Genomic DNA, 144,179 nt, shown 5'->3' on the forward strand with positions numbered 1-144,179 from the left:
GCTTTCTGCTTCCGCTCCCGCGCGGCCTCTACCATGGAGCCCTGTGTGCAGTGGTGGTCTGCCCACTCACACGCATCGTAGGTATTGGACAAGAAGCGGGTGGTGCCAGCATGGAGGACTTTTAGGCTGGCTGGGAATAGTAATGAGTATTGAATGTTATTCGCCCGCAGCCGGCGTTTCACCTCCAGGGAAGATGATCTTTGTTTCTGCACCGCCCGTGCATAGTCAGGAAAGATCATAATGTGTTTCTTTTCCACCAATAGGGGGCCTGTCCTTCTGGTGGCCCGGAGCACCGCGTTGCGGTCCTGGAAGTGTAGAAATTTAGCGAGCATCGGCCGGGGTGGGGCTTTGGGCGGTGGCCTGTGGGCCGGGACCCGGTGGCTCGTTCTATTGAAAAGAAAGGCGTTTGGTCTGTGGTTGGGGTGAGATTTAACACAGGCCTCCATGTAGTGGGTGTGCTCCTTCGACGCCCTCCGGAATGCCCAGCATGCGGATGTTGCAGCGCCGCGAGCGCACCTCCAAGTCATCCATACGCTCCTCCACTGTGGCTAGGCGACCCAGGACGGACTGGAGCGATTTCTGCTGTGCATGAACGGTGGGTTGAAGGTCGGCGAGGGACTTCTCTCCATCTTTTACCTTGTCGGCCAGTTTCCAGTGGTCGTCTCGAATCAGACTAATGTCCATAGTGAGGGTGCTGAGTCGCTCTTCAATGGATACTCTAGAAAGTTCAATTGCTGCTAGTACTTGATCAAGTTTGTCCGAGATGGTCGGTTCCGGCCGGGACATGGACAGCGTGGCCAGTGTATTAGTACAGGGTAGGTTCTCCGGTGTGGTTTCTGGGACCGATGTCTGCTGCGTAGCTCTTGGCTTCCCCATTGCGCAGTTTGGAATAAAGTTCTTGATGCCCTGTATTAATGGGTGTAGGGGTGTAGGCGGTCTGATGCTTCCTTGCGGCCTAAGTAACTCTCTTGTTGACCGCTTGATGTATGGGGGTAGTGCACCCGCAGGTCACCCGTGCCAGTGTATTATCTGCACCCCGCGTCGGTGTCAGCACCAGTCTCTTCATTTGGCAACCTCCTTGTGACAGCATCCATTGTTCGAGGCGCTCAGATGGCGGCAATGCGCGCCGCCGGCGGTGTGGCGATTAAGACTAGCGTTGAGGGTGTACCAGGCGCCTGCCTGTTATGTTGTGGGCGAAATGGCAGCGTGTTCACTGGTTATACTTCCTTCTACTGGCCGCCATGTTAGGGTCAGGCAGTTGCAGTTACTATGTCCAGCCCACTACCAGGTGCTGCAGTGAATGAAGGGGGAGCTGCAAAGCCAGGGTCAGTGGAGTTTGGTCGGGTCCCCATCCCTCTCACCTCCTGTGATGTTACTTGTAGGTCCTCCCGGGAAGATACGTCCGGTGGGCCGAGCGTTTCAACTCATGGGCGCCATTTTGAGGTCAGGCAGGCTTGGCGCGAAAAAACGCCCCCCCACCCCCAGTGCTGCACCGGTGGGGGGGGGACACCAGTGATTCGTCCCCCAGTGTCTGTATGCTGGTGCCGGTGGCTGCCCTCAGCGTTCGTTTTGTTGGGGGATTTTGGCGCTTAAGCGGGGATCGCGCTGATGTGTCACCGCCTGTCCCCAGTCTCTCCCGCGGCTTGTAAGGTATGTGGTGGCTGGTGGGGGTGATCACCATCGAGTGAACACCATCTAACCCGGTCGTCGTCTGGAATACGAATCAGGTGCTCCTGGTCTGGGGGTGCGTTATCCGCCGATCGGAGCTCAGCCGCTCCGAAGTCAGGGCTGGGCGAGGGTGGACGCCATCTTGTGATCTGGTCCCGGGGCGAAACTCCGGCGGTGTGCTCGAATGGTACTGCGGCGTTAAGAATTTCTAGTACCCCACTGCGTGCAGCTTCAGTTCTGACTTCGGCTGAGTCGGTTTGGCGCCAGATCCGACGAGGTGGTACTGTCTCCTGGTCTGCCCGAACGCGGACCCTCAGCAGAGCGCGTCCGCCATCACAGCCTGCTTGGCCACGCCCTGTCTTAGTGTGCCATTGATGCAGTTTTACTGAACTCATGTGTGCAGAAGATAAGAATGGCTTATTGCCTGTTGACATGGACGTTGACTTACCAGGCTCCGTTGCTTGTCTGGTATGAGATGGCAGACTACTTGATAGACCAGGTGGCTGAGGGACTAGCAATACAGAACCTGCAAAGGAGACAATGACATGATGGAGGTGACCACATTTGAGGCCTATTACCTGACATGCATCATATGAGGCAAGGACATTGTCTTAGCGTATGCAGACAAGTTATATGTATAGCACCCTTGAGGTATGACAATCTAAGTGGCCACTTTCCAGATGCATAGTTGTGAGGCATATTTGGCTGGGTGATAGGAATGTCAATCCTATTTGAAGCCCTTCCATAGGAGGAAGTGATGCTGCTGCAGCCGTTGCCTACAATGCAGCAGACATGGGGACTTTAGACAAATAGAAAGCATCAAAATGAGTACAGTCAATCTTTAGTTCACTTGGGCAGGTTATATGTGAGAGATGTGTGGTTTGTGTGTTAACGGTTGATGTGGAGGTCTGCTCTTTGCGAACAGTGTGACATAACTTTGTAATTAAGGTGCTCCTAGAGGTGTGTTGATTTTACCTGTTCTGCTATTGGTATTCCCTTGAACAGGCAGGTATACAGCTCTGAGGATGGACTTCTTATTAGCCCATGCCATGATGAATCCCAGCAGCTTATCAACTTTTCGCCGATCGCAGAGTGTGATATTCTGCTCCTTCTTCAATCCCTTAAATCGGGTTCTCCCTCAGACCCCTGTCCTGCTCGTGTTCTTGCGGGTGTGGCCAGCACTGTTTGTGGGGATGTTACCCAGCTAGTTAACCGTTCCCTTTCTCTGGCAGAAGTCCCTGGGAAATGGAAGCAGACTATGCTCCTGCCACTTCTGAAAAAACCTGGCCTTGATGTTACTGTCCCAGGCAATTATCGTCCTATTTCTCTGCTGCCTGCATTGGCGAAAATATGTGAGAAAGCAGTCTTTCGCCAAATGGAAGGGTTTGTGGAGACCTCGAATGCTCTGCATCCAGCCCAGTCTGGCTTTAGGGCGGCCTATAGCACAGAGACGGCACTGGTAGAGATGACGGAGTCTATTCTGGAGTGTCTGGATGGGGGTGGCAGAGCGGTCCTGATTTTATTGGATCTCTATGCCGCCTTCGACACTGTTCCCCATGCTCTCCTCATTTCCAGGTTAGCCGCAATTGGCATTGGCGGCAATGTCCTGGCCTGGGTGACCTCATTTCTATCTGGTAGGACACAACAGGTCTGGATGCCACCTTTTTCATCTAAGCCCAAACCGCTGCTCACTGGGGTACCACAGGGATCTACTCTTAGCCCCCTGCTGTTCAACATATATATTACCCCCTTGGTTTTTTTGGCTGAACAGTACGGGGCTAAGATTATAGGGTATGCTGATGACACGCAGCTGCTCTTTACTTGGCCAGATGATCACCTAGATACGGCAACGGTTCAGCTTTGCCTATCTGCAGTCTTTCGCTGTTTAACTGTGGCCCAGCTAAAATGTAATGAGGCTAAATCGGAGGTCCTCTTCTATGGTTCCTTCCCTCCCAGTTTCAGAAGTTCGCTATGGCCCCCGAATATCCCCTGCCCCAAGGTGATGGGGAGCCCGGCGAAGAATCTTGGAGTTTGGTTCGGGGAGGATCTGAAATTTGAGGACCATATAAAGAAAGTCTCTGGGACATGTTTTGCTACTCTAAGAATGCTCAGAAAATTTTTACCACTGCTTCCTAGGGAGGCTAAGGAGGCTGTTACCGAGCACTTATTTTAACAAGGCTGGATTACGCGAATGCCCTGTTTAGCGGCATTCCTGCCTACTTAGTTAATCGGCTGTTAGTCATACAGAATGCCGCTGTTCGCCTTCTTTTTAATGTCCCAAGATGGAAGAGTGTCCGGTCTCATATGTCTAGCCTTCACTGGCTCCCAGTCCCGCAACGCATCCTTTTTAAAACCCTAGTGCTTGCCTTTAGAGCCACTCATGACCAAGGTCCGGTTTATCTGAAGAAGAGATTTACTCTCTATGTCCCTACAAGAGCACTTAGGTCATCCTCACTGTCTAAAATGACCCTTCCTCGGTTTAGGCGAGCCAGGCTGGGTGGCCAGTCCATTGCCGTAGCGGCGCGCCGAGCCTGGAACGCTCTCCCATTACATCTGCGTTCCAGTCAAGGTGTCACTCAGTTCAAGAAAAATCTTAAAACCTATCTGTTTAGAAGCGTGACATAAGCGGATCTCTGTTGTTCCCCCCGTTTTCTCTCCTTCGCGCCAGGATACTCTCCAGTAACGGAGCGCGCTATAAAACAATTTATACATACATTATACATACATACAGCACACAGGGTGCCTGGTAAAGGAAGTATGCTCATCAAGGAAGAGCTGTGGCAGAATCTGGGTCTGCCTCCAGGACATGCCTTTGGTACCTCTCTGCTGACAAACTTGTCTTCGCTCATCTCTGCTCATCTATCGATTTGCTCTTGATATCCCTGGCGGTGCTTACCTCCACCCCAATGCATTCGTGCAGTTAGTGAAATCCTGCCTCATGGCTGCCTTCTCCTCTCCTCGGAGGGTGCGTGGAGGTAGAACATGAAGTGCAATGAGGTATACGTTTTGTCTTCTAAATAAAGTTCCTTTGTCTTTCGATTGCGATGGTCTTGATAGGTGATATGTGGCTCCACGCTTTCTCCCAGCACTAGGAGAAGAGGGACGAGGCCAGGGCGTGTGTTGTATTTATGTGTTTGTAGTGTAATATTTGTCAGACGAAAATGATTTTTAATAAAGCGTAGCCTGCTTTCCTATTCTTTACAGTGTGTCGTTCAATGTAGCGTAGGTTTAGATTTCCATCTAAGCAACGTAGAACTACATGTGGGTGATGTATACCTAAAATCTTCTCTTAAAGCTACTAGTAGCAACTTTATAATCATATTTGGAGTCGGATGTGTCCCCTCTCCCACGTGTGCGGGGGTGGATACATATACTTCTATTACAGGGTGTAAACCTCTGCCTATAGTTGCTGTATTGCATTTGGAAATAGATTTACGGCCAGGCATAGGTTGAAATCTACATGTGCAAAAATATCCACCCGTGATTTTCCCTTTGTGAATGAAGTACTGAGAATTTGAAGTGCTCAGTACCAAGTCAAGAATTTGAAGAGCTATACGAAGACATTCGTTCCGCCAGCTCTCAACCTTATCTTTTCAGCATTTATGTGATCATGTCATTTCAAACGTAACGGATATTTATTTTGTGATCGCCTCTGAAATACTGTAAAAATGATGATGTGCCTCACCTGAAAGCACACTCTGCTCATGACACCTTTCCGCTTCCATTATCAATGATCAATATAGCCTTTCAGTATCCTTTTATAGTATTTAAATAAATCACCTGCAATATATTAAAATAAAGAATACAAATTAGGATCTCTAACAGATCTCCAACAATAACCATTAAATGAATTGTAAACAATAGAGTCTTCCCTGTAACTCAGTAGATCAATTAAATATTCTAGGACTGTCATAGAATCTTAATTTGTTCATTTTCGTCAGTCATTCGTAGTTGAATACACCACCTCAATGTAAGAAATGTCATAGGGCAGCTGATGAAAGAGTCCATTACTTTGAAAGACTAGAGATAGTCTAATAGGTTAGCATTGGTTTGATAATAAAAAATAAAGTACATTGCAATTCTCGACCTCGCCAGTAGGAGGAGTACACTATTACTCTACGTTTGACATTAACATTTTCATTTGGCATTTGGCAATATTTATTCACCCTTGGGTGTAGTAAAGTATGTAAGGCTCGTTGGGTGTACAGACATTTAATAGGATTATTCGTGTTATGGTCCCTTGACTTTATAATGTAGTCCTGTAAATATGGGAACGATTATGTTCTATCTTTCCTAAGAGTAAAACTATGCATGTACTATTTGCGATACTTATTGCCACAACATAGGTAGCTCCTAGTCCAGCATGTTTAGTTAGTACATTATCATACCTCATAGTTTGCGCTAAAACAGATCAGTGTTCAGTCGACCTTAACACTTGTCACCCCCTTCATAAATTGGCATGTTATGCTGGCAATCACTTAGCATACATACGGGTAGAGTTTTGGAAAACTAGGAAATTGTTGGTGCGTTTATTTATTTGGTCCTTGTTTATAAAGGCTGCGCATCACCTAAGTCACTTCAGTATTTTGCCAAGCAAGTGAAGTTGTGAATATATTTAAATGCAACCATTCCGTTTACATAACGTACAGTGTCCACGTCTCTCGCGAAACAGCATCCATAAAGTAGGACTCGAGCAGAAAGAAGCGAGTGGGGTGGTCTAAGGATAGACGGCAGATGAGGACAGATGCAAGGGAGAGGACAGGAGGCTGACATCGGCACTGCTGGGACAGATCATCGAGAGACAGCAGGGGAGGGGCCGCATGAGACAAAGGCGAGGAGTATGGGAGCAGCAGCTATGAAGTAGCTTAAGGTGGGATGTGGCGAGTCTGGGGCGGGTGGGCAGTGGGTAGAGCAGAGTTAACAGCAGTTGGGTAGGGGGGGTCTGTATGTGCAGGCTGGCCCCTGTAAGCGCGCAGAGAGGGGTACAAAGAGACTACACACCACTCTACAGAGTTGAAGCAAGGTACGAAGGAGGAAGCGGTAGAGTCATGTGAGAGCGGGAGGCAGCCAGCAGGACGGTAGGAGGGATAGCCAGCAGCAGCAGCGCAGGACCGGAGGAGGGTGTGTGCACTGAGCAGAAGAGGCGTGTATCCGCCGCCGGCCAGGGGGAGGGGACGCAGAGCAGGAGAAAGGCTCGGGTCTGGTACCCTCTTGCTTTCCGGGAAGCCCAGCTTCCTCCTCCCCCTGCGGGGCGCTGCTGTTGCCCACCTTAGCTTGGGTGACCATCTCTTCCTGGTCGTGTTTGCTGTGGCTCGCCCGAAGCTGAAGACAAGAGGACCGAACCTAGCGGAGAGAGCTGCCACCTGAACCCGCGCATGAGCGCCAGGCTGCCCTGAAAAGTGAGGGAGAAGCGGGGACAAGCGGGCTGCGGTGCATGCATCGCCTTCCTCTAGCGCCTGGAGCCGAAGCCGGGTCTGTGTAGAGCACTCCCCCCTTCCGAGTATCCGAGGTGCTCCCTGGCGCCCCCGCCTACCTCCAGCCCCCTGCCGGTGCCCGGGCTCTCCTCCCTGCCGGTGCCCGGGCTCTCCTCCCTCCCGGTGCCCGGGCTGCGCTCCCCTCTCCCCTGGCGCCCGCTCATCCTCCCGGGACCATGGCGCTCCGGGCCCGCGCCCTCTACGACTTCAGGTCGGAGAACCCGGGCGAGATCTCGCTGCGGGAGACGGAGCTGCTGACTCTGTGCAGCGCGCAGGACATCGAGGGCTGGCTGGAGGGGGTGAACAGCCGCGGCGACCGCGGCCTCTTCCCGGCCTCCTACGTGGAGGTGCTGCGGGCGGCCGAGCCCGCCCCGCCGCCGCCCCTGCCGCCGCCCGCCCCGGAGCCGCACTACCCGGCCCGCTACGCCAACCTGCCGGCGGGCGGCTTCTCCCCGGAGCCGCCGCCGCCGCAGCCGGTGCAGCCCTCGGCGCTCCCGGGCGCGCTGGCGCTCATGCAGCAGCGGCTCTCGCAGTCCTACCCGCCCGGGCCCCAGCACGGAGCCCCCTACCAGACCAGCCAGGGCAGCGACGACGACTGGGACGACGAGTGGGACGACAGCTGCTCCACCGTCACCGACGACGCCAGCACCCCCGGCTACCCGGAGTACGAGGGCGGCGCGCCGGCCCGCTACCGCCTCTCCACCCGCTCGGACGCGTCCTCCCGCTCCTCCTACCCCCCGCAGGCGGGCAGCGCCAAGGGCTCGGCCACGGTCAGCCGCAACCTCAACCGCTTCTCCACCTTCGTCAAGTCCGGGGGTGAGGCCTTCGTGCTGGGCGAGGCGGCGGGCTTCGTGAAGGACGGGGACAAGCTGTGCGTGGTCCTGGGGCCCCACGGTCCCGAGTGGCAGGAGAACCCCTACCCCTTCTCCTGCTCCATCGACGACCCCACCAAGCAGACCAAGTTCAAGGGCATGAAGAGCTACATCTCCTACAAGCTGGTGCCAACCCACACTGCGCGCCAGGTGCACCGGCGCTACAAGCACTTCGACTGGCTCTACACCCGCCTGGTCGAGAAGTTCCCGGTCATCTCGGTGCCCCACATCCCCGAGAAGCAGGCCACGGGGCGCTTTGAGGAGGACTTTATCTCCAAGCGCAGGCGTGGGCTGTGCTGGTGGATGGACCACATGACCAGCCACCCGGTGCTGGCCCAGTGCGATGCCTTCCAGCACTTCCTGACTTGCACTGATGAGAAGGCCTGGAAGCAAGGCAAGCGCAAATCTGAGAAGGATGAGATGGTTGGAGCCAACTTCTTCCTCACCATCAGCAACCCGCCTGTCGCCCTGGACCTCCCTGATGTTGAGACTAAGATTGATGCCTTTAAAACCTTCACCAAGAGGATGGACGATGGCGTGCTGCAGCTCAACCAGACAGTGGGAGAGTTCGCCCGCAAGCAGGTGACTGGCTTCAAGAAGGAGTACCAGCGGGTAGGCCTCTCCATCAAGGGGCTCAGTCAGGCCTTTGACATGGACAATCAGGACTATTCCGTGGGATTGAACCAGGCCATTGCCTTCACGGGTGAGGCTTATGATGCTATTGGAGAACTCTTCGCCGAGCAACCCCGACAGGACCTCTACCCCATCTTGGATTTATTGGCACTTTATCAGGGTCATCTGGCAAACTTTCCAGACATCATCCACGTCCAGAAAGGTAATGTAGTGTATTTATTTCTTTAAGCAAATGGGCTTACAGAGCCTTTTTTGATTTTATAGTGCTTAGAGGTATCTCAGTGCTATAAATTGGAGCTCTTAAGTTTTCAACAATCCAATTGTGCATGCTTTGAGGATTTAGGATAATGCACTAACACAACCCAACAGGATACATCTTTCAGCAGATACCATAAATCACATCGCGTTATTCACCCGTAGTATTTTGTTTTAAATTTCTGTCAATACTTCATTCAACATCTGAATAACAGGTCATTTAAAATGCTAATCCCATAGATGTGCTTCTAAGTGACCAGTTAAAACTCAGCTGATCTTAGGCTTCTCGCCAACAAAGGGACTAGTTACTCACTTTGGGTCTGCTTTAAATTGTCTAAATTTAGGGCACATGCGGAAGTTATGTTGATCTCCTCTTATCAGTTATGCTGCTGCTTGTTTTGTATATTATGCCACGGAAGACCAAGATACAATGAACAACACAGATGATATCCTTTCATAGTTAATGATTGATGAACACGCCTGTTTGTTTTCTGGTGTTGTGAGGCATGTACGAAGAGGGATGTGTCGTGCAGTATTTTAAAACTACTTGTATTGAATTTTAAAAGGAAATAACAGTGGGCACATACAATGACATTACTCCAGTATTATCAACACAGTCCATTTACAATAAGCATACAGTCCCCAACCTCTCCTAGGTCGAAGTGTCTCTACATACTTTACTTGTCTACACTATAGATCTTCAGGAGCTGTTACATAATACAGTTTGAGTCCCACATTAACGTACTCCCAGGGGAATGGCCCTTTCTCCAGGCAGCCGTTCAGTCCTGTCACCAGCACATTGGGCCAAACCCTGCATAAGTGGGACATTTACAGTGCAATCTTGCAGCGCCTACAGTGGCCACTCCATTTTTTATTCTTTAGTGCCAATAACATTCCATCCCACGCATTTACATTCGTATATTTTCTGGCCCTCTACCCTGCATAGAGATCAGAAAGTCACCCTTGTTGTTGTCAGTTCCACCAACCAATCTATGGAACAGGGTGGGTGGGGGACTTCCAACTCCTACCTATTTGTCACCTGCCAGGTGTTCCAGGATTCTTGTCCATTCACTATCAGTGACCTGCAATTGCCAGTTTCCTATTTGCCCTTTAGCCTCATCTGTTTGCTCTGTGGTTGCAGAATAGCTTGCATGGAGTGTGATGGCGGGTGCACTTACCTGTAGGTCTTTTTAGGATTTTGGCTACGAGTCCAATAGGCTAGATATTGTCTAATCGTTAGCTCTTCGGAGTCCCATAGTTGTTTAAACGATCTGACCTGCTGACCCTCGAACAGTGTAGCCAGTGTCACGTCCAGTCTCGAGCCAGAGCGCTGCAGCTATTTTTGATGCTATCCGTTGGAACTCCTTGGACCACCACAACAAGGCTATGTTGAGCAGTTTTAGTTGGATTTACATGCATTGTTTATGAACGTGGTGTTAAAAGGATGTAAAAGTAGTACGATCATTGGTGTGGCCAGACAGGGTTAGTACATGTTGCAGAAGGAAGCTGTACTATGAGAAACACAGGTTGCGTTCTTATCTGTAAGTTAGCCCCGGTCCAGGGTTCTTTTCACTAAGTTATCTACAGGCTGACACTATTTCACCGTCCATCAAAAATAACCATCTTGGCCTTCTTACTATTCTTTAGCAGCTCTCACTCCTTATGTCAGATACTCCAGCCCCGATAAGCCCCATCATTTGTCCCTTCTGCCACGAGTCTGAACCCAGCCTTGCTCTGCCCCCGTCCCCAGGTTGTCCCATGGTGCCAGCCTTGCTCTGCTCCCTCCTGCCAAGGCCCCTAGTGCATGTGGCAACAACCGTGCCACCTGCTGGCCTTGACGCCCGCTGTGACCATAATAGAAAAATGGGGTAACCCAAACAAGTCATTGGATCTGGTTGACGAGTGGTACAGAAAACAATGGTCCTGGACCTTTTTATTTTCACACAAATAATTTCCGAAAATAGTTATTCAGTTATGACTTGGTGCATGCATAGAGTCAGCACATGGTTACAAAGATCCAATTAGAGAAAGTACTTTGATGTGCAACAAACATCAGTTTTGATAAAGCATGTATTTATTGGTCACAAAAATATTTCAACAGATGGTAAACATCCTACTTTGCCTATAATTTAGGAAAAGGAAACATCTCAACAGTTTGAAGCACAAATGTGATTGCATCTTATCGCTTGCTGCAGCTTGGCAGCCAATAACATGTGTTGCTACAGCACAAAGGCACTAGTTATCTTTCTTCTGGTTTTTATGGAGGCTACTTTTTACCATGGGTAACATTTTTACAAGGCTTCATTCTAGTTTGTGTGAAACCATTCCAGACCCAATGAATTAACCGCAAACCAGTCTCTAAGCACGCAAATGAGTGCCAACCCAAAAGCATGGCAAACAAGTCACTCAAAGGGGCTGTTGCGGGGGCAGTTCTGGGGCCTGATGGCGACTCAAGAGTCGGCTAGCTTAGTTACTGCCGGATGGTTAAACGTGGTCCTGGTGCCTGTCCACCAGAATCCCCATGAAGGAGGCCAGTTATGTAAAATGATGTGTAATTTTCAAACAGATGTTAGCTGGAAACATGTCAGAGGGCGCATGTGCTGATGTGCCTGGAACCACTTATTGGATTTTCAAGGGTCAATGCAATGCTTGCTGTATCAGGTTAGTCTAGTCTAGCCACCTCTTAAAATACCTCAGGCCAGAGGATGGGACCATGGGGGGGGTCCTTGAGATCCTGGCTGTAGCTTGCGGTTGCAGCGCTGGTGAGGTCAGAGATGAAGCAGGCTCACTGATGACCATGTAAGCAATGTCTCTTCCACTCGGTACCACGTGATGGAGACTGATGTCTTCAGCTTTTCCTGCTGCACAGCAGCTAGGCATCTCAACAGTTCCTCAACGGCGGCTGGGTTGTTGGCTCCCTCTTCCAAACAGGCTGTGTAGCAGGGAAACAGTCCAGTGTGCGCTCACAGTATGTAGGGCTCATCTCTTTCCAACAGCAGGTATGTCCCAGGCTTGGTCCAGTGTATGCGGGGACGAATAATCAGGCAGACTCCATTCCTGGAACTCAGTCATCAATCGCATTGGTGCGCAGCAGCCTCCTTGGTCAAGAGGGATTCTTGAACAGACTACTGTGCAAGCTGGCCAGAATGTATCATCTGTACTGGACAGTTCGCACTCTTGCACTGGTCCAATTCTGGGGTGCTCCTCCAATAAACATTGCATAACTACTGCATGGTCAGCTTATGCATGGGCTATGGACAACAGGACCCTTTTATTTAAGTTAGTTCTAACTTGCCCAGGTACAGATGTTGATCAGGCCCATGCAGCAGGACACATCCATTCAGGGAGTAGATTCAGCAGGAAGAAGGAGCAGCACTGTGAGTGTTTAGACAGTGGCACTACAGCAAGATCCCCAGGAAGAGAGTTCGGATCCTTCTCCCATCATTGCCCTGACCTCTACCACACTACAAAGATATTAAATGGAAACGGCTGGGTTGCCTCACACAAAGCTCTTCACCATTCCAGGATGCAACACAGAAGTCGAAATTAGTTACCTTAAGCACTCTGTCAGATGTGCACACAGGTGTCAGGCTCAACCTATGTACAAGGCTTAAATGTATCCCGAAATATCTTACTTGTGTGAACCTAAAAATGTGAGTTTATGGAGACTGGCGGAAGATTTTACATGGGAAGTCTTGTAGATACCTTCTCATAAACGACACATAAAAAATATTTCCCTTCACGAGAAATCAGTCTGCCACTACTGCCAGCCCCACAGAGCCTGGTTAAAGAGGACAGTAGCCCCTGCTTAAAGAGGCATGCACTTTAGAAGCCCCCTCGACCTCCAGTAACCGCCCTAGGGGGGTCTCCAACTATTTTTTAACAAGTTTCTTTCGACATGGGACACTGTGAGCTTACGTCTTTGTCTAGCTCACAGGGACAAAAGTGGAAAAAAATGACATTACACAGGAAAACAAAGAGAACATGCTATCCAGATCCTTGCAGGGGACTTGACCTCAACAGGTTGTAAGCAATTAATGCAGTAGGCTAATGTAAAAGAGTGGGCTAAAGAGAACTTGGCCAAAATAAATGATGACAATCACCCGCTTTGATAAGAGAAAATGGAAAAACTCTAGTTCCAATCATGAGGCTGCTGGTAAAACCACTGCATTATTGGTAGCCGTATAGTTGCAATAGAAAACAAGCATTGGTAATGCATCGGTTTCGCCTAAGTAATGAATAAAGAGCAGGATTCATCACTCATCGTCCGGGAGAAAGAAGGAGCTCCCTGACAGATATTATGGGAGGGGAGAGAATGTGGCGCAGGCCAGAGCTGCTGACTCAAGAGCTGGGGATCCTGGTTTGAGTCTCTGAAGCACCGCGCATCAGCCCGTGATTCCATGCAAATCACTCAATGCCTCTGGGTGATATGTTGTTATATAAATATGCTACAAGAGTAAAAGGCAACGTTTTATGACAATCTAGTTCCACCAAAGCGGATTTTAACAGTATTTCGGCGGCGGGAAACTGATATGCGAAGCAGACGAGCAACAAGCATTGGTAAATGCAGGAAAATATGCTACAGCCAATTGAAATGGAGGAAAGGTAAGTGGCATGCACAGGAGCCAATGAAGCCAGGAAGGAGTGGAGCCGGGATGTAAGTCCTTTTGAGTATATATTAAAAACAATAGATTTCTCAAGGACAGCGCAAGCGCTGTGCAGGCAAAACCTAAAGGGATCATCATTTCCAAAAACTTGAATTTGCAGGTCACACACAGTGCTGAGGAACATACACTTAGCGAAGTCTCTTGTTAAAAGCTCACTTAAGTTGAGCCAACTTAAAGGCAACAACTTTGTTTAAGTGACAGCAAAAATTAGCAGGAGGATCATGGGAGGGAGGAGGGTATATATAGTGAGGTCATGAAAACAACTAAAAATAAGGCAATACTAGAAGTATGTTGTTGATTTCTTCGGAAATTTGCAGCCAATGCTTCCAGGAGTGAGGACGGTGCAACAGGTACAAGGCAGGCTCTGACCAGAAAAGCTGGTCAACCCCTTACCGCTTCACTCCTGGAAGCATTGGCTGCAAAATCTAAGCGCATATATGAGAAGGGAATCCCCTCTCACACTTAGAGAAACACCTTAGTGAGTGTAACACATAGCCTGGATTACACTCCTTTTTAACCTGCACTACACTCTATTTTAAAAAGGTCCTGAGGAAAGCCAGATTTAGTTTAAGGCACTGGCTGAAACATGTCGACCAACTGATGGATGTAGGAGGTAGTAACTTGCCTCCCTTAAACATCCCCAAGCCTTATTTTAACCGCTGACGGGGGCCCAGTTATTAATATTTAATTTACCCTCTGGTACTGGGACCCTCGCCAAGCCGTTTTAACTCGCACTTCACTTTACACCTTACACTGCACTCTCAGTAAAATACCAGCTCTGCTGTAATCAGGCATCGCAGCACACCCGGGACACATTAGGTGTCACTGGGTGGGCCCGATGATGAAGCATGCCACCAACCAGGTTGGTGGGTGAGGGCTTCATGAACTCACCAACGAGGTGCCCATGACGAATCTAATCAGGGTCCTAACAATATTGGTCATATTTAAGCTAGTCTCTTTTGATAACACATATAAACTACGGGGACTCGGACTAACTTTCTAGTCCTCTCTCTCTCTCTCTTGATACGCGCATGCGAAGATCTCCTATTTCCTTCAAGAATCTTGGGCACTCCAGTACAGAACATTGTCTGATGCGCCACAGTCGTTCGGGGGTCAGGTACATTCTTTGGAGTCATTTGAACCGAATGAGACACAATCTATTTCAGACTGCAGCCTCAGTAGGGGCCATTAGTGCACATGTCCATTCCTCAGCTTCCATTAGGCCAACCTCTCCCTCTCAAGCCTCTCTAAGTTAAGTGAAGGTGTCAGGGTACTTAATCACCAGGGTCCTTTAGATGTGAGTAATCCTCCCACAACACGGAAGCAGAGACATGATCAGCTTAGCCTCCAGGTGGCTAAAGTGTGGTTTTTGCTCTCCGTCCTTTGGATAGGGTGTAACCGTATGTTTGAGTTGGAGGTAGCAATAGAACTGTGTAGTCATAAGTGCTATATATTTCTTTGAGACCTGAAGAGTACTTTAATGTTCCCTCTTTCAATGATTCCCAGGACTTACACCCCAAGACTGCACCAACCATGAATCCCTCCAATGAGGGATCTCGGATGGTACAGCGCCCATCCATAAGGGTGTTTGGCATGTTAATTTTCCAAAGTAGCCTGTCAGTCTGTTTGTAGCCCCCCCCTTTGTGGCCTTGACCACGCTTGCCACGGGGGTGATCCTGCGGAAGCTTCTACCCATATTGATTCTAGATGACCAGGTACCTTCTTGTGATGTGCCAGAGCAATATTGTAGCTGATTTCCTGTTGGCTGAGATGCGGAATAGGTTGGTCTGCTTAACATCGCTTCACTAGGTCATGTTAAAGCTTTCAGGAGACCCCCTTTATGTTCTCCCTGGCTTTCGGCTGAGCTCCGAAAATATTTACAATGGATTACTAGACAAAACACCTTTATGCACGGTCTTCGCTACACGTAAAGTCACACTTTACCTTAGTAGCATTTAACCATTTTGCTGCTTAGTGAATGCAAATGTTGCAAATCCGGGGGATCTGCGTCTTGAAGGTCAGCTCGGAAGTTTGTGGTCTACACGCACACCACACAGTCTTAAAGATTTTTCATAATGATGGTGTCAAGTGATCATCAATCAATCAGAGTACTTGTAAAGCTCCCTACTTACCCGTGAGGGTCCCAAGGTGCTGAGGGGAGAGGGGGCTGCTGCTACTGCTCAAAGAGCCAGGTCCTGAGGAGTCTTCTGAAGGCGAGTAGGTCTTGGGTCTGCCGTATTTGGGTATATAGAGTGTTCCAGGTCTTGGCGGTGAGGTAGGAGAAGGATCTGCCACCGGAGGTCATTCGTTGGATGCGTGTGACAGCGGCGAGGCTGGCGGAGCAGAGCTGGCGGGTGGGGGGTGTGGAAGCAGAGTCTGCTGTTCAGGTAGGCTGGCAGAGCGGAGCTGGCGGGTGGGGGGTGTGGTAGCTGAGTCTGCAGTTCAGGTAGGCTGGTCCGGCGTTGTGGAGTGCTTTGTGTGCAAAATTATGCAGTAACCAAGCGGGGAGAGTAAAAGGCCGCTTTATTAGTACCGGTATGCAATTCCGCAGCTCATAAAAATGTTACAATTTCTTAAGTCTGTGCCTCACTAATACAATACCCATTCCTAACCCCCCTACCTTTTAAACTTCTCCCAACAAGAAAAGTCCCAAAACGATTATTCAAACATTCAGTCTTCACCATCCCCTTTCTTTCAGCCCCTCAACCATCGCTCCCCTGTGTTCCCGCTGCAAGGACTACTCTGCAATACCTCAACCCTTCCGGCCATCTCGAGCTCCTCCATTTCTGCAACCTATCCTAAAGTGACAACCTAGAGCACCAGAACTGCAGACCTATCAAGAAAAATGTCAACAAGCATTTGCAATGCAATCGGTCTCGCATTTACGCTAGTTAAAGCTATTGTCATTGTAAACAACAATGACTTTTATTTATGTTTTGAAAACTAAAACGGCATTGTTATTTGAAATGTCAATAGCTCAAACTCGCATAAATGCGAGACCTATTGCATTGCAAATCCTTGTTTGCAACTGCACTCAAAATCCATTTTCCTCTAAAATTCATCTTGTGCTTATCAAAACTCCTCCTTCAAGCACCGGCACGCAGGCAGAACCCTTCTGCAGGGGAAAGGATGATGGCAGGCACTTTTCATGGCTCATCACAGAAAGGCTCCCATAGTCCACATGTTTACATTTGACTCCCCGTTCGAGTAAGGGCAGCACCTCTCAGCTGGGCATTTCGTCCAGGTTTGATTTACCCGTTGCATTTTGGTACTTGTAGTCCTGCAGTGTGTAACGGTAGAAACTAAATAGGGATGGGATAAAGAGCTTTGCTGAGTAGTGCTTGCCCCTGGTGTAAAACCGGTCCGCAAAGCAGATGAGTGCACGCCCTCCTCCACTCATGTGGCTGCAGATGTCTCTATGCCACCGGCGCAATTATGTTTCAGTCCTGGGTGGCGTGCATTTTGCAAATTATTGCAAAGTTGTACATTTCTGGTTGCTTTTCAAATTAAACAAAATCCTACAGCTGTTAAGTAGTCCCGTTCCTTGCGTGACACTTTCAGCCTGCGCTGCCATTTACCTCACTCGTCCAATGGTTGGATGCAAACTGCACAGCCCAAAATGCAAAGTTGTTGATTTAATAGCCAGAACTAGCTGATGGCATCACCGCCCCCTCACCCCCACACCCCCAAAGATAAGACTACAGCTCCTAGAATCCAGCAGATGGGGACTTTCCAGGTCTAGGACATAATGTTCCAGTGAAATGGACTCAATCGTCTGGTTACCCCTCACAATAACGACTAGTGAGGTGTTACAATAGTGCAACCAATACCCCTCCGGAGTGCCTCCAAACCTTTAACTCCCATCACATCTCCTACCCCCAGCAAAATTAACAGCTGACCTGCATGTGGCTCATCGAGAATGTGCCATAATGGACAGAGCTGCCGCCTCTGGTTTTGCGAAAGGCGCTTCCAGTCTCCGCGCAGGCTCAATATCCTGTGATACTGGGCATATCACTTCATCTACCTGTGCCTACCAAAATCGAACGTGTCCTTGTGTAATGTAACTGACGCTCATGTTAAGCGCTCCAATACCTTCCGGTCGAGTTCGCGCTACATAAAACTGCAAAACTAAAAACACTAAGAAAAGTAATGAAAACAGAGTTTTTCCCAACCCTCATTAACCTGCCATGACTGGATCCATGTGCTAGAAGCAGTGTCGAAATGTAGAATCTCGTTCATCATCCATAAAGCTGGACCACAGAGCTGGCCTTTGGCAAGGGAGTGCCCTGGATAAAACGCACTTGGCGCCCCCTCCCCAACCTCCACACTCATCTTTTTTAATTGTCTATGTGTCCCAGGTCAAAGTGAGGCTTCATGCAGACTGCTCCTGACCTGCGCCCCTCTGGTGGTTGGCGCCCTGGGCTCAGCTCACATATGCTAAAGGTTGGCCCTGACTACAACCCCCAAAATGCAACGCTTGGCTGGCTGAAAAGCATTGACTGACTGGCGTGGGACCACGGACATGGGTACACTTGGCCATTAAGACTCTGTTAGGCCAGTGGTCACCTCATCCTACTGCTAATCGTCTATCTTCGACCGGAAGTGTGTGCTAAACAAAGCACCTTGAAGCGAATCCTTTTGCATGGAGCGCTACAACAACCACACCAATACAATAAATGAATGGGGCCAATACAAATTAAGCCGGAGTCTGTGACGTGTTCACTGCTTCCTTAGTATTTTAAAATGTCCCTGGGTATCGCTGAAAATGAATGCGACCTTTACATAGACCAGGACTCCATCTGGCAGGACAGCGCAGGTGGAGACTGCTCCTGCTATTTTGATGTCTATATTTTCCACACATCTCTGAATGCCTCACTCAGCTTGTTGTCACTTTGAGATACGCCACAAAGCCCGTTCAGTTTTTGGTGGTTGCTGCGTAGATGCCGATTAATATTAGACACTTTTTTGATTCATTGCTGTTTGCATTGTGCCTCCTTTAGGTGTCTTAAGAACAGATGGTCGTAGGTAGTGTATTTAAAAAATGTGTATGTGTTTGAGTGCGTGTATTAGTTGCCTGTTTGAAGTTTGTGTTACACGGAGAGAGCACCGACAGCAAGCACTGACCACCACAAATGGACATGGGCCTCCTACAGCACTTGAATTCCCATTTGCACAGTGGAACTATAAACTGGTACCTAAGCTTACGTTTCCTAAATCCTACTCGTACAGTGAACAGACTGGAGAGCCAAAGGGCAGACTTCCACTAATTTTTAAAAACGGAGCCTCGGCGTCGGCTCCACTTCAGGTGTTTCTGGGTGAATTACTTAATCTCCTCATAATCTCCCCGTGCATACCAAATAATGAATGTGTCCTTCAGGTCTGGTTTATGGCTGCATTATGTAGGACGGTCACGAGCGAAGGCAGAAAGCAACAAAGTAGCGAAGAGCTGCGGCAGAAAGGTTTTCCTGGCTCGGGACGGTGTCAGATGTCGAATTGCCCTGAAACTTGCTCCCAAACATTGGAACACTGATGCAAACTAGGGGAGGGCTGGCAGTGGAATCTAAACACCATGAAAGCCCAACATTAACAAACCAGCGCGGCCGGAGCGGACCGCGCTGAAAATAAAGCCGACTGCATTAGTGAGGAGAAACGCTCCCTCATGGCCTGCGTGGCAAAATAATTAAATAAATAAATAAACAAGCGCAGACAAAGCGGTCCTGATAAACGAGCACGGCAAAAGGGGACCGCGCTGTAAATAAAAACAAGAGTGCTTACAGACTTATGAGAACGTGGGTGTAATGCTGCAAGTAAACGACCCAGTCCGGGTGGGCGGGGCCAAAAGGAGAAAGCGCGTTTACAAGGAGGGACTAAGAAGCCTCACTCACAATCCAAAGCCAGTGTTTAGCATTAATGATTAAGCAAGCCAATTGAAAGAAGGGACAGAGCCTACTATCCACTTCTGAAATCAGCTTGATTACAAGAAGTCTCGCAGAGCGAGCAGCGCATGCTCGTTGCAATGCAGGTCTGCGAGACCTAACAAGAGGGAAAAGGCAAAAAAAAAGTAAGACAAAGAACCAGAAAATTAAAGGGAGGGAAGGACAATGAAGACCCTATCAAGACCACAGCGTTGATGTGACGAAATATTTCACTGAAAACCTAATGGCTAACTAAACCCCACCCACAGCGTAAAATGAGCCAATTAGTGCTGGGCCTGGGCTGCACCATTCGCCCGAAGCAACCCCGGGGTGGACATCCTGCGGATGCCACCTCCCAGGATTCCCATTCTGTTTGACTTTAATGTGAAACAGCTGCTTTAAGGCAGAACTTTAAACACGATGATTTCAGATCTGGGGTTAATTAAACCAAGCTTGTGACTTGACTCTCTTGCTAAAAGTTTCGTTTATTTTCCCTAGTCAGCACATACTTGGTTTCGCTCTTAAGCTGTCATTGAAAAGGGCGATCCTCACACAATCTCACGGCGCTTTTCGCCCAGTGCCGGTGCCATTTCCCGGGGTCAGCAAGTCGCACACTGCGGAGGCTGCCCGCCTGTATGGGGGTGGGCTGGGGGGGAAGGGGGGGGGGGGGGGGTGGGGGAGGGAGTGGGATGGATTAACGAATAAAATATCCGCTCCTTAAAGGGGAGAACACGTGTCCTTTTTCAGGAAGGCCAAGGTTAACCACCACGTTTTCCTTTTAGTGTATTTAGCAGAATAACGTTTTCTGAAGTTCAGTTTTTGGATGTGTGACATTTTGGCAAAGCTTTGATACGATATCGAATAACTGCGTGTTTTGCATTATCCTCAATTCGGGTTCTCCCCTTAATCTAGTTCACCACTATTTGCGCCTCTCTCACAAAGGAATGGCAGACTGCAGGCGCCTCCCTTCACTCTCTCTAGTGCCAATGCTGCATAAGGTGCTTGGAATGAGGCTGCATAGATTCTGAAATACACCACTACGTCCGGAGTGCACGAGGAACCGGAAAAGAGGGCACACACGTGTCTGTGTCCCATGAAATGTGATGCAGATCGCAAGCACAGTGCACAGGCCAATTGTTGAGGTCCTTAGGCCATCATCAGGACCGAGTCTGGGCAGGAGAGACATTGTATTAAAATTATTCTTCTGCTTAAATGCAGCATCTGCTTCCATTTATCCTGCATATGTTTATATTTTTAGGATAGTTGAAGTGCAGCCAGCACATTTATCCGGTCTCTTCTCCTTTAACAGCCCTCAGTCGTACATTGGGTAATAATACCACCATTGTCTTTGAGTTTGGAAGGCATCCAAGGCAGGTTTAGACAGTGATAAGAGCCCGGTAAAGGCTAATTGTTTGCACTTCACTCCTCAAGTAAAACCGATCAGTCACTGTGTCCTATTTAAGCCTCGTGCTTTTGATGTTGAAAGTTATCAAGATTATTTGAGCCAATAAAAGGCTGTGTGTGCAGGCACCTTCATGTATCGCGCAAGGAAGGCTTGGGAGCTGAGCCCTAGGCCCAGCCCGGTCACGATGGGAGCAGGGGTGCCTTCCACTGGCCCCCACCCAGGCCCCCCTGCTTGCTTCCACTGTGTAGGTGCGCTCCCAGACAGGTGAATGGTGTGCTTGATGGCTTGCTCCCTGGCAGCCAGTAGAGCAAAACAAGATACTGTGGAAGATGGATTCCCAGGATCACCGCGACGGTCTCAAGAGAATGACATGTAAAATAGAACTATGTTAGAGGCTGTTAGCTGATGCTAGACAGTTGACTGAGTGCCCGTGCAGTTGCTATACAAATAACCATACCATAATGTGTACAAATAATAACATTGGCTCAGCTTGGGGGCGGCAGCCCATCTTGCAAATATACTTCTATCGGTGGGACCTGTGCGGATGCGCCTCTCGGGGGTGCCGGGGAGTGTCCTAGTGGACGATGCCACTCTTCTAGGCACTGGGCTGCCTCCACTGCCCTCAAGACCTCTACACTCCTGCAGAAGCTAGATATCGTAAGGTAGCTGCATTCTTTCATGGGGTTTCTCCCTTGTGACAGGATTTCTATGTAATATACTATGCATTAACTAGCTATGTGAAGCCGCTACTTCAATCATTGAAAATGACTGATCAGAAAAGATTGACATCAAGAGAAAAAACGTTGTATACTCATTGTGTATTTTTTTCAGCAAGAGTTTGTTTGGATTCTGGCAAGACAACCGAGGCGCCTTCCTTAATTCGTATTCTCTCTGTGTTCCCTGTAGATTCTGTCGAAATGGCCTCGGTGGCAGAAACAAGAGCCACATGAACAAAGACTAAAAAATGTGATTTCCTAATTGCGATTCTTAACCGAATTGCAATTAGGAAATCGAAATTCCTAATGTACTGAAGAGCATATTTAAAAATAGATTCCTGGTGGATCGTAAATAGACCTACCTCATGAATATTTAGGAGGTGGGTTGCTATTTGTGACCCACTAGGATTCACTGCCTTCACAGGGAGGGTGGCCTGCTGGGGTCAGCAAACCACCATGTCTGTAATTGATTTTAAATAAAGCAATCTTTTATTTTAAAATGCAGCCCATTTATTAAAGGGAAACAGGATGTATTAAAAAAAAATGCAACTTTGAGTTTAATTTTTTCAAGAGTAGGCAGTGGTCTGTGTGACCATTGCTTGCTCTTAAAAATATAGATTTTTTTACATACTTTGGGACCCTTGACATTTATGAATTGGTTACCATCTCCTTTGAGGTGTTGGTAAAATGTTAATGTTTTGCCAGCAGAATTCGGGTGCAAAACATTAATACCACTGCAAATCTGTATTTGGAAGGGACGTCCCAAATTACAATTAGCAAAGCAAATTTAGGATTCGGCTTTTGTACTTCCCAAAATGCTTTTTTGTGGTTGCAGCCAGTTGAATGTTTTGCCCTCCATGCAGTCTAGTGGAATCCTTGTGGCGGCCCCACTGTTATCAGTCTGTGTTCTGAGCTAGTCTTCAGTTGTGAATAGAATAGATTCCCTCTTTAAGGGTGGAAGCCAGTCTCCATTTCAGAAAGGATGTTCCTTCACTGAATTCCAGCATCTGAATGTAGGCTGCTTTTTTTCTGTCCCTTTGGCCATTTGATATTAGTAATTTTCAGGCTTTTTAAAAGTTCAGGCCTGTGTTCTTAAGCAACGGTTTATTGGAAGCACATTCATGTGAATTTGGCTTGATACTGTGAATGAATGAACAAAAGCGTTGGTGAAAGTCTGAGCTATTTTATAAGATCGGATTAATGCCTAGGGTGACTTTAAAATGCAGGGGTGGTGGGTTATGGAGTGGTTGTGAATTAATATTGTTTTCTATGATCAGTTCTTTAAAATGGTGTCCCAGGATGGGGAGAGAGAACTTCTAAGGCGGTTATTTCAGCAGCCAGAGATTGCAGAGTTGGTTACATATGTTGGTTGTTGGGTGTCTTTGAACTCAGAAAAGTGTTTGCTTCCTTGGCCTTTTACAGGAAACCAGAGGCCAGGCCACCACAAAATATTTACGAATGGACCTTTTGATTGCCACATAATATGGTTCTTGAATCCTGCAAACCGCTAAACCTGCTGTGCAGAATGAATGCAGGGGACAAGTGAAAGTGATCCCTGCTCTGGTTTCTCTGTTGATGAGTATGTGTCGAGCCTGCCTTTATCCTATGTGCTCAGTTATGGGTGATGGATGTGAGCTCCTTGGTGAACCGCTCGGCTGGCCAAGTGAGTGTCAGCTTTTTCGCAGTTTTTCCATGGGATGATTGTGTCAAGGTCTTTAGAAAATGAATAATTACTTTTTGGGGTGCCTCAAGCTAGGCAGCTGGACTATTCCGGTGCTAGTTTTGAGATGGTCAGGATTGTTTCCAACATGTGCGGAATTAGATCCTTCCAGACACAATCTTGTATTCTTGGGAGAGAAGAGGATTTGGGGGTTGCAGCATTTTGTGCTGTGATGTTAAAGCAAATGACCATATGTTCACTCAATGTCAGGGGTAAATCTTTGAAAGTTATTACGAGGCTGGTATTGCAACTCAAAAATTGTCACCTACTTGGTGTCCTGCAGAGCGCACTGGGCAAGAAAATTGTTTCCCTTGGGATGATAGTGGTCCATAATCTAGCCTTTGTGTTGTTGATGGGTTTGCTTTTGTGAGTGTGTGGTAAGGTCCCTCAGGATGACAGGGCTAGGATGACTCCGAAAGTGGCAGAAGGACCTTGGATTGGGATTAATGATCAATTAGGAAGCAGACAGTGGGGTGTTGTGTGGAAGAAGTAGAACAAGGATGAGACACACAAAATCGAGTTGGTGTCAAGCGTAGACATCAAGAAAATGAACTCCTACGCAAGGTAATTGCGAGCATGTACCTACAGTGGCTGGGGTGCAGTGATTCAGGAGAATCGGTGTCTCATGACTTGGATGAGAAGAATTGAATATTATAGCACTACTTGTGGTAAGTCAATTTCTTGGAGAGCCCTTCATGATTTCCACTGCTTAACCTTTACCAGTGACCAGGCTATTATGTGGACCAAAAGCAGTAGGCTGATATCCCACCGCGGGCACAACTATCTATTTTACTACTCTTATCTTGGGGTTAGAGCAGCGATTTACATCAAACACTGCTTTCGGTTTGAGATGCATTTATTGGTATCCTTGGAAGGTGCTGTAATAGGCCAATCAGAGATTTAAAAAAAATATGGGATCTCACAAAGCCAGTGGCTGGGGCACCCTCTTGGAGGAGCACCGTGAAGGATCCTGTGTAATGCACGTAGATTTGTGCAGAGAAAACTGAACCTCAGTAAGGACCTATATTTCTTTTTTACATTGAATCAATCTCAACATTTTTAGAGGATGCCAAAGAGAGAACTATAAAGTATTATTCAAAATAGATTTATTAGTTTTCTTCACATTTTTATAAAAAGATTTTTAGACACATTTTATCAACTAAATCAGTCATTGTGTACTTAACCAAAATTTGATCTAATTTACAAACCTACTTTTCATGACATAGAAAACATTAAGTTAAAGATGCCCTCTAATAACAACTACACTGATCATACATACAGACATACTTGCATACCAGTCATACTGTGATCTATTCTAAAAACTGACTCATACAAAAGACTAATTTATACAAAACAATAGACTAATACATTTGACAATTCTGAGGTGTGCTGTGCGGAATACACTAGAGACACAAGATGGTATAGTTCTGCTAGTTATGGTGGATTTAACTAGTTTGTATCCGTGACAACTGATGTTAGGCCGAAGTACGTTTCGGTGAGAGCCACCTTCCTCAGGGCCAGAGAACATAGACAATAATGTGTTACACAGAGATTAAAAAGGTATTCGAGGGCGTCATACAATTCTTCTATATTTGTGACGAAGGATTTACTGTGTTAGATAGACCAGTTTATTCCAAAGGGCGGAGGGCTTCCGCATGGGTAGCGTGTGTTCTGGTTTTTGTATAATTTCGTTTGATGGTATGTCTTCACATTCCGCCAGGGTGTCACCCTGGGAGCAGTCACAAGAACCCCCGATCGCGCAAACTGCCAAGTCTAGACCAGGGCTTGGCATAGCTTGGTCCATGAACTCTAAAATCCACCGCAGCGGCAAGCCAAAAGCAAATATATAAGTACATAATTTAAAGGCGGAATGTGAAGACATACCATCAAACGAAATTATACAAAAACCAGAACACACGCTACCCATGCGGAAGCCCTCCGCCCTTTGGAATAAACTGGTCTATCTAACACAGTAAATCCTTCGTCACAAATATAGAAGAATTGTATGACGCCCTCGAATACCTTTTTAATCTCTGTGTAACACATTATTGTCTATGTTCTCTGGCCCTGAGGAAGGTGGCTCTCACCGAAACGTACGTCGGCCTAACATCAGTTGTCACGGATACAAACTAGTTAAATCCACCATAACTAGCAGAACTATACCATCTTGTGTCTCTAGTGTATTCCGCACAGCACACCTCAGAATTGTCAAATGTATTAGTCTATTGTTTTGTATAAATTAGTCTTTTGTATGAGTCAGTTTTTAGAATAGATCACAGTATGACTGGTATGTAAGTATGTCTGTATGTATGATCAGTGTAGTTGTTATTAGAGGGCATCTTTAACTTAATGTTTTCTATGTCATCAAAAGTATGTTTGTAAATTAGATCAAATTTTGGTTAAGTACACAATGACTGATTTAGTTGATAAAATGTGTCTAAAAATCTTTTTATAAAAATGTGAAGAAAACTAATAAATCTATTTTGAATAATACTTTATAGTTCTCTCTTTGGCATCCTCTAAAAATGTTGAGATTGATTCAATGTAAAAAAGAAATATAGGTCCTTACTGAGGTTCAGTTTTCTCTGCATAATTTGTCTCTCCCCCCTCGGGACCTAAACCTACTAGGGAGAACTCTTTCTTACCTTATGCACGTAGATTTGTGCATGTGTAGTGCAGCCAGAGTCTAGCAGGAGTTCATTTACCATTGAGGTACACTGTGGTGCCCCTGGATGACATCCGCATGTATCTGGTAATTAAGGTTGTAATAACCAGTGGTGGTTGGTACCTGGGCTGATCAGTGCTGTTGGTGTATTAAGAGCAGCCTGATTGATGATAGTTTTACTTGGTACTGTATTTGTGATTAGTCAACAAGGACAACAGCCTGTCCTGCCATGACCCAGTGAGGCGGAGCACTGTGCTTAAGTTGATGGAAAAATATGATGTCAATAATAGTATCATCAGTACAAAGGAGACATATTTTCTGCAAAAGTGATCAGCTCCTTGTATTCCGGATGGGGTTCTAATTACTGCAGTGAGTGCCTCTGGATTGGTCTCTTCATTTCTTGGATGGGTTAGAGATGGAAGGCAGCTCCAGTCAGCCAGTATTAGAAGTTGGGTTAGTCCTCAGCAACAAGAAGCGATCTGCACACAGTGTTCTGTCGTGTCTTGATATGTCTGGTTCGGGTCGTTTGGGGCACAATCTAGAATCGGAAGCATTCATATTTTTCATACTGTGTTGAGATCAGCTTTTGGCAATGGCAGTGGGATTCCGGAGCTATTTGTAGCGGACTTCCTTACCGAGCGCTCACAGGTAGGTTGGAATAAAAACTTTACATTCATGATTAAGAAGAGGCTTCATTTAAACATGTTCTCTCGCCACTGCTTAAAAAATTCAGAAAAGATAAAAAATACAATTTATAGCTAAATTTGACCCATTCAATGTTCATGTGAAGACCTAAAATGGAGGCGGCTGCAAAGGGCACTCCATTTAAGACAACATTGGTAATGCTTCTCGGAATTGTGAGCTTGTGATCTCGTTACCATAGGATTCCTGGCGGTATTCGCTGGAGAATACTTGCAGCCATTGTGTGATCTTGTGGGAGGAGTTACTGTTTCTTCAGCAAGTTGTTGCAGAAAGTACGTGCTTTCCAGTAACAGTACAAGGGTGTTTTGTGCTGTTGCACATTTTCAAGGATTCCTGTTCTGGCGCACACTGCTTTGAGTGCCTTTTAAATGGTTTGTACTTGGTTTACATTTCTGGAAAAGGAAGTTGTTAAGCATACCTGGTACAACTGTCAAATGGGTTAGGGTTACGTGTCGGCTTTCTCCCTGCACTCACCACAAATTCCTGTTCCCTTTTGTGTTTTAAAGGTTGTTTAACAATTGAGAATCCTTCCTCTACGAACCTTGTTTGTGACGCCCCCACTTTTTTCTTCATTTCTTGGTACAGGATCCCGTGACCACCCTATAAAGTCGTGCTCCTTCCATCGACCTCCTGCTGCCGTAGTCCCACAGAGTTCTTTTTTTTTCCTAAACATTCCTTTTTATTTAACATTTGTGTATAAAATCATAATGAATCTCGTGTTCACCCTTAGATAGTCCCATAGAGTTCTTTAAAGGCCGCTTCCGCTTTGTGGGATCAGGCTTTGCTTATTTACCCGTGCACATATTTAATTTTCGCATTAAGTAAGGAAAGTCTTTTTTGAATCTAATACGCCTTATTCAAATTTAAAAAAGTGTCCCGTCGACAGTTTTCACCTTTAAGATCAGGAAGGGAAGGGTGACAGTGACACCAGTGCTGCATATATTTAAGTGAAGAAATGGATACATGTAGCTGAGGTGCATTGGTGGTATTTTCTTTTGAGGAAAAAAAGGGAAAGCAGCTCACTGAACCCATTGGAATGTAGAGAAGCCTCAGGCTTTAGGCGACGGTGGTGAGCAAATGCATTTGGGGATGGTGGGCTGGGTGTTGCACTGTAATTGCATTATTTGCTGTTTTAGGTTTAGTAGCTTGCTTTCTGTGCACTTTTCAACTGCTTCGTATCACCAGCATAGAGAAATGCACACATCACTGGGAAAGGATCTGTCTGCAAACCTTATAAAATAAGCAGACTCGTGGCACATGAGGTTGAACTTAGACACGTGCAGTCAGATGAGTCTTGGCCACACTAATGCTTAGTTTGAAAACAAAATAATGTGTTGATCCTAGAACCATGAGCCAAGAAAAAGATCTGTTGGAGCTCAAATAAAAAAGCGAGCAAAAAAAGCAAGCTAAATATGGATTGTTAACAAGGTTCAGCAGGCTTTGAAAAAAAAATCATGTCCTAAGAAGTCTTCAGTTGTAATTTTAAGTGATAGTCTTCAGCTAGTCTTTGTGCACGGGAGGCATAGTACAAAATTCTTTTTTAATGCAGGTAACTTGCCAAAAGAAAAGGCAATCTTTCTGAAAATGTTTATACCCATTTATATCCTACGAAAAGAAAGAATATGGCTAAATGGTAGAATTCAAACTTGAATATTCAGTTTATAGGAAGGAAAGAAGTAGCAATGGAAAGTTACTTAACTTCAGACGTTTTTGGTGGATACGCAATGTTCCAGCAGATTCCTCACCGTAAGAATATCCTTCCAGGCGTCGGACTTGTCTGGACATTTTTTTCCCCAGCCATAATTCCTCAGTGCTGCCATGCTGCTTTAGCTACGACTCCGCCCATTGGACACGAAGACGTTTAATTGTATTAGGCACCAACCTGCATTCTTGCATCAGTTACTGATGCTTTTTCTGCTCCCTCTCAAGGCGTGTGGGGTGATAGTGAGAGAGCATCATTGACAGTGACATATACAGCATAGAACATGTTTGCATACATTGGTTTCTTGGCATTGACAACAATAACTCTTCAAGAGAAGCAATTCATTAAGCAATCTGCCGAAAGATAATGTATGCATTGAGAATTTTACTAAATTTAAGTTACTTATTCTGATGAATACATATTCCTTCAGATTCCTCACTTCATAAATGAGTCTCAAAGTCCTAAATCAAAACCGTGGAATTGAATGGTGTCGATTATCCAATGAAGTCATACAACATTGCCCTGTATAGAACATGTCACTGTGTGCTGAGCTGTGTGGCAAAAGTATGCAGGGATTACCACATGACGGTGGCAAATGTTAACTACCAGAACTGCGACAGTAAGTTCTGAGAAGGTAGACTCGCTTTTGCCTAAGGTGTAGCAAGATCCTGTGCCTCTTATTTCTAGAGGCACCACCACATCTGTATCCCTTTTTCTTCGCTCGTTGCGAACTCCTGCTTACAAAGTTGAGGCATGAGCCACAAAGCACGTCCTTGTGGAAGAAGGTCTATTCAGAGGGAGGAATTGGCAAGAGTAGCTGGATTATTTTCCAGTTGGTGGAAAGGTGAGTCCCCTGCCCTCTCCCCCTCCTAAGCAGATGGTGATCTAAGTGGGCAGACTCGGAGAGGTTTTGACGAAGCAGAGTGGGCGGAGACTGAATCTACTGCTCCTGCTGATGTTGTCCCTGCAATGTCTATCTCTGCCCCAAAAGGAGTGGTGCATTCGTTGGGACATTTAGAGGGGCCGATTTGGTTGCATCTGTCAGGATTGCACTTCAGTAGATTAACCTAAATTGTTATACAGATGGGACCATCTCAGTGAGTCTCGCTAGGCCAGTGAGTGAAATGAGATCGGCTGTTCTTCAGACATTCCAGAGAGGAGTGCACCTTGTTTCAAAAAAAGTTGCTCACCTTTAAAAGGCATGTCTGTGAGAGTTGCCTGGGAATCTCCTGAGAAGCTGGGGCGCTCATTCAAGCATGGCAGTGCAGCTTGAGATCTATATTTATGGATTATGCCTTCGGATTTCTAGAGCCCAGTCTGCACTTCAGAACCTGGAGGCATCTCCACTGTTGATGACAAAATCGGTAAATGGCTGCTCGAGATGAAGACTTTATGGTCCGTAGAGTCCATTTTTTTTAAAACCGTCTATTTAGATGTACCATGAATAAAGTATTTGGGTTCAGTTGGGTGGAAGAGCAAGAAATACCAGGCTTTCCAGTGAACTATGAGAGGGCAGAAAGTGTGTGTAACTTGATGCTGGTCTATGATATTTAACTATTCACATGTGGATCGTTGGGCCCAAAAAGAGTCATGATGATTCCAAACGCGGCTCTTTCAGTGGAAGCCCACTTTTTAAGCTTATTTTATAAATTAATAATGCGCAAGCGAAAGACTGTAGAAGTTTTACGTTTAACAAGATTAATTTTATCGAATCATGAATTATTAGTATTGTAATGGTTTTAATTAACTGCACAAATAAACTAAACTTGAAACTTAAGTGGAAGCAGGGCACAGCCCCTGACAGCGAAAAGTTACAAATCTCCATCAGGATTCTTAAACTGTGCCTCTGCAGATGTACAGTACGTTCTAAAGCTTCTTCTACTTCTCGTACCATAGTGGTGGATGAAGAGACTTCCTCTGAAGGAGGGCCAGAGTCAAGGGGTCTCCTGTTCTGGAGAAGTGTCCATGCTACTTGCATTTTGTAAGTCAAGATAAGAGCCAGTTATCAATGCTATAGTTGGTTAAACCTGAGAGTCGTCATCTTCTGTGTGGCCACACTCCTTTTCTGGTATTGTTAGTGCTTTTATTTTTAATTGGAATCAAAACATTCTTCCATCTAGGAAAATCTCTGAGCTCTAGGAAAGTGTTCTTCCAAAGGTTTGTCATAAATAAAAACCTTAACATTTGCCCTCCCCACCTGGATGATCTGATTTCAAGGGCCTGAAGGGAACCATGGGACTCTGCTTAAAGGGTGGCTGTGCCCGAAAAGGATACAACAAAACTGGAGGTCTTCATTGGCAGACTTAGTCTATTTCTGGGGTGTCAGAGTCTGTGGAGGCACAACATCAGCAGATATCTGGATCAGAGCTGCTGGAGTCTCCACGCTCCAGGATTGTAATTGCCTTCAGGGAATAGCCCAGAAGATACAGATGCTATCATGAACAAGTCCAGCGTCATCAGCCAGAAGGCCTTGACCTCTGCAGGATCTACCACAGGAGCTGGGAGCTCCAGGCTCAACATCTTCAACAGTGGATATTATCTGATTTGATGACCGGAGAGTCTGGTATTGGACCGCACATCGACTCTGAATGGGACCTTGTTCTTGAATAATGGAATTTGTCCTTCCTGTGGTGGCTTTTCTTTAATACAAAGATCTTTTATGAAATTGTTTGCTGTCAGATGCCTTGCGTAAAGGTGATAGCTTTGTTGCTTCAAAGTAGGTCTTGGCCTCTCGCTCCCTGTTGCTTTTTAGGTGCACTAAAGTGCAGTGTTGTGTAGACAGTCAAAACCCTGCACGCAGATGTCAAATGGGCTTGATACGGTTATTTTCTTGTGAAATGTATGGCTTTGTTTAAACCATGAGGGTTTAGGAGGGGATATTTTACTTCGCTGCTGCAAAATGCAGAGTCATTTTGTTGGGGAAGTATACGAGCACAATGGAAAAGCGTCAGTGAGGCATAGAAAACAGGAACTGACAGGTGTTTCCGTTGTTATGTGTGTGTGTGTGTGTGTTTATATACTCTGATATATATGTAATCTGATATGATCCTGTTCAGTTGGAGGAGAAGTGTCTGAAGCTATCTTGTGGGTGGCGCTAGAGATTGCTGGTCAAATGTTCCTGGGCCTGTTTGACACCTGGGAGCATACTTCATAAGGTGAGGAATCTGCATGAAGATATAAATGTCCTTAATTCTGTAGAAGACCGGCAATATCACCCTGACACAAAACTTATTGATTTTCACTTTATATTTGTTTGCAAACATATAAGGCTGTGGTGACGCCTTTCGGCCTGGTGAGCACTATAGAAATATCCTATACATATACTTGCCCTCTTTTCCAAGTCAACAGTGGATTTTTGGGAAAGGCAGATTGCTGCTGGGATGATTAACTGGAGTGCTTCAATGAGCATATAGTGTTATGGGTTCACAATATTGATGACCATTGTCTGGTTTTGTATGGGACATCTCTAGACTTATGTAGTTTAATTCATTACAGAATTCTATTGTAAACCCACTACAGCCAATAACTTTGCTTGTAATAATTTAACACCCAGGACCCATGTTAACAAGCTTCCGTATGACAGATGTTGGACGAAAAGTGAACTGTTTTAGAGAAGAACAGCACATTGAGAAACTATTTTAAAAAAAGGCTGAATATTCGAATACTGTGATCAAGCCCATTAAGCATCAAGGCAGCATTGTGGAAAGCGACCAATTGTTGTTGAACAGGGTTACGTTTGATACTAAACATCAACCGTATAATTTAAGCTTTGTGGTAACACATACTAACCAGGCCAACATAATCTGGAAAATGTGTACTATACGTTGGTAGCTCTTATTTGGGAGAAGGATTTTAAATTATGGTATGTAAGGCACAACTTATATACAATCCATTCCCACCTTGAGTGTTTGAATAACCTCTTGTTTGCTCCCAAAAAGAAAAGCGGAGAAAGCTGGCTGCCCAGTGAAGCTTTGGTTTCTATAAACATGCCAATTGTACTGGGTGTCCCCCCGCTAAATAGTTACAGAATTCTTGAGGGTGGTCGGAGACCCAGCCCCTTTTTCCACCACTCTGCAAATGCAACTACTACTTAAAAAAACTAAAACACACTGAAAAAAACAAAGGTTTCAGGAACGTTATAGTTAGAAATTAGCATTTAAAATACCTTAACAATTCATGGAAAAAACAAAAGGTTACAGGGATGTTATAGGTAGGCTAACATTTCCCTCATACAAAACCAGAGTAATTCAGCCCCCCCACAATGCACTGCTGATGACCTCACATGTTACATCACTCATGACATGGTCAGTGACATCACTGACATCTTAAATGACATCACTGATGACCGCATCCACATAATCTCTGATGCACCTACTCACACCCTAATATTACCTTTCATACACCCACTGCACAATTCATTATTTATTTATTTATTTTATTTAAAAGTTTTTATTATCAATTCAACAGTTTACAATTCAGGTGATATTTACTTGTCTAAGCCCCCCTCCCCCCAGGGTCCACAATTACAAAAACAAAAAGACATAATCATGAATATACAAATGGTTACAGGCGGTGTACCAGTTAACAATATTACTCTTACTTAAACAATACAATTGCGAACATAAAAAGGAAAACAGCTCCTAGTGAGTCCAGTCTAATAATCAACAGAAAAAATATGGCATACGAGTGAGCCTAAGTATTAGTGGCCTCCAACCAGTTGGCCATGGGGCCCCAGACTACTTGGCCCCTTTGTTTAGCCCTTCGCCCCTTCTTGGCATAGATAGCCCACTCCAGCCTAAACGTAGGGAATAGCCTAGCTTGCCATTGACAAAACGAGGGGGGGCTCAAATCTTTCCAATATGAGGCGATGCATATCCTAAGAATAATCATCGCTACAAAAATCAATGCTCCTCCTGCCTTTGGGTCTAGCTGGTCGTATAGCCCTAAAAAGATAGTACCAGGTGTGAGTTGGATATTTATAGATAGTAAATTGCCCAAGAATTTGTGTACATCTTGTATTAATGGCTGGAGATTAGGGCAGGTGGCAAACATATGTACAATATCTGCATTAAATACTTGGCATCGCGGACAATTTGTTCCAGGGCCAGATGACCATTTAGCTAATCTGGACGGTGTTATATACAAAAAGAAAGCAGTCTTGTAAAACTGTGCTTGCAGCTTGGAAGAGAGCAAGAATAGCTGAGCTTGATCATAGGCTAAACTAAAAACTTTTGGTGGGACATTAAGTTTAAGCTGCCATTTGTTGTCAGTTTTGTCTAAATCATCTGTTCGATGTCCATTCAGAATGGAGTAGATACTACCTATCCTGGCCAGATTAGAATTCATTAATTTATTGATTAAGACAACAGTGGTAAAACCTGCTGTCCCACCTGTTTTATGTGTTAAAAACCTCGAAATAGCCTGATATTGAAAGATCTGATTATTGCCCAGTTTATAGTAGGTTTGAAGTTCTGTAAACAGACGAATATTACCAGACCTAAGTAGGTCCCCCAGTTTAATAATTCCCGCAGCATGCCAGTGTCGAGTATATATATATTCTGTAATATCAAAGGCAGATTATCATTACACTTAATAGGAGTATAATAATTTAATTTGGATATTCCAAACAACTTACGAACATTGTTGAAGACCTGATACGCAATGAGCAGTGTCTTGAATCAGACTCGCTTGAAGTAACTAAGTTAGAGTTGCCGCCAGAGACACCCCTTTACCTTCTCTCCTAGAGTTAAAAGAAATGGAGAAGGCAATCCTGAGGGGCTTAAGGTTCGATCTTCGTGTAGAAGTTCACGGAAATGCTGTAGTGCAGCGGCCCAATAATAAAATTTCAAGTTAGGTAGAGCCCAGCCTCCCCTTTCCCTAGGAAGAGAAAGTAGGTTAAATGCTCTCCTTGGCTGTGAATATGACCAAATAAACCAGGAGAAAATATGCTCGAACCGATTGATTGTTGAAAATGAACGGGATTGTCTGGGGAAAAAAATACAAAAGTTTAGGAAAATAAGTCATTTTTAAAACGTTACATCTGCCTACTATAGTGAGATGAAGATTGTCAAGTTTCCGAAGTGATTTCTCCATGGTTACAGCGAGAGGGGACAGATTTTCTGTTACTAAAGAATCTAGATCAGAAACTATAGTGACACCTAAATATTTAGCCTTTGTAACAACCCTATCATCTACCCAGCTTATCTTATGGTTTACAACTATTTGTGTTTTAAATTTATTCCGGGCATAACCGGACAACAACCCAAATTCTTGTGCTTCTGCTTCTAAGGCCCTGATAAAGGCCTCAGGATCGGGGGTGATGATTGCCAGGTCATCAGCATAGCCCATGATTTTCTTTTCCATGCTGAACCTACTAACTGGCAAAATAAGAGGATTTAGCTCAATTCTTTTAATCAGGGGGTCGATGTACAGAGCAAACAGCAGATGAGAACAAGGACATCCCTGCCTGGTACCTCTTGTAATTTCGATCTGCTCCGTCAATTGGCCATTGATAAGAATTTTAGCAGAAAGGGCTACATAAAGTGCTTGAAGTGCCTGCAATATTTTGGGGCTGAAACCTATACGACGCATAACCGCCCATAGGAACTGCCAGGAGACCCAATCAAACGCTTTTTCCACGTCCAAGAGAATCAGCGAGATCGGGTCTCCTGACACCTCCGCAGCATCAAATAAGGTGATAGAGCGACGGATATGCTCTGTGGTCCCTTTTTTCGGTATAAAACAGTGTTGCCAGTTAGAAACTATGGGTTCGATGTTAGAGGAAAGTCTAGTGGCGATAATTTTTGAAAAAATGTTTGTGTCTGTATTAATTAGAGTAATAGGTCGATATGATGACATTTCTAATAGGGATTTATCTTTTTTGGGGAAAATAACAATTTTAGCAGATGACCACGACTCAGAAGTTTTAACCCCCTCAAAGATTGATTTCACCAGTGAAGTAAATATTTCTTTAATTTGTGCTGAGAAAGCCTTGTAAAATTCTACAGGAATGTTGTCGGTTCCAGCAGCTTTACCATCTGGTAGGCAAGTAAGTGCCATTAAGATCTCATTCCAGGTCGGGGTAATTTCAATTCCTTCTCTTGCGTCCTGATTAAGTTTATGATTAGGGATGCTATCTAAGTATTCCTTAATTTTAACCTGTATGTCCGTGTTAGTTCCTTCTATGTTCTCTGTATAGAGATCCTTATAATTTCTAAAAGCTTCCTTTATTTTTCTAGGATCAGAAGTACCTACGTTGTCTACATTTATTATGTTAATAGTATTAGCCGTTATCTGCTGTCTGGTTGCAATATCGAGTTGATGGCCAATACGTTCTCCAAGTTCATAAAATTTTTCTTTAGATGCTGCCCATTTTAAGGATATTTTTTCTGTTAAGATGGCCCCCATCTCTGACTTGGTCACCATGACTGCCAGTTGGGCCTCATCAACTCCTGTCCCAGCCTGAACTGCGTGGATTAATTTCCTCTCCGCTTCAATCACCCATCCCTGTGCCAGACTAATTTGTGCCTTCTCAGCTTGATTCTTCCGGATAGAGAATCGGAGTGTCTCGCCCCGAATGCCAGCTTTACGAGTGTCCCAGACGAAAGCAATAGAAGCTGTCCCAACATTTATAGCGAAGAAATCTTGCAGCCAACTGACCATGTGGTCTCGGTACTTGTGATTATAAAGTAATTTTTTTTCAAAAGTGCAGTGTGAAATAGGTTTCTGGCTCCCCCAGCCGGCTAAAGTTAGAATAACGGGATAATGATCGGATAAAAGTCGAGGGGCAATTTCAATGGAACAATCATGAATTGCAGCAGAAGATACCAAAAAATAATCTAATCTAGCAAACGATAGGTGGGGAACGGAGACGAAAGTAAAGCCAAGCTGATCCGGTTTTAAAGAAGCCCAAACATCTTTTAACCCATGAGTACTAACTAAGTCGAACAATGCACGAAAAACTTTTTGTTTGCCACCCTGATAGGCCCAAGGACTTGTTGTATCCCATAAGCTGGGTAGGTTTAAGTTCAAATCACCACACAGGACAAGAGGAAGCGGCCAATGAGCGAGTTCATCGCTCACTTGATGTATGACCACTGGGTCGTCCTGATTACTGGCGTAAACGGAGCAAATTTTGAAGACAGATTTGGAGGCTAGTGTACAATGTGCAATAACTACATATAGAGCCCTTAACGCCAGCATTCTCTTAGCTAAAGATTCCTGATGCGGAAGCCGGGAATCAGAGGAACGCGCTTTTTAATTTGTGAGAACGCCTGTATGTTGATTGTGTCTATTTTTTTAAAATACCAAACTTACTTTATCTCTTACCTGCTGCACTCGCTCCCCCCGGGGGTCTCGCATTACAGGCGGTCGATTAGGGCTGTTTTGGACGCGGGATTCTGCTACTCGGGCGCATTTTTCACGGGCGCCATCTTTGGGGGAAGTGGAGGTCGGCGGGCTAGTCTTGCAGGCTGCACGGGCCAGTAGACTACAAAATGAATCTCAAAACGCGTACACGCTGATGGCGCGCTGGAGGCGTGCCAGAGGCAAGCCCGTCTGCGGCCGGACGGGGCTAGGGGCCACAATCCCTGCTCAAATTCACGACGGCCCTCTCAAATACTCCTGTGAGGCCCTCATTTCCCTTCGCTACAGCGACTGTGCTCTCACCACCCCCTTAAATTGTGATCTTAGCCCATTACACTGCCATAGCTGCGTCTTCCCTTTTCTTCTTTCCTCACCCGATACAAATAAGGATGCTGTTGACTCAGCACAGAGTTCCCATTTAAACACCAACAGAATTAAACTTTCTGAATCTACCTTCTTCAGTTTAAATTGTAGATCGCTCCCTAGACACGAGGGACATCTACGATTTACTCTTGGGCGCTCAACCTGAGGCCATCTTTCTCACTGAGACATGGCTAAACGATAGCTCCGGCCCAGATATTGCAGGTGCTCTCCCCCCAAATTATACCTTTCTGGGGAGAAACCGGATTGGCAAAGAAGGAGGAGGAATAGAAATTATTTACCAAAACAAGTATAAATGTAAATGGAATGACCTGGACTTCCCTGATTGTGAAGCCGGCCTTTTCAAACTATCACTATCTCCTAATTTTACTCTCGCTGGTGTGCTGATCTATCGCCCTCCAGGTCCAATCAGCTCCTGGGCAGCTTCTCTCCCCGATCGTATTGCCCTGCTCCTGGCCACTAATTTTTTTATTGTGGGCGATCTTAATCTACATCTTAACGATATTTCTCTATCGACTAGTGTTAATCTTATCGCGGACTTAGCTGCTCTGAACATTACCCTTCATAACTCTGGTCCCACGCACAAAGCAGGTAATCTGCTTGACCCGATTTTCTCTAACTTTACCACAGTCCTATGTAAACCGGCTTCCCCTATTCTTTGGTCAGACCATTTCTTGGTCAAATTCCAAATTAAATGGGAGCAATCCTCAAACTCTTCCATCTTCATCTGGGTCCATAAAAAGCAGAAACTGGAAACATCTGGAAGCAAGCAAACTTAATCTCCTTCTTGAGAACACCAGAACAGTAGCCTCGATTACCACTTTGGAGGAAGAAGCGGTCATCCATCATTAGTTCTGTGCATCTATCGATTCATGCCTCCACTTTAAAAAAAATATATATTTATATAATAACCACTGCTCTCCCGCCCCTTGGTTCTCTGAGGCCCTTAAACTGGAAAAAAACAAATGTAAAAACTTGGAGAGACATTGGCTTAAATATTATGATCCTAAAATTAAACGACTTTATAAATCAGCCCTCAATAATTATCACTTATTATGTAACAAAGCTCAGGCAGAGCCCGCTAATCGAAACGATTTTAGAAGCACAAAACAGTCCCAAAATTCTTTTCAAAGTTGTTAGAGCTTTCAGGGGCTTCCTGTCAGCCTAAACCTCCCTGCCTTGATACCAAACAATGTGATGATTTAGCTGATTTCTTTGTCACAAAAATCACTACTATTTATGATGATTTCGAGAAACAACCACCGACAGTCATCATTCCCCCTAATCAATATTCCTCTCAGGAAACTATTCCTTCTAACAATGGCATTGTGCTAGATAAATGGTCTCAGCTGGACATGACCTCACTTTGTAACTTCCCGAGTAGCATTAAATCCGGCTCCCCCAATGATCCTTTCTCTCCTTCAGTTTTTCAAATCTTGAACCTCTCCACACTCAATCTAATCATGGAATTTTTGAATACTTCCATATTAGAAGCCAACGTTCCTGCAGCTTGGAAACACGCCATGATTGTCCCCCTCCTGAACAAAGCTAATTTAGATCCAGAAGTACCATCCAGTTTCCTCGCCATCTCCCTTCTCCCAATTTTTTCGAAAATCCTGGAGAAGCATATCAATTCTCAGCTTACTAACTTCATTGAACCATATAACTTCCTTCATACTTCCCAATCCGGCTTCAGAGCAGGTTTCTCTATGGAGTCCACATTACTGGGTGTCACTGAAAACATCCGCCTTCAAGTTGATAAAGCTGAAACCGTGGCACATATTTGCCTTGATTTAAGTGCCGCGTTCGATACTATCTCCCACTCCATTCTTTTGAACACCCTTCAATCATGTGGTATCACAGGCTCTGCACTTGAGTGTCTATCCAGCTTTTTATTGAATAGGACTTTTCAGGTTTTTCTTCCATCTCCAAATCTAAAGTTCATGTTTCCCAGTACGGAGTCCCTCAGGGTTACATACTGAGCCCGCTGCTCTTTAATATCTATGTCAGTCCTTTAGCGGATATTGCTGAGCAAGCTGGGCTCACGGTTTACTCTTATGCCGATGACACCCAGCTTATTTTCTCACTCTCGGCCAAATCCAACAATAACATCTCTTTGCTCAGATCCGGGCTGACAAATATCGCAGATTGGATGCACACCAACAAACTAAAACTTAACGGTGGGAAAACCGAGCTCCTTCTTTTTGGGAATAATCAAACCCTCTGGGGCCCTCAACATTGGCCGGTACAGATGGGATCTCCTCCATCTCCTGTGCAATCCGCTCGGAATCTTGGTTTCATTGTCGATAACCAGCTGACAATGAGGCAATAAGCTGGTAAGGTAGCTTCTACCTGCTTTGTCATTCTGAAGTAGCTGCGAAAAATCCTATGGATGCTCCCACTGCCCACCCAAAAAACTGTAATCCAAGCTCTTATAATATCTCGACTGGGTTATGGAAATGTATTGTATTTGGGGGCAAGTAAGGAAGGGTTACACAGGCTGCAGGTGGTACAAAATTCCGCCCCAAAACTGCTTTACAATCTTCCTAATCTAACTTCTATGTCAGTCCCATTACGTGACCACCACTGGCTTCCGATTTAAAACCGGGTCAAATTCAAAGCTCTGTGTTACATGCATAGGATCAACTCGGGGGTAGTTCCCCCTATCTAAAGGCCTTAGTACATCAATACTGTCCCTCTCGCCTTCTTCGATCTTCTAACCAGCACAAATTTCACATTCCTAGGATTAAACGTGTCAGAATGGGTGGACGCTCCTTTTCCCTTCTGGCTCCAGCACTCTCGAACTCTTTGCCTTATCATCTACGTATTGAACAACACTATCATAAATTTCGCAAAGATTTAAAAACTTGGCTCTTTAATCAATAGGCCCATCTCCCGTACTGTCTCATCTGTTTTCTCACCCCTCTGCGTTTCTAGCGCCGGGAAACCTTCGGGTAGCTGTCACGCTGTAAAAAATGCAATAAATATAATAAATATATATATATATAATATAATAACCCATCTTCCTAAAGTATCAACTTTCACTTGATTGACCGCAAGCGCTAAGGTTTTCCGGACCAAGATCCCAACACCCTTCACCTTAGCTCCTTGAGACGTAGCTCCGATTACTTATATCCCAGGGAATCAAGTAGAAAACTCTGTGCCCCTTTAAAATGTGTCTCTTGGAGGCATATAATGTCTACTCCCATTAGCCATAGTATCTGCGCAGTTTTCTGTCTCTTAGATAAATCGTTCAGGCCACAGATGTTTAGCGTGACTATCATAAGTTTATTTAACGTTCCCACTATTTAAGTAAAATTCAAGCAACAACCAATAATAAAGATCCATCGCCTAGAGTCACTTAAGACAAGTGTGAACCCTGTACCCGGTACGCCCCCCTCCCCCAAAATTGAACAATATTGAAAGCATACTACAAAGAAAAAAGAAAAAAAAAGATTGGAGAAGAGGGAGAGAAAAAAGACCGAAGGAGGAAACTGTGTTGTGCGGGAGAAACAAAGAAAGAGAAAAAGAAGGAAGCAGGGAAAAGGGACCAAAAAGAGAAACTTTGCAATGATATCAAGTTAGAGTCCCGGTTAGAAAGTTTGAAGTGAGGTGACTAATTAGTCCAAGCCAGAGTAGCAGCCTCTAACCCTGAGATTTACTTTAGGTTTTCTTCCTGCTAGAAAATTCCTTCATAAATTCTCCCGCCTTGATCTTAGACAAGAAAACCCGGGTTGACCCTTCAAAGATAACTTTCAGTCTTGCCGGCTTCATCAGATATGCTTGAGCTCCCAACTGCTGAAATGGTGTTATCAATTGGCGGAGGCGCCACCTCCGTTCGATGGTTGCATGCCCAAAATCTCGTTTAGAAAAAAATTCTTATCCCGTCTACTTCTTATGGGGAATTGGGCCTTGCCTGATCGTAAACCAGTTGTCTCAGCAAGAAGTTCCCAAAAAAAAAAAACAAGAAGGCCCTTGGTTTGTCATTGCTTGAGTTGCGACTTTCTCGTCATGGTCTGAGGTTAAAAGGGAACTGCAAAATTCAGATTACCATTCTCGAAACCATAGACACACCAATACCAGTTGGTACATACCCACTCACTGATTCATAGTTCTACACACACACATCCACTCACTCACCCATAAAGCCACTCATATATGCAGTCAATCACCAATACAGCGACTGATATATGCACTCATACACCCATACAGACAGTCACACAGCGCCACTCACCCATAGTTCCTCACACACCTAGTCACTAACTCAGTCAATCACACTGCCATTTACTCACCTATACAGTTGTATTCACACCACCTCGCTTATTCATACAGATGCTGACACATACAAACTCTCTTATACAATCACTGACACAAGCACACACTCATCCATACAGCCACTCTCACACAGTCACTTATATACTCCAACACCCACATATACTGGCTTGCACATATGCAGTTACTCACCCATATACCACTGAGACATCCATTCACTCATTGACAGAGCCATACACACACACTCAGTCACCCATACAGCCCCTCGCAGATGCAGTCATGAACCCATACAGCTAGTGAATCACCCACTCCCACATCCATGCAGGGAGTCACACCCACCCCACCCATCCACACAGCCACTCAGGTACTCAGACAATCAATCAATAACCCATATACTTGTGTAGCTACTCACCAACCCATGCAGCCACTTACACACCAATTGACAGACTGATACATTCACACAGATTAGTCACTCGCCCATACATTCAATGAGACCTCTATAATCACTCACTTATACAGTGAGTCACGCACCCACTGAATCATCTATAGACGATACGGTCCTGTTTATTCACCAACGTTGTTTACTGCCGATTTCCAACAATTTGACAGCCCTCCAGTGGGCCTTAGGTCGCGTCCCCGCTTTCAAAGTGTTCATAACTCTGTGCTGCCCAAAAGCTGCAGATAGATATCCAGCTCAACAGACCTGTTAGTCCAGTTAAAGTGGCGGTGCATACTTCCACTGCCGGAAGCACCGTGTGAAAAATGTGCAAAAGAAAGACCCGAGCTTTGAAGTAGCACTCCACGGAGAAGGGTTTTTCCAAACCTTTTATTCAGAAAAGCGGGTGTCACACAGCCCAATCAGTACATTTCCCTGACTCGTTTCGGTGCACCAAGCGCATTAATCATAGGGCGGCATGTTAGGCAAACATGAAAGTAAATGTAATGAGGTAAAAACTTTATAAATAAATAAACTTCAAAGTTATCCTATGAGAGAGGCAGGTCTTGCAGGAGTTAAAAACTAATGTACGAATTTTTCACTACAAGGACATATAAATCTAAAAGTACATGTCCAACTTTTTAAAGACACTGCACCCTGCCCTCTGGGTTGTCCAGGACCTACCCTAGGGGTGACGTGTATCTTTTAAAAAGGAAGAGTTGGGTGTAGCAAAAGGTTTATTGTACCAGGTCGAAATGCCAGTTTGAAACTGTAACCACAGACTGCAATGGCAGACCTGAGACATGTTTAAAGGGCTACTTAAGTGAGTGGCACAATCAGTGCTTCAAGCCCACTAGTGGCTTTTATTTACAGGCCTTAGACACAGGTAGTAGCACTTAACTAGGGAACTACAGGTAAATGTAATATTCCATTTGGGTGAAAGCCAATTTTACCATATTTAAGGGAGAGAGCACAGGCGCTTTAACACTGGTCAGCATTGGTAAAGTGTGCAGAGTTCTAAGGCCTACCTGAAACTAAGTCAGTAAAACAGGAAGGTTGAAGGAAAAAAAGGTGGGGGGAAAACCACACCAGGGATGCCACATCGAACAGACACTACAGGAGTATATGTAACAAGGACAGCCCTATATTCCCCCATGGACCCAGGTAAACATGCAGTGCTAGAACAGGTGTCCTGTGGGACTAATTCAGAAGCCTCGTATGTGCATTTGAGGAATCCAAAATCGAATTATTCATTGTATATCTAAGGCACATGAGGCTTCGTTTCTGAATGAGTCTCATGGGGCAACTATTCTAATAATAGTTGCAGACGCTCTAGTCCAGAACATGCCCCCTGATCGTCAATTATATGGGATTAACATTCGTGTATTCTGTCGTTTAAAGTAAGTGTGACAGGGGCTGTTGGGCCCTTTGCATTATAATCCATGTTGATCTCTACACAAGTTTGTGTTCGCTGCTTTTGCAGGTGGTTAACCTGCTGAAATCATCCTCATTACTTTTTTCATTTTTAGATGCAGCATATTAAATTTCTACTTTTTGGTGTGATATAAGCTTATGATAAATTGTTTGTAATAACAATCGTGTTTCTTTAGTATCTTTATCAGGCTTTTTTTTCGTTCGAAAAACTTTATTTCGGCCAGAACGGCCTTGAAAGCACACATTCATAAAACAAAAAGAAAAATATACAGAAGAAAAGCATGATTATAAAAACATTCCATATAAACAGACACAGAATATTAAGAATAAAAGTTGTCCCCCCTGCTACATCGAAGCATGATGAAATCTTATATTTTTTATCAGAAGGTGATTGCACAATAGATTTCAAAAACTGCTTAGTGCATAGTCATCAGGCTTTTATAATACTCCTGCTCTCGTCCAGCTGCTAGCGAGCGGTTAGAGGGGCATGTGACGTGTCTCGCTTTTCCCGTGTATTGAAGGCTTCCAGCGCGGGGACACCGGACACTGGTCAAGATGTGAGCGGAGTGAAGGAGGTGAAAAGTATGCGACGGATGAGGCGGCCCTGCGGCTCTGCGTGCGTCAGTAGGTCAGAGTGCAGCTTTGAGTGCACGTCCCCATGGCTGCCGGAAGAATCCTCGCCCCCCTCCAGTGAATGAATATTTCGCGCCCCTTCCATGATCCGTCAGACAACGTTTGCTGCCAGGATGCTCTGGCGCTCACGCGCTGGCCTGGTTACATCTGCTCACCATTACCTTCACCCAGACGCAGCCCTTCTGCCATCCGAGGTGTAGTCGACCCCGGTGACGCTCTGGGAGTAGTATCCAGTGTGGCAGGGTAACTATGCCGCCTGACTTCTCACGTATAGCTGTGGGACGCCCTTCAAAGCTGGTTCGGGTGGAATGTTCTCTCCTCCAGTTACAGATTGCGCTACTTTACCAGAACATGCGGGGCATATCTAAATGTTTTTTTTCTCTTTCTTGTGTGAGATTTCGCTGCAGTGTTTGCCTTGTCCTCTCTGATGAATGGAAAGTATGCCAGGCTGTTGTTGTTCCCCTTCGCTCATACCCAGGCTTTTGGGATCCGTTTTTACCGAGGAAGGCGAGACGTACTCCACATTCCACCAAGGCTGGTGCCTTAGAATACTTTCTCACGCTATTTATACACTCACTGGCGCCCCAGGCACGCTGCCATCTCGGTGCTCCTATGATTGGACCTACCGAGATTGGCCGAGCAGGCAGTGATGTCATATGGAAACTCAGTTCAGATGGCTTCTTGTAATATTAAGCAGAAGCCTGTGGTGTAAAGCCAAACCGAGATTAATATGTCCAGTGCTAGATAGTTATACACATGCAGGCAAATTATTTTGATTCCGAATGTTGCACATTACAAAAAATGCACAACTAAATCCTTATACGTACACAGATGTGTAAGAATATTAATGTTTAAATCATTTCATAAACTGGTTGGTTTGTAACTCTTTTAAGTTGCATTCACGGTATTCTTTTAAAAGGTGTGTGTAAGTTATCTCATGACGTTTACACAAATTATATAGATATTTTCTAAGCATGGAATATGATGTCTGCACTAGGTACAGACCTCCAAAAACAGACTTGTAATACTGATGTATAAGATAGCAGTGAGCAAAAATGGTAATGAATGTAAGATTATTTTAGCCACTTATCTTCAGCATCAGATTGGGTACCCAAAAACGGGAATATTCCCCTTTCTTTGCACAAACACATCATGCTCCAAAACGGCTCAAGTGTCAGGTCTGCCTGAATATTGACTTATCCTTTGGTTGCCTACGGCTGTCTACACATATATTCTCATGAAGTCTGGGTGCAGGACCTGGCCCAGTCCTTGCAGTTATGCACCGGTTATGAATAGACGTCTCGTAACACACAATCCGTATTCATACCGCTGTCATCAGTTTTGTCAGCATTGATGTAATGTCACTTTCTCAGTGATTTTATATATATATATATAAGGCAGCGTATAGTGGTGGCGTGAGTTAGGATTTGCGCACGTTACCAGAACTAGAAAATTCAGTGGTTTTAGGTTTTGCTTTGTAACCATAATGCTACATTAGCCGTGTTTTTTAAAAAGTTGTATTTGAATGTAGTTGCGTACTAATTGGAAGATAGGTGAAGTTGAAGAGAATTCATTTTGGGGATAAGATAAGTAGGCAGAGTTCTGATTTGGGAGCCGTACCTTTTTTGCCCATTTTGCCTCTGTGGATGATATTTGCATATCCGCAGTCCTTTACACACCCATGTTCTGTATGTACAATACAGCTACAAAAAATAAATGAATATTTGTTCAGGGTTGTTAGAAATCTGGTCTCTAGTTAGCAGGGATATGCACCCTGTCGAAGTAGGGACCACACTCCTTGTCAGCGTAAGTCACAACACAATCCTAAATTATCCTGTGCTCACCCCCTGGTAGCTTGGCACAGAGCAGGCAGGCTTAACTCAGAAAGCAACGTGTAAAGTATTTGTGCAAAACTCATACAACAGCACAGTAATGCACCACAAAAACTCCACAACAGTTGAAGCCTAGATAATAGCGGAGTAAAACTAGTCCAAAACTATAAAAATCCATTGAGTAGAAGCAGAGTTATTGAATGTTGAAGAAATAAATGCAGTAAAGTGCTTAGAAGCAGGTAGTGCTAAGATTACTTCAGGCAGAGAGTTACTGGGTCAAATCCAAAGTTCAGGCCAATCGTGATGGAGCGCGAGCTGGCTACAGGGACCCACTTGGGCCAGCTGAACATTGTACCTTGGATCGTGGGGTGCATCCTGCACGGCAATGCTTTACGTCATCTGTTCCAAGAGGCTGTGCGGTGAGGCTTTTCGTCGTCTGGAGTCGGTTCTGAGAACGATCGGATGTGCAGCTGGGCATTGTGCTCCTTAGCATTGGATTTGGCAGAAACTCAGATGCAGAATCCACTACTGAGACCCAGAACTTGGAGTAGGCACTTCTGGTAAAGGTAGGACTCGCAGAAGGCAGTGTCTGGCAGCATCAGCAGAACTGCAGGAGGTCTTTTGTGACCCTGAAACTTCAGAAACAGGAGGCAAGCCAACAAGCCCTTGGAGATCACGTTAGATGTATAGCAGAGTCCAGCTCTCCTTCCAGCAGAGTCAGAGAGCAGCAGGCCGCAGGGTAACCAGCAGAAACGCAGTCCTTCCAGAAAAACAGTCTAGTGGAATCCTTCGTGCAGCACCACAGTGCTTCTGACATAGATTTGGTGTGGGCCCAGAAGTGTTTGCTTTGATAGGACCAGAGACCCAGTACTTGTACCAAAACGGGCCTTTGATGTGATGGAAACTTCAGAGTGGTTTTGAAGTGCACCAGTATCGCTTTCAGTCCCAGCCCCCTCACCACAGACTACCAGTGGAGGGTTATCCGTTCTTTGTATGGGGTCAGACGAACCCTCTTTGAAGGGTAAGGGTGAGCCCCTTCCTTCCATCAGCCCAGGAGGACCCATCGGAATGCAGATGGGTGCTAAATCCACCCAGCCCTTTCCTGTGTCTGTCTAGAAGGAAGACACAAAGGCATCTGTCACCTAGCCCATATGTGTATTAGAGCCAGGCTGTAAGGCACACAGAGCTGTACGAGCAGGGAAATGCCCACTTTCTAAAAGAGGCATTCTTAAATAGTAATGTTAAATTCGACCTTATCAGTAAAGAGGATTTCTCATTACCGTTCCAAGGATAGGAAACCTGAAAAATCTACTCCTTCCTGATCAGGAATTACAGTTTAAGGGTATTTTAAGGCATTCCCAATTCTAGCTTATGAGAGGAGTAGGCCTCACAGCAGTGAAAAATGAAATTAGCTGTTTTTCACTACCAGGACATGTTAAAATCAGAAGTACATGTCCTGCATTTAACTTGCATGCGCCCTGCCTTTTGGGTTACCAAAGGCCTTCCTTAGGGGTGACTTAAGTGTAATAAAAGAAGAGTTAAAGGCTTGGCAAGTAGTTTTAACTGACAAGTCGAAGTGGCAGTAACTTGCACACACACAGGTACTGCAGTGGAAGGCCTGAGACAAGGCTAAGGGGCTACATATGAGGGTGGCACAATCTGTGCTGCAGACCCACTCGCAGCATTTAACATTTTCATGCCCTGGGCTCATGTAGAGGACTTTACTAGAGAGTTATAAGCAAATTAAATATGCCAATTGGGTATGAGCCAAGGTTACCATGTTTAGGATAGAGCGCACAAGCACTTTAGCACTGATTAGCAGTCATCAAGTGTACAGAGTCCTAAAGCCAGCAAAAACGAATGCAGTAAAAGTGAGTCAGACAAAAAGTTGTGTTAAGACCACCCTAAGGCTGTCAAGTCTAACATGGGTGATATCTGCAGACCCAAGCGGGTTGTATAAAATACTGTAAATGAGAAGGAATTTGAGATTAAAGACTAAAAATTAAGCTGGATTTGTAGGAGCACTGTAAGTAAAGAAAATAGAAATCTACTGTGAGCAATAGGTGACCTCAATTGCAGTGCTGGTATGCACCAACCAAAAGAGAGCTTATATTAGGGAAATAAAAGTTAATAATGTTCTTGAGTCTAGTATATTGCTTCATTTCATAGAAATAAAACCTAATTTTGAAAAACTTCAACATTTAGTTTTTGGGATTTTTTGCTTGTGAATCAAATAAATAATTTTTAATTTGCATATTTGTTGTAAACTTTTTTTTTTCCTTTTTTCTGCGTACCGTTCTAAAGTCCAGATCGTGGAAAAAGCTCACGTACGAGTCCATGACTTCCAGCAGTGATTCACTGGCACCACGGAAGTTAAAAGGTTAAGAACTGCTGCCTTGAGGACGGATGGCACCTCATTCCAGGCTCAAATATCTAATCCTTTTGCTTAAGGGTTACATGGTAACCAGCAGCGGAATGTATCTTGCACTTGTGCAATAGCAAGCGTGTTCATTCACGTGGGTCTCTTATCCATGTCAGTATTTTGGGGTGCCTTTCTGGAATTCGGCAAAGGGAAAATCCAATAAAGTACCCTTACTAAGGTCAGGCTCGCACTAAAGTCCTGCAAACACACATTCACAAAAAGATTACTGCCCGGTGAAAAAAAGTTTTGCTTAATGCATAGAGTGCATATATGATATAAATGTATGTGTGATGACTGCATGTGCTTAGTCAATCGTGCATTCCAATGCAAACACTCCATAAGAGGCAAAATGATGCATCAAGCAGCAAATGGAATGAGCTGATAGAGCAATAATCATGTGAGAGGGATCAAAAGGCCTCTACAAGTATATTTTTAAGAATTTAAGTCAGCTACCCATCCAAATCTGTCTGTAACCAAACCTGTAATTATCATTCAACACCACCAATTTGGGGTTAGTGCTGAAGGTGGAGTGCACATTGAAGCCCAGAGCCATGTTGTTAGTCATTGTTGAGATCTAGCCGTTAAACCTTTTTAAGTGCACGCTTGCTTGATCTACCATTAAAACCTCTGTTGCGGGTCTAAGGTTCCCCAAATACATTTGATTTGATCCTCCGCATTCAGAGCTAATTGCCCTAGATTTGTGCTGAATATCTGATTGAGGAACCAGGATGGCTGAATATACCACTGGTTGTTGGTATCAACATCTTGTAGATTGGCCCCCACGTGACACAAGAGTATGGAAATCTTGCGCACACATTCTTAAAAAGTAAAGCGGACTCGACCCTGTGGCTCTGATCTATCTCCGTGCCATCTCATCTCAAAATACATGAGATTACAATAAAAGGATAAGAAGAAATCCTCAATTTACCATAGTTGACAGATGAGGATGGGGGCACAGTGGAACATTTGCACTTAGCAAGGCACAAACTATTTCGAAAAAAAAGTCACAGCATGATGCATTTATCATGTTGTATTTGTAACATTGCTTTCTACATGTAAAATTATTACAGCATGGTGGGAACATGGGGAGAAGGGACTTTGGGGGCCCGTACAAAAAGTATTAAAATTAAACCGGAGTGAAGTTGAGAAATAAGTAGGGAGAAAAGATTTTTTAAGGGAAGTATTGGGACCTCCTAACCCCCTCGTGACAATTTAAATTTTTTTTATTTACTAACCCCATTTCCCCTTGATTGCGTGAGACGCCATTGTTGTGTGTGGATAGCTCATGGATCGAGGCATGTGTTTTGACGACTATTGCATAAGAATATGAAGGAGACATTTAATATTTTAGAAGCTACAACCTCATTCTAGGGGGATATTGTGGTATTCGGGAAGGATGTGAAGCAGCATAACATGAATTTGAGGAGAGTGCTTCAACCTTTGATAGAAAAAGTTTTGACTCTATTGAATGCAAAGTGTCACTTCAGGTGTGGAAAAGCTGGGCTACATCATCTCCAAGGAAAAGATTCAGCCAAAATCTTAACATTGAACCTATATTGAAGGCTTTACACACTCATAATGAAGGAACAGTTGATATCCTCTTCGGAGCTAACTCAATTTCATGCTAATCTCGTGGAAAACTTTTCAAACTAAAGGGAGCTATTACTGCGGCTACTCAAAAACAATGTGGACTTTACTTGGGGGTTAGGGCCCCAGAGCAAAGCCTTTTCTGAGTTGGAGAGACATAGCCAAGGCACTAGGGGTGGGCGGCCAGCTACGCTCCGTGCACGGAGTGTGCGTAGTGCCGCCTACTCCGCATTTTGCGGAGCGGGCGTAGCCAGGCGGCACTACGCATGCTCCGCAGACGGAGCGTAGCTGGCTGCCACCCGCCTCCCTCCCGCCCTCCCTAAATACTTTCAATTAAAGGAGTCAAATAAATAAAACGCACTTACCTTGCCCGCCGCTGCCCGCCGCGTCCCCGGGGCTCGCTACCTTCCGTCTTCCGTTTTCTTTACTAATGCGCATGCGCGGGCGGCCGCGCATGCGCTTTTTCTCGTGAGAAATGCGCATTAGTAAAGAAGACGGAAGACGGAAGATAGCGAGCCCCGGGGACGCGGCGGGCAGCGGCGGGCAAGGTAAGTGCATTTTATTTATTTGACTCCTTTAATTGAAAGTATTTAGGGAGGGCGGGAGGGAGGCGGGTGGCGGGGCTGGCGGCCAGTGGTGTTTGCGGAGTGGGGCTACGCGGAGTGCGGAGGTGGGCGTAGTTTCTCGCCCACTTCGCGTAGCTCCGCGAAGCCCCACTCCGCCCACTCCGCCCAGGGTTACAAGGCACCTCCTTCAAAGACCTTTATTGTGGGAAAGAAATGTATTGCGTCTTGTCGATGCAAGTGGTTCTGAGTTTGGTGTATTTGTTTAACAGACGGATGTAAAGAGTGTAGTGTAGCTTGCGGGTCTCCGAGTTTGTGTGAATCGGAAAAAAAATATTCATAAACTGAAGGAGAAATGTGGACATGTATGTGATTGTAGAACCATTTATGTTTCTCTGGGGTACCAGGTTCCTACTCCAAACTGATTGCAAACTGCTAGTGAGTATGTATCTGACTGGAGGAGGAAAAGACATGACCGCTAAACTCCAGGATGACCAAGAGAGGGCCCATTTAAGGTAAACTAACAAGTTGATTTTATGTCTCGCCTGTCATTGCCAGGAGCAGATTCAAGAGAGGAGGAAGCTGTAGGGGCGATGGTGTTAATGTCTGGAATCTTTGTGTGGTTGGGGTGTAAGATTGAGGGAGGAAGAATGGATTTGTGGGATGAGTGAGAATCCGGTTCTTAGGGAAGTTAATCTTTGTTTGCAAGTTGGATGGGAGGAAGAAAGTAGGTTGGGAGGAAAGGTTGGATGTTTTGCTTAGGCGCAAGGAGAGCTATGCAGGGAGGATAAGCTTATCGCACTACTTACTTTAAGAAAGAGGATAGCTGCGCTGGGTCATGCAGACCATGCTGGCATGTCTTCTACTAAAAGGAGGTTGCAGGACTATTTATGGTGGCAAAGCTGTATGAGGTAGAGGACCGCAAGGTGAGAAAGTGGGAACTTTGCAACTGTAGTGATGAGGTGTATAAGCAGTGCTTAACTTGTGTTGTTTTCTGGTGCTCCGTACCAGCATTTATTTGTAAACAGCGGCACAGATTTATGAACATCTACCACATGATGATGCTGTGTGTGTGTATTTGTATGCAAAAATTATTTCTGGAGCATTTAACTATTTCAGATATCCTAAAACAATAAAGCTCAGGCTTACACCTGCAGCTTAAGAGACACGTGGACCGATGTGAAATACCTTAGGCCCTTGCACTTTATTTAAAAAAAATAAGCACTGAAAGCTCGGGTAAATGGATTTGAGTAATGACAGTTGGTGCTTACTTTTAAAAACTAATGGTTGCTGCTGTGCAACTAGGGTAAGAGGCTCTAGGCTGGTTGCATATAATTACATGCACACCTTTCAAGTGTGTGAGTGAGACAACTATCGAACCCACCCCGGTATCTACGCACACAAAGTCTGTCGCAGATAAATCCTTTAATTGGTTATGGCCAGTGTCTGCCCTAAGATTGGATTGCAAAAAGAACAGGTGATGGACAGAATGCTGAACAATGTCATACATTCACCCCAGTACAGAGATCTGGGCCTAAATCCATTGTTTTGCTCCCCATGCCATTCCATTTTGGACCCAGCCATATGCAAATCAGTCTTGACCCCGTTCCCCATGGGAACTGTCCAGCCCGAACTGCCAAGCCAGATTCTCCCTGGACTGGAAACAAGCATCCTAGGACCGGTTTCGGTCTTCACCCCCCATCAGCCAGGCTAGCTTGAATCCAGTGGCATGGAGAGCTCAGGACCCACCTCTGGGCATATCCGTTCCACTCGGGGACCTTGGAGGAAATGGTTCCCCTGGAACATATTTGGACAGGCCATTCAGGTGAGTGGGCTCCAGAAGGAGTTCCTGCTGCGCACACAGCTATGCACATGGTCTGAAGGGTATAGGGCCGACAGGGTGATAGTTCAGTGAACGAATGAGAGGAAGCTTTCTGGAATGCAGAAATGAATGATGTTTGCGATATTGCAGTGTCCCAATTAATAGTAATCAGTTGATCTATGAACCTCTAAAATAGCCTTTTTTTTATTACATGCAGATAAAGTGAAGCATATCTTTTAACTTCATTAATATGTCTCTATTTTGAGGTGCATTTATTCATTTTGTTTCTGTAGTCTGATCAAGAACCATAAACTAGTGAGCTTTTTATATTGCGAGATCATTGTACTCTACTGTCTTGATTTGGTTTGTATGGTTTTATGTTTTATCTTTGAATAAAAGTATCTTTAAAAAAAGAAAAGAACCATAAACAAGGCATCAGAGAGCCAGGGGGCGGGTGCACGTGGGGGGGCTAGTGTTGTAGTAACAGAACCATAGAACAGTAGTTACCTGCTGAATCTCACCATATATTTGTATAAAAACGTATATAGTTGTTGTATGTGGTCACCAATGATTTTGTTGCTATAATTTGTTGAAGTGGTTCTAGCATATTCTTTGCATCTTTGATGAATTCACTCCGGTGCGGAATCATTTCTTGCACCTAAAAGTATCCATTTTGAGAGGAGGTTCCACATTGCTAGGTTTTCTACATGTAGACCCATTCGTTTGCTAATCCAGGGGATGAGCGGTTTATTGCTTCCAGTGATTGTCATCAGAAACAAAAAGGTTTTTGGCAGGATGCTTGGAGCCTCTTTAGGCCAAAGACCTTGAACGGAATGTATGCCCTTCATGTTGTGCTTGAAGTGCCTGCCTGCCCGGTGTCCATGTTGAAATCCTATAAATCCCTACTGAAAAGGGATATGGTATAATGTTCAGTACACTGTTGTATTCAGTTGGATACTTTTTAATGATGCTTTTTAGGTCGAGCGTGGGCAGCTCATGCGCTGCTCTGCGAGGCCTGCTGGATTGAGGAATGGAATAAAAGCTCTGCCCATCTTTTCAATTGGCTCCTGTTACACTCCTTTGAAAATCGTTGCTTTTCATTCATGAATAGGCTTACTAGTCCCTCCTTGGTACCACCTTGTCTGCATTTGTAACCTCGACTGGACTTTTTACTTGTGGTCTTACAAAGCCTGCTTTATCTAATTGGCGCCCGCTTTTACATTGTTATTATTAATTTATTTGTTTTTGTATACACTATATTGTGGAAGCTTCGAAGCTCCGCCCACTCTCCAGGCCATCTTCTTCATTGGCTTAGGTTCTAAATGCTGCCTTCCGATTTAATTCTAAGCTTGTTAGTCCCTCCCCATAATAGCTATGTCAGTCATTTGTGTCCTTCCACAGCTACTGGCCCCTTCACAGCACAGACTACTTTCTTCCCATGCCCCGATTTCCCCCCCCCCCCCCTCCCGCAGTCCGATACCTTCTCGCGCCATCCCCCCTCTTGCCTCTTCGCCTGCACGCATTGCTATTTGCAATGCAATAGGTCTCGTGTAAATGCGAGTCCAATTGCATTGCCATTGCTTGTTAATAGTCTGTGGTGTATTTCACTTGAGAGTTTCACTCTCTTCAAACAGTGTTATGTAGACTAAATTCTCTCCATAGAGTGAATACTGGTTCCAGTACACGCTGCTCTACTCCTATCAACTTTATTTCTCAATGAGGTTCGGTGATGGTCAGGGATATTTGATACAGATAAAAGCTGTCCATAGTAGGGCATTCTTTGTGGAACAGACATTCAGTATTTTTAGAAACGTGGCTTTCTCTGAACAGTTGTGTACATATAGAAAGAACACTGTACGCAATGATGGTTTCAAGTCAAAAGTGAATTATCCCTGGTTGTTACATATACATATAGACAAAGTCTACTTGTGAGGAAGGCCCACAAGAAGATTTTGCAATGACGGTTTCCCATATATCTGTGGTTGATTGTTAGTATGATCTAGGCTACCCGTAAAGTGTATGGTTTAGGGTCAATGTTGCGCATAACCCATGCTTTCTATACCTAAGGGAGTTGCATCTGTGATCGCATTAATGATGCCTCATAATCTTCTGAGCTGTTTTGTACTTTTAGGCCTCTAATGCAGTACAAATGTATAGAGCAAAATGTGGGGAAAAGGAAGATGGATGATGTCGCCAGTGATGTCATAAATTATGTCAGAACTTATCACAAGTGTAATATTTGAGGTCATAAGCAGTGCATGGTGGGGGCGTAAGTTCGAGTTGGCTCTGCTAACTATAACTGGTGAATTTCGGTGTTTTTTAAGTTCTAAACATTAATGTTGTCATTGACCAATTCACCTAACTGGAACGTTACTTTGACCTTTGATTTTTTTCAGTGAATTTTTAGCGTTTTTTTCCCCATAAAATAGTTTATTACCAAACGTAAAGCAAAACACTTGCGGGGGATTGGCCACAGGGTATTATGTTTTTTTAAGGAGGGGCCGTGCCAAGCGGCCCCTCTACTGTACCCCAAGCCTGATCAGTCCATAGAGACCCCATTCTCCAGGGCCTTTTTAATTATTTCGTTTTTAAATTAAAGTTTGGGGGCGGGGGTGTCACGTGGCACACCTCCCGAGCCTTGTTAGGTCCTGGGGACCCCATCCCCATGGCGGCTACTCAAAATAATGGGGAAGGGGGGTGGGGGGGGAGGGGGAACCATGCGGCCTCCCTCCCGAGCCTTTTCCAGCCCCGGAGACCCAATCCCCTTGGGCCCCCATTATTAAAGGTAGGTGCCCACCCAGTGCACCCACCACACATTCAGTTGTTGGAGGACACAGAGAGCCAACGGTCACCCAGGCACTCGTCACCAGCAGGCTGGACAACGGCAACGCCCTCTACGCGGGAACCACAGCCAAACTCCACAAGAGACTCCAACCCATACAAAACTCCTCTGTACGCCTCATCCTCAACATCCCCCTCCACACACACATGGCCGCCCACCTGAAGGACCTGCACTGGCTTCCCGTCAACAAGAGGATCACCTTCAAGCTCCTCACCAACGCTCACAAAGCACTCCACGACGCCGGACCAGCATACCTCAACAAGCGACACACCACCTACACCCCAAACCGCCAGCTCCGCTTCGCCGACCTCACCCTCGCCACCGTTACACGAATCCACTGAACAACTACCAGCGGTAGATCATCCTCCCACCTTGTTCCAAGACATGCAACACCCTCCCCATCCACCTGCGACAGACCAAGGACCTGCAGACCTTCAGGAGACTCTTCAAGACCTGGTTGTTTGATCAGTAGCTGCCCCAACTCCCCCCAGCATCTTGAGACCCTTACGGGTTAGTAGCACGCTTTACAAATGTCTGATTGATTGATTACAAATGTCTGATTGAAATGTCCTTCTAAGCTGACCTGAACATCAACAGTAGGAGGAGATGGAACAGTCAATACAGTACTTTCCCAACCAATACAGGAAAAGAGCAAAAGTGGTGAGACGAGGGAAATAATATAGCAAACACTTGCTTATAATCTGCTTTGGATGCAGCAGATACAGATAGGAGGCAGATGTGTGCAGGTATCACCCTGAGAAAACATGCCTGGTTGCGAACATCAGGTTTTGAACAGGTGCTACAGGCTTCTGTAATCAATATGCTTTCACAGGAGCAAACTTCTTTGGTGCTGCAATGAATGAACCACTGCAGCAAAATAAAAAGTATAATGAGACAGCAAAGTCGATGGAGATCCTACATTTCAGAGGGTCTTTTAGGAGAGAAGCTGCCTCTATGAATGGTTTCACAGAAAGGAGAGGTCTTCAGCTCAGTACTCTGCGATCATTTATTTCACAGACCAGTGCCCAGGGTGAAACTTATATATACCGACATAAACATAAACATAAACTCTATTTAGAACAGCGCTGAGCTCAGTATAGACTCTCCTCCTGTTGCTGCCCGAGTTGTGATGTAATTGCGGTCAAAAGCGCCCTGAGACCTGTCGGTGACTTGGCGCTATATAAACCGACATAAACATAAACATAAACTTCTCAGTGGCAGTACACCATGTTTATTCGACCCTCATTTCAAGGCAGGGCCAAAGGAGTGGGACAGACCCCAAGAGTGTATTGGTCTACAGCCAAGTCACTTACGTCGAAAAGGCTGCCCAACTCAACACGATTAAGGGGCAGAATAAGAGTTACTTCAGCAGTGGAGGGCAATTACATCTGACAAATAGGTACTCAACTTCGTACAGCATAGCTATTGCATAAAATGTCGAATCACCACCAAGGTTAAAGTCCAGAGTGAGAACATGCACTAAGGAAGAACTAACTTTCCCACAAGAGGAGGTGCAAGATCTTCTAGTAAAGCAAGCAATACAAAATATGCTAAACAAAGAAACCTGCCACAGAGTTTACTCCGTTTGCTTCTTGGTTCCAGAATGCATCCGAGATTCTGGGCCTTTGATTCTTGAGAAAGTTTATTAAGAAGTGGACGTTCAAGATGTGCTCACTGCAAGACGTAATCCCACTCTTTAAGGAAAATGAACTATACGACAACCGTAGAGCTCCAGGAAGCCTACTTGCACATTCTAGTAAACCTCAGGCATGATAAATGTCTCAGATTTGTCATAGAGAATGTACATTACTAGTTCAGGGTACTTACTTTTGGGATAAAATCAGCACAGATAATCTTTACAATAGGTCTTGTAGTTGTGCCAGCACAGTTGACAATGTTTTAACAAAAAGGGGGTAACCCTGTGTCCCTCAGAACCTGGGTATATGTGATTAACAAACAAGTGGTTCTGTTGGGTATCGACAATAATCTCCTTAAGGTAGGCTGAAAAACAGCTCCAAAACACACAACAAGCAAAACTCTCTGATAGGTAAAGTTTTTATATATATTAAAAACAAGAAAAAGACAATATATAGGAATTACTTCATTCCACTACCACTGTTTTTCAGCCTACCTTAAAGAGATTATTGTCGATACCCAACAGAACCACTTGTTTGTTAATCAGCACAGTTGACAAGGCAGGGGATACATGTGTATCCCAACCTGCTCGACTGGCTGGTGAAGGCAAACTGTCTGACACTATTCCAGAGAAGCTTACCAATGCAAATGCTACACAAATGCTACACTAGCCGACCTCCGACTTACTTAAGTTTAGGAAAGCCCTCAAAACGTGGCTTTTCACTCACTAACTTCCCTGCCCACGCTCTTTAGCGATCAGCCAGCGCCAGGACACCTTCGGGTAACTGTGCGCTATAGAAATGTCAAAAATAAAATAAATAAAATAAAGCTGGAATTCTCCCTAAATTGAGAGAAATCATCCTCCGTTCCCAAGAGGGAAGGCATCTTTGGAACAAGATTGAATTAGGGAGAGGACAAAGCATTCAGGATACAAGAGTTATGTTACAGTTACTGCATACTCTCCTCTACCAAAGGGGACAGTCTTTGACAGTGAGGACTGTATTGAAATGAATGGGCATTATGTCCTCACGCACACCTCATATTACAGGCTGCAGATGACCCCAAGCCAAGAATGTCTTCAAATCCATTTGTCACAAGCAGCTGGGTTGATCAAGTGGTAGTCTACAAAAAAGCCCAGAGAGGGAATAGATGGTGGACAACCGAGAACTTTACAACAGTACAATAGTAGATCCTTCTAACAACCAGCTCCCTCTGTAATTTTTACGACACATGCATCACATACGGTATGGGGATCACACAAGATAAATCTCGGAATCAGAGGTCTGTAGAGCTTTTAAAAGCAGTGAAACACATCAATATGCTTCATTTTAAAAACAGCCTTTGTAGCACTAAAGGCTTTGCATGCATATGTCAAGGGGCGAACAGTACGAATCCAGACGAACAATACAACTACATTCTACCTCAACGCGCAGGTAAGAACAAGGTCACATGTTCTCTCTAGCTCCGGACTTCTGGAAGTTGCCCATTCAGAGAAATATACTGCTAAGGCCGTACACCTGCAAGACTTTCAAAACATGGAAGTAGATAGATTAAAGTAGCAAGCAAGAGCCTTGCACAAATTGATGCAAAAACTAGAGATGGTGGAAAGGGTCTTCTAGGAATAGGGTAGACCAAAAATAAATCTAGTTGCAACACGTGCAAACACAAAATGTCAATAATTTGTGTTTAGGTATGCACACCACCTAATCCAGGGGAATGCCCTATTGATTGATTGGTCAGTGAAATTGGTGTATGCTTTATCCCACAATGCCGCTGGTACTTGTAGTATGCCACAAATACAAAATACATGAATTGGTGCAAAGCATAATAGCTCCTCAAGTGAGCCAGACATACATGTTTTTGGACCTGATGGATATGGCACAAGGCAGAGTAATGCAAAAAGGAGAGGTATACCAAAGACTTCATAAAGATGCAAGAAGTCCTGAGAGAGGTTAGAAGGCTGACATCATAAACATGTTCTACTGCCAAGTGGAACAGATGTGTCCACTGCTGCAGCAGGGAAAGGCTTTCAGACAGCAGGGCAGAAAACACTGATATTGCCCAGTACCTAACACACCTTTTAGATGAAAACATTTCTTATATGAACTTTTCAGCTATAGTGGAGTGCCCATTGGGGACCATGGGAAGACATATTTTCAATACACTAGTGATCAAAAGATTCTTCTTAAAGGGAGCTAAAAAGAGTGTAACCACCAAGGTCAGCACTTACACCAATGTGGAATTTGAATCTGGCGCTAGCACAGCTTGTGAAGCTACTCTTTGAGCCCATGCATAAGACAGAACTCTGATACTTAACACTGAAAACAGCTTTCCTAATTGACAACACTTCACTGTGTTGGGCCAGTGAGTTACAAGCACTTACAAACAAGGGCTGTACCTGCAGATATATGGGGACACCGTGGTCATGAGGACGAACTGTACTTTCTCCCAAAGGACATTTCATACTTCCATGTCATTCAAACGGTATAACAATAAGCCTTTTTCCTACAGCGAAAGGCACAAGCAGAAATGAAATGAAAGAAACATTTATATAGCGCATGGCTACCCAGGAGCATCCCAGCGCTGGGCGGAACACAAGAGAGGAAGTTGGAACTTAGGGGAACTCTAAACAGTAGTGTCTTCAGTTGTTTCCGAAAGACAAGATGACTGGGTTCCCTGCGAAGATACAGCGCCAGGGAGTTCCAGAGTTTGGCAGCGTTGTATGAGAAAAGCCGCCCACCGCTTCTGGCCTTCCTAATTCTAAACATACTAGAAGTCAGGAGAGAAGTCATATATTACCTATAAAAACAACACCAATCAGGAAGAGAAGACAAGTCTTCATTTCCTTTGCTTCAGGAGGCAATGGATCGCCAAGGTGACTGTTGTAACATTGATAGTGCAAACAATCCAAACATTTTACAAGACAGCAGGAGTAGCGTTAGTGGGGAAACCAATGGTGCAATCACAAGGAAAAAAGGAGCCACACTAGCGTTCATCGTCAATTTTTTCATAAATGATATCTGCATTGTAGTCACATGGTCATCCATACATACTTTCACAAGACACTATTGTATGGATATTCAATTCAACAGAGAGGCGGAGCTGGAACAGAAGGTACTAAAACATCTGTTCACAAATTTACATTCATTTTAATCCAACCTACCAAGGAAGGTGACTTCAGAATCTAACCATGGCGTGTGAATCTAGAAAGATTTGCTCCACAAAACCAAATGGGTACTTAAAAATAGGAGTAGTTGTATAGCTTTTAGAATTTTCTGGATTCACATTTAACCCTCCTGTATCCCCAAGAAATTAGGTGACTTGGAACTGAGCAATAGAGAGGAATCGGTACAAGGAATAGAAAAGCCCAAGGAATGGTAGAAGTCACCGATAGGAGGGGGGAAGAATCTCAGAATGGCAGCCGTTCACTGGGACTTCTTCATGCATATGCCTATTGTCACTTGGAGATGGACATACCACAAAATGTCCGAAAGGCCCCGGAGGCGAGTTTGAAGGGTGTGGGAGGATTAAGAGGCATTTCCAGTCCCAACCACTTGAAGCCAGAATAATGCAAAGTATGTGAATCCAGAAAGTTTTTCAAGCAAAACTAGAAAATCCTTCAAGCAAAACTGCTCCTACAAATAAGTAAGCATTTCATTCTCACCACTTGCCTGGTTGATCAGTGGCTATGTGCTAAAACACTGCTCATTTGGGTTTGCAGCACTGATGCAGCAAAGGCAAATAACACTTTCAAGTTGACCTCCATGTGCGTTTAAAACTGTTTTTGTTTTTTTGTTTTAATTAGCTAAGAGACAAAAATATTTTAACTGGATGTACTGATAAAGCTTGCGTTCGTTTTTTTTTTTTTCATACCTGGTGTTTGCTTGCAAATAATGAGCTAGCACAATGAAGGACTAACTGCAAGAACAAAGGCATGGATGCATCAAGGTAAAATCCGCTCGCAAAGGGGCAGATTCTCAGAATCTGCCCCTTTGCGACCGGTATTTTTGCATTTGGGATGCATCTTCCCAAATGCAAAAATCGCAAATTAAGAAATCGCAAAATTGCGATTACTTGCATTTAAGGAATCTCACATTGAGATTCCCTAAATGCAATGCATTAAAGTTAAAAAAAAATAGCGTTTTCGCTAATAGGGCTCGCAAATTACCATGAAGTTGAACTTAATGGTAATTTGCAAAAACTTTGAAAAATGCACTAAAATGCATTTTTCAAAGTTTCATGTTGCGCACACACATGCCCTAAGGGCATGTGTGTGCGCAACATATGTGCACAGATCAATTTCGGGGGTGCAACAGGGTGTCCTTTGGACACCCCTGCACCCTTGAAATCGCATTCTCAATTTGCGATTCGCTAATAGCGAATCGCAAATTGAGAATATCTTCCCATTCATTCCTACGGGCCTCTGGGCCCATAGGAATGAATGTTGAGGTATTCCTTAATTGCGACTCGCAATTTGCGACTTGCAATTAATGAATTTTAAGAAATCGCTATTTTTTTTGTGATTTCTTCATGCATTGCATTTTGCTATTCCTTAATAGCAAATCGTTATAATTCGCTATTAAGGAATAGCAAAATGGGTTCTTGATGCATCTGGGGATAGTCATGATTGATTTTCTCTTAATAGTATGCGATATTGGTGACATATATGTTGTGCTTGAACAGCGTCTGACTTGATAAGCTTTTGGGTGACTACCACTTTAATATAAATACAAAGTTGCCCAGACCCGTGCCAATTTTGTACTTCATCATTGTATGCATGACCGTTTCACCCCGAGGTTGTTGGCTTTTCTCAATGGGTGAATACTTCAAACAGAGGGCACTAGTTTTAGTGATAAACTCTGGACGTATCTACCCGCTTCGGTGTGAACTGGCTGGCGATAATCTGTTTATCTGCTGCGTGGAAAAGAGTCAATTGAGAGGACCTCTCCTAATTCTGAGGCCAAGCTGTACTGGACAGCAAAGATGCCATCACCTTCAGAATCTCAGGACTGAAAATGTAAGACCCAGTCTAGGATAAACTTTTGAAGACGTTTTAACCTGTCTTTCATCTATTCGTCCTGTAAAATATGGCTTTATATATCTCTCTGAAACGACCAATATCCCCATTACCCGGATTACTTTAAAGGAAGTGTGAAGGGGTTGCCCAATGTATCATTTGCCCAGGGCTCCGGTACCCCAGGCATTGCCCTGTTTGTTGCATCATTCATTGCACGGCTGGCTGATTTGACCACTCTTCCTGGTTCGTTTGCTAATATGGCTAACAGGTTATAACACTGTATACACTTGAAGACTTGTAGATCTGAGAGGTTAGCAGGAAAAGTCATGAGACTCTGGAGAGGGGGTGTGGGGTACAAGGACCCATGTTCTATGCGCTTTCAGTAAGCCGCTAGCCAGACAGGGTCTCACAGGTCTCACAGGTCGTGGTGGGACACACCTGTGAGAGAACCGCCTTTATCCAGAACATAGCATGCGTTTGTAAAGTGCACGTTCACCCAGATACCCAAATACTTGCAGCACTGTCAGATTACTTGGCTGGTCTCGTATGTTTATCATGAGCCTAAACATCACCAATGCAACGATCTTGTACAAGTGAATAGAAGTACTCCACGGTAGAAACATTTCATCGCTAGCCATTTCAATATTTGAGAATATGTAAAAGGAAGTAGTTGCGAAGTAAAATGAATACCCGAAGAGGCATCAAATGATGAGAGGGGAATCAAGTGCAAACAGTAATAATCTTTTGTGTCTCTTTGAAAGCAGTCACACTAAGTATTGACAAGTAAAAATAAATGGATAAACTCGCCAATACAAGACCACCTTAATGGTACGTCGATTACTTTTGGAGAACCCAACCTAGACGACAGAACGAGAGGACCACGAAAAGAGACACGAGGGGAGAGACGGCCTGGGAAGGGAGAGGCATCGCATGCAAGGAAAGGGAGGGAAAACTAAGAGCTGAAGGTCCTTCAGAAGTTTCCAGTTCCGTCAGCCCTTGCAGGCCTGCTGCCCCGGGGCCCTGCATTCACTCGTGTTGCTGCGCTTCTGGGGAAATAACACTTTTGTCTTTTATTCAACAATACATTGAGGGGGCTAGTAATTCTCCTCATTTGCGGCTGTCTTGAAATAGGGTTTGCGGCTTAACTTGGAATCATTTTCTGTGTGAAATACCGTACACGCTGCTTTCCTAACATTAGGCTCGGGGTCACGTAGGTCATCCCGCTGATTTTGATTTTATTTTGCCCATGAAATGTCCAATAATGCGATCCCACCTCTTCCGTCCAGCACGGCCCGAACACAAAGCACTGGACAGACTCCAGCTCTGCACGTCACTTGCACGATGTATACCGGTATTTATTTATGTATGTATGTATCTATGTGCATGCGATCTGCGGTAAAGGGAGAGCGCTAAAGCAGCGCTGGCTCCCGCCGCACTTTACAGTCCTGATCTTTTTGATTTTAAGCGATATTTTCTCATTCCAATTTTTACTGGAAGCACTTTGTGATGGAGGTAACGCGTATGTTAGATGCACAGTACTTGAATGAGGCAAGTGCAAGTGGCGGCTGGTAAAATATGAAAATGGTGAGTTGTAAAAATTGGTGAAACAATAAGGTCACAAAATGAACGTATTTTTCCTGCAACTTGACCACTGTAATTCCAGAGGGAGTTTGGATACACGCTCTCCCTTTTCTCTGCGTACTTAGGGGCAGATTTACAAGCCCCTTACGGCACTTTTGCGTCACTTTTAACATGGAAAAAGTGACGCAAAAGTGGCACAAGGGTCTTGTAAATCTGCCCCTCAGTCTTTGTGGGTGGCGCAGTTAGTGTCTCCTGTGTGGTGCCGGCAAAAAGCTGGGCCAGGTTAGGAACTTAGGCAAGCATGACGCTGCGTTCAAGCTCTGTGTTTCAACACAAAGCTTGAAAGCAGCATTGGGATTGGCTGGGCGGGCCAACCCAGCTCTCCCTCTGTGTACAGGGGGACCAGGCCTCTGTCCCCATAGCGCTCTCATACAGCCCAGATTCAGAGGTCAAATGTACGCATGACAGGCTGGCCGCATTGTAGTGAACGGTCAATCGGACATGCGCACTTCACATCAGTAGGATGGCAACCATCTGGATTGATGGTGTCAGATGGTGCATTGTGACATAGACACGCCTCCTCCCCTACAATATTGCACACACAGTGCTATTGCCTGTCCCACTCCATACTAAACTCATCATAGGACATATAATTAATACATGCAGTGTGTGACGGCTCACACTGGGGGAGGGCCAACGCCCCTTAAGAGGAACTGCTCCTGGCAAGTGCTACTTTTAGAAATAGGAATCATCATAATGGTAGTTAAGGTAAGACCGTTCAAAACAAGCGTTGGCAAAACCAGTAGGTCGCGCTTTTGTGACCTATTGGCTTTGCAATTTTTTTTATCTAGATGCTGTGTAGCATAGCTAAAGTTTTCAAATTTATTATAAGCCTGATGCAAGCAACACTTCATTTTGTAGGCACACGTACCATGAATGCGCATGTCTACAAAATGCCACAGGAGCATTTTTTCTTTTTAGTTAGTGATCCTAGTTGGATCAGTAACTACAAATTTAATAAAACATTCTGAGTTTTTTTTCTTTTTTAATTTTAAGATTTGATGGGTAGCCAAAGCAACACTAGGGATGGTGAGAGGGATCTAAAGCAAAAGGGAGCTTAAGCAAAACTGTGATGGGAGCATGCCAGGGCAACACGGGCAGAGAGAAGGGGGCAAAGCAATGAAGAGGGTGCAGGTGGGGGGAAACAACATGGAAGATGCAGAGAAGCAGCAGAGAGAAGCAGAGGAGACCTAAACAGGGAGGGGGCGGGAAGAAGCTTTTGGGTCGTAGAGCAATACATAGTCATGCCTCATACTTCCGTACCCTGAAAATGCAGATGAAGAGCCTGGAGGAAGATTCTCAAGTTCTCCCAATCAGCACCCAGCACCCTTGTCATAAGCAGGCTGGACTATGGGAACCCCCTCTATGCCGGGATCAACAACAAACTCACATTCAGAACTCTGTGGCCAGAATCGCTTGCAACTTTCCACACTGCACTTGCATCGAAGGAGCTCCACTGGTTCCCCATACACAAACCAGCACAGTTAAACTCCTCACCCACACATTGAAGGCTCTAAATAAAACTGGCTCCGCATACCTCAACAATCGCATCTGCTTTCACAAGCCTTCTAGTCACCGCCCCTCATCCAGACTACATCTTGCACACATCCCACGCTTAAGGAAAAGCAAATCTAGTAGTTGCGCCTTCTGCATCACTCCTAAAGCATGTAACAACCTGCCGATACACATACAAGCCCCCTCCTCACTTCTTAAATTCTGCAAGGAGCTTACAACCTGACTTTTCGAGCAGTTCCACTAGGCCATAGGTTTGGCTAAACTCAGACCTGCGCAGACCCAAGTACCCACCCCGGTAATAGGGTGCTCTACAAATCTGCTTAACATAGAGTGCGAAGGAAAATAGTACATGAGCACAAATATTCAGAAATACATGGACCATTATGGTGTGCTTAACAGAAAGAAAAAAAAAAGTCGTGCTTGAAAATTAAGCAGTGGAAACTGAGGTGCTGGCCCGTCAAAGCAATACCAAAGAGTCAATGTTCCAAGCGCGGGACAACGTCAAGTTTGACAAGCAGGGACTCGAATAGAAAGCATGAAATTGAGTGACTGGAATGACCACCAAGGATAAGCAATGGGCGCACTCCAAACCCCTCTGTGTACTTTGTAAGCCAAAATATGCCTCGCAAAAGACAGAACATGTGCTGTCTAGTTGGCTCGACCTAAAAGGAAGTAACCATTCATTTTTCAGAGGCTCTTCTCCTCCCACTACAACGCACTGTGGTGAGCAGAAACAATGTGTTGGGCTGCTGGAGGAGGTTTTGCAGGGTGTTTGAGCGTGGTGTGTACTGTCGCACATTTTGGTTGGGCTGGGGAAGGACAGGTAGCAAAGATGCTGGAATGAGCTGCCAGTTGGGGAATCTCCTACACCCATGGAAGTTGCTGGTGCACCGCTACGGAGTGAGAGGTACAGAGTTCTACAGAGGTCTTGCTTTAGTGGCTGTGTAAAGGAAAACCAAAAAAGTGATGAGTAGAAGGCTTGAAATAATCTCGGCCACGAGTAATTACTTGGGGCTGCATCTCAGTCATTGGATTTGGGGCCAAATTGCCACCTGTGAAAGGAACTAACCATATGTGAACCAGCCATATATGAATTGGACTTCATTCTGCTCCAGTAGGAACAGTCCAGCCAAGGTCTCCTCTGAATTTGAGCACAAATAGCCCAGAGCCGGTTTAGGTTTACTTAGGCCTCAGCAGTGACTAATATCTTGTCATGTAGCACCGTGAGCAATGCACCCACCTCTGAACATACTTGTCGCACAGAGGTAAACAACTAACTGATGGATGGAATGCTTAAGTTAAATTCAGCCACTGGTAATTACTCAGGGTTACATTAGAGGCCCTTGTTTTTTGCCCATCATGCTTAAAAATGGCCATGAGTGATCATCAGTGGCTGAGATCAATTCAGCAATTCCTGATATCACCTTGTTTGTTGCAGTAGACTCCCTAAATGTGACGGGTATGCTCAGACTTGGGTCCCATGCCCAGTGTATCACAGGACTCAAACTGTAACTCACCGACCCGACCTAAGAGGATTGACATTGTTCTGATCTTGCTTTTGTTCCCGTCTAGAGGAGGCCTGGCCTGGCCTGATTTGCATATGGAAGGTCTCTGTCTACAGTGGCATAGTGGGTAAAAAACTAATTGGAATGCAGCCTGTGCCTGAGATTCATTCAGTCATTTCTTCCATCATTTCATTTGTTGTTTTTTATGGTTGTGCTGGCTCTGGAGTCTAAGAAACCCCGGCTTGGTTTTGGCCCTGTTGGACCTTCATTGGTGCCTCCTAATAGTTACACGCCTGGGGTGAGGGTTGTCCCAGTGTAAATCAATATAATATGGCATATAAAAATTAGAGGTCCTCACTTTTCACGAATGTAATTTTGGAAGGAAGAAGGAAAAGACGTTCGGAACTGTGCTGCCAATGCTTTGGCGTGTCGTGGAGGAGAATCCCCTGCTTGAGGACATTAGGGATCAGGAGAAGGGCATTTTCGCAAGCATGCTGCAAAGTGTATCATTGACAACTTACTATGTGACTTTTTCCATGATTCCTTACATTTGAATCGTGACTGGTGGTCGCCCATAACTTTTGCTGAGTTGGATGGGGCCACAAATAATTAAGTTGGAGGAACCAAAAGAAGGATTTTATTTAATTATTTGTAAGTGGATTTTACTGAAGAGTCAAAGTAATGTTGAATTAGGTGGGCAACTGATTTTGAAAACAATTTTGACTATGGAAGTTATTGGCCATTAAATGTCGTTGCCAAGTCTGCTGTCAGCAACCTTGTTTTTTCTTTACAAAAAAATAAACGAGAAGACAAGCTTTTTGGCCATGGTATTTGTAGAATGCGTCTGAAAGCTTCCAATCACTTAAGATAAACTATTTTCTGTGGCAAGTTGCTGCAACTTGTCACTTCTCCATGTGGTGACAACGGATTGGTCACTTCTGTTTTTTTTCTTAAAGCTAGCTTAATCCGTTCGTGGCAGGCTTCCATTCCATTGACTTTTCATTGCATAATTTTGTAATGTTTCCTTCTTGTTAGCTGGTTGCTGAGGTGATCATCAGTTTGACCTTTGCCACTGGAGCATTTTTTTCCATTTGGAATTTGTGTTGAAGAACGCTGTGTACCCTGGAGCTCCTGGATCTGTTTTTAGGTCTGGCCTAGAGACCACTTTATTTTTTCTGTGACCCATGTGTTCCTCTAAAAAGCCATAATACAACTTCAGACGCATATACAGAAACTTTTTGTCGTCCCTGTTCATCCATTTGTCTTTTCAAGTGTAATTCATTTGTTTCTTTCGCCCACCACATCATACAACCTAGGGCAGTGGTTCGTGATTGAGGGTGGAGGCGTTGGCGATGATGACATTTTTCTTTATCAGATGTGCACAGCTGCCTGTAAAGGAGTGCACCTCCGTGCCAAGGGTGGTGTACCGGGACTGCTAGGCCACCCTTACAGTTGCTTGCTGGGACTGCTGGGGCACTCTTACGGTTGTCTGCCTGGACTGCTGGGCCGCTCTTAGGGCTGTTTGCCGGGACTGCTGGGCCGCTCTTAGGGCTGTTTGCCGGGACTGCTGGGCCGCTCTTAGGGCTGTTTGCCGGGACTGCTGGGCCGCTCTTAGGGCTGTTTGCCGGGACTGTAGGGCCACTCTTATGGTTGCCTGCTGGGGCACTCTTAGGGCTGTTTGCCGGGACTGCTGGGCCGCTCTTAGGGCTGTTTGCCGGGACTGCTGGGCCGCTCTTAGGGCAGTTTGCTGGGACTGCTGGCCCACGCTTATGGTTGTCTGCTGGGACTGCTGGGGCACTCTTAGAGCTGTTTGCCGGGACTGCTGGACCAGTCTCAGGGCTTTTTGCAGGGACTGCTGGCTCACTCTTATGGTTGTCTGCCGGGACTGCTGGACCACTCTCAGGGCTGTTTGCTGGGACTGCTGGCTCACTCTTATGGTTGTCTGCCTGGACTACTGGGGCACTCTCAGGGCTGTTTGCCGGGACTGCTGGGCCGCTCTTAGGGCTGTTTGCTGGGACTGCTGGCCCACGCTTATGGTTGTCTGCTGGGACTGCTGGGGCACTCTTAGAGCTGTTTGCCGGGACTGCTGGACCAGTCTCAGGGCTTTTTGCAGGGACTGCTGGCTCACTCTTATGGTTGTCTGCCGGGACTGCTGGACCACTCTCAGGGCTGTTTGCTGGGACTGCTGGCTCACTCTTATGGTTGTCTGCCTGGACTACTGGGGCACTCTCAGGGCTGTTTGCCGGGACTGCTGGGCCGCTCTTAGGGCTGTTTGCCGGGACTGTAGGGCCACTCTTATGGTTGCCTGCTGGGGCACTCTTAGGGCTGTTTGCCGGGACTGCTGGGCCGCTCTTAGGGCTGTTTGCCGGGACTGCTGGGCCGCTCTTAGGGCAGTTTGCTGGGACTGCTGGCCCACGCTTATGGTTGTCTGCTGGGACTGCTGGGGCACTCTTAGAGCTGTTTGCCGGGACTGCTGGACCAGTCTCAGGGCTTTTTGCAGGGACTGCTGGCTCACTCTTATGGTTGTCTGCCGGGACTGCTGGACCACTCTCAGGGCTGTTTGCTGGGACTGCTGGCTCACTCTTATGGTTGTCTGCCTGGACTACTGGGGCACTCTCAGGGCTGTTTGCCGGGACTGCTGGGCCGCTCTTAGGGCTGTTTGCTGGGACTGCTGGCCCACGCTTATGGTTGTCTGCTGGGACTGCTGGGGCACTCTTAGAGCTGTTTGCCGGGACTGCTGGACCAGTCTCAGGGCTTTTTGCAGGGACTGCTGGCTCACTCTTATGGTTGTCTGCCGGGACTGCTGGACCACTCTCAGGGCTGTTTGCTGGGACTGCTGGCTCACTCTTATGGTTGTCTGCCTGGACTACTGGGGCACTCTCAGGGCTGTTTGCCGGGACTGCTGGGCCGCTCTTAGGGCTGTTTGCCGGGACTGTAGGGCCACTCTTATGGTTGCCTGCTGGGGCACTCTTAGGGCTGTTTGCCGGGACTGCTGGGCCGCTCTTAGGGCTGTTTGCCGGGACTGCTGGGCCGCTCTTAGGGCTGTTTGCTGGGACTGCTGGCTCACTCTTATGGTTGTCTGCCTGGACTGCTGGGCCGCTCTTAGGGCTGTTTGCCGGGACTGCTGCCCACGCTTATGGTTGTTTACCTTTTTTTGTGCATATTTCGCGTGTTTGCACGAAAAGGGGAAAAATGTCAAGCTTTCCAAGGCCCGACCCATTGGCTTTGTCAAAGCTTGTTTTCTGTGAACATACTGTATTGTATGCTTTTCATAGACTTGGCATATCATCGCCATGATTCCCCAAGTGGTCACTGTCACACTATAAATCGTTTCTAACCTTCTGTGCTTTGTTATGAGAGTAGAATTGTGTGGGAAGCGATCCGTACCCATGGTTTCCAATGAAGAGTGTAAGTGACACATGAAATGAGCAATTTACTCTACGTCACTGGTAGTTACCTCATCTTCAGCTTTCCATTGTGTACTGCGCTGAAGCCTGCTCTCCTTTATCCCTGCCATGTCATCCGCCCAGCCTTCTGCCCCTCCCCCACCAGCCCATGCTGTCCACACCTGAGGGAAAGCATACACGACAAACGAATTTGCACTTCCGCATGATTTTCTCTGCCTCCGTCAATTTGCCTTGTCTGGCTCCTCTGCTCTGAGCTGTTTCGAATCTCACCCTAATCTATACCGTTCACCTGGGAAATGAATGAAACTTCGGATACAATAAGAATGATTGGTTAGAAGATGAAGGGACCGTTTATAAGTATAAGATAACATCACCTGTGAAATCTGCGTCAGTGCAGTTTATACGTTTCTGTGTGAAATCCCCGGATTACATCAGAATACTTCGGGTGCCTGCAGGAACTATATCCCCTGCTTCCTCATCAGCTGTGCCAAAGGGTGAGGGCTTGTGTAAAGGTTCGCCGTTTACCTGGGCTACAAAGATTATTCCACTGCGGGTAATGGTGGTGACTACATTTACATTTGCCTTTGATGAATTGCAGATGAGAGGACACATTGTAGTTGAGCAATTACGTTACGTCTTTGACTTGGAAGGGAGGGCTAGGGGGGGGGAAGCAGACCAAAAACAGCTTTCTATTTGTAAAAGGCCGCTTTATTGGAACAGGTGCACATAACAATTAATAACTCCTCGGCCTATGCCTTACAAAACTAAACCTCACTAAATAAAAACACTTACCTAACCCCTCCCCCGTTCCTAACATTTAATTGATCCCGCCCCCACCCGAGCATTACAACATTACAAAATTACAAACACTATAATTTAATGCATAAACATATAAGCCTATAAATCTAAAACATTAATTACACAAAATTACGATCACCCAACCTCTAAGTACGCCAACAATCAACCTGCCTAAACAATCTGTTGATGACCCAACTTTAAACTAAACAACAAAAACTCTGCCAACCCTGGCAAACTTCCACTAATCCCCGCACTGCACCTGCTCCAAGCGACAATACAAAAACCTACCCTGCGCACCAGAACCAACAAAGAAACCAATAGAAGAAAGAAAGGGGAAGAAAAGAAGAAGAAAAAAAAACCATAAAAAATTGAAATAATAAAAATACTAATAAAAATTATAAAAATTAATTTAAAGGGTGGGAGGGAGGGGGAAAAATTCCCCGACTAAAACTCCCAGCCACCAGGTCACCAGAGACAAAATGGTGGCTGGGAGCAGTAGCCCAACCCATTTATACGTTGGGCTACTTTTGGGCTATAAAAAAGGAGCCCAAAAACAAAATGCCCGGCCGTACTCTGCGAGACCCCTCCCAAACCGCCGGGGGGACCTCCCGGCGGTCGTCCACCCCCCTAACCCCCCCATGGGAGGGAGGGGTGGGGGGGAAGCAGACCACAAACAGCTTTCTGTGTGTAAAAGGCCGCTTTATTGGAACAGGTGCACATAACGATTCAAAACTCTTCGATCAATGTCTTACATAGCTAAACCTCACTAAATAAAAACACTTACCTAACCCTGATTCCCCTCTCCCCCCGCCCCTAACATTTATTCGAACCCGCCCCCAACCGAGCATTACAACATTACAAAATTACAAACACTATAATTCAATGCATAAACATATAAGCCCATAAATCTAAAACATCTATTACACAAAACTCTCCTGCCTGCCTCTTCACCACTTACGATCACCCAACCTCTGTAAGTACCCCAACAATCAACCTGCCTAAACAATCTCTGTCAATGACGCTACTTTAAACTAAACAACAAAAACTCTGCCAACCCTGGCAAACTTCCTCTAATCCCCGCCAGATTTTATGTCGCATTTCACCATCTCTGCAGTTGCGCCCACGGTCACAACCAGTGACATAGCGACGTCAACTGAGGAATATGACACTGAGGCTGCCTCCTCATCAATAAAATCATTGACTGAAGATCCCTCAGGCCACAATAGGTGTTGTATTAATCTGTACTGTCCAACTTCTTTTTTGGGGACCACCCCGATTGGAGAAACAATCAAATCATCCACAGGCCAGTCATCAAAAGGATCTCCCATCCTTCCTTAAACTTCTTTGTCCAACTTGTCTTGCACCACTGACTTATGTTCAAATGCTGACTTCAAATTTTTTGCCCACTGCCTCAGCCGTGTTCCCTTGTAACCCAAACAAAACCCCTCTTCAAAGCCCTCCAACAGTACCCGCTTTGCTTCCAAGTCCCCATTCTCCCGCAAACCTGTAGCCAATGCTGCCAGTCCAACTGGCGTAGGAGCCCTTGGGCCCAGACCCCTGAGATCCCTTACCTCCCCTACCACTTTGGAATTGCTGCGAGGGCCCAGATGTGCTAGCATTTGTCTGTTGCCACTGCTGACTACCTTGCGGCTTGACTCCCCAACATCTAACCAAGGGGTGTTTCTTTCCACACTGAGAGCACTCGTGCCTAAACCTACAATACTCCCTTGTGCACATGCCTTTATTAAACTCCCAGCACGCTCATGACCCAGATTGTGTAGCTGTTGCACTCCCCTCCCCGGGTGGGTTTCCCCTGAAAGGGCGGTACACTAATGGTAAACCACTTGCGGTAAATATAGTCTTGCCCCCCCCCCTCTGGTGCCCCCATTTTGTGTTGCCATAAATGAGTCCAATTCCCCCCACTTTGCCTCCGGGTCCCAAGCCATACGGGCCCTGAACTCTTCATCATATTGCGCCCATGCATACCCACTACCCGTGATCTGCGCTTTCCAAATTACATCCATATATTTAAAAATAGCTACGCAGCGCTCAGGAAACTTTTCGCAATAGACACTGGCATATTTCAATTGTCAACGGCACCTTAGGCCGCTTGGCCAGCTCATAATCTTCCTCCTTAGACCCTTCTTGGGACCGCACTTCCCTGTGAAGTAACTTTAAAATTTCCACGTATTCCCCCTTCCATTTGCACTCTTTAGTGGCTAACATCAAATGCGCACGCAGGGGCGTTGCCACACCCATGTAGGGCAGCTGTTTACACCTTAACTCTTTACTCTGTAAAGGCTCTTTACCCGGCACTTCTGATTCCGTATTCATTTCACTCTCCACTTTAGCGCCGGGTGCAACCACATCACCAGTCCCCACACCTTGATCTAACAAATTTACCTTTATCGAGCTTACCTCCCAGCTCCCCCCTTAAGTCCTCACCCGCTGTCCCCACCAACACCATTTTTGGTTTGGCCTCACCTGGCTCTAACAAGGCTGCCCGACAAGGCGCGATCTCCATGCCACTTGCTCGACAGGGTCCACCGTCCGAGGAGCCCTCACTGAGGGGCCGTGCTTTCTTCTGGGTCCCAGCGACACTGCCCTCCTGGGCTGCACCGCCTCCGGTGCCTGTAAAACACTAGGAGACACATGAGAAGGCACCCCCCTCCTCATTGTCCCTCCACTCCCCTTCTTCGTGGCTGTCCTCATCATAATCCAGTACAATTGCTTCCTCTATCTGTAGATGATCCGTCACAAAACCAACACTGCGGGCCTTAACTGACCCAACATTGCTTACACCAGCTTTAGTGGCCCCTGACAATACTCCTGGTGGGGGAGCCGACTGTACTCGCCGATACTCCCCCCTACGTTGACTATCTTGAGCGGTCCTTTCTAGTGGCCCTGCTGACCATCGTGTCCTGCCTGACATTGGGGCCAGCGAGGTCACGCTGGACCTTCGTGTGCTGGCCTCGCCGGGATCCCCCGCCTGTACGGAATGTGCCGCGCAAGGCTCCACCCTCCCTTCTCCTCGGCACAGTTGGGCCGCACCTCGCCCTACCGAGTCTGCCGTACCGCGACGCTCCCTACCCTGTGAAGAAAAAGTTTGGACTGGTGTGCTGGGAGCTCCCAAAACACTAACTGGCCTGCAATCCTTCCTGACCCAAAAACCACCCTCCGAAAACCGATCACCACCCTGCCCCGCATACCGAGAACTAGCCTTATTTACCCGGGGTGTAATGGGGGAGGGGGTTCCCCTCCAACTCATCCCCACTTCACTCCAACATCCCTTGTACCCCTGGCCCAGAGGGGGCCACAACTTGGCTACTCCCCCTCCACCCCCCTCCCAGAGCCGAAGGGACCCAAACCTCGCCTCCTCATCTCCCCCTGTCTTTCCTGCGCCCCTTATTGCGCTCTCGCTCCGAGGGGGGGCTAAGAAGTTCACTGTGACCCCCACTCCCTCCCTCGACGAAGGAAAGACATCCAAATCCTCCCATGCTTGACCCCTGCAGCCGGATCCAAATTTGCCTCTGAAAACCCAAAAGACCTCACATTGCTCTCTCTCCCCTCCATGACCTGCCTCTGAGACATCCCAAGAGGTTGCAACACCCCCCAACCTGTGTCCATTCCCCTTCCCCAACGGAACTGCCACCCACTGAAACAACCTCCCCTCTAGAAGAAGGAGAAGGGGTAAAAAGAAGGGAGCCCTCCCACCCACTACCTGCAATCCAACAGACACCTCCCTGCCACCACGCTCAGAGAAGGAAGAACCTACCACTGAAGGAGGCCTCACCTCTGCAGCCCACTCCCCCTCTCCTCTCCATACTCTAGCAGCCTCCAATTGCTAGCCCATGAAATTAATGGGAGCAATGTGTGATAAAGCTCTTCTTCACCCAAAGTTCTCATCACCCTCAGTTTTTTTTAAAATTACAAATGAGAGTTAGTAAATGTAACATACAGCACCTGATTGTTTCTGAGGCGGGTGGGGGGGGAGGGGGGTTGGGTCAAAAAAAAGCCTTTCATCCAAAGGTAGATTCTTTTAAAAGTGGGTTGATGTATAAATTGCTTAGAAGATTATTGTAAAAGGCAAGAAGTACAAAACCTTAATATGTCTTTTTTTTTTATAAACTCCAGGGTATAGAAATGAGGGCATGTGTTGACCAGGCATAGTACCATAAAGGAGATAACGATTTTTAGTTGGTAACTAGTGAACATTGGCTAGGAAGGGTCTGGTTGAAGAAAAAGGAGGAGGTAAGGTGTGCATTCTGGCTGCCTGGTTATGGATTATTTGCAACCTAGTGATAGTATTTCATTCTGAACACCATGATACTACAGTTTTCCAATTTTTGATGAAAAGAATTGGAAAAATAGGCCTCAACTGCCAAAGCCAATGGGTGCAGGATTCAACAGCGAATATTTGTCCGAAAAGGAGAGCCGAAGAGTGCGTCACCATTGAGCATTTTTTTTTCCCGAAATGTTGAATCTCAGTCCGGTCCATATTCATTTAAGCCATTTCTGATCCATTCAGGTTTTAACCCTTTGTGCAATGCACTTTATTTGATGGTTGGGTCACTTCATGCTTCAGCCTTTAAAAAAAATTTCCACAAAAGGTATCTGTGCCAAACTTGGGACCTTTCTTTTCTTTTCCTCACGTCTTGGGTGTTATAAAGGTCCCCAAGTTTTGTGAATTTCCCTGGAACGACCTGAGAAAATAAGCCAAAATGTAACTGGGTGTGTTTTTGTTTCTATGTAAAAATAGGAAAAGATGTTGTGCAAGAAAGCTTTTTTTTTTTCTTTCTAAAAACAGCAACAAAATACTTGCAGTGCTAAGATCACCAGTGTCTTGGCTTTTAGCACAAGCAGAGCTGTGGAAAAAAAAATTCTTACCCCAGTTTATGCATTTCTCTTACCCCATTTTATGCATTTCTCTAAGTGATAGTCCATTTTTCCTATTTTCTTGTGGGTTCTACCTACAAGTTTGCAGTGGAAACAGGTGTGACACCCGTGGGTGAACTTGGAAAGCCATACATTTCTGAAAACTTAACATAAATCTGAGTTCAGCAAGAGGTGATTTTTGTAAATTGCTTATGGTTTTTCCTAAGAAACTAAATAATGGAAAAAAATAGGAAAATATAGAAATTACTGTCAACTATTTCATCTGTAACTTTTTGCCTTGATGACTGATTTACAAAAGCAATATACCATTACCTCAGTCAGACCCTTTTGGCCAAAGGGATATATAGTGTTTGTTGGTTGTCCAAAACTGCACGATATCCAGACCCAATAACTGAGCTGCAGCTATTGATCATTTTTCATTGTATATGAAACAGGCTGAAATTCATATGGTAAAAACAAATAAACAAAACATGGGAATGAAGGAAAGCTAAGAATTTTTTTTTAACGTAACCTACGGTGGTTCCCAAACTTTTTAGAACCAATACCCTCTTCTTAGAACAACACATTTTTGCAACCCATTATCCCTTAATAGATATAAGGCCAGCAATTGTTTTAATGTAACTAAAACATTGTGCGGTAGGTCATTGCCATTTACAGACTGCATATTTTCTATTAAAATGGCCACTAAATTTGCACTGACCTGGTTTTACTGGGAAAACGATAGGGCACACCACAAAAAATATGTGGAAATCTAGTTTCTATGAATACTTATCGTTTGTGCATCACTGTTAAACCTGACATCCTTGGTGTGGGCTCTCCCGACTTTTTGCCTTCAGACCTGTCTTTGTTGACTTCATTTTTGCTGACCTTAGAACTCTGGTCACTTTACCACTCCTAACCAGTGCTAAAGTGCATGTGCTCTCTGCATAAAACATGTTTCCATTGACTTATTCACAATTGGCTTTTTTTTACCTGTATGTCACCATTAGAGTGCACTACATTTGCCCAGGGCCTGTAATTAAATGGTACTAGTGGGCCTGTAGCACTAATTGTGGCACCCACTTAAGCCCTTTAAACATGTCTCAGGCCTGCCATTACAGAGCCTGTGAGGGCAGTTTTATTCTGCCATGTCAACCTGGAAAGTTGACCCTCTTTTGCTAGGCTCAACCCTTCCTTTTAAATACATATAGGCCACCCCTAAAGTAGGCCCTGTGCATCCCATTGTCAGGGTGCAGTGTATTTTAAAAGTAGGACATGCACTTTTAAGTTTTACATGCTCTGGTAGTGAAAAACTCTTACATTTATTTTTCACTACTGCAAGGCCTATCTCTCTGGTAGGATAACATCGGTATTACCTTATTACATCGTATAACTGGTATTTCCAATTGGAAAGAGATTGGACCCCTAACTTTGGTGTCTCTGAAATCCCAATTTAAAATCGCAATTTACAATGAAGTCAGATTTTAAATATTAATTCAGATTTTTTTTTTTTACCTCCTTAAGAAAGTTGGCATTTTTTTTACCTTAGCCATTCGGTGCTTTCTGCCTTTTAATGAATACACATCTGGGGTGGGTGACAGCTGGGCTTTGTGCATTTACTCTGGAAAGCCACACAAAAACAGAACTTAGGTGTGACTGATTGGCTATCCACATCCTGATGGGCCATCCTGGCCAGGATGGGATGGATGACCTGACACACCCAAATAGGCTGTGTCCTGTCCCCACACAAAGGGCTGCATACCCACTGTAGTGAGTCTGAAGCCAGGGAAGGGACGGCAGGGACACTGTGCACTTCAAAAGCCTTTCTTAGCAGTCTCTCCCACTTCAAAGGGACAGCTGGGTATAAGTACTCGACCTCTGACACCACCAACTGAGTACACTTATGGACCTGTGGGTACTCTGCCAGGTAGATGGACTGCTGTGCTTTTACAAGGACTGCCACTCTGTTGGACTCCTGCTTTGCTCTGCATTTCTGCTGCTCTCTTGCCTGGGTTTGAGAATTACTGGACCAGCATCTCTCCTACCCAGAACCAAAGTGACTCCAAGGGCTTGTGTGCTTGCCTCCTGTGCTGAAGTCTCAAGGACATCAAAGACTTCAACCACCCTGCTACAGAACATGGACTCTGTCATCTGTGAGTCTTCCCGGCCAAATGAATGAATGAAAATTGGTCTTATAGAGTGCAAACCTTGCCCAAAGGCATCAATGCACTGCAGATAGGACCGGTGGTCGTAGGAAGCCCAAAAGGAGCATAGATGTTGGTGTGAAGAGCCATGTTTTTAAGGCCTTACGAAACAGAGGGTGAGAGTCTTGCCCAGAGATCAATAGCAGGAGAGAGTTCCAGAGCTTAGGGACAGCAACAGAAAAAACTCTCCCCCCCCCCCCCCCCCTCCCACCGCCCCACCTGGCCCTCCTGAACCTGGGAACTACCAGCCAGTTATTGCTGGCCGACTGCAGTTGTTTAGTAGGGACATACTATTGGAAGAGCATTTTGATACCTTTGGAACCCGAATTATGAAGAGCCTTATGGACAAGGCAGAGGCCCTTGAACAAAATTCTCTTTACGAAAGGTAGCCAGTGCAGCCTATGAATAGATGCCCAAACTGGGTGGAATTTAGGAAGATACAATTCAGTCCTAGGCCCTTGGAAGTGGATATAAAGTGATGCTTCAGTAAAAATCTATGCATTGTTGCCATTGCTCCAATCTGAACCGGCGCATCTCAATCGACGCCAACTCCTCTCCACTGCTGTGACCATCAAGGACACCGGTGCGGGGCATCGCCTCCATTCCAGACGCATCTCTGACTTTGACCGGCTTGGCGCAGCGCCAATGTTTCGTCTCATTTGCCACTTGCATCTCCTCCTCAAGCATCGCCTCAATTCCAGACGCATCTCTGACTTTGAGCGGCTTGGCGCAGCGCTAATGTTTCGTCTCATTTGCCACTTGCATCTCACCCTCAAGCAACCCCAAACCAAGGGACTGTTACAGCAGGCTAAGGTTGGCCCCTGTATCCAACCCACACTCCTTCGCAGTTGGCCTGAACTTTTGGGTTTGACCCTGTTTAACGCGACCAGATAGCCCCAGTTGGTTCTTTATGCTTTTAAGCACTACATTTAAATTTATTCTTAAATTCATAAACTTCGGTTATATTTATTGGATTTTTGTCTGTTTTTGTTTTGTTCATTAAAATGAGCTTTATTTTTCAAACCAGTTGTTGTATCTTTTTAGGTGGTGTTTTTACTGTTTGACGTTTTGCACAACTCCTTTGCAAATTGCCTCTTAAGGTATGCCTGACTGTTTGTACCAACCAACCAGAGAGTGAGCATAGGATAATTTAGGGTGTGTATCTGACTTAATTTGACTAGGATTGTGGTTCCTGATTGGACAGGGTGTCTACCTCTGCCAACCAGACTCGACCGGAGGGCACTCGGCAAAATGTATCTTCGAGCAAATTGAACCCCTATAGTGGAGATGAAATTCACTTATAAGAACAAATGTTGTACCATTTCCCCCCTCATTTCTCCTGATACAAACAGTCCCCAACGTCTGTGGCTGGGCTTAACGCTTATGACATAAAAGTTAGACAGTCTTGAATGTGATGCAAGCAAATTTCTGTGAGTGTCTCGCATCCAGTGGGAGCCACTAAAGATCACTGAACTCTGGAGTTACGTGCTGGTGGTGCCTGTCACTAGACTTGCAGCGCAATGGATTGCTAGTTTTGGGGATGCTAACCTAGATATAGGTAGACCAAGCATCAGGGCATTGCTGTAATGAATGTTGGTAAGAATCCCAGTTTGCACTGCATGTTTTCGGTCTTATTTGGGATGAAGGGTTTTAATTATCTTGCGACTCTCAGTTAAAGTTGAGCACTTTTGTGCTCACCTAGGCTCACTCTCCTATATAGGATAAATGCCATTTATTTTCTCTATATAAATTTCAAAATAGAATTCAATTAGACTAGAAGGGATCCTTTTTTTAAAGGGGTGAGGCACTGTTGAATCCTGAGGTGATGGAGCTGTTAACACCTGTCTCACGAATTTAGCTTAAGTTTGAATTAATAAGTTCACTTGCACTTTTCCCTTAAAGTCGATTCTGAGTGTCATCAGCAAATGGATAAGCGTCAACGTCACGATGCAGTAGGAAGCCCTTTAAGTGCTTGGTGTATACATTAAATAGACGAAGTGACGATAGATACTCGTGGGACACAGTGTGGCGATTGGTATAGTGGCATCTGATGGTGGCCTGTGTATCTTCTCTCCCTGTGGCAGACCTAGGGTGAGAATGATTCTTTGTATGCCAAGCCTTTTCTTTACGGCATTACGAAGTATGTTATGATGCGTCCAGGGAGGAGCTAATGAGGGGGGAGTGGGGGGGGGGGGGGGAAGAGAGATAAGACTCGCTTATTCATACTTTAGCATATTTGAATATTTGAGGTACGTTTCGGAAGGCACTCGTGGACGTGGCAGATCTGAGCTGTCGCGCGGCAGACTCTTGCCTTTATCCGGGTTTTTGGCTCTTCGCAGGGTGAGTGCTGTATGGGTATTGAAATGGCGCAAGCAGCAGGCAAAAGGAAGCCACAGCATGAATGATGGCTGGCACTCAGTCACCTTTGCTGTTGAATGTAACCCGAGGCTGCGGGTGGAAGATGGAACAAAGTGTGGCAGAAAGGGTGATGCAAGGGGGGCTTGGGGGAGGGAGCCGACCGAAGGGAGGTCTCCTCCCCCGGGCGGTTTGGGAGGGCTGCGAGGGGTTTATTTCCAGAAGTTTCCAGAATGTTCTAGTTTTGGGCTGGTCTAGTAGGACCAGCCAGCCCAAGTATAAATTCCACCTTTCCCGCTATCCGCCACCATTTTAGGTTTGGTGACCTGGTGGCTAGGTGCTTTAACTTTTTGTGAGAATATCTTGTGTGTGTGCGTTTCTTTTTCATTCTTTGCCTGTAGAGATATACTTTGAGCGTAGTAATGGAAGACGCACGAGTTCTGGAGGCGATGCGCTTATTGGCTGATGCCGGTCGATTGGACTTGCTCGCGGGAGGTGGACAGGATAGGCCGCACAGCCAGGCCTCTGCTGGCGTAGTGGCCGCAGTCATGGCGTGTTCGTCGCCAAAGAGGAGACGGCCGAGTCAGGTAAGCGAGAGGGGCCGCTCCCGGTCCCGGAAGCCGGTCCCGCAAAGGTCGTCCCGGGGGGAGTCAGGTGCTTCGGAGGCTCCGGTGGCCCCGGGCATGTTCAGTGGGGGGACGGGTGTTCCTTCTGGTACCGAAGACTTTCCGTTAAAGGCGGGACGGGGTCAGGGGTCGAAGAAAGGGGGCAAGAGTGGACGGGGAGGTAGCAAGAAACGCTCCGCTTCGGACCCGCTTCTTGAGCGGCGGGGACAGTCTGATGACGGTGTTCCCGTGCGCGGAGGTCGTAGGAGCTCGGTGCAATTTATGTTGCAGGACTCCGTCTGGGACCAGGTTGCCCTTGGGGCCCAGGAGGACAGTTTGGTTGTTGGTGAAACTCAGTTCGCCCCTGACGATGGTCAGCGATTGTTAACTCCTTTAGGTCATTTTCCGCTCAATGTTCGAGTTGGGGAGGGTCATGTGGGGGGATTGGTGGGATCCAGTACTGTTTTATCGTCTGGTGTACAGGTGGTGGCTCCAGAGGCTGACGCGGGAGCTGTTGATTTTGGAGGCAATGTGGGGAGTCCGTTATTGTTTTCTACCCCGGGATCGGCGGTTGGCGAGGTGGTTTCTGGGGGCGGTGGATCGCGAGGTGAGGGTGAATGGGCCCAAATGGGCGTCAATGTTTCGTTGGTTGGTGCGATGTCTGGTGTGGATCAGGGTGAAGGTTTACGAGCTGAAGGTAGGGGTGTTCCATGTTTGAGGGGTGGCCCGTTTCAATCGGGATTACAGAATCGTCAGATTGCTTTTGGTGTGGGTCCTGCGGTTGTTGGTACGACCGGAATGGGTATGGGTGGTTTTCCGGCTCCTGGGGCCATGAATGCGGCGGGGTTTAGCTTCAAGGGCACTTTGTTGGGCCCCGATAGAGGTTTTGGTCAGGTGAGTGGCGGGCCTATACAAGGACCCAGGAGTACAGCTCCGCACTTATCTGGGGCCTCTGGGGGTCCGTTTTTCATGTGTGGTTCTCCAGGCTGGGAACATTTTGGCGCGGCGGGCCTGGCACATCGTACTTTTCAGAGGGATTTAGCAGGCCAGGACTCAGCCCCTAGAAATGTTAGTCGCGCTTCCTTTTCGGCACTTGATAATTTGGATCATAGTGACGACGACGAGGTGGTAGGCGGTTCTCCGATTCCGGTGGTTCCATTGAGGCATGACGCGCGAGGCCGTTCTTTGGAGAGAGGTCACAGGGGGGTTGTCGATTCGACTCGAAGGGAGATGGTGTATGATTGGTCTGTGGATGGTAGGAACCCTAGCACACCAGTCCAAACTTTTTCTTTTCAGGATGAGGTTAGGCGCGGCGTTCCAGACTTGGCAGGGCGCAGTCCAGTCCAGTTTCGCCAAGGGGAAGTGAGGAGAGTGCCTAGCGCGGCCCTCTCTGTTCCACCGAGGGAACCCGACGCGGCCAGCACACGAGGGTCTGGCGTGATCCCGCTGGCCCCAACGAGTAGCAGGTATAGGTGGCAGGCCTTGCCGGCGGCTATGGAGCAACAGAGTCAGCGCCCAGGGAGGTACAGGCGTGTACAGTCTGCTCCCCCACATGGAGTTTCGAAATCTTTAAAATGTACTGTGGTTGATACCGGGTTAGGTAAGACCCGTGGTGATATGATGCATACTAGTGTGGACTCAGTGGTGTTGGACTATGACGAAGAGAGTCCCGAAGAAGGTGAACTGCGGGATCTTGAGGGGGGGGTGCCCTCTCATTCCTCTCATAGTGTTTTACAGGCTCCAGTGGTCCAGAGGCAACTGCAAGGGAGAAGAGAGCGCGGCCCATCGGGTAGGGCACCTCGGAGACCGGATGCATTGTCTTCGGCGCCACGGGCGGAGCCATCGAGAGCTGTCTCTCTGTTACAAGGTGAGAAAACGGTCCCACAGGCCAAACCTATGATGGTGTCAGTGGGTACCGGTGGTGAACTTGATGTGGTCATTACGGATGGCCGGTTGGTTAAAGGTCGTTATGTCAAAGACACTGCAGTGGGTACTGACGATATGTTTTTACAAAGTACAGGGGACTGTGGTATAGCTGGTGCTTCCAGCAAAGTTACACAACAAGGGGACAGTGGTGTTATAGCTGGTGCTTCCAGCAAAGTTACTCATCAAGGGGACAGTGGTGTTATAGCTGGTGCTTCCAGCAAAGTTCCTTATCAAGGGGACAGTGGTGTTATAGCTGGTGCTTCCAGCAACGTTAAAGACAAAGTAGACAGTGGAGTTATGGCTGGTGCTTCCAGCAAACTTACAGTAACGATGGACAGTGGTGTTATGGCTGGTGCTTCCAGCAAGATTTCAGACAAATCGGACAGTAGTGTTATAGCTGGTGCTTCCAGCACTGTTAAAGAGCCGGTGGCTAGTAAAGAGCTAAAAATCAAAAAATTACCATATATGGGGGTGACGAAGCCTCTGGGTGCCCACTTGATGCTTAGTACTAAAGAAAGAATTTGGAATGGTGAGTATGTGGAGCTCCTGAAGCTTCTCCATCGAGAGGTCCGGTCTAAGGAGGGCTCTAAAGAGGAAGAATTTGAGTTGGCTAAACGCCCGAAGGTCCCTTTAAATATTGAAAATTGGACGGCTGCGTTTTTGATTTATGCCAGTGTGTACTGTGAAAAGTTCCCTGAGCGCAGCGTTTCCATGTTTAAGTACATGGATGTGATTCGTAAAGCTCAGATTACCGGGGGTGGTTTTGCCTGGTCTCAATACGACGAGGAATTTAGGGCCAGGATGGCGTGGGACCCTGAGGCAAAATGGGGTGAACTTGATAATAATTTATGGCAACACACAATGGGGTCATCAGCTGGGGGGAAGACTGTGTTCACGGCCAGTGGTTTACCTCTAGTGTACCGGCCCTTTCAGGGGAAGCCCACCCGGGGAGGGGTGGGGTCCAGCTCTAACACCCACTCAGAGTCAGGTTTCTGTTGGGAATTCAATAGGGGTTCCTGTATTAGGGAATACTGTAAATTCAGGCATGAGTGTTCAGGCTGCGGGAGGAAACACCCGTTATCTAAATGTTGGGACAACGAGCCTTCGGGCAGCCACCAGGGGAAACAGTCAGGTTCAGGTACTTCCAACTCAAGGGGTCGGGGATCCAGAGGTAATAAGGGTTCTGGGGCCAAAGGCTCGTACTCCGGTTAAACTGGACAAGCTACAGATTGCCTTACAGGGTTATGACGACGAGTCTGCAAAAATCAAGTTATTAGATGGTTTTCAGTTTGGTTTCCGACTGGGTTACCTAGGGTCCAGGGAGCGGAGGTGGTCTGCCAATTTAAAATCGGCTTTGGAACATCCCGCAGTTGTACAAAACAAACTTACTAAGGAAGTTCAGGAGGGTAGGATGGCTGGCCCGTTCACAGAGTGTCCGTTACTCAATTTGATTGTCTCTCCAGTCGGAGTCGTTCCTAAGAAAGAGGCAGGTCAGTTCAGACTCATTCAACATCTATCATGGCCGGAGGGATCCTCAGTTAACGATTTTATTGCCCCGGAGGATGTGTCGGTATCATACTCTTCTGTGGATGTGGCCATGTCACTAGTTGTGACAGCGGGGGCAGCCGCTGAAATGGCCAAGTGTGACATAAAATCTGCTTTCCGACTGTTGCCGGTACACCCTGACGATTGGTGCCTTCTTGGTATCCAATTCGGTGGTCAATGGTATGTGGACAAGGCTCTACCTATGGGCTGTTCAATCTCATGTGCGCTGTTTGAATGTTTTAGCACTTTCTTACAGTGGTATTTTTCGAATCAGACTGGGCATTCCCTGGTGACACATTACCTTGATGACTTTTTCTTTGTTGGATCCCCGGGCTCCGCGGAGTGCCAGGCAGCTCTGGACACATTCCATGGGCTCATGGAGGATCTAGGAGTTCCTTTAGCTCTGGAAAAGACAGTGGGCCCCAGTACGGTCCTTTCCTTCTTGGGTATTGAAATTGATTCTGTACTGATGTCTGCTCGCTTGCCTGAGGATAAAAGGAGCAACATGGTGCAACTACTAGAGACAATGTTGGCCAAAAGGAAAGTTTTGGTAAAAGAAATCCAAGTGCTATTGGGTCATTTGAATTTCGCTTGTAGGGTGGTGAGAGCAGGTAGGACTTTCTGTAGGAGACTAGGTAGGGCTTTAGCAGGACACCACTTGCCTCATCATCGTGTGCGCCTGTCTGCTGGTGTAAAGGAAGATTTGAGAATGTGGAAGTTCTTTTTGACCTCTTTCAATGGTGTTCCCTTGGTCAGGGATGTGGATTTCCAGTGGGACGTACAGATGTTCTCTGACGCGGCTGGTAGTGATGGTTTTGGCCTTTTCTGGAACGGCAGATGGTGTGCGGAACGTTGGCCGGATGAATGGTTGAATGGTGGTCGCAGCATCACCTTCTTGGAATTGTTCCCTCTTTTGGTGGCCTTGACACTGTGGGGGGAGGAATTGGCACACAAGAAGGTTTTGTTTCGTGTGGATAACATGGCTGTTGTGGAGATTGTGAACCGACAGTCTGCCAGAGACGAACAGGTTTTGAAATTAATGAGAGTTTTCGTTCTGGGTTGTTTGAAACACGACATTCATTTTCGTGCTTTACATATTCCTGGCGTGGACAATGACATTGCGGATGCTTTGTCTCGTTCACAGTGGGGGAGATTCCGTGGACTGGCGAGGGAGGCAGACAGATCCCCGACTCGGATGCCGACTCATCTGTGGCGTGTAGGAGAAGTAGGGTCGTACAATTGGTGGTAGGTTCTTTATCGGTGTCCACACGTACGGCCTATTCCTTGGCCTGGAGGGACTTCTTGGCTTCTGGAGCTGTCAGACGGGAGGATCCGTCGCAGCGGTCAGAGGATGTTGTTAATTTTATACTAGACCTCATGGATAAGGGCCTCACTAAAGTGACTATAGCGGGGAAACTAGCGGGTATTGCTTTTATGGGACAGTTATTATGGGGTTACACCCCGTCAGCCGGGGAAATAGGCAGGAGAATGCTTGAGGGATGGGCCAGGGAACAGGGTCATGTTGTTCGATCTCGGGCTCCACTATCCTGGCAAATACTGGCTAGGTTAATTACAGTCTTACCTTTGGTATGTTCAGATGATTTTGAGGCGTGTGTTTTTTCCATGCTCATGGCGTTTATGTTTTTTGGAGCTTTTAGGGTCTCTGAGTTGTTGGGGACCAAGCAGAAGGGTGGTTTACACTGGAGGGATGTTTTTTGTTATGACGAAGGTGTTCATGTTTGGCTATCCAGCTCCAAAACTGATCAAACGGGTAAAGGTAAAGGGGTTTGGTTACAAGCGCGCGTCCCAAAGCTCACTTGCCCTTTAGTGCTGGCGCGGCGCTGGCGTTCATTGTGCGGGGGTGGGGATGAGGCCCTCGTATTTCAACACATTAATGGTTTACCTGTCACATCTTATCAGTTACGGATGGTTCTCCGTAAAGCCCTGCAACACATTGGGCTGGATAGTAGTTTATATGGTACTCATTCTTTTCGTATAGGTGCAGCCACGGAGGCCTTTCACAGAGGTTGGACGGAGACGGATATTATGAGGTTGGGGCGCTGGTCTTCTAATTGTTTCAGGCGCTATGTGCGGAGCCCGGCAGAAGACGCGCAGGCGTTCTCAGCCTAGACATGTGTTCTAATTGTGTTTTCTCTTTCAGGATCCGTTGCTGGACCTCGATCGCCAGTGGTCACGGTCTGGATAGTGGGGCATTCCTTCGTTAAATGGGCCAGAGTCCAGGCGGCACGGAGCTACTTTGGAGAACAACTCGGCTTTAATGATCGGATGTTTAATATTGTATGGAAGGGTAAAGGTGGGATGCTCTGGAGAGAGTTAATCCCTTGTTTAAACAATAACATGGTGGGCGGTTTATGCCCGGATATTTTAGTCATTCATTTGGGTGAAAATGATCTTTGTGCCACGAAAGGGGTTGTATTACTGCGGGCTATGAAACGGGATTTAAGCCTCATTAAGGAACTCTGGTCTGGGTGCCATGTGTTTTGGACAGAGTTGATACCGCGTAGGTCATGGAGAGGGGCTGTGAACCCCAGGGCTGTGGATCGGGCGAGGAAGAAGGTGAATTCGGAGGTGTCTCGTTGCTGCAGGGGCCTCGGTTTTAGTAGGATATCGCACAGGGAAATAAAATTTGAATCGGTAGAGTTTTTCCGGGATGACGGAGTACATTTGTCACGTGTGGGTATGGACCTTTATCTTTTAGAGCTTCGTGAGGTGTTAGCACGGGCTTTGGCCATGCAGCGTTGATTCCCATTATCTTTCCGTTCGCTACGCGGTTGGGGGGCAGAAAGGAAGGCTCCGTGTGTTCACCCCCCCCCCACTTGCCTACCTTTCTGGGTGGCGGGGTCGTGGTGTATCAGTTCGGTTTTAGGTTGATTGTTGGTTATAAGTTCGTTAGAATTTTCTTGGACTGGGGCCGGGGCAGGTTGGTCATGGTTTGACCGTTCAGTTTTGAAAAGGGGTATTCTGCAGGAGTGCAGGGTCAGGCAGGGTCGATCATTACGGAGGCCATGACAAATGTTAATTCAATTTTGGTTTGATGAATAAAGTTTATTGATGACGTATGTTTTATATTCATGACGTAATGTTTATTGATGATGTAATGCTTTATCATGACGTAATGTATATTGATGTTATAATGTTATTGATGTATTGTGGGGAGGGCCCAAATATGTAGGGGTGGGGGGTTGGGGGCCCGTTTGGTTAGTTATTTATTTATTTAGTGAGGTTTAGTTTTGTAAGGCGTTTGCCGAGGTTGTATTTTGTAATGTGCACCTGTTTCCTAATAAAGCGGCCTTTTACACACACACAAACAATTTTTGGACTACTTTTCTCTCACCCCTCGCCCTCCCTCCCAAGGGGGGCTTGGGGGAGGGAGCCGACCGAAGGGAGGTCTCCTCCCCCGGGCGGTTTGGGAGGGCTGCGAGGGGTTTATTTCCAGAAGTTTCCAGAATGTTCTAGTTTTGGGCTGGTCTAGTAGGACCAGCCAGCCCAAGTATAAATTCCACCTTTCCCGCTATCCGCCACCATTTTAGGTTTGGTGACCTGGTGGCTAGGTGCTTTAACTTTTTGTCCCACCCGCCCTCCCTGTTTTTCTGCAGTTTTTTTTTTTTTTATTCCCCTCGCTCCCTCGTTTTTTCTCATCTTTTTGATGATTTTCTTTTTCAAAAGGCTGTTTTATGGGTTACCGGTGTGCAGGGGTTGTTTCTTGTATTTGTATTTGTCGCTAGGAGCAGGTGCAGTGCGGGGTCGTGGTGTATCAGTTCGGTTTTAGGTTGATTGTTGGTTATAAGTTCGTTAGAATTTTCTTGGACTGGGGCCGGGGCAGGTTGGTCATGGTTTGACCGTTCAGTTTTGAAAAGGGGTATTCTGTAGGAGTGCAGGGTCAGGCAGGGTCGATCATTACGGAGGCCATGACAAATGTTAATTCAATTTTGGTTTGATGAATAAAGTTTATTGATGACGTATGTTTTATATTCATGACGTAATGTTTATTGATGATGTAATGCTTTATCATGACGTAATGTATATTGATGTTATAATGTTATTGATGTATTGTGGGGAGGGCCCAAATATGTAGGGGTGGGGGGTTGGGGGCCCGTTTGGTTAGTTATTTATTTATTTAGTGAGGTTTAGTTTTGTAAGGCGTTTGCCGAGGTTGTATTTTGTAATGTGCACCTGTTTCCTAATAAAGCGGCCTTTTACACACACACAAACAATTTTTGGACTACTTTTCTCTCACCCCTCGCCCTCCCTCCCAATGTTTTTGGACGAATGAAGTATATGTTATGTCATGTTTTTTGGACGAATGTTATGTCATAGCGGGGCTGCGCATCAAACTACGTGGACCCAGCCACGAGCCGCCATTCTGTTTAGCACAGCGCTACATTTCTTTTCTATTCTTACTTGAACCTATTTGTAACTGGACCGGCAGGACGGTGAGTGTTGATGGAGGGCTGGGCCGACTGACAGCCACCACAGTCCATTATGTATGTCGGTCACAGCGGACTTCATCTGGGACGGAAAAACCTTGTCGTTTTTTTCTGATAAAGCTTTATATTTTGTAACCTTCAGCACGAGTGGTCGCGTGGCTTCAAGGGCTAATGGGATGCTGCGTCATTGACCTCCGCCCTCTAGAGAAACGTAAATGTTGGTTTTACCAAGCCACTGACAGGTTCAAAGACAAGAGTAGTTTTACTACATTCATAACAACGCCCGCCGGCGAGCAATGAAGCCAGTCGAACAAGACGTCTACCCACCTTGAGGCCTGACTTACAGCCCTGCCCCGGTCTCTGGGCGCAGGTTTGTTCCTTCTTCCCCTTCCACGCCACCACTCCCTGCATTTCTAAAGCGGTTTGGCGAGTGCTGCTGTGGTTTGGAATTTCACCGACGTGGCGAGTAGCCCACCCTCTCGCGCTTTTAACTCAACACAAGTTTAATTTCCACATACGAGTACGACCATCTGTAGATATTAAAACTGGTTTAGTCGTCCAGTGAGCATCTCTGGAGGATTTGAAGTGGGGGACCTCTCATTGCCATCTAAAAATGCGTGGGGTTGGCCTCCATTTTCTCCTTCTTGTTTGTTCTTAATATTTACTATAGCAAGCAATGAAATACTACCAACAAAAAAAAGCCGTGTGCCCGACTCTGGCAGCTAATATACTTTTGTAGAGACCCGGTCTGCTCATACTTTGAGACGTGTATTTATTGCCTAAACTCTGAAGTATTTTTCGTGTTTTTGAGGACTCGCAATTTCTCCTTGGAATAGTGGAACGCGCTTTGTATTGCCAGTTGCCACACCAGGGCTGCATCGGTGGCATGTTCTGAGCTTTTCTTTTTAAATGTGAGAACATGACCGGATCGAAACATGTTGTGCTGTCCCCAAGCCCCCTGAAGTATTCCAAACCCGGCACAGAGCCGCATGGACTGCTTAGTTTTGTTGTGTCACAACATCTATTTTCCAGGCCAAGTGTTTCACTTGTCAGAGTATTGACGTTTTCACACTGCACCACTTTGCTGTTGAGTCATCGTGTAGCTCACTTCTTTTGATGAAGACAAGTGCTGCTGCAGGTTGAGATTGGGATCACAGTTTGCATTTATGAGCCATGGGAAGGAGAAACATACCGCCATACTCCACGTAGCACTTGCGGGGGCGGCCTTAGGCATGTGCAAGCTGTGCACCTTCACAGGGCCACCAAACCCCAGGGGTCACCAAGCCAATATATATCCTTAATATAATCCTCTGTGGATGGATACATATTTGCGTTGTGGGCCCTGGCAGGTATTTGGCGGCCTCCGGCTCTGTTCCACTTTCAAACACCCTAACCCCCCCGCCCCCCTCTTCACTGGCCTCCGCGCTCTGCCCCGCCCGGACCCCCTCTTCTGGGACCCCCTACATTCGCTCCCTGCCCAGGGCCGCCATGAGCCTAGAGCCACAGCTTCCCTGTCTGAATTGTTCATATAAACTTCATCTGTACAGCTGGCTACCTCTGCAAAACATTAAATTTTTTGCCTACAGAAAAAAGGATTGATATCTATACAGTTACAGTAGTGTACATAAGTTCGACAGCAGGGTAAAATCTACTTGCAGGAGCTGACATAGTGTCACTCACGTAATAGTCCGTTTACAGCATAGGGGTGCAGCAGGTTGTTGTAAATTATTTCATTGTATAGGATAGGAAAAAGCGCATTCGTTGCGGCAGTACATGCATTGTAACTCCATTCCCTATTCTGGGTCCAACGCCTCCAAATCCATCCTTAAGGGATCAAAATGTTTTTTCAAGGCTGATATAAAACAGGTACATACATAATCTGCATGGTCTGGAAGTAAAATTCTGAATCGTGTGTGTTCCCGATAGGTTTACTGGAGATGGTACAGCTTTTAAATTAGGACATGGCCGGTTATCTATTACAAAAATAAGTATTAACAAAAAACAATAAATAATGGGAGCGGTTATGCTCTATTTCAGCAGGCTCCTGCCAGCAGTCCTGTTGCTTCTAGAAACACACCTATTGAGTACAAATTGTTTCTTCCTGGGCAGACATGGTTACTACACCAGTGTACCATTCCGGTTATACGTTGGGTGCCCATGGCGTGGACATTCTGCTAAAGGAAACACTCCCTTTTGTAGTCCAATGGATGTCCACAGACATTATGCTCTGCTCTTGTGGCCCCTCGATGCAACTGTGTGGACACTACTTGGCGTCTAAGCTCCTCCCTGACTATCAGACCCTACATTGGAGGCTGTTTAGGCTACCCCTTCCCCAGGTTTCACCCTTATTGGTAACAGATTGAGAGCAAGAGGCAGTGGCAATATAGACCAATTCAGCAGCTCTGTGGTGTCTTCCAATGAGTTTGGGTAAGTGAGTAAAAGTGTGCTCAATGCAAAACACTGTGCCACTTAACCAGTGTTACCCTGTATAGAAAAAAACCCTTCTCTATACAGTTAGAACCAAAACATATAATACAGAGAGCACAGCAGCAAATTAGTTTGGCAACCAACGCTGTTGTCAGTTGGTTTTAATAAACATAGCACCATGCGATCTGTACAATAGATCATAAAACAATCCTAATACAGTAGACAAGAAGAATCTTGGTTTTGTTGACACGAAGTGTGTAGAGTAGACGCAGACAGCCCACATGTGTTTCCTCGTGTAGACAACTTTTCAAGGCTTAGCTGTGGCACAGTGCACAGTGTCCCATAGTGAGCAAGAATTGGGTTTAGAAAAAGGTGAAAAATCTGGGGTGACAATGCCGAAAAATGTGATTTTACTACATTGCTCAATTACTTGGTACATCAGAGTTGCAAAGCAATTCCAGGTACTTGGCTTGGAGTTTGAGTGATTTGCATCAATCGGTTCAGCTGAGGAATGAATTGGGGGGCATGCATTCAGGGAGCTGCCTTTATTTATCTCACCTTTATTTCTAGCACATTTGTATCCTATTTCTGGCCTATCTTGTAGGAGCTCACACCAGTCATGAATGAGTCTGCTATGAACTAAACCTCTTTCTCATGTGGTTCTTTAACTCTTGGAGATTCAAAGAAAATATTTTATTCCAGCCATTCATCATCAAATCTCCAACCCATCTTTCCACTTACAATGTTGGGAGAACATAATTTTCTGGCAACTGTAGAGCAGGATTTAAAAGCCTGCATTTGTAAGATCCCCTCCTTTATTCCCCCCCCCCCCACTCCTCCCCAGGATGGTCTGCCCACCACGCAGAACATAGGAAGTAATCAACTGAGTTATCCTGTGACTCTTCAGGGCTGTTCCGAGTTGGAATGAGTGCAGGCCCCATGTAACCAGTGATAATTCCAACCCGGTCTGGGGTATGCGATGTGCTAGAACTGAAGGACGTTGGTGCTGGCGCTGAGTCGGCGAGAAATACTGGATGATCCTGCATCAAGAATAAGACGCGGTCGGACCGTGGGGCCCCCAGAATAATAATCGTAGGCTGTAGTATCAGTTAAAGTGGCCAAGGCGAATATGCAGTGGTGGCCGATGGGCGTGTAGCGCCCAAGGTTGAGTGAGTAGGCGTCCAGTGTCTGTGCGGGAGGCGGGGTAGGAGCGCCGAGTATCGGTGGTAGTGAAAAGCCAGTGTATAACGAAGGCTGACGCGATCCACGTAAAGTACATGTGGTAGTGCGGGTACGCCTGTGGTCTCAGTGAGGCGAGATTTAAAGACACTGGATCCGTAAGGTGGACTGTTGCCAGTCCACCTTACGGATCCAGTGTCTCTTTACTTTACATGGATCGCCTCAGCCTTCGTTATACCCTGGCGGTGAAGAGTCACAGGATAACTCCTTGTGACGAAACATGTGTCGGCTGGTTGTTTGGTTCTACAGTCGTTGCCTTGTGATAAAAAAAACGTTTTCAAAACCTACACTGATGTCGACCGCCGCTTTGTCAAAATTGTGGAAACATTTACTCTAACTCTGTAATACCCTCACCACGTGTGCCCCGGACTGTGCTCATTCTCCAGTGTGTATCCTTCGACCCACACGAATCCAGGGGTTATCTGGTAAATCCCTCGACCTGGCAGCATTGTACTTACTTAGATCCTTCTGAACATAACGAGTATTAGTCTGAGCGCCATTTCTTTCTGTCCTCACTAAAAACCCCACCTCTAGCTCTCAATCAATGGAGTTACTGAATGCATCATAGGAAACGGATGGCACTCCGGCCTCCTATGCATGCAGAACTTTATTAAGTTTCCTCCTTTTTTAGGTCTCGCGCTTAGTGTTGCAGTGCACAGCAGAGCTCGCGTATTGCGAGACCTCTTGACTGGGCTTTAGAAAGCTAACCACATGCTCGTGCGTGTGGTTTTGCTTTCGCCTGCAGTAATTGGCTTTTGCATGCTTTTTAAAAATAAATAGAGCACGCAATTGGGCAAAGGCGGGACAATGTCCCGCCTTTGCTCCGCCCGTTCCCACCGTTGGCCAGCACGTGCAGCAGCGCGCGTTCCCCTCCTGCCACGCACCTGCTCCTCTGTGGTGCGCACGCACCACTACTGTTTTTTTACTACTTTCATTCCAACCGCGGTGCCCGCTTCAGGAACACCGCGCTCCGTGTATTTACTTTTTTTTTTAATTACTTTTTTCCCATGTTAGCGAGGGGTCTGCAAAGGCGACCATTGGGGCTCCAAGAAGGGTTTGCGGACATAGGGGAGATGGGGCATCTCATCGACGTAAGAAACGTCAAGATGACCCTCAAGTAAGAAATGTCAGGGCCCCTCCAGTTAAGTCTAAGCTCACTTGGGAGAGACTGTGGTGGCCTCAGGAGAGCCCCCCCTCCCACACACCTCCATTTGCAAATAACAGCACCCCAAATGTGTAGCACTGACAAAAGTGGGTTTGAGTTCAATTGAAAGGAAGAAATGGTGGATGGGAAACGCTTACACAGCAACCAGGCGCTCTAAGCGCTGTAGCAGAGGTAACAGGGGCCGGGGATTTAAAAGCACTCTGTGACGCAGCATACTAGTACCAGGGGGGCACGTGAGAGTGGGTAACTCTCTGTAGCGCTCTCAAGTGTAAACTTCTGCGAGGACGCCCTGGCTCAGAAGATGAGCGGCGGCGCCAGAAGTGTCTGGGTGCGTAGGGTTCGGTGTGTAGCAACTGGCATGCACTTTACTGCGCCAAACCTGCGCGTGTGGCGCAGTGCGCTATTGCACAGCTCCAACTGGTCTTCGAGGAGCACGACGGCCTGCAGCAGACTCGGATGGGTGGCGGGGTGAGAAACGGTAGCGCTATACACATTGAACCCCCACCTTGTAGGTTTGCACTGTGTGAGATGTAAAGATGATTGAAGTGCATGAACAAAGGCAAGGTGCGAGCAGTGGCTTTGGGTCACTATGCATCGACAGTTCAGCAAGTATCTGTTTGCAGCGTCCCCAGGCTTGTGATGGTGGCGCTATAAAAGGGCAGCACTACCTACTACGCTTAAAGTGTGGGAGATATAAAGATGTTAGAAGTGCGTCTACCTGCGTCCTCGGAAGGGTGTAGTGGACTGGTGTCGGTGCAAGAGAAAAAACTCTTGTCAGCCAGGATTCATTACTATCAGTGGGAGGGTACCTTCACTTTTCAGCAGAGATTCATTAATATCAGTGGAAGTTTACAAGCACTTCTCAGCAGCGGGAGGATACCAGTGCTTCTCAGCCAGGATTCATTACTACCAGTGGGAGGCTACAAGCACTTCTCATCAGAGATTCATTACTATCACAGGAAGTTTACAAGCACTTCTCAGAAGTGGGAGGATACCAGCACTTCTCAGCCAGGATTATTGCTACTAATGGGAGGCTACATGCACTTCTCAGCAGAGATGCATTTCTATCAGTGGGAGGCTTCAAGCACTTCTCAGCAGAGATTCATTATTATCATTGAATTTTACCAGCACTTTTCAGCAGTGGGAGGATGCGAGCTCTTTTCAGGCATGATTCATTGATACCAGTGAGAGTGTGTGTGGGGGGCCGTGTCCCGGGGCTTGTTAGCTGAGATACCTTGCTGTCAGTGTGATAGTGCCAGCATTTATCACTAATAGAACCTTGCATTCAGTGGGATAGTTCTGGCTGTTTTCAGCAGGGATATATTGCTATCAGTGGGGAGGAGGGGGTCCCGAGACTTGTCATTAATCCCACTTAAAGCCCAGAATCTGCTCTTCGTGGAAGCTCTTATACTTTATTCTGCAGTTGTGTGTGTGTATTCATGTGGGGTGGGGGGGAGGGTTTAATCAGCCTTTACCCATTGGCTGCTTCCGCAATTTCGCGGCAGTGCGGCCGTTTTAAAAAACGGGCTAGGCCGACGAGGTAGTGCTGCCGTCTGTCAATGGCCGACGGCAGCATGGAAGGGGTTAATGAGAGGGTGTTGGGCAATATTCTACTATAATGTTGGTGTGTGTTGATTTATTCTGCCTTTATGAAGCTCTGGTCGTTAGCCTGCCCCCCGTAAGCGTGAGGGGCATTCATCCGTCCTATGGGGGAGGGCGATTCGTTATGATCTGCTTCTGTGAAGGGGTTGAGGGGGGGGGGGGTTCCAGCAGGTGGGGGCTGACAGACCTATATCAATCCTTCTTATAGCATCCGGGTCTTTACTATATTAATGCATTTATTTCAGATTGTTTGGCCTTCACGGTCCATACATCACTTACATAACGAGTATTTGCAATGCAATAGGTCTCGCATTATTACAGTTTGAGCTATTTGTGTTGCATTATTTAGCAATGCCAATAGCTCAAACTTTAATAATGCGAGACCTATTGCATTGCAAATGCTTGTCTTTCTTTTCCTTCTGTTTCTTAATTGTTTCTTTTCCTTTTTCTTTTTTTCCTTTTTTTATTTGTTAAATTGTTAATAGTTATTATTAAAGGAGTGACATTGATGTGGACATTACTTGAATCCTGGGCAGCGGCTCTAACCGCCCACCGTGACAAGGCAGGGAAGAACAGAAGACTGAGATTACGAAATAATTAATGGAATAACATAGGGGCAGGTAAACACGTAAAGCGTGGTGGTCAGTAAGTGTTTGTACGTCGTACGTGACACCAGGCGCTACCCCGAGAAGGAAGCTTATGTATCCTGATCTAAATGACAAATAGAGATTAATATTGGAAATTGTTGCAAGTATTGCTTTGTATTGACAAAGTGTCAATAAAAATGTTTAATCATGCCTCAGACGTAGACCTCATTCCTGCTTGTGAATGACTTCCTCATGTCATGGACTGGGGGTTATTTCAGGCATGCCATGTTTTAAGGCACCAAACCATTAAGCAGTGGCAGCACTGCTCGATGACTGACAACCGCCATATTGGAAGGTGGGGGGCCAGCAGGCAGCCATGGAGTCCCATAGGTCTTAGGTGAGTACATGTCTTTACAAGTCCCCAAAGAAGTAAGAATCATTGAGTTTTTGTTTGATGCCTATGGTCGCCACTAAAGACATAAGCTAAGGAGATGGTTTAAAGTGCTATCAAAATGCTGACGGCACCAAGATCTCTCACTCCAAGGCAGCCCCATTGAGAAGTGTGAATGCCCTTCCTTAAGTAGACCAGTATGTAAACACATGTATGAAACCACAAGCTGCTCTACTAAGATTGTGTTCCCATCAGCCTCAAAATCAATCTAAAAGAATTGTTATCCAAATTAACATCTTAAACAGCAGTCAAAATACAGATGTGTTGCTTCAGTTATTTATAAGGTACTGGAATGCAGCTCTTCCCAATTATGACATTTATAGGTCTTCATTGAGCACTGCTACCCATCGTACACATTAATGAAATGTTTTTTTTATTTTCTGGGGTGTAGGGCTACTGATTTGTTGAACTCCCTACCTGTATGAAACTCGTTAAATGCTTGAGATATGTTTGTACTTTAAGATTACTTTTACACAACTTTTTTAATAACTTTTAAACTGGTATTCTGCTACCACAAGCAATAAAAACAGATTAAGGAGCTATTGGCCTCTTAATGACGCCTGGTGATCGCATACTTTCACCTTCTTAATATTTCAGCCGATAGAGCTCACCGTTAATGCCAAAGAACCTGCGCCCAGCATGGAGTCAGAAATATTTCAGCTGTGTTGCAAAAATTAGTATTTTAAACTGAATATGTGCTATACTTAGCTTATACTTATGCATTTATTCAAGTAGTTAATATACATATTCGCATTAATTCTGTTGTAGGACAACATGTCTGAGGTTTTGACTGGCGTTTTATTGATATAAACAGTTTTGTTGCTGCTGTCAGCACCGTTAATTGCTGGCTTGGTCAGGAGGAGAGTGGGTGTGTGTTTGCACAACAATCAGCGCTGTTTGCACCATAATAGTGCTGTTTGCACAGAATCAGATGCTGAAAAGCCCACTTCTTGAGAGATGTTCCTTAAGAGATTGTGTAGGACCAGTTCGTTCTTGCACGATTGATTGAGTAGGTGTCTGAGACATACAACCACGCCAAGCCTCTTGTTCTTTTATTCTCTGCTGTGAACAGACTGTCGTGCAGTAGAATGGGCCTTGTGTTCTCTGTGGCGGTTTGCAGTGTTGTATGTGTATGTACGGATGCACTTCAGTGCTGCAAGGGCCATTCTCTTAATCACATCCTGTCCCATCCCATTTCATTCATGGCCTGGACGTTCTTCAGTTTGTCCAGGATGTTTTACCTTTCGTGGTGTGTTCTGGTTAATGTGCAGGAGCTCAGTGTGGCTTAGATGCCCCAGCCTAAGAAATATATTCAGTTGGATGAATGAGGCGCTCCTACATTGCACTTTCTGCACTTCATCCATTCGCTTTCCACGTATGAAGAATGCTCGATTATGAGAGCGGTGTGTGTGTGGTCTTCTTTAACAAACCACTCACCGCTGGTCTGTTAGATCCTACAGGACTCTGCTGTAGATTTGCACACAGCACTTTGATCTTTAAAACGACGAACAAACAAAAAAACTGTTCCTGATTTCTCATCAGGCTAGCCAAAGGAAGACTAAGGCCAGTGACCCTACCTGCTACCACCTTAAATGTACAAGCATGATGGCTACCGCCTCCCTTGACTAAGGCCCTTTTAATATACGTCCACCAACAGTCGGACATCTAGTTTCGGCTACCTGGGGTGTGCGATCTCTCCACATAAGGAGCTGCAGTTCTTTGGGTGAGAGGCCATTCCTCCTTATGTGCACATGCCCATTGTCCCTGCATCAGAAATGGCAGGATCAAATAGGCCGTTTGTTATTCTGTAATTGTATTTGGAAAGTAGGAATCACTTGTGCCAAATTTGTGGACCTCAATTAGGTCCAACTTTCCCCTCATTTGCAGAATCTAAGTGAAGCGGACAGTATTGATTGAAGTGCCAAATTAGAGCAGTTGAAGACTTAAGATATGATGTAACATTCTGCCAGTCCTGTTCAGTGGAAAAAAACTAAGGTTGTTTGAGGACCTGGTGTCTTTACATTTCTCAGTCATTTTAAGGGGTAGTTGGAAAGCTGTTAATCAACAGAAGAGCGAACACATCCCCATCTTCGAACGCTGGAATGAAAGTGGTTTGACGTTGGTATTAATTACACTGTGGAATACGCTTTCTTCTTGGGTACTGGTTACGAGTCGGCTCGATAACCATGACCCTTAAGAAAACCCTTGTTTGTGCAGGAGGCAGAATTATGAGTAGAGTATAGGTAACTGTGTGCAATAGACTTCACCTCCACCTTTTTTTATGCAGTACATATCAATAAGTCAAACTTGATGAAATTCATCGGGGAAAGATTCTGAGTAAATTCAAGAACATGCAGATTTTGGTGCAGAAAAAAACAAAATCCAAGTGCTATGTTCCACTTTGAGGGGCTAAATTCATAGGCTGTCAATGTTTTACCCATTATATTCTGGACACCATGTTGTTGAATGTTAACGGGTACTACAATTATTGCCTCTGGGGCTGGTACATTCGCCATTGAGATCTTATGAGGTAGTTGTAGCATCCATACAATTTCAGGTGTAGGTTTAATGATTTGCTATTTTGCTGTTTGCTATTGTCTAGATCTTGCCTTGCCTAACAGACAGCACAGGCTGTGTCTGGCTATGAAAAAACACATTGATCACTTAGCGGCCCGAGACCCAGCCCAATGTTATAACCTGGTTGGCTTTGTCACTCTCATTTGCTTAAATTTGTTAGCTTGCGTGGACTTTCCTTCTGTTTCCTGTGAATGGCCATCACTTGGAGAATAGACTAATCACTTGTGTTTTGCCACCACTTTCTTTCCAGGCACTACTTTTCTCTTTTTGGTTAAGTACTGCATGAAATGTTTCAAGCTATTTCCCCAGTACACTACTCTTCCCCTGTCCCCCCTCCACCCACACCATGTTTTTCTCTCCACAGTGTGCTTTTAATTGATCCCTTTGTTTTGTGGTCACCCTTGTGCGCTTCTCCTTTGCGTTGCTTTTTTGCTCTTGTGCTTCTACCTTTTTGTGCTGCTTCACACTCCCGGTTGTAGTCTCCAAGACCCCGTTGCTGTCTCCTCCCTCACCCCATTGCTGTCCCCTCACACTCCACTGTGCGGTGCCCACCCGCCCTCTCACACCACAGTGCCATCGCCTTCCGCCCTCCCACCCCGGTGCCGTAAACTGCCCGGTGCGTCCTCTCTTGCCCCCCCACTCCCCGGTGATGTCAATCCCTGGTGCTGTCCCTTCCCACTCTCCTGTGCGGTCTCCTCCCACCCTCCCAATCCCTGGTGCAATCCGGGTGGGTGCCGTCCCACACCCCAATGCCCTCCCCTCCTGCCCTCCCACACCCCAGTGCCGTCCCCTACTGTCCTCCCAAACCCCAGTGCCGTCCCCTACCGTCCTCCCAAACCCCAGTGCCGTCCCCTCCGCCCTCCCACACCCCAGCGCCGTCCTCTCCCGCCCTCCCACACCCCAGCGCCGTCCCCTCCCGCCCTCCCACACCCCAGCGCCGTCCCCTCCCGCCCTCCCACACCCCAGCGCCGTCCCCTCCCGCCCTCCCACACCCCAGTGCCGTCGCCTCCCGCCCTCCCACACCCCAGTACCGTCCCCTCCCACACCCTAGTGCCGTCCCCTCCCACACCCCAGTGCCGTCCCCTTCCCCCCTCCCACACCCCATTGCCATCCCTCCCACACCCCGGCACCGTCCCTTCCCCTCCTCCCCCCCCCCCCCACACTCCCTGGTGCCGCCCCCCCCCACTCCCCGGTACTGTCTCCTTCTTACCCCCACTCCACAGTGTCGTCCCCTACCGACCCCCTTGGTGCCGTACTGCCCACTCCCCGGTGCTGTCCCCTCCCGCTGCCCTCCCACTCCCTGGTGCCATCCCCTCCTCCTGCCCTCCCCGATGCTGTCCCCTACCACTTCCCTCCCACTCCCCAGTGCTGTCCCCTCCCGCTGCCCTCCCCAATGCTTTCCCCTCCCACTCCCTGGTGCCGTCCCCTCCCGTCCTCCCGCTCAACGTCCAAGGATGAGGTGTTGGGGAGAGGTGTTTTAGGAGTGGTCCGTTTCAGAAGGTTGAGCTAGTCACAGAAGGCATGATAGGTAGAGTGCACGTATCTAATGTATGCAGTGACAGACACTCAACCCCGTAGGCACGGCTCATACAACCAATGTATGTACTTTAGGGGGAGGGGGTCCACTTACAAGCAAGAGAGGCGCAAACCATGGTGACACTGTTGGGCCACTAAGCAATACGTTGTCCTCAGTGAGGGGTGGGAGGTTGGAGGCAAAAACATAGCACACCTGTGCAGAGAAGTGGTACGTGCATTTACAGCAAAGGGGTCGTAATTGCAGAAGGACAACATGTTCACATGGCACGATGCACAAGGCGGAGATGTTGTCAGTTGAGAGAAATGAGGCCATATTGGCAAAAATGGCTGTTGTTACCGTAGAGTACCACAGATTGTAACGAAGTTATACTATGTATGCCTACACTACTATTGTAACTGAGATTTTTAATAATGAGTATACAATATGCCTTATTGCTTATCACAAGGCGGCGATGCTGTCAGTTGAGTGAAATGAGGCCATATTGGCAAAAATGGCTGTTGGAGCTTGAATGAAAGTTTGTGGGATGAGCAGGAGCCAGGCAGCTTTTTAATGTCACAAATAGTCTAATCTGCTCACATGTACACTGTAGAGTGAAGTAAGAACTAGAAGCGCTACCAAAGCTGGATGAAGAGGTGTGGGCAGCGGCCAGAGCAGCTGACTCTGGAGAACGGGGCTCGCGATTTGATCGCCGGCTGCTGCTCAACATGTGATTCTGGGCAATAGCTGACATTATCTCCCAGAGGGTCACCAGCACCTTGACACCGTTAAGGGGGTGATAAGTCCACGCTTTACAAATAGCAACTATTATTATTATAACCTAAGGAGAAACTACATATCCTGTACAGATGCAGACGTCTCCTACCTCCTCTTAGCCAACGAGGGCTACATTTTGGGTAAAGGTTTGTTTGCTCAGCTCTTTTCATACCTCAAGAGGATCCCAAAGGCAGTCGGGCTTTTATCTGGTCGAGTTTCAAACTTTAGCCTGACTGACACCCAGTGCTTAATTTGAGCCTGTAGTTGCTAGTGGGACTCAAAGGGAGTAGCCAACAAATTAAAATACCCCCTACTTTGATCCAGACCTCGAATGCCATTGGGTGGGCAAAGCAAGTAAGACCTACCCTCTCTAGGGGAGGTCCCTTATAAACGCTTTCCGTTATTCTTTATGCTTTTCATGTATACAGCGTCTATCCATCTTTTCATCCTTTCACCATTCCATCCATCCACTCTTTCATTATTAATTTTCCCTCCATCTTTCCGCTCACAATTCCAAACATTCATACATCCTTTTACCCATTCATTCATCCAATTCACCCTCCTTTAATAAATCCAGCAATCCATCCTTCCACACCTCCATCCAAGCGACCAATCATCTCGACTTTCATCATTCCAGTCTTTCTGTCACTCATGCACATATTATGTTATCCTTACACTGATCAGTCCATTCACCCATTCTTTCATCCTTTGTACCCTTACGTCTCGCCACTTTCTTCTTTATTTTCATATGCTCTTCATTTCACTCTTCCTTCCCGCCCCTTTTTCTCTTTATTTCTTTGATGTAATTCCCTTTCCTTGCTTGAACTCTTTTATTAGTGTCAAATATTTTTGTTTTTTTTAGAGCTTTTGTTTTGTGTGCAGAGCTACACATAGGAAATGCTCATAAAATTAATAACTGTCAACCTCCCCCCTCCCTTTAAGCTGCAAAAGCTAGGGCTTCCCGAAGCTACTCGCCAGCACGCATTCTTGGGGACCGGCGCTTATTTTTCCTTATTAAACATTTCCCAAGCAAGACAGGGAAAACCTTCCAAAGGGGAAAGAAGAGGGACGGAAAACCTACTCAGATGCATTAAACAGTTGCTGCACTGACCAGCAAGGTGTTACCTTTGCTTTGTCTCGGGCGCCAGCGTGGCAAAGATCGGGGCCCAAGGGGAAAGGGTCTTACATTATAGCAAATGTTGACACAACTTGAAACAATCGAGAAGCTAGCTCCCTGCACGCGCCCCCGCTGGGTATACAATCTCCCATTGTCTGCTCTGGTTTGATATGCCCTGGTGCGCTGCCCTGTCACCCGGTTCACACTCCTGACACATGCACTCGTGAACAATGTAAAGATCTCCCATATTTGCAATCCCTGGCAGCCCTCTGTGGTGCTGGCTGAGGGGTGCATTGTCAGATGCTCGCCTGTTTTGTGTGTTTCAGTTCCGGTCCCACCTCTGTGAAGTGTTGGCGACGCGTGTGTGCCGTAATGCAGTAACGCAACACCCTGAGAATGTGTGCTGGCGCTGTCGGGCTTTGCGCAATCGGGCTCTTGCAATTGTTGTAATGAGAGGTGACCGCCCCTTCCTTCCAAGACAACAATTCTTCAGAAGCGCGCGCAGTCCACGCTGTGATGAACCCTCTTACGTAATACCTGGGGGGATGGTCCGTGTGTTGCCTTCCCATGTTACAGCACTGTGCATCACTGTCCCGCCATCTGCCCCCACTCACGGCATATTTTTTCTCTCCTTTGCAGGCGCTCTTACCAAAGTGAAGGAGAGCAAGAAGCACGTCGAAGAAGGCAAGATGGAGCCGGCCAAAGCGGAGGGCATTCACGACCGCTGCAATATAATTTCTTTCGCCACCTTAGCAGAAATCCAGCATTTCCACAAGATCCGAGTGCGGGACTTCCGATCCCAGATGCAGCATTTCTTACAGCAGCAGATCGCGTTCTTCCAAAAAGTGACACAAAAGTTGGATGAAGCGCTTCATAAGTATGACAGCGTTTAGCGCATGCGCTCTGAGCATCCCCTTGAACCAGGGGCTACACCTCGATCTACCGCCAACAGTTGGCGGTTCTACAAGGAGGAGCAGTTCTGCTCTCGGTCTATTCCACAGTCGTACCTGGCCCTCCCCTGGTGCGGGGAGAGCTTTTAACGTTACCATAGAGTACCACAGATTGTAACTAAGTTATACTATGTATGCCTACACTACCATTGTAACTGGGATTTTTAATAATGAGTATACAATTTGCCTTATTGCTTTTGAAAGTATGCTTTTTAGTGCATACTTAAAAAGTGGGCGGGGAGATAAAAGCCTGCTTCAGATGCCTTTTTACTCCTATACTTGGATTATCCAGACTTCCTGTTTACATGGTCCTGCCTGAGCAGCTATTCAACTCGGTGCCTTTGAACTGGTTTTCCATTTTCTAGCAGCCACTCTCCCATAGTACGTAAAACACATGCACAACCTCAGAGCCGAACCCGAGCCTTCCTGCTGGCCCTACAAAGCACACACACACACCTCATTGGCTGGAAAAGAGGGATCCTGCAGGCAGTCGATTCAAAACAAAGGAGGCGGACACTGAGGAAGGTAAACCAGGCGTGAGAACGGCAATCGCGAGGACACGAGCAGTGTGTGATGGACGCTCGCGAAGGACGTCATCGGACGAGCCTACCTAACACCCAGGGTAGATATTTAAGAGGATACATCTAATAATAAAACTCTCTTTCAAAGTATCAGCGAGTCCTCAGTTACTGTGTGGGGAACCACGTGGGAGGGCGTGTGTGCGCTGGTAGTTTAAAGATGGATTCTGTAACAAGTGGGCCTGCCGCCGTGATTCACGAATCCACTCGATATTCTTTTCAGGATTGGCTCAAACACTTGGCGAGCCTTCTTTAAAAGGTCGACACATGTGCTAATTAAAAAGCCAGGCGATTGCCTCGCTTTTTTTCTTCAATTACCCGTTGAACATACTTTGTCAATGAAACGATTTAAGCAGTGTCACTGAAAGTGCAATGTGACCGAATAAAACATGATTTGAACGAGTAAGTCAATAAACCTACTTTGATGCATTACTATAAAGCGAAGATCGAATTCCATGTGATTACATTAGTATAGTATAACTCTTTCCAGATTCCATGTTCCTCCCCCCCCAACAGCTGGTCCATATTCACAAGGCCTGTTTAACCAGATTCAGGCACACTTTGCTGATTGAGCTCCTTGTGCACTGGCTAAGTAAATTTGTCTTCAAGACCCGGACATGAAAGTCTCGCACTCACCGGAGGTGTCAGCATTAATGCTGCCTAGGGAGCAGAAGGTCTCCCGCGAGACACAGGGCCCTGTAACATGGGTGAACAGGCAGGAGTCAGGGAGCAGGGGAAGAAACCACAATCCACCCAAGAACCCACATGCAGCCCGGTGCATACATTAAAGTAAGACAACTCGTCAGAAATTTCAAAGCACCATAGGTGGCAATTTTTACCAGTGATTCTATGCATCATAAATCTCAAAGCCAAGTTTGTAACAAAAATGTATGCATCGTATGGATGACTGATATATGTGATTTGAAAGGTACATATGTAGTGTGATTGATAGCCTGACTTTGTTGCTGGGGGTCTGAGCCTGCGTCTTTCCTGGGTGTATATACATTGTTTTGATTATTGCCATTGTTTTGTTGGGATTTGAAAAGATTGTATTTGCGTAATTCTTGGTGAATGTAACATAGGAATCATTGAATATTTTGAATACATAGGATGTATACACTTTTGTTACAAACTTGACTTTGAGGTTTGTGATGCATTGAATCACTGGGCTCAATTACGACTTACTGGCTTTGAAATTACTGATGAGAGATCTTACTTCATTGTATGTACCAAGCTGCAGGTAGTTTCTTGTGTGACAAGTCTACGTAATACACTCTGTCGATATAACATGTACTTGTTACAATTAGGCTCATTACAATGACGCACAGAAAAGTGTTTCCAAGGATTACGAAGGTTAAGCCTACGCCATTTACTGTAAATTGAAAATCGAGTTGGAGCGTTTTTAGGTCTGCCTAGGAACCTCCTTGTCAACCAGAACTCGTGTCCTACCAATAATTAGAGTATGGAAATGGGCCGTCCGAGGTGACTTGAGCAGTTACTTCTTTTGCACTGTTCTGCAGTAGTTGGGGCCTATAAAAGGAGTCTTTCTGTGATTCCACTACAGAGCTTCCCTGACATATTGCTGCCCCTAAAGCTCATATGACATTAGCATGCGGCTTCAACAGGAGCCACATCTACCTGCAGCAGCAATGCAGCCCTGCAACGGCAGTGCCCAAAGATGCCACTGTGGCTGCAGGTGCCTGCACAGCAACAACTACAGCAGCAGCCAGTGCAACAACAGCTCCAGCAAGGCCTCAAAACTGTAGTGACCAGTTGTGACCAGAGCAGGGACAACAGTAGCTGCTATGACAGAGGGAACCCTGGCAGTGACCCCAATCAACCACAACAGGAGCAACGGCTGCAAGCACAGGAGGGCTTGCAGCCCTCAGCCCACAGCTGTAATACCAGCAGGGACCACCGGAGTCACTAAAGCGGCCACCAGAGTAGTGATCACATCAGCAACCACAGCTACTACCATTGCTGAAACAATAACTGCCTCAATAGCTTCAATCATAGTAGTCCACACACTAGCCATACGCACAGCTTCGACCATAGCCACAACAACAGTAGCAGCAGCAGCTACCAAGTGCAGCAGGAACTACCGCAGCGAGGACCACTATCACCACAGCAGGAGCCACAGTAGAAAGCACATATGCCCCTCCGATGGGCACAACCACAGCAACTCTACAGATAGCCACAGCAAACACCATAGTTTCCACCATAGCAAAGAAAACCGTTACCACAGGAGCAATCACAATAGTAATCATAGCAGCAACCACATCTATCACCTCAGCTCCCACAGCTGTTCTATCAGCTCCCACAGCTGTTCTATCTGCAGCCACAGCTGTTCTATCTGCAGCCACAGCTGTAATGTCAGTGAGAACAGGTGCTATGTCAGTGGCAACAGATGCAACCATAGGCGGGACAATACCTTCTGCTATCGCAGACAGAAGCACAAAGGCAACCTGGCTACTACTTTTTGGGGACAACAGCAGCAATACACATGCCACCAGAGCAGAGACTAAAGCAGTGACCACAGTGGTAGTGTAAGCAGGGACAGCAGCTATAACTGCCGCACCAACAGCAGGACCCACAGGAGTAACAGCTGCTGGAAACTGCAGCACCCACAAAAGCAGTGTCTACAGCAGGCACAATGGCTGCCAAAATAGCTTCCACAGTACCAGTAACAGAGGTCAGCACAACAGGGGCCCTGGGAGTGACCACAACTTGAAAGACTACAGGAACCACAGGTGCCGCTGTGCCAGGGCCAGAGCAGTGATCATAGCATAGTTAACTGCAGCAGGGACTGCTGCATCAACAAGAGCTGCCACATCAGCAACAACAGTTTCTACCACAGCAGAAACAGCTGTGATCACAATAACCAACACAGTATCAACTAAAGCTGCAACAATAGTTGCAAGCATAGCAAGCACTGCAGCAATGCTGCCTGCTTCCACCATAGCCGTAACTGTAGCGTAGACCACAGCAGCTACCATATCCGATACACCAGCAGCAATGACTGCTGCAACCTTAGCAAAGATGTCCGCTGCCACCACACCAGTGGAAACATGATGTTTTACCACAGCAGTTGCTGTCAACACAGCAGCAACAGCAGCTGCATACAAAGCAGGGAAGGACCCGAACACCAGCAGTGCCCGCTACTACAGCAGGCACAGAAGCGCCAATAATTTCGTTAACAGCATTAAGTACACATATAACTGCAGGGAGCAAAGCTGTCCCAATGGCAAGGACAACAGCAACAACTGGCAGAAAGGCAGGGGCAAGCAATAGCACTGCCCACAGCTGGGACAGCAGCATCGGCTGCAAATGTGCTGCAGAAGCAGCACCCCCAGCTGGTACTACAGCAGAGATAACTACTGCCAGCAAGGAATAGACCACAAATGCCACCACAGTAGGAACCACTGAGGAATATCATGTGAGGAGTTTGAATTATTCTCAGCCATCTGATGATTACCACGACAAAAGGAAACCATATGCAAATGCGTGAGCTGATCAGAAAGGCGGACGATTGCCTACCATCTTGATAAACTACAAATTAAACAAACTTTATCAGTGAAAATGTGTACAGAGCGTCACTGAAAATACAGGTGACTCAATAAAACCTGCTGTTTGAACCAGTGAACCAATAAGCCTTCTTTCACAGATTTCTACAATGGAAAGATTGAATTTCATATTATTACCACAGTGCACTGTGACTCTTGCGAATCCCTTCTTCTCAGATTCCTTGTCTCAACCACAAACAAATAGCCCCATGCTCACAAGGCCTATTTAATCAGACTTGATCACACTTCACTGATTTCGCCCCTTGTTCTCTGGTTCTGGTCAAATATATGTGCTTCCAAGGCTTTCATGTTTAAGTTCCTTTGGTGTTCTTTGTGCCTCTTCAGAAGGTTTGCTAACAGACTAGCCACAATGGCTAAGCATGTCCTCCTCTAAGGGTAGGAACGCAAGCAGCACCAGGCCGGTTTCAGCCTTTGTGGCCCCTCCATTGAGTTACTGCGGAGTCCTACCGCATAGCAGGCACAGACCGAACCCATGCACGGGCATAGCTTTTACACTTCGTGCATCTCACTATGAAAAGCAAACCCGCATTGAGAAAGCCAGTAGATCTGGTTTTGATGTGCTAACAAATGACAGCGAAGGTATGCATACGTTTGTTGACTGTGTATTGTGCCTTTCTCTGCACTGTTGTTAACTACCAAAGCTGCAGTGCCACGCAGCAGGCTACAGAGGGGCACGGCACAAACCGTTTAGATATATTTGTGCAGACTTGTGTTGTGGATTAAAACCCTCTCGTTAGATTTTGAGGAGTCTGTAAAAGTATTTAATGCAAACCTAAGTCTGTGAGTTACAGAGCAACTGATAAAGGGATTCCCCCCCCACACCACACCTGCAGTGGAGGAGCCCCCCGAGGTAAGGCAGAACGCACTGTTATGGAATATTCATTTCAAAGGGCTCTCTTTCATTCCCTTCAACTTGCCGCAACAATTTTAAAATGTTTATCTTTCCAAAAATGTACATGTTTATCGATATATAAATATCATGAAACACATTGAATGATAAAGTGTTTAAGAATGTGTGTACAATAAGCCGAAAACAAAATGTAAAGAGCATGTTTGCCTAGGCTACTGTAACATTCTGTACCTAGAGGTGACCGCAAGAAATCTGAATATCTTGCAGAAGGTCCAGAATGCGGCAGCTCAGCTAATTCTGAATATGGCTAGGCGGGCCTCGGTGGGGGAGGCCTTGAGGGAATTACACTGGCTCCCTATACAGACTAGAGGCACCTTTAAGGCCTTGTGTTTTGGCCACAGGATCCTCAATGAGAAGGGGCTTAGATTCCTGTGCCCCCTTCTCACTGCATGTAGACCTGCTCGGAACCGGAGGTCTTTGGGCACAGCTAAGATGGCTGTGCCTAAGGGGAGGACGGTACGGGCAGGAGGGAGCGCCTTTGGTTTTCTTGCGGCTAAGACATGGAAGGACCTGCCTGTGGATTTAAGGACATGTACATCAGAGACTTTGTTTCAGAAAAAACTAAAAACCTGGCTCTTCCGACACCCCGCATGTACCCGAAAGTAGGCCGTCTATTGTTCTACTTTGGGTCATAGGTGCGAGGGAGGTAGCTTGATGCAGGTCTAGTGCTGGGGCCCGGATGGTGTTCTAGCACCAGGGCCAGTCTGTTGGAGTAACCAGGCGCTCTATAAGCCAAATAATAATAATATTAGAAAGTTAATTAAGATTCTTATCTTGAGCAACCTGGTAGTTGCTTTTTCATAATAGATTCAAGTAGCCCCCAAACACCCTGCGTGTGCCACTTCCCATTTACTTAGGTTGTTTTTAATATAATACCAATCCTTTATTTCAAAACGCAACGTGTCAAAGTTCGAAAATTTATTTTTTCCTTAATATGGCAATCACAAGTCGAGTAGTAGTTGTCAATAACATTGTTTTTCTACTAATGAAAATTGTAAACCATAAATTAAGTGTGTTAACGGACAATTTCATATTCTTGACCAAAGTGCTGTAGAGGAGCCAAATGCATTCACTCAAAACCTTCGCCGAGAAGGGCCATCACTGAAAATCCAGCTTCTAACTCCTACTTTTCCACATATCTAAGAAATGTACTTTATTTGCGACAGATAGTATAATGACCTCTAAATATAATGAATCTCGTATCTGCCAAACAAATTAGATGCTTTTACTGCTTTTACAAAACCTCCTTCCTTCGTGTTTAATTTCTGTTGTCAACTAGTAGACTGTGTCTGTCTCAACAGCTGAATTTATTTAGTTATATATTTTATTAGTGCAATAGCTAACAATTCCGTTTAGCAGTTAAACAATATCTTAATAGTCTGAGTATTGTCTACATTGAGTACCACTGAAGGCCTAATCTATAAATATCTAGAACTATGTAGTAAAGAAAAGATAAGAAAAAAAAGTATGTGTATAATATACATTTACTCGTATGTGGGCACCAAATGACTCGGTGAGCTAAACAGTCGTTACTATAACATGCAGTGATCTGCAGGTTTCAAGTTTAAATCCCAGCAAAGCAGATTAGCCCTTCAGTCCTTCAAAGGAAAGTGAGTTGAGTACTAATACATTTGGTATTAAGAACACCTCTTAATACAGCACTTCCAAGTGCCAGATGTGTGGTATGAGGCAACAACTTGGTATGTTCGACATAAGGTTGTGTTATAATATCAGCTACTATACACTACTAAACTATTCATTGTATGCTGATATTGGCAAAAAAAATCGGCAAATATTGGCAATAAAAATCGAAACCTATTACAAATGTCCCCTCTCTCCAAAATGGAGGAACGGCAAAAATAATATATACACGCTATATGAAACAGACTATAAATTTGTCCTCATCATATCCAGCAATGTACATTTTTGGAGAGCGTGAAATTCTTCCAGATACCTATGATCTGGAGAAATCTTTTTACAATAAAAAAAAATGATTTGCCTTTATTAAAAATATAATTGTCAGAACTTCCACCAAGATCTCCTACTCCTAGTTCTATAGCTAAATCTAGATAACATACCTTACAAAAGCTTAGTTTTCTAGAATGTAAAGCTGTAGTAGCTGAAACGCACATGAGTGCTTGGCAATTGTGATCATTTTAAGCTTGTTTATAATTCTGTTTGAGAGATCAGCAATTTTGCTCCATGACAAATCCGTTGCACAGCCTCTTTATTATCCCTTTTTATCTTCGGCTATATGCCCGGGCTTCTTATGAAAATAAATATCCAAAAATGTTTTGAGGTAGTCGGACAGAGGATTATTGTGTCCCAGTACATGGTAAAATTAAAACAGTTAACCAAATTTATCAACATCACCATTAAACTTCGAAATTCTAGGCAGTCATTTATTCTGACAATGCCAGGCCCAACATTCTTCTTGTGAAGTCATTACTTGTGTAAATGTTTCGGTACAACTCCGCCTTTAAAAAAAAACAACACTTTTTTATTAACGTTTTAAAAAATACAGGTCAGTGGTGGGGTACATAATGTCTCTACTGATAAAGCAAAGTACATGCTAGAGGGTTGGTGGTACATAGTCAGCACAGTGAGGGCATGATTCCAAGGTGCCAGTTAATAATATGCCATTCCAGTACTGCAGTGGGTTACAACAGACAAGCAGTAGTAGTTACTGTGACACCTTGTTCAGGAAATCGAGAAGCAGAAACATGTGAGGTGTACAGGCTTGAATGGGCAGCTGGACTGTTCCCATGAGGCACAGGGTCAGACTGATTTGCATATGGCCATGTCTGAACTGGGGTGGTGTGGAGTGCAAAAAAATGATGGATTTAGGCCCAGATCTCTGTACTGGGGTGAATGTATGACATTGTTCTGCATTCTGTCCATCACCTGTGGTTTTTGCATTTGTCACCCCGAGTGGGATGGGTATGCTCAGACGTGAGTCCCATGCACTCCACACCACTGGATTCAAGCAAGCCGGGCTGAAGACAGCTGGAATGCCAGAAACCGGTCCTCGGAAGCTTGTTTCCGGTCCAGGGAAGGCATGGCTTGGCAGTTCGGGCTGGACTGTTCCCATGAGGCACAGGGTCAGACAGATTTGCATATGGCCATATCTGGGGTGGTGTGGAGTGCAAAAATTGATGGATTTAGGCCCAGATCTCTGCACTGGGGTGAATGTAGGACATTTTTCTGAATTCTGTCCAACTGTGTTTTTTGCATTTGAATGGGCCGTGGGCACAGTGTTTGCAAAAATATGGAAGGGGCTTGTTAGGCGATGTGGGCAAAGATGAGAATGCAAGAATCAATGTCAGGGCAAACCACGACCTGACATGGGATGTCTCGCACATGGTTGTAGTGTTTTGCAAGTCCGCCAATAAAGTCAGGGGATTATTTGGGGGAGGTGAGGGGGGACAGCGTCTGAGCAAGGTATCCCCCCCCCCCCTCTTCCGGCCAGCGCAGCCATTTGACAGTTGAGAGCTATCTGATGGTGGGCCATTTATTTAGGGCGGGTGCGTGTTGTCTCTGATGAAGTAATGGAAGGCCATTAGCAGCGAGTCCCGTCCCTGTTTGAAGGGGATACTTTCGCAGATCCTTGGCCTCCTCTCACAGGAGTGAGGCATGTTCTGCCCTAGTCCACACAACCACCAATCAATGCCAGGCAGCTATCTGGGAGTTGATCCGCCGATTTCCAGTATTTGTCACTACGCATTTCTCTAGTATGAAGGCAAGGCCTACGAATCAGGCTCAGAGTCTATATTTCTAGGATCGCCAGAAGAACCCCAGCGTGTAAACCTCCCAATATTGTAGTGCAACAGTACCTGTAAGGTAGCAAAGATGTAAGAGTAAGCCAGTAAGACGTAAGGGAGGGACAGTACCACAATATGTTAAGGAGGCCCTGCAGTGATGTTCAGAAAATGTAATCCGCCGTCTGTGGAATGACCAGAGGAGGCTCATCCACCTTTAAGGACAACAGGTGGGGTGTGGCAGAGTTGACCTCGCTTGAAGCGTCCTCTGGGATCCCCTGCAGTGGTTTAATGACGGTGAAAAGCAGAGGTGGTGGCCAGTGCTGGGCGGCGATCCTCCGCTGCCTAATGATCCCCGGGAATGCTCACATCATTTGGGAGGACGAAGAGGGCGAGGGTGTTGCCGCTTGCCTGTGACAGGAGCTGCTCCTAGTCCACTGCAGTCACACCCCTCAGGCGGAAGCACACACTGTTCTTCCCAGTTCAACTCTTCCCTAGGGTTTTCAAAGAAGTGAGAGGTGTGGGGCTTGACGACTTTAAGCTTGGAGTGAACAGTATTCATAACTGCAATCCCAACTCGCAGAGTTTGCATTTCATTAAGAGGAAAGAGGCGTGCTGGTCTGCTATCATGTAGTCTGGAAACAACTGGACGCGTGGCTGCCCACTTTTAGTTTGGGGAATGCCTGGGCCTCTCAACGGATTTTGTGGCAGTCTTTGAAGTGGAAGACCTTACCGACCATCAGGTGAGGTGCCAGGCCAGGCCAAGTTCAGCGTGTCTGGGCTCTGAGTTCTCTCAATAGAGTGGAAGGGGTAAGTTTGTGTGGAGGCATGAAGCATTTGATCCAGGTCTCGAGGTAAATGAGATGTAATGTAAAAGGTATTTCTATCGCACAGCTTTCACTCCAAGGAGTATCTTGGCGCTCACACAACTCGGGTGGAAGAGTTGGAAGGAAAAAGGATGTCCTGCATTCTACACCACAATTACACCAAAGTCCTACATGTAGCATCGGGCAGAGAGAAAATCCAAGTTTTTAGTGCCTTCCTGAAGGGGGCTTCTTGAGAAAATGAGCGAAGAAAGAGAGGGAGCTTGTTCCAGGCCTTGGTGCCCAGCACAAAGAGGGATTTGCCACCTTTTGTGGCCAACTTGAAACGGGGAAGAGTGAGTAGGTTTTGGCTGGCAGACCTCAGACAGCGCTTTGGATAATATCTTTTAAACCCATTGCATATATATTTTGGGCCTCGTGGGTGAAATGCACTGAAGGTAATTAAAAGAAGTTTAAACAAAATTCTTTTACCTATTGGCAGCCAATGAAGAGTGTTAAGTGCTGCTGAGGCTGACGACCTACGAGGCCAACGCAGAACAAGGCGGGCTGCCGCATTTTGGACCATTTGTAACCTGTGGAGGACAGTTTTATTGGCTCCAACATATAGTCCATTACAATAGTCCAGCCTAGAACTTATTAGGGCCACTGCGACTGTTTTCCTTGCCGGTAACGGAAGTAGATCGAAAAACTTCCTCAGTGCTTTTATGATCTGAAAGCACATACCTGCTACAGCCTGGGGCTTAAAGGATAGTTGGTTGTCAAATTTTATGCCCAAATTGCGGGCAGAAGCAATTGTGTTGGGAGGTGCTTCTGCTTCCGTTGGCCAGCACATTTTTGAGGAAAACAAATTGTGACTGCCTACTGGTAGGATTTCTGTTTTACCGGCGTTGCACTTTAAATGGTTGTTAGCCATCCATTTAAAGGTTGCTGCAAGGCATTCCTTGAGATTTTCTTCGGCACCTGGCCGCTCCCTATCCAACACCAGTATGAGTTGAGTGTCGTCAGCGTATGAAATGGAACTGATCTGGAATGACGCGATCAGTTTCACAAGGGGTACCATATACAGGTTAAAAAGAACAGGACTCAAACTAGAGCCTTGAGGGACCCCTGAGCTGACTTCTTTGGCCTCAGACTGGTATGGGCCCAGCACTGTAACTTGGCGTCTATTGGTAAGGAAATTCCTACACCATGCCAAGACCTGTCCTCCTACCCCTGCGGCAGCCAACCGGTCCACTAAGATGTTATGTGAGACCGTATCGAAGGCTGCCGACAGGTCAAGTAGGATAAGGACAGCCTTCTTTCCTTGATCCATTGCTGCCCGTAAGGTCTCTGCGGTGAAAAGCAGAGCCGTCTCGGTAGAATGACCGGAATCCTGACTGATTAGGATGGAGAATGTTATTCTTCTCCAAAAAGTTAGTCAGTTGGCTATTGACAAACTTTTCAGTCAGTTTAAACAGGACAGGTAGCAAGGCAATAGGGCGCAGATTGGAAAGGGTAGTGGGATCGGCAAGTGCCTTCTTTTGGAGAGGCTTGACAGCTGCAAGCTTCCAGTCATTAGGAATGCTTGCCGTAGTTAGAGAGGAATTAATAATCCTGTTGATTATAGGATTAACCATCTCTACTAGAAGATGCAACACCGGGGGGGGGGACAGGGGTCAAAAGGAGATCCCGTTTTGCTGGCCAAGATCGCCCTAGCAGTTTCCTCAAGAGATACTGGGGCGAATTCATCAAAGCAGGGGGAAGTTATCGTCTCCACTATCTGTTCAACATCCACAGTCGCAGTTGCTCCTGATGGAAAGGTCTTCGTGATAGCAAGGATCTTATTATCAAAGTAGTCAGCTATGGCGTTACAGAGATCTTGAGATGGAGGAATCTCTTGCGATAGAGCTGAAGGACTCATAAAATCCTTGACAATCTTGAAGATTGCTTTTTATTCCTGGCCTGCCATAGATAAGGCCTGTAGATAGTGGATTTTTTTTGCGGATTTTATTCCTGCGTGGTACTTCCGTCTCGCTGCTATATAAATGTTACGTGCGGTGACATCATAATTTCGACGCCACCTCCGTTCCAGTATTTTAACTTCACCTAATTCAAGTTTTAAGGTCATTGAGAACCAGGGGACACTCTTTTTAATCTTACTAGATTTAGAGTTATTGTTTCTTGATGACCTAACAAGATTCCCGCTCTAGCAATCCAGTCACAGAAGGTCTGATTATCCGTTGAAGTAAGATCGACTAGAACTGGTATGCTATCTTTTAGCTTATCAATTACATCAGGTCTACTGGCTAGTGATTTCCAATCAGGGATAGATTTAGTTTTGGGCTTGTTCATGCACATCGTAGGATTAGTGGTGGATTTCAAATTCCATACGATATTAAAAGGAATAAAAAAATGGTCCGTCCATGTCTGAGGGCTAGGGGGTTTGACTCTCAGGTTGGGAGAGTTGGAACAAATGCAATCTATAGATGTCCCGCCTGATGGGTGGGTTCCAGATTCACAAGTGTAAGTCCTAACACTTCGATTATATCCATAAAACAACTTACTCCAGGTTCATTTGGGGACTCTAGGTGCAGATTTAGGTCGCCTAATACTGAAAAGTTGGAAAATCTGAGTGCTAAATCACTCAGAACATCACCTACTGTTTCCAAGAACTTTGAAGATGAACCCGGGGGGCGATAAAGGAGGGCCCCAGAGAAAACAAAAGTTTCGTGAATCTCCAAGGAAAATGCTAATGCCTCTGCCCCCTTTATATCCGTCAGTTCTTGAGAGGAACACTTAAGAGTGTTACGGTAGATAATCGCAAGACCTCCTCCCCGTTGTTCAGGTCTATCCAAGCGTTGGATAAGGAAATTATGTGGGAGGGCTATGGCTAGGTCCGGATTACACCAAGGCTTTAGCCATGTTTCTGTGACCAAAAGCCAATCTAGGAGATCCACACCACCCGCACCTTCCGAGAGGCCCACAATCCTGTGTTTGCTCCTGCAGGCATTGCCTTCAGCTTCCTCCACCCTACCTTCTAGAATCCTCACCATGTCCAGGTGGTCTGTGAGGGTAGAGTGTACTTTGGTCAGGAGAGATTTTAGATTGGAGAGCATTGACTGTGTTTGGTCATCATGAAGCGGAGTGGGTTCTGCAGGCAATGCATCTATTTTGGCTTCCAATGAGGAATAGACTTCCGCTATAGTGGCAAGGACAGAGTCCAGCTTGTCATTGTTGTCCTTGGGTCCAATCAGGGAGAGAGATGTCAAGGGGAGGCCGTGCAGTTGAGGTGCCCCATGGGTAAAGGGGCCATGCGGGCTGACGCCTCAGCTTGTGACTTATACATTGTGAATTCCGGAATGCGGTGGACTGTATAGTACCACCATGGTGCAGTATCACATACAAGGAGATGATGGACGGAGTGCTGGAACTTTTCTGACAGTCTCCGCCAGTTACAGAGCTGTGTTGAATCCATCATCGTTCTTTAGCACACTTCGCCATCAAAGCCATATGCAAATCAGTCGTTGTGGTGCAGTATCGGGCAGCGCCCAGATCCGCATGTGCCTAGACCTCACTCCAGAGGAGGGGGTTGGGGTGGTCAGGAGGCACCCGCAGCACAAGCAACCAACCACAACAGAAGAAGCCCACTGTGGATGCCAATTCTCAGTCTGGCCATAGAATGCAGAATTCAATCATCTGCATTAGTGGTGGACCATGAGAAAAGGGGGGTAAACTGGCAGCGGCCATGGGGGTGGAGGCGAAAAGTTTCCCCTGTGCCTCCACTAGCTGTCTTCTTGCACCAGTTGGAGAGAAGGCAAGGCAGGGATGTCCAGTCATCCCCAATGATGTCCAGAGGGGAGCCCAACAGTCTGGAGGAGTCCCTCTGCGCAAGACACCACCTACCAAGAAAATCAGTCTATGCTGGCGACACAGGAGGCAGGTATTACAGAACGTAGAAGGCTTGAAGTCACTGCCCCTAAAGTGCCAGCGAGTCAAAGAAGTAGATGGCCCAGTGAGCAGCAAGGAGTTAGGTCAGGTGAGGTGGTGATGACTGACCTGTTTGCCGCATGGCAGTCTGTTGTTGGAGGAGGGCTGGGTGCACCTCCAGGCTGTAGGCTTTACACAGGAGCCTGCTACAAGGTGGCAGAGCAGGAGGAAGCCATTCCACATTTATAAGCTCCGGGGGGGGGGGGGGGCTTGAGTGCCCACCAGACCTGGCTGTAGTGTCCTGGGCATTGCCTTCAGGACCGGGGGCCTCATCCTCGGAGCAACTGGAGCTGGCGCCCTCCCAGGGCCACCGGAGGCAGGTGAGAAGTCTGGAGCACACTGTGCAACTCTTCACCCAGAGAGGCATGGCTGACATGAAAGAAGGGCTCCACAGAGGAGTCGCTGTATCCCCATGATGACTGCCTGAAGGTTCAAAGGGTAGCAGCTTTAGTTGCTGCACGTTGAGGAGGTCAGGCCACCAGGTTCTTAGTTTTAAAAAGTGAATTCAACATTCATATATGAACAAAATAAGTGCCTTATCCATTCACCACTTAATAAAAAGCAATCAATCCCCTTTCCCCTGGACACCAACTAATCAAGATTAATAAGGTAATTTGTAATAACTTGCAAACCAGGTTGTGGGCTGGTATAAAAAATGTAACCACCTCAATTCCTATAAAATGTATATGTGTGTATATATATATATATATATATATATATCGGCTCCAAAATCCCTCCCCGCAATCCAACGGGAATCAGGAAGCAGCACTCCCAGGGAAAGTTCATAGTTGTTTATTCTCACAAAACGCGCTTTCGGCACTCGGCCTTCCTCAGTAATGAAACGGATAACACAGCAAACATTTTGCATTTAAACCATCGCGTTCAAAATAACTCAACATAGAAGTAGGACACGAAAATTGAAACATGTCCGCCATCTTGGAGTGGGTCTGTTTCCCATTAATAATATAACAAGATACATACAATTCATTCGTATCTCCAGATCAAAATAGCTCACATTCTAATAACGCCCAAGATGGGCACACAATAATTAAATAATGCAGCAAGATACATGTGATACAAAAGTATCCAACAAATCGATTTCTTATAACGCCCATAATGGGCTATACAATGTGCACTCTGCTGTCATCAGACACACACCTGTGATGTTGTTATACTGCCCTGTATGGGCTAATGAAGATAACGTGATGGTACAATATATCCGCCAAATTATATATAACATAATAATTCATCATAGAAAATAAGAAGATAATAGGAAGCAAAGATTATGGTTAATCTTCCGCAATACATGTATATCATTTCAATCACATTAAAGGGGAACATCACTTACAACGCATTTATTACAACGCACTACCATTACAACGCATTGCGCTGGGGGGCGCTCTAGGATAGGGAATATATTTAATTTACTATCCAACACCTTCCCTACTATCCACGGGTGTTGCGTGCTTATCTAGGTTCCTGATCGATACTGTGACCTTATGCCCCTATTCGGCTATAAATCCATTTATTCCCTATATTGGCATAACCGTTCAAGTGCGATTTTCTGAAAAGTCATCTCTGGCCTCACACGAACAGAGCCACATTCCAGCATGACTCTCTGCTACTTCCTTTGCGACCAATTAGTGCAATGACAGAGCAGCAGTCACTATCTGATATTCCTAGATAACACTCCGAGTTCTTCAACAAGATAAAAACTCAGCAAACCTGGAAATCCCCGCTTGCTATGTTTTGATTAGTAATAGAACTCTAATGAGCAACTGATAACTGTCACTTCCTAGTGACATCTTTAATTGACGTCTTATGTCCAGCAAACTTGCGTCAAACCCGGCACCTGTCAGGTATAAATATTACCAACGTTGCCTTAAGCAATGAGCGAACCTGTTGCTGATGCCAGCTGCCTGCATGACCCTGTGTTGGTAAAAACTAGCACTCTGTCGCTGTAGCCTGCTATCCTGTGGTGGTGAAGCTGCTGATTACCATTATCGCCGCTACAGCGCGAACTATGGTGCAGTACGCTTAAGGAGCTGAAACAGCCGTCCTCTGCGAAGACATCCAGCCCAGCTGCCCGCGGACGCTGTCACCCCTCCTTCCTCGACGCGCTGAAGAGAGAAGCCGCTGCCTTTCTCGTGCAGAGAAATCCAGTCCCGGCGCTTCCAGTTTACCCTCGCGGGTGACTGGGATATCGAGAGAGACCCCTGAAGGAGATACCAATCCTCCATCATTCTATTCAGAGGTATGGTGTTGACTAAACCCTTAGACGAGAATTCTTGAAACAAACCTTGGCAAAACCAACTTAACTTAAGTTACTTACTTACTCCCCTTCTCACGTGTTAGGCTTAGGTCAGGCACACTGGGGTAGGCTTAGTTAGAAGCACCAGTTGAGTATGTTAGCCTAATGTATATATGACTGTATATATGTTTTATTACTTTTAAACCATTGTATGGCTAAGAAACCATATCAATGCTTTTACAGTTCTATTTCGCAATCCTTATCTTACTGTACGTACTTTTTATAATAACAGTTATTGCAATTGTGGCAATTCATTTCTCTTGTACGAGAAGAAAGACTGTTCAATAAATGTTAACCCTTTATTGATACACGCCCGTCTCTCTATTCTCTACATACCGTGAAAGTAAACTGCACTAGACTGACTGAGTGAAATCTATGTCTATTGTTTCACAAGACCCTAGAGATCGACTCATGATCTGAGGAGCAAAGTTGTCATGTTGCACGGTTGTTGGAAAACTGAATCCCTTCTTGTCTGTGCCAAGGAAGCTGATCACTTCCTATGCAGAGAAGAAAGTTTCCAGTGACCTCTGAGCTAGTTGGTAACACAACCCAATTAAGTTTAGCATAGTCAGTGGAGGCCTGGAATATAAGCAGTTCCACGTCGATACTACTGTTTATGTTATTCCAATGCGCAGGGCCTAGTGGGAAACTAGGAACTACACTACATGGCGCCCTAACGTTTGGTAAGGCGATAAACTAACGCAAGACTTGTAGAGTAACTCAGTCGTGCATATTTCACACCCCTTTCTCCCGTAAATACTCCAATAGACGTCTGGAGTGGGTGAAAGGTTAAAATCCGCCCGACCTTAGTAGGAAGAGATTCCTATGTAAAGCTCTGGTTTATTCAACGTTGAAGGATACAGTGTTCCAAAATATTGTGCACCTAATCTTTGTCTCCTTGGAGACCTACCCTGCAAAAACTGCATTTATAGAATGTCAGTACAGACCAACGGCACCACTGGGGCCGCAGCAGATGCGACTCAGCAAGATCCCGAATACACAGACCCGGATGCTATTATCATCCCGGTCCACTTAAGAAGATCTATAACTTTAAAACTTATAGAGAACGGACTGACACCTCAGGGTGGTACAGTAATTTTCGTGATAGAGGCTCACGAGTATCGGCAGACAGAGGTATTCTATTCATGGATAAACTTTCCAGCGGTAAACGCTATAACACAAGAGTTTCACTATTACAAAATAGAGGAACCTCCGGATGAGTACGCTCCTTTCGAGGAGGTTGAAATTCCACTTAAATTTCAAGAGCACCTGCTCTGGTTTAATGGCGCCCTAAAACACAATGATCACATAACCAGGCTCGGTCCACTAGGTAGACCAGGAGCCACGTGGCCGGTTCTAGCCAGCTACACACCACATCCTGACATTGCAAAAATGTCTAAGGAAGAGCTGTTAGCACAGCTAAACACATTAATAAAAATACATAGGCAATTAGTCCAATATGTAATGCGGACTGCAACAGTCCAGCCAGCTGTTAATACACCACAGCTGACCCCTCATCAGGGGAACACAAATAAAATTACACCACAGAACATACAGTCATGTCTTGGTAAAACACCCGTAAAACTGGAACAAATTCCTTTCTGGTTAGCCCAGAAAATCACTCAAATAGAGGCAGTATTTCCTGATACTACCCCTATTGAGAAACACAGAATCTTGACCATCTGCCTTCCTATGGGAATCGCACCACATGTGGAGGACTGTGACACTTGGGGTACAGTCTTTGCTTCCATTTACACAAAAACACACGGTGTTCCGTCTATGGCGGTAATACCAGAAGTGCTAAAACAGATTCAAAATGAATTCGGTCCAGAGCCCGCTTTAAATCTAGGTATGAAATTACTGAAAGACTTCAAGCAGGTCACGGCTATATTATTAGCCAACATTAAAGGAGAAGCAGCATCTGTGGCGATTCGCCAGAAGTTGAGGGAAACAGATATAAAAGATCCTGTTGAGCTTGCAAAAATCATAGAAAAATGCTATGAAGAATTAGGTAGAGACAGCTTGGGTGGAAAACCAGTAAAGCCCCAACTGCTCGAAAATCCTGAAAAATTATTTATTAAAAATAATTTAAACACTCCAAAAAAGAGCTGGGATGGAAATAAACAATCCACTCCCAAGGAAAAAGTATTCCAGTCCAGAGGAAGGTCTCCTCGACGGAGGGAAAGAACTCCGACTCGAGAACGCCAGTCTCCCCAACGGGAGCCCTCTGAGAAAAGATATAACCTTAGAAATAGGGATAATCTGAAAAAACCTGATAGATATCAAAGTATTGATACACGTCCCTCTCGATCTCTTCCACAGAATTCGGAAAGAAGAGGACGGTCAGACCCAGGAGAGCACACCAAGTCCAAAGACAAGGAACCTGCTCAAAATAAGAAATCTCAATTTCCTAAAAAGAAGGTAGCCAGTATTAGAGTAATCAACCATGCCGAGAATACTGAGGACACAGTTGAAAAACGGGGAGTGGGCATTGACAATGTTGGACAGTGCAGCAGAGATCAGTATAGCGCGCAAGATCTTGATGAGTCATCTGGAGACAGTGGACACGAATGAATTCATTCAGGTTGAAACTGCCGACGCCAGACTTAGCGAGCCCCATAAAATATACGAAATAACATTGCGTATAGAGGGTGATAAGACTAGGAAAATTAAGGGTCTATTTTGGGATAAGCTCTCAAAAGGCTATGATATTCTGTTAGCTGAAAAAGATTGCCCCCCAGAGTTTGTCAGGGAGTGCCCTCGTGGCGAAGAAGTGATTATGCCTGCCTTCTCGAATCACATACCGATTCACAAAAAATATACATATGCAAGGAAATGGGCAGTGGCCCAGGCACCTGCATTATATAAAAATCATGTAGGATGGGATGAGGATTCAGCGCCTCACAAAATCCAACTAAAAAGTGAACCAACTGCCCAACGGCAGTATCCCATAAAGCAAGAAGCTAAAAAACAGGTCAGGGAGATCTTAGATCAACTTGAATACCAGGGGGTGATTGAAACATGCACCTCTCAAATGAACAATCCTTTGTTTCCTGTCTCCAAGCCAGACAATTCATATCGTCTAGTTTTGGACTACAGACATCTTAATACATGTTGCAAAACTTTTGCAGTACAAAACTCGCATAGTGCAGCCCTAATGAATAATATAGTTAGGAAAAAATACAAAACGACATTAGACATTTCTAATGGTTTCTTTTGTCAAAACATTGCACCGGAAAGCAGATATTTGACCGCTTTCTCCGCATTTGGGTCGCAGAAAAAATTCTGTCGACTCCCACAGGGGTTCAAGAACAGCCCAGGACTATTCTCAGCTAGGGTAACAGAGTTACTACAAATCTATGATGATGAAGCATTATCTTACGTAGATGATATTTATCTCACAGACGACGACTTGGATACTCACTTGAAAAGAGTGAACACCATTATACTTGGGTTCGCAGCAGAGGGTTACAAATTCAACTTTAAAAAGTCCCGAATTGCCCATCTGACAGTACTATTCTTAGGGTACGAATTATCAAGTGAAGGGAAAAGCCTAGCGGACAACTTCTTAGAGAAGTGCGCTGTACTCCAAGCTCCAAAAACGCTGAAGAATTTACAATCAATACTAGGTTTTCTGAATTTCGGAAGAACTTACATCCTAAATTACGCAGAGAGGGTTAAACCCCTCTACGAACTAATTAAACCTGATTTTAAACAAATCAATTGGACTCAAAAACACACAGAAATTTTGAGATCACTGCAAACAGACATGTTAGCAAAAACAAAATTAGATACACGCGACAACACACGTGATCTTGTAATCCGAGTCCTCCCAGGAAGATGCAGATTCACATACCTAACCTCTAATGAGGGAGAAAAGGTACCAATAGCTTACAAATCACATTTGTACACAAAGGCTGAAATAAAATTCAGTTCAACGGAGAAAATTCTAACTGCGGTTCAGACTGCTGTAGCGAAAGAAAGGCCCCTAGCACAAGGTAAACGAATAGTAATCGTAACACCTATACCGGCTTTAGAAGCTGTAACTAAAGCAAGCATTCCTAATGCTAAAGCTTTGCATCCGAGATGGATTCAGTGGGTTTATTCTCTTGCTGCAACAGACGTAGTTTACGAATTTGATCCTAACTTAAAAACACAGGAATTTTTACAATATGAATATGAATGTCCTCTGCCAATTGAAATCCTGCCTCTCGAAGAATACGGAAGTATTATATATACTGACGGATCAGCACAACGCGCAGTTGGGGGTAAGCAAGCTTACAGTGCTGCGTGCGCGATTGTTAAAGGTCGCTGGCACAAAGGAAAATTTAGACCATTGGTCACTAAAACACTATCTCTGGGAGATTGCTCGGCTCAACGAGCTGAATTAGTAGCATTTAAGATGGCGCTAGAAAATACCGATCGCGAATTCCCCACACTAATAGTGTGCGATTCTTTTTATTGCGTACAATCTTATAATGAATACTTGCAGAATTGGGTGGAAAATGGTTTCAAAGATGCAAAAGGTGGCACAATAAAGCATAAAATGCTTTGGGAACAGGTAGTGCTTTTACAGAAAGAACTACAAAAGACTCACGTGATACATACACTGAGTCATCAACGTGATGGCGTTCACGTTGCAGGGAATTCATTGGCTGATGAAGCCGCGAAGGCAGCTGTGCAAACGGCTTCCGTAGCTGCGATAACTCGGTCACAAACAAAAATAGACAGCGAAATTCTACAAGCTGTCAGTACGTCAGTAAAAAATGAGAAGAAAACACTCCCAAAAGGCTTTCCTAAAAAGTACTTGTACTTAACGGATACAAATAATGTTCCTTTTGCTCGAATCCCTGGAGTGGGGGATAGAGTAATTCCAAACAGGGAACACAGACTAGGACTAATCAAAGCGGCACACGAAGGGCTTGCTTCTGCACACGCTGGCGTTTCCGCAACAGTATCACTATTAAAACAGAGATATTGGTGGCCTCGCTTGAGAATACAAACTAAAAAGTATGTATTAGAATGCGACATATGCCAAAGGATAAAAGTATCAACAGTGAAACGACCAGCGCAGACACCCCTTCTCATCTCGGATAAACCATTTGCATGCGTTTACCTGGACCACTGTGGTCCCCTACAAAGGGACGGTAACTACAGATATATCATGGTAGCAGTGGATTCCTGTACGAGGTTCATATGGATGTGGCCCCAGCGCTCGGCTGACGCTAGAACGGTTATAAAAGATTTGCGAGTCTTTATCGGCACATACACAATTACCACGTTCCATTCTGACCAGGGTCCTGCTTTCAGCTCTCGAGCCTATAAGGAGGCCATGGCCAGCATGGGAATTGGGTTGCGGTATTCTTGTCCGTCGCATCCCGAAGGGAATAGTGTGGTAGAAAGAAAAAACCGGGACATAAAGCAATCTATAACAGCGAAGGTATTAGGTTCAGGCGCTGGGTGGGTCAAACATTTAATAAGTGTCCAGACTAGTCTTAACAACATGCCAAGAAATTCTCTAAAAGGTTTCAGCCCATACGAACTATTGTTCGGAATTAGAATGAACGTTCAGGACCTCGATAGTCAGATGTCAGTGGTACAAGAAGAAAGAAAGCACTTTGATGTAAAGGATCGTTTGGCTGTTTTACAGGAACTGAATGAAACAAGAAAATCATTAAGCAACATAAAGTTAAAACAACAGCCAAATACCACTGACGAGGCACCACCCGCAACAGCCCCAGCAAGGCCTGTCTGGATTCCAAAGATTGGGGATCTAGTCAGAGAAAAGATCGCGGTGAAGAAGGAATTTGGGCCTTCTTACAGAAAAGCAGTACCTGTCTTGGCAGTCACCGGAACAAGATCAGTTGTGCTACCGCCCCTTGCTGGTAAAAAGGAGAACAGAGTCGTGTCTATCGATCTGGTAAAACCACAAGCATGTGGCCTATAATCAACAGTAGGCCCAGTGGACTCCCAAGAAACAACAGAATACCCAAACTTGCAACAATCCAAGAGGTTCAAACTGAAAGACTAATCACATTCGATCAGCCTGCAGTGCACAATGAAGGACTATGCAATAATGCCATGGAATTCGTGCCTCTTGAAACACAGATTGAAACAGTTCGTCAAGAAACAACACCAGTCTACAATGATGTGGCATCAGAAAGTGCTACCGAAAGACAGATTGAAAGAACAATCCCATCAATTGACAGAACTGCCTCTGGTTATTTCATCAACTTCTCTGAAGATCAAAACGACCCCAAAGTGATGCCAGAAACAAAAAAGTATTCTAAAGAAAATACAACAGGACTCCTTCAACAAATCAAAGAACTATATCTGGATTCACCGTTGATTGAGCATTGGATTATTTCAGGGATGTTCATACTACTACTATGCCTAATTTTAGTTTTAATTTTAGGAAAGTTCATTACAATTGAATGGACACAGCAAGTCAGAACATCAACCTAGTCCTGAAACCACACAGATCATCCCACGTGAAGAAAAGAGAACTGTCAACAGTAAATGTCACAGCAATTCCAATACCTGGTGGGGTAGTATGGGAGAAAACAGACTATGAGATCTATGGTCCGGTCGAAATCCTGAAGTATCCTCATCAACTAAAGGTTTCCTTAAGTGACTTTGTGACACCTAGTACATTCTCTGATGATTGGGACTTTAACAGTATTAACGACATGATGTCTGATTTAGTAATGTCAGCTAGATTCACAGATCATGATTATTTACAAGGTTCATCTAGTTATGAGCAGTTATTCTGTTACACCCACTATGGGGATCATTACTTGCATAAATCTGCACAGCCTAGAAATGTTTTTATGTATAATCAATGGGAACATTGTTCTACACCACCTAAAAGCAGTTCTAAAGCATTTTTTGAGAAATTCAAATACTTCTCAGGGTTTAACACCAGTGATGCAGAAACGTTTTATTACAAACTGTTAGACAAAACAGGAATGAAAACAATGCTGACAAATTCTAAATTGATATATTCAGAAGCATTTTATGACAAAATGATGACATTTGGTTTTGATTATTGGAAAAATAATATTGAAACGAAGACAATTTGGGGTACAAAAGATTGGCAGGTGCAAGGCATTGAAGCACTATTTAGAACCTGCATGATACCAGACCAAATGTTATTTTTAAATGACACTGTACACCAAACATCTTGTCTTGGCCTAGCTAAGATCAAAGACCTTAGAACACCGTCTATTCCAAAGCCAATAGCTGAGAATGCAACCACAGATATTGAGTTAGACGTGTCAAAAATTTTACATTTCAACAGAACACATCCTGATTGGAAAAAATGGTTAATCTGGCCTACAGACACAAATAGCTGTCAAGATAGATTCCTGAATAAAACACAGGGTTTAAAAATGACCAGATTAGACTCAAGATACTCCCAGAGACAACATCCAGGGATTATTACAACATACAGTGTAGGGAAACTCTGCCTAAAATGGCTAACTACATCCACACTGGCTGAAATTAAGCAACACTTGTCTTTATTGAAAGCTGGTGCTGATCTGCGCGACTTCATTCTTGGACCACGCAAACAGCGTCAAAAGCGTTTCATAGCGACCAGCATCTATGCTGCTTACAACGAGGCTTGGAAAGTAAAGCAAATTGAAACTGCTGAAAAGATACGAGAAATTGATCGTATTAATTTGGAGGAATCACTTTCTGTGGTAGACAATGGGTTAATGACTCTGTCTTCCAGAATATATTCTTTGGACAATATTGTATCCTCTGCCTTTGATGTGATAGACAGAGATTTGCTTATGTTACAACAGGGCCAGTCTCAATTACGTTCTATTATAGAATTAGGCTGGACGCTGCAAAATCTTCGTTCAGGCTATGTGCCTTGGCGTTTGATAAACACAACGTCATTATTTTCCAGTTTTAACCTTACTGATAAACAGATCAGTTTGGCACAGAAAGGAGCAGACTATACAATCCTGAGCATCGAAAAACTCGAGAGATTACCATTGACAATGTCAGAGAGTCCTGTCATTGAATGGATAATACACGGAATTATCACAATTCCGATAACAACTTTCCGATTTAAAAAGTGCCTTGAATACATACCTGCTGGCCAGTATGAACAATTGGGTAAAGGATATGTAAAATCCATATGGAAATTACCATACACTCATTCTTGCTATAGTGACAGCGACAAAAATGTATTTCTTAGTGGTGCAAATTGTAAACATTCACTAAGCGGTATACTTTTGTGTCAGGGTATTAATTTACACGGAGCATGTGATGGAAATTCAAACAACCTTTCATGCCACCAGCTAGTCACACCTGCAACTCAGATAGAGCCCTTCTTTATGCAACTTTCGAACGGGAGTTACATTCTAAGAACGGATCACAGGTGTTGTGGCCTCGCGCCAGGGACAAGTTATCTAGTACAAGTAACGTCCATGGTCAAATGTTGTATGCAAGCATTGTTCCCGAGCGGGCCTCCAGACATAGTGACTCCCGTCTGGCCTCGTCTGAATCTCTATTCTATACGAATTGATACATTAAGCAAAATGAAATCTGTGCTTTTACAGACAACAGTGCCTATAACGTCATCTAAAGAGACGTATGATCTTCTAGTCGCAAGGACGGCTACTGAAGTCCATGACCTTTTATCAACAAATTGCCCCGTGCATTTCGTAGAAATGTTCAGCCAACTCCTTAACATGTCTAGTGCAACAAGCATCCCAGGCATATTTAAGACAGTCTTTACGGGACTGCTAACACCCTTCCAGGCAATTTTGGGAATCTTTCCTAATTTTGTGCACTCCATTTTTGGTGGTATACCACTATTTTTGGGACTTATCGCAAGGATTCTATTTTTGACCCTCCTGCTTCGTTATGGCAAGCCTCGTCTCAGACATAGCTCCCATGGGAATGGAAGAGACAATCCTAGCAATGCGCTACAGGGACAGGATAACTAACGTCCTCGGATTGGCCAGGCTGAGAGATCTAAACATGACCTGGTTCCTTTCATTCAGACCGATATGGCAAAATTGCATTTTACCTGTGCTACGGTGTATGCTTTGCGGCGATGAATGCGTGTTGGACATCTGTCTTTCACTTCCATCAGCAGTACCAATGGACGTCGATACTTTGCTCAGTCCAATAACGACTCACGCATTGTGTTGTCCCCAGCGGCTACCAATCCTGATGACGGCATTCGTGGAGACTCCTGTACTACAGCCATGTGGTAACAGTGGAGCGAGTGACAAAAGCAACATCATCCAGGTACAACGTTCTGTGAGCATTGCTGGTCCTGCCTTCGATGACAGCAATCATTCTCACACCTGCCAAGTTACAGCGCTATCTAATTTGGTTGAACTATCACCTGATTTTGTAGACCAATTCTTTGCGAGCCTGTCTGATACGATGTTCTCACCCACAGAGAAACAATAACTTTTTGAGAAGCTTTCCGACACACAGTGTTCCCATGAACTCTGAATTCGGCCTTCAGTTTTCATCAACAAAAACTGCCAAGAGCTTTGGAAATCTATTTTCTTTGAATTGGACAATTTTTTCTAATATTGACCCATTTTTTGGCACGAACAATTCTTTGCTTAACGTAAAAACTATTCTTAGAGAACAGAAGCTTCACACTTCTATTTCTAAAACACATCTAGAGACATAACAACATAACACCAGCCTCTAGCACACATGTTATTACAATGCATTTTTATGTGATGATTTATCTCGCATTTCTTCTGTCAGAGATACTTCATGTGTGATTCCTTTTGCATAATCGTTCATTGATTTCAAAATGCAATAATTTTTTGAATGATTACTATGCTTTAAAAAACGTACAGTACCTAAATTCCATGTATCACAAGTACGCCTATTTCGAATGCATTTATGTATTTTGGGGTGGGCAATGTTACACATGCATCTTATTGCTTAGTTTTAGTAATTTTGATGGACATGAAAACGTGGAGTGGGTGTTGCGTGCTTATCTAGGTTCCTGATCGATACTGTGACCTTATGCCCCTATTCGGCTATAAATCCATTTATTCCCTATATTGGCATAACCGTTCAAGTGCGATTTTCTGAAAAGTCATCTCTGGCCTCACACGAACAGAGCCACATTCCAGCATGACTCTCTGCTACTTCCTTTGCGACCAATTAGTGCAATGACAGAGCAGCAGTCACTATCTGATATTCCTAGATAACACTCCGAGTTCTTCAACAAGATAAAAACTCAGCAAACCTGGAAATCCCCGCTTGCTATGTTTTGATTAGTAATAGAACTCTAATGAGCAACTGATAACTGTCACTTCCTAGTGACATCTTTAATTGACGTCTTATGTCCAGCAAACTTGCGTCAAACCCGGCACCTGTCAGGTATAAATATTACCAACGTTGCCTTAAGCAATGAGCGAACCTGTTGCTGATGCCAGCTGCCTGCATGACCCTGTGTTGGTAAAAACTAGCACTCTGTCGCTGCAGCCTGCTATCCTGTGGTGGTGAAGCTGCTGATTACCATTATCGCTGCTACAGCGCGAACTATGGTGCAGTACGCTTAAGGAGCTGAAACAGCCGTCCTCTGCGAAGACATCCAGCCCAGCTGCCCGCGGACGCTGTCACCCCTCCTTCCTCGACGCGCTGAAGAGAGAAGCCGCTGCCTTTCTCGTGCAGAGAAATCCAGTCCCGGCGCTTCCAGTTTACCCTCGCGGGTGAATGGGATATCGAGAGAGACCCCTGAAGGAGATACCAATCCTCCATCATTCTATTCAGAGGTATGGTGTTGACTAAACCCTTAGACGAGAATTCTTGAAACAAACCTTGGCAAAACCAACTTAACTTAAGCTACTTACTTACTCCCCTTCTCACGTGTTAGGCTTAGGTCAGGCACACTGGGGTAGGCTTAGTTAGAAGCACCAGTTGAGTATGTTAGCCTAATGTATATATGACTGTATATATGTTTTATTACTTTTAAACCATTGTATAGCTAAGAAACCATATCAATGCTTTTACAGTTCTATTTCGCAATCCTTATCTTACTGTACGTACTTTTTATAATAACAGTTATTGCAATTGTGGCAATTCATTTCTCTTGTACGAGAAGAAAGACTGTTCAATAAATGTTAACCCTTTATTGATACACGCCCGTCTCTCTATTCTCTACATACCGTGAAAGTAAACTGCACTAGACTGACTGAGTGAAATCTATGTCTATTGTTTCACACGACCCTAGAGATCGACTCTTGATCTGAGGAGCAAAGTTGTCATGTTGCACGGTTGTTGGAAAACTGAATCCCTTCTTGTCTGTGCCAAGGAAGCTGATCACTTCCTATGCAGAGAAGAAAGTTTCCAGTGACCTCTGAGCTAGTTGGTAACACAACCCAATTAAGTTTAGCATAGTCAGTGGAGGCCTGGAATATAAGCAGTTCCACGTCGATACTACTGTTTATGTTATTCCAATGCGCAGGGCCTAGTGGGAAACTAGGAACTACACTACACGGGGACTGGAGTTGGAATAGTAAATTAAATAAATCACTATCCAGCGCTTAAAAGCACTATGCGTTGTAGTGGTATGCGATGTAAAAACCGCGTTGTAACCGCAGGCGTTGTAATAGCCTGCGTTGTAACGACACCAATCCATATTAAATGGACAGCCAAGTCCTCATGCATGTTTAATCCCATGGGCATCTTGCTTTGCAGATCGATTATATATCGCGATTCAAGTCGCCTGAGTTTTTGTAATCTGTCCCCCCTCCCTCTTCTACAAGAAGAAGATGTAGAAGTTATGGACAATCTAACTATAGTCAATTTGACACCTAAGACCCTGACAGATGAAGAGCAAAATATCCTCAAACTTGGACTCACGTTCTGCCCTCAAAAAAACTTTGATTTTACACAGACACGGATCGATCTTTTTAAGTTTACCCGTAAACTGAAACTGAATTGAATGGGCGTTATAAGAAATCGATTTGTTGGATACTTTTGTATCACATGTATCCTGCTGCATTATTTAATTATTGTGTGCCCATCTTGGGCGTTATTAGAATGTGATCTATTTTGATCTGGAGATACGAATGAATTGCATGTATCTTGTTATATTATTAATGGGAAACAGACCCACTCCAAGATGGCGGACATGTTTCAATTTTCGTGTCCTACTTCTATGTTGAGTTATTTTGACACGTGATGGTTTAAATGCAAAATGTTTGCCGTGTTATCCGTTTCATTACTGAGGAAGGCCGAGTGCCGAAAGCGCGTTTTGTGAGAATAAACAACTGTGAACTTTCCCTGGGGGTGCTGCTTCCTGATTCCCGTTGGATTGCGGGGAGGGATTTTGGAGCCGATATTGTTGTCGGGTGCACCCCCGACTGGCAGGCACCAGCCTAGGAGTGCGACAGGCAGGTGCAAGTGGAGCGTCAATATAAATATATATATATATAATATATCAAGCGAAGATTCCTGTCAATCTTACAGGAAATATATATATAAATATAAGCGGGGCCAAGTCCTGGGGGCATTATATTATAGTTATGGGGGGCCCAGAGGGGCCCCTCAGCCCCGGGGACCGCCTTCCCCGGGGCTTTAGAAAAAATGGGAGGGGGGGGTCTCAAAGCCTTGGGGACTGCCACCCCCTCAGGGCTTAAAATTTATTGTGTAGCTGCCCCGGGAACCGCCACCCTCGGGGCTTTTTTTTAAATAAAAAGAACGTGTGTGGGGGGCTCAAGCCCCGGGGACCGTCACCTCCCCGGGGCTCTAATATTCAAAATAGGGGGGTCAGTGACAGACCCCCCCCGCCCCCCGGCACCGGGGACCACCACCCCCTAGGGCTTTAGAAATGGTGGGATGGGGGCGCAGTCTCCTGGAGCCCTTGATGGCCCTGGGGACCACCACCCCCAAGGCCGGCTCCTGAGGTGTTCCAGGGTGCCCACCCACAGGACACTGTTTTTTTACCAAAGACGATTGCTTTTCCACATGGGGAGCTGCATCTTCGCAGCTCCCCATGCACAAAAGTAATACTGGCTCCCGCAGGAGGCGGGGAGCCGGCTGGACCGTGGGGGTATGGGGTCCCCTCCTCAAATATGAAGTTTTTTTTTTAAATGCCGGGCCTGGGGATGGGGTCCCGGGGGCATAAATGGCCTAAGGAGGCGGGAGGGGGGGAGCAGCCCCCCTCCTGAAATTACAATAAAATTGAAAAAAAGGTCACGCCCTGGGGGTTGGGTCCCTGGGGGCCAATTATATCCTTGGGAGGGGGGGTCACACGGCCCCCTTCAAAAATGATTTAAAAAAAGAAAAAATTTCCCTTGAATACTGGGGGGTCCCTGGGGGCCAACTAGCCCACCAGAAACATCCAGTATGCGCCAGGGGGTTGCGTTGCAGAGAGGTGTTCTGAGGCCACGCCCCTTTTTACACCTCTCTGCAACGCTGCTCTGTGGGGCTAACCGGAGGTAGCTGCTGGGCTACTTGCACCCCAGGCACCCTCAGTATTCAAGGGGAGTTAATCTCCCCAACTCTATAGGGCGCAGTTTGCACAGTGGTGAAGGGGGGCGGGGGCCGGACCTGAGTTTACATGTGTGCAAACACACCCTGTGGAGCGGTTTAAGTTGGGGAATTAATTCCTTGTCAATCCTGAGGGTCCCTTGGGGCCCACTAGCCCACCAGGTACCTTTAGTAAGCGCTATGGAGCTGCGTTGCAGAGTGTTGCAAAATAACTATTATTGTCCCCGCTGTAATTATATCGCAGCAGATGATGTTCACATGTTTTTGGAGTGCCCAGTGATTCAGGATTACTGGAGAGCGATAGTTGGCTTCCTGGGCGAGGTACTAACAACAACTACTTTATGTTCACCTAGATTTGTATTTTTTGGTTTACCTAACGATTATAACATTAATAATTTAGACACACAGTTTATCTTTTATGTAGTAGTTATTGCCAGGAGAGAAATCTGCAAAGAATGGAAGTCAGCTGCCCCCCCCAGATTTGCAGAATGTTTAAAACACATAATGGAAGTATGCAAGATGGACATGGTCGGTCGTGATGGGAATACTGAGAATGTATGGTCTAAACTGGAGGTCTGGTCTAACAAGTAAATGGTCCGATGATTATGCCAGAGGTTGTGTCGGTCCTGTCATCCCCCGGCTTGAAGTATGGAGTTGAATAAGGAAAACAACCTACCTCTGGGACATCCCTGTCTGCTATGATACTGTCCCCAGGGCGGACTCGGAAATGTCAGTATAAGAGGCGACAGCGAGACCCATCTAGAGCATATAAAATCTGGTGGCATATATGAGGACAAAAAAAAAAAAAAATACAACGCAGCCCCCTGGCGCATACTGGAGGTATATGGTGGGTTAGTTGGCCCCCAGGGACCCACAGGATTGAGGAGGAATTAATTCTCTATCTTAAAACGTGCCACAGGGCGTGTTTGCAGACATGTCGCCTCAGGCCACGCCCCCTTCATTCACCACTGTGCAAACGAGCCCGTGGCGCATTTTAAGTTGGGGAATTAATTATCTTTCAATACTGAGGGTTCCTGAGGGCCAAATAGCCCAACAGGTATCTCCAGTATGCGCCATGGAGCTGCATTGCAGGCAGGTGTTCGGAGGCCATGCCCCTTTTTACACCTCTCTGCAATGCAGCTCTGTGGCGCTTACTGGAGATACCTAGTCGGCTAGTTTGACCCTAGGGACCCTTAGGATTGAAGGGGACTTAGGCCTAGATGTATCAACATTACCTTTTGCGATTTCTTAATAGCGATTTTTAACGAATCGCTATTAAGAAATCGCAAAATGTGATGTATGTAGGAAATCGCTATTTTTTAGCGATTTCTTATTATTCCTTATTTGCGAAATCGCACGCAATTTGCGAATTCGCAATTAAGGAATAATTTCCCATTCATTCCTATGGGCCAGGAGGCCCATAGGAATGATTGCGAAATAATTCTTAAATTGCGATTCGCAATTTGCTAATCGCAATTTGAGAATTATTTCAAGGGTGCAGGGGTGTCTCATGGACACCCTGCTGCACCCCTGTAACTTACATGTGTATGCATATGGCGCACATATGGGCATGCATGTGTGTCACATGCCACCTTCAAAATTACCAAATTGTGCATTTTGAAATGATTTCGCAAATTAACACCAACCTCAAGTTGGTGTTAATTTGCGATTTCTTAACCTGAATTCGCAATTTTAAAAAGCTTCATACATGGCATTTAAGGAATCGCAAAATTGAGATTCTTTAAATGCTTAAGCAAAATAAGGAATCGCAATTTTTTGCGATTCCTTATTTTGCTAATTTTACATACATGCCAAAAGATGCAAAATGTCAGTTTGCGATTCGTTAAGGCTGAAATTCTGCGAATTTCGGCCTTAACGAATCGCAAAAGGCTCGATACATCTAGGCCTAAATCTCTCAATTTAGATTGGTCACAGGGCGCGTTTACAAAGTGGTGAAGGGAGGGAACAGGGCCTGACGTGATGTGTGCAAACAAGCCCTGTGGCCGTTTTGAGTTGGGGGGGAAAAAGTTCCACTTCAAACCTGAGGGACCATGGGGGTCAAGTAGCCCACCAGGTGCTTCCAGGAAGCGCCACTGCACTGCGTTGCAGAGAGGTGGTGCAGGCCTTGCCCCTTTTTACATCTCTCTGCTACGCTGCTCTGTGGCGCTTACTGGATGTACTATGAATTCCGATTTATTCACCTGTTATCAGGAGAGACCGCAGTGCTGCATCTTTGAGCCCAGTACTGCTCCTGAAAAGTAATTCTAACCATACTGACCAGTAACTTGAATTTCCTTTCATAGGCTAACATTGACTAGTTTCACTTGGAAATTCTTCTGAATGGAGTTTTGGAACTTTTAAATATTCACCTAAAATCATCCGAACAACTGATTCGGATTTACTCACCTGTTATCAGGAGAGAACCCAGTGCTGCATCCTTTAGCCCAGCACTGACCCTGAAAAGTAATTCTAACCGTGCTTACCAGTAACTTGTATTTCCCTCCATAGGAATCCATTGTCTGGTTTTCACCAGAAAAGTTTCTAAGTGTCTATTTTCAGAAACTGAAAATATTCCTAAAAAATCGCCTGTGAGAATTAAACACATTCTTTCAACTGTTTACAGGAGGTGCACCAGTGCTGGATCCAAGATCCACCACTGAGTAAGAAAAAGTGACGAAAACACTACTTACCTGCTAAGTGAATTTCCTGCCATAGGATAACATTGGTGATGCTATGTCAAGAAATTTCTGTGTCAACTTTTAAAATACAATAATATTCCTTAAAAATCACTACTGTAACCAAAACGCTTTTACTCAACTGTTTACAGGAGATGTCCAAGGTCTGAATCTAGGATCCAGTCCTGTGGTTAGAAAAGTAATCCATAAAGTAACTAATTGCATTTAACTAGAAATTCGCATTGAGCTTAATGTTGCATTGTATTTGAAATGGTGTTGTCCATTGCAACAACAGTAACTACTGTACGTAAAAGTCTATTGCCTATTTCAAAATATTTAAACTAAAGTAATTCATTCTGAGAAAGTATATTTTGTAATGTAATGTATAATGTAATTATAATGTAATTTAAAAAATAAAATATCTAAAAATAAAGTTAAAAAAATTTAGTAAAGCCTTATCAAAAAAATAAATATAACCATTAATACATTTAAAAATTGTCATTTACAAAACTTTTGAAATTCACTGAATAAAACATAGGTCTCAAGCCTGATATGGTTAGGAATTAGCATTTAAAAAACTTAAAAAAATTCACTGAAAAAACCATAGGTTTTAGGGGTGTTATAGTTAGCTGGCCATTTTACTCATACAAAACCATTCAAATTCCTCCGATATAGTTAGTTGTGCTAACTATATCTTGCACGCCTGCAATCCACTGCTGATGTCACATATTACATCATTCATGACATGGTCAGTGACATCACTGATGACATCTCATTTGTAATGTGCTTCTGGTCCATAAAAAAGTAGAATAAAAAGATGTACCAGGTCTTTGGGTAGAGGGGCAGAACAAGTTTTGTGAAAGACACTCAAACAGCCACTTGGTCCAGGCTCTCTTATGATTTTTACAGAGGAAATATTTATTCACTTACTCCACAGTGATCAAGTTCTCTGTCGACATTCCACCGCAACTTGAGTTTTAGATAGTGCAGGTTATGAAATATATACTTACTGCTCCACCTGGGAAGTCAGTTCTGCATAATATAAATGTAGAATAATATAAGTTCCTGAAGTTTATCATCCTTGATTTTGAGAGAGCTCACCTGTTGTTGACTTTTGTTTTGATACACATTTTTGTTTTATTTGCAAAACATCAAGTCACATTTGTGGTCCTCGAAAAGCCCCAAACCACATCACTGACAATCGGGAGCAGATTGAGTTTCATATCTAGAGCATCTCACAATGGAATAACAATAGTTATGCATACAGTATATTTACAGCAACCCAGTGCCATCTTCCAACGCCCCAAACCATTTACCCCAAACCTTGGCATGTTTGTGCCTTATATATTGTGGCTTCTCCTTTTGAGTGCACCAATCTACTCCTCGTCGACCGCTTCAGTGCCTTAGGTGCCTTCCAGTGGGCTGCAATGTCTCTCTTAGCCACCACCAGGGCGGTACTCAATAACCCCCTGTCTGCCTGTGAGCCCACTACCCCGTCGTCCACTCCCAACAGGATCAAGAGGGGGAGAGTTCCACTGTTAGATCTAAAACATTCAATAGCTTAGCCAACACCACCCTCCTTGTAGTATGCTAATATGGGGCAAGACCATATCATGTGAAAGAAATCTGTAGGAGCGTGGGAGCAGCGGCCACACTCTGGGTAGGCTCTGAGTCCTGCTTGAAACATCCTGTTGTGGGTGAGTTAAGCACAATGTAGGTAGCATGTCAATCAATCAATCAGAGTACTTGTAAAGCGCGCTACTTACCTGTGAGGGTCTCAAGGCGCTAAGGGGAGGGGGTGCTGCTACTGCTCGAAGAACCAGGTTTTGAGGAGTCTTCTGAAGGCGAGTAGGTCTTGGGTCTGCCGTAGGTGGGTAGGGAGGGTGTTCCAGGTCTTGGCGGCGAGGTAGGAGAAGGATCTGCCGCCGGAGGTTGTTCGTTGGATGCGGAGAACAGCGGCGAGGGCGAGGCTAGCGGAGCTGGCGGGTGGGGGTGTAGAAGCTGAGCCTAATGTTCAGGTAGGCTGGTCCGGCGTTGTGGAGTGTTTTTTGTGCGTGGGTGAGGAGCTTGACGGTGATCCTCTTGTCGACGGGGAGCCAGTGTAGGTCTCTCAGGTGGGGGGGTGATGTGGCTGCGGCGGGGGACGTTGATGATCAGTCTGGCGGAGGCGTTTTGGATGCGTTGTAGTCGTCATAGGTGTTTGGCTGGGATTCCTGCATAGAGTGCATTGCCGTAGTCCAGTCTGCTGCTGACGAGGGCCTGTGTCACCGTTCTTGTTTCGGTTGGGGTCCACTTGTAGATCCTGCGGAGCATGCGGAGGGTGTTGTAGCAGGAGGAGGAGACGGCTTTGACCTGTTTAGACATGGAGAGGGAGGAGTCTAGGATGAATCATAGGTAACGTGCATGGTCGGTGGGTGTCTGTGCTGTTCCCAGTGTGGCCGGCCACCAGGAGTCGTCCTAGGCTGAGGGGGTGGTTCCGAGGATGAGTACCTCTGTCTTGTCTGAGTTCAGCTTCAGACGGATGTTCCTCATCCAGTCGGCGACGGCCTTCATTCCCTCGTGGAGGTTGGTTTTGGCGGTGTGCGGGTCCTTGGTGAGGGATGAGCTGGGTGTCGTTATTGTAGGAGATGATATTGAGGTCGTGTTGGCAGGCCACTTGTGTGAGGGGGGCCATTAGACATTGAACAGCGTTGGGCTGTGGCATGAGCCCTGGAGGATGTCGCAGATGATGTTGGAGGCCTTGGATCGGAATTGCGGGAGGCAGACGCTCTGGGTTCTGCCAGAGAGGAAGGACAAGGTCCAGTCAAGGGCCCTCTCTTGGATTCCAGCTTCTAGGATGCGTGTCTTTAGAGTGCGAATGCAGACCGCGTCGAAGGCGGCTGACAGGTGCAGGAGGATGAGGGCTGATGTTTCGCCATTGTCTAGTCGGTGCCTGATGTCATCTGTGGCGGCGATGAGGGCTGTCTCGGTGCTGTGGTTTCGTCTGAACCTGGACTGGGACGGGTCCAAGATGTTGTTGACTTCCGGGTGGTGGGCCAGTTACATGTTGACGATTTTCTTGATGATCTTCGTGGGAACGGGAGCATGGAGATGGGCCGGAAGTTCTTGAGGTCCTTGGGGTCCGCCTTGGGCTTCTTGAGGAGGACGTTGGTTTCGACGTGTTTCCAGCTTTCCGGGAATGTCGCTGTTTCGAAGGAGATTTTGATGACCTTCTGTAGTTGTGGTGCGATGGCAGCGTCTGCTTTGTTGAATACGTTGTGTGGGCACGGGTCTTACCGAGATGAGAAAGAACGAAAAGGACAACCCGACCAAGGTTTAGCACGACCAACACAGTAGTATGAAGAATATTATTGCGGTGCTGCACACTTCCAGTGCCTGTTATCCCAAGGCACAATTCCCGATCAGACCAACTTTTGACAAATGGTGGAAGGCGCAATCAATAGAATATTTCAGAGACGGTGTTTTAAGTCCAAATAGTTATCTTCTTTATTGTGGTAATTATACCAAGTAAAACAAGCAGCCAACGCGTTTCGGTCCTATGGCGGAACTTCGTCAGGGCTGAAAATAACCATAAAAACATTGCTTACATATAATGATTGTGCAAAGGCATGCAAAAATATATACACATGATAAATACAGCATAGGATGGAGAGAGCCAAATGTACATCAAACAATAAGAAATGTTTAATCAAAGCATACCCAATGTATGTGTACATAAGTTGACATGTGAAGACCCACTAAAAAAAGGGACACCATATGTAACAATAATGTTACCAGTTTCACACATGAATGAATATATATACAATTTAGAGCAAGTTTACATGTGCAATTGACCACAGAGAAAAATACAAGCATGTAATCAATCTTGGCTGTTATTCGCCAGCCTATATAACAAAAGATTAAAAAAGTTAAGGTTCAAATTTGTCACATGTCCAGTCTTTATACAAAATGTCAATAAATAAAACTGAAGAAAAAGATACAAGATAAGAGATACAAGGAGAAAATCCAGAAAGGAGGGGAGAAAGAAACACAAAACAGAGAATGAGATGCAGTCCTTACATTTCCAATCAAGGTGGTCATCCATTGAAAAGATTTTAGGAGAATGCATTTATAAATATAAGTATTTATCAAAAAATGGTCACTAACTTATAGGTAACCATATGCTTTTAATAACCTAATTGGGGAAACCAACGTTTAAAAAATGCATTCATACCAATGAGTGGTATTAAGGTCACAAAAGACACTATGTTCGATTGAATGAGCCACTCACCGTGAACGTTAATGAATAAGTTCAATCAGAGAAATGATCGATGTATCAAGAAACGCAGGGGAGCATCATCAAGGATGGGCCATGTGAATATACTATAAAAAATGTGTATAAGAAAAGTGTATAAATAGAAGTACATCTAATAAATGTTAATGACATAATTAAATGCTGAGTACGAATCATATACCACCCTAAGAGGAAAACTTAAACAGAACCTGACTAGTTCAACAAATGGGCATGGAGATCACAGCAAAAGATGTTGACAGTTGTCTCCGATAAAACAAGGTCATATACTTGAAGAGATGTTTAATTGACCAAATGCGGCAATTTATATCGCAACCCGCTATTGTATGGAAGATCCAACAAAACATCTGTAAAATAGGTAACCCACTCTCTCAATGATAAAGATCATAGGCACTAATAAAAAAACTCCTCACCTTGCCCCAGATTTGATTCACTTAATTGAGGATTAGATAAATAGAGAGAAGGTATATGCTTTCTTGCCCCTAAGATAAGAGAGGCAAAAAGTAATCAATAATGTTCAAAATTGAGTATAGAAACATATAATTACGACCTATGTACATGAACTAAAGAAATTGTAGTATACAACTAACCTTATTAAAATAGTTAGTTTAAATAGGCTGAAGGGGTGAGTATCAAGTATTGCCAAGTTCAGCTCCTGCACGCTCAAAAGGTCTGAAAAGATAACATAACGCACATAACTGGTATATTCTAAACAAGTCCGTAATCACTGTTATTTTGTCATTAGACCTGACAGAAAATTCTATAAAATGATATGCATGGTGATCCCCTCCAGTGATATAACCTTTACGATAAAGTCGGGACTGCAGTTACCACACCCGAACCCTGGCCTTAGTAAAGTCGAACTTAGTGGGTCTAATTAGCAATATTGAAGACATCCTCATTTTAAAGTTAGGAAAAAAAATATGACTGCCGTGATTGGGACGTCCCTTGCATTGAGAATTCACTCACCATGAGGCCCACTCGGTTTTGAGCAGTAAGTAGGGGCCCAGAGGACGAGTAGTTTCCCTCTTAGTTGGCAATGCGGGCTATAACGGAACAGAAGTAATTAAAACCAGAGGTATTTAGAGGTCCACGCAATTTAAGTATCATGACACAATATGTGAGTAACCAAATTTCATGCCAGGCTGGATTAAGCGTGATTAGATACTAAACCTGAGGTTGTTACCTAAGTTATTTACGTATAGAACAGGTAGTAATGAATCATTCACGGAAATTAATACAAAAAAGTTCCAAAATCCCACATAATGGTTCCCGACATGCGAGATTTACCGCATACAGCCACATATAGAGCGACACTCCCCAGAGATGTAAATGCCAGGTCTGAATCTTACCTCCGTAAAGAACGCCCAGGGTTCCTGCATGCTAACAGGAAAGGACGGGTCTCTAAGCATCATTAGGTTTCCATTTTTAAAGCATCTGAATTCCCGCGAAAACATCAAAACGTCCTAATTAGTGATGTAAGAGGGCGTTGATCGTATATCTATTCATGAAACTTGAAAGATAAAGGGCGGACAACTCCTTCGATAATGAAGACGAAGGCAGCAATGGAATGCAAAACTACGGCGGCCATATTGATGTGGATAGTTCAAGATCAGAATGGATATATCGCCATATAGAAACCACCAAGACATGTATATATATTAACTGTTAATCCTGTAAAATCGTATCCCAATATCAATTGGGATATGTTTATTAATTATCAAAAGCATTACAATATGAATTGACGTCCAAAGAAATATAATATAATGCACAGCATTGTTGGACATTTATACTTTAAAGTCCATATATTACCGCAAGAAATAGAAACGATCGAAATGGTGCCTGTTGCGGGAGCCCATGATATATATTGTCTTTTGCAGAAGTCTATAATATATATATTCTCAAGGCCTGCAAGATTGGAACGGAATGCGGGTAACTCAGAAGACAGCGAAAGTGAGGCTGGCACAAGGATGGTGAAATGTGGTGGCCATGTTAGAGTGATGGAATAGATACACTCAAACATACAATTAATTATAGCAGTAAGGTCATATATTTGTTAAATGACGATCCTGCCAAGTTGTATCCACAAATATAAATGTAATATATATTGAGAATACTGTATCCATATAGATCATCACCAAATACATATTTAATATTAAATGTATCAAGCTTGGTCCTACGATCAACAAGATCTATATAGTGATAGAAACTTCTATATATAAAGAAAAAATGAAAAAAGTATACGTCAACACCATAAATATTGAGATGGAAAAGGAAATTGAAACTAAAGAAGAAAAAGATCATTTATTATGATACAACAAGAGCATGAGAGTAAAATTTGGACATAGGAAGTCTTGTAGAGTATACAGAAAAGATCTATCCCTGGCCACAGAATAAACATTAGGTAAATTGTTATTTGAGTTTAGGAAGTTGTATGCATTGACATGCAGCAGACATTCAATAAGTTTTGCAATAAGGAATAGAATATCCATATAAAATGAAAAACAGAAGAAATTCAGAATTGCACCAACCAGCTATTGATAAAAAAAAACCCTTATCAGAATAGGTGACGTCCTACATTTTAAGGGTTCATGTTTAGAATTATAACAATTCTTTGGATATATTGTAACCAGCCAGAAACCTCAGAAAAGCCCAAGTCTCTTTAATTTTCAAAGAAAATAATGGAGTTCCCTGTCGGTGTTATGTCCCTTTAAAGTGGCCTGTAAGCGGCAAATCCATTTTGCCTCTTTCTGGCGGAGGAGTAATTCTCGGTTGCTGCCCCTTACGCCACAAGGAACATGTTCAATGCCGTGAAACCATAAGGTATTGGAATTGGGATGGACATCGTTATAGTGGGTACATAAAGGGTATCGACTGTCGTTGTTAATGAGAGCCCTACGATGTTCTTGTAATCGTACCTTGAGAGGGCGAATCGTGCTGCCAACATAAATAATCCCACAGTCACATCCAAAGATATAAACTGTATAGCTCGTATTACAGTTTATAAATTGAGTAACCTTGTATGTTTTCTGTGTATTGTAAGAAAAAGTGGTGGTCTTTGTCCGACCAAATTGGCACATATTGCACGAACCACAGATAAAGAAACCGGTGGGTTTATGTGGTAACCACATTGACATGGCTTGTTTGTTTCGCACATAGCTTAGACACAAAGTTTCACATAAAGTTCTCCCTCTTTGAAAGGTTAGAGTTGGGGTTGCATTGATGCTATTTTTAAGCCCGGGAACCTCCAATAGAAGGCCCCAGTTCTTTTTCGATATGTCTCTCACTTTTGTACTGTTTGTATTGTACTGAGTCACAAGACTCAAAGGTCTTGCGTTTAGGCTGGTCCGATCTGCACGTGGTTTCTCTCTGAGGGTATCATTCCTGGCCATTCCTTTTGCTTTTTCCATGGACTTAGTCACAATCTTTTGCGGATATCCTCTCTTTAGGAATCTTTGTTCGCAATCTATGAGATTGCGGTAATAAAGCTCATCCTGGCTACAATTTCTTCTGATTCTAGTTATCTCCCCGAATGGTATGTTGTTAATGACTGATCTAGAATGTGCACTGGTGGCATGAAGGACGCCATTGCATGCTGTTTCCTTCCTGTAATGTGTACTCTCAACCACATTATTTTGGACATAAAAATGAATGTCCAAAAAATTGATCTTTTCCCTATTGTATTCCATAGTAAATCTCACATTGAAATCATTAGAGTTCAGGTACTGCAAATCATGTTCACGTTGGTGACTGGTCCCTGACCACAGGTAGATAATATCATCGATATACCTCCCCCAGTACACGATGTAGTTGGTCCAGGGGGAGGCGCGACAGCTCCAGGCGTGCTCCCTTTCAAACCAGCCCATGAAGAGGCAGGCGTAAGAGGGAGCAAACCTGGAACCCATCGCAGTTCCGAGAATCTGTTGGTACCAGCATTTATCATGCAAAAAAGAAGTTGTTATCCAATATGAGAGTGATCATTTCAATGATCATCTCATTGGAATCAAATAAACTGGCACTTTCTCTATCCAAAAAGGAACGTACAGCTCTTATTCCGAAACCCTTAATGATGCAGGTATATAAACCTACAACATCAAAAGTCACAAACATGAGGTCATCACACCACTGAAAATCTTTCAATTTGACGAGAATGTCTTTGCTGTCCTTAATGAATGAAGGGAGATTCATCAAAATTGTTGTAATCTTATGTCAACAAACTGTGAAATTTTTTCAGTGGGGAGCCTACCCCAGAAATGATGGGGCGACCAGGTGGAAAAGTGCCCCCCTTATGCACCTTTGGCAGTACATAGATGCAGGGGTAGGTGGGACAATGTACCCTGAGACAGATGGATTCTTCATCTGATAACAGACCGATTTCTCTCCACCCACTTACTTTTAGGTTGATCAAATGTTGAAGGGCAGGCATTGGATTCGATTTCTATTTTTGATAGCAGGAGATGTCACTCAGTTGCCGTTCTATTTCCATCTTATAATCATCAAAATTCATGACCACAACATTACCGCCCTTATCGGCTTCCCTGATAACTATACGGTTATCCTCTTTAAGTCTATTCAATGCTCTTCTTTCTTTGGCGGTAATGTTGTGGCCATGAAAATGACCATATTCACTCGACACTTCCATTTTGTAAAGATCTTTAGTTACTTGGTCAAAGAAGGTATCAATATTCTTGTGATAATTAATGGTGGGTAAGAATTTTGATTTGGGTTTCAATCCACTCTCTGTGTTCGGCACCTGCTCAATGTTTAGTTCATTCAGCAGTACAGTCATATTGGGGACAACGTCATCTTCAAGGCTAAGCAATAGTTGTACATTTCTCATCTCCTCATACTTTGGTGAAATCTGCCTTCCTCCCTGTGTGGAGCGATACGTTTGTCAGGGTGTTGTGAGAAAAAATCCCGCAATT

The 144,179-nt window shown here is 45.4% G+C and overlaps 1 protein-coding gene across 1 annotated transcript; it reads left to right on the plus strand.

The window, feature by feature from the left end:
- The first annotated feature begins 6,813 nt into the window (after positions 1 to 6,813).
- On the plus strand, positions 6,814 to 103,534 carry SNX18 (sorting nexin 18). The gene is made up of 2 exons (XM_086960630.1): positions 6,814 to 8,849; positions 102,553 to 103,534. Exons 1-2 carry the CDS (start codon positions 7,319 to 7,321, stop codon positions 102,804 to 102,806), a joined length of 1,785 nt encoding a protein of 594 aa, XP_086816756.1. The 5' UTR covers positions 6,814 to 7,318; the 3' UTR covers positions 102,807 to 103,534.
- Positions 103,535 to 144,179: the final 40,645 nt, after the last annotated feature.

Source organism: Lissotriton vulgaris, chromosome 3_1, assembly GCF_964263255.1.
Source record: "Lissotriton vulgaris chromosome 3_1, aLisVul1.2, whole genome shotgun sequence".
Taxonomy (NCBI): Eukaryota; Metazoa; Chordata; class Amphibia; order Caudata; family Salamandridae; genus Lissotriton; species Lissotriton vulgaris.

What these genes read in the sequence shown, in the direction of transcription:
- SNX18 (XM_086960630.1), top strand. Translation starts at nt 7,319, where the DNA reads ATGGCGCTCCGGGCCCGCGCCCTCTACGACTTCAGGTCGGAGAACCCG. An exon ending in CATCATCCACGTCCAGAAAG is followed by an intron (nt 8,850 to 102,552) that starts GTAATGTAGTGT and finishes TCTCCTTTGCAG; the next exon opens with GCGCTCTTACCAAAGTGAAG.